Source organism: Perissodus microlepis, chromosome 20 (genome assembly GCF_051167445.1).
Source record: "Perissodus microlepis isolate ML-2025 ecotype Zambia chromosome 20, ASM5116744v1, whole genome shotgun sequence".
In the NCBI taxonomy this organism is placed as follows: domain Eukaryota; kingdom Metazoa; phylum Chordata; class Actinopteri; order Cichliformes; family Cichlidae; genus Perissodus; species Perissodus microlepis.
In genome coordinates, this window is record NC_140480.1 from 21375796 (window position 1) to 21506603 (window position 130808).

General features: G+C 39.6%; 3 protein-coding genes across 3 annotated transcripts; 1 reads left to right on the forward strand and 2 right to left on the reverse strand.

Moving 5' to 3' along the window:
- Nucleotides 1-12339: 12339 nt before the first annotated feature.
- On the reverse strand, nt 12340-33184 carry slc9a8 (solute carrier family 9 member 8). The gene is made up of 16 exons (XM_084916030.1): nt 32822-33184; nt 32260-32444; nt 31084-31164; nt 28105-28163; nt 23599-23682; nt 23034-23135; nt 22709-22743; nt 21599-21742; nt 18308-18449; nt 18100-18205; nt 17884-18000; nt 17715-17797; nt 17519-17630; nt 16359-16579; nt 15487-15633; nt 12340-14653 (listed from the first exon to the last, which is right to left on the reverse strand). Exons 1-16 carry the CDS (start codon nt 33058-33060, stop codon nt 14540-14542), a joined length of 1971 nt encoding a protein of 656 aa, XP_084772156.1. The 5' UTR covers nt 33061-33184; the 3' UTR covers nt 12340-14539.
- A 640-nt stretch (nt 33185-33824) lies between these two features.
- b4galt5 (UDP-Gal:betaGlcNAc beta 1,4- galactosyltransferase, polypeptide 5) lies at nt 33825-66416 on the forward strand. Its single transcript, XM_084916031.1, has 9 exons — nt 33825-34492; nt 56266-56385; nt 56948-57061; nt 57503-57630; nt 59478-59594; nt 59751-59938; nt 60030-60152; nt 60605-60706; nt 61934-66416. Exons 1-9 carry the CDS (start codon nt 34387-34389, stop codon nt 62079-62081), a joined length of 1146 nt encoding a protein of 381 aa, XP_084772157.1. The 5' UTR covers nt 33825-34386; the 3' UTR covers nt 62082-66416.
- A 5868-nt stretch (nt 66417-72284) lies between these two features.
- emilin3b (elastin microfibril interfacer 3b) lies at nt 72285-89588 on the reverse strand. Its single transcript, XM_084918137.1, has 6 exons — nt 88922-89588; nt 78000-78122; nt 76782-77062; nt 76244-76590; nt 75753-76103; nt 72285-75081 (listed from the first exon to the last, which is right to left on the reverse strand). Exons 1-6 carry the CDS (start codon nt 89104-89106, stop codon nt 73936-73938), a joined length of 2433 nt encoding a protein of 810 aa, XP_084774263.1. The 5' UTR covers nt 89107-89588; the 3' UTR covers nt 72285-73935.
- Nucleotides 89589-130808: the final 41220 nt, after the last annotated feature.

The window sequence follows — 130808 nt, forward strand, 5'->3', positions numbered from 1 at the left end:
TCATGCTCAGGCTAATGGCATAAGTGTGACCTCTACAGAATCTCTTCAAACATACATATGTGGACTGCATCATTAGGATGCCTCTCTGTCTTCAGATCCCCAGTAAGCTTGGGACCATTCATGGTTCATTTAAAGGCGGGCTATTTCTGTGCTGCACATCATGCGTAACGTAACATGCATGAAGGCATGGCATGCTTTTGGCCTTCATGGCACTTAGATTACATGACACTATTGGGACTATATGTGGCTGTAGCTGAAGTGCAGATAAATGTCACTGCAGGTTTAGGCAGCCTGCCATGTGGGTATATGACAGATGAAGGTGACATGGTAAGTAGACGAGATCGGGTTGTTATTGTTGTAATGTTAGAGTCTGTTTGGTTAGAAGAACTGACCTAAAAAAATGTATTCTTTTAGGTTTTTGTTTCACACTACAGTAGACGTGTTTTCCATTCTCAACCCAGAGGGACAGCTCAGGTTGAGCGATTTCAAAACAAAGTTAGAGAAGCAAGGCTGGGATGGTTTGGTACAGATAAGGATTAGGGCCACACACACACAAAAAAAATATGGGCACGTCTTTTTTTCTTCTTTTCCAGAATTCTGAGAAATTATTCAGAATTCTGACTTTTTTCGCAATATTACCCAGTTACACTAGTTTTTCCAGAATTCTCAGGTTTGTGGAAAAGAATTCTGAGAATTTTATTTATTTATTTTTTTGTGGCTCTAATCCTCTTCCTTAGTTTGAACATGTACAGAGGAGGGAGAGTGGATATATATGAAAAAGCTTGTAAAAGATGGAGATGCCAGGGTGGGGGAAAAGAGGAAGACCCCAGAGAAGATTCATGGAGATAGTGAAGGAGGGCATGCAGAGGGTTGATGTGATAGAGAAGGATGTAAGGATAGGATGAGATGGAGGCAGATGATCCACTTTGACGACACCTAAAGGGAGAAAGAAGAAGAAAAAGGCGAGCATGTCTGTGTAGATTCCCAGTCATCCACATTATGGTAGTCTCAGGAGAAAGAAAGCAACTGTATAAAGAAAATTCAAAATTACCCAGATACACTAGTTTTAATACCTAATTAATGCTTTACTAATGTGTGAGATATTAATTTATTATTGTCTTTGTAATCGAAAACATTTACTTTCAAATTTAATATACTTTAATTAAACACATAATTTTGTGTTTTCATCTCATGTATATTGTACTTAATTTAATAATCTATTTTACAGATCTTCATTATATTTTTAATTAAAATTCCTGGAACAATATTCAAGCTTATTCTAGTCTACTTTTGTTAGAGTAGTTTAATCATGGAGCAACTGAATAAAAGACTACATTTTTTAAACCTCTGAAAATTGTCTAATAAAGTGCAGCTATCTTAAAGGTATGCTACTTCATATAGGAGAGGGTTAAGTGTATATACATCAGGGCAGATATCCCAACAACAGACCGTGATGCCTTTCAGCCATAGACTGTTTATCAGAAATGGATGTATTTATTATGACATCAACCACTGGTTAGTGAAATCCTGTCTTGAAGCCTTAAACTCAGTCTTTTCGTGGTGTTTTGATACAGAACGTGACAAGCAGGGTGGATGTGACTGAAAAACAAAGTGACGCTGTACACTCGTGCTACAACAGTATATCCGGTGCGACAACATATCCTGCTTTAATAAAGCTTGAAACTAACAACTGAGACCATAAACTCTTGAAGTAAGGCTGTGTTTGTAAATGGAGTGAGCCGCAGGGTTAGTCACACAAACATTTATCATTTTTTAGCTAGAGGATCGGTCACCTGTGCGTCACAGAAGTTATCTTTTATACGCTCTAAGCTTATAGCACCACATGAATGGGATTTTAATACATTTATCTCTTAAAAATGTTTGTTACAATACATGTAACTGAAGGTTAAATGTTTACAATAAAATCTAGACTGTATTAAATCAAACCCTGAATATGTGTAATGAATGCATATGTTCAGGGCATGTTGTTGAATACGCTGAGCAATAGTCAGAATAGATTTAGAGTAGAGTTTTGATAGATGTGGCCAGCAGAGAACACCATCAGGAAGAAGGAGCACTAGAAAACATCAGTGTACAATGGGATGAAGCAACAACTGGAGCAGATGTAGAAGGTACAGTCCAAAGTTGTCCCAGTGGTAGTAGGAGCATTAGGAGGTATAACCTGTCTCCTGCAGATTCCAGGCACATTAGCTAATATACACTAAAACTGCCAAGCCTCTGGTAGAGAATCTGAGCTTGAGGAACATGCACATGCACCCTCACCCATTTTATTAAAAAAAATGTAAATACAATTTTTATGCCTGTTTTTTTCTCTTGTATTTTTGAATCTATTAGAAGACACAAATTGAGGTGATGCCCTTAAGCTGGCCAAAGCTCTTGCTGTGAGTCCTGTGTTTGTGCCAGAGATGTGGTCTTATGGGTAGGAGAACATAATCTAACGAGTTTGTTACACTGAAAGGCCAATCTATGGCTGCCATAAGATAATGACCATTCACCTGTGAATCATGATTAAATAGTAATTAATTTTTATTTTTCAGTGATGCAAAGCTAATCTAGTAGAGTTCAAGAATATTTTTTATAATGGGCTCACTTACGAGTACCTCAAACAGTACTTGAGTTAATGCACCACTGCTTTTGCTTCCATTTATTAATAGTAAAGTAATGTAAAGCCAATCCAGTGAGGGACCTCTATCAAACATTTTATATTCACTGCAAGATTTACATATATAAGGGTGAATTTACATATAAATATCAGTTCACTCTCCATTTACATTATTTAATGACACAGACACACAAATATGCAAAAAAAAAGGGAAAAATGATTAATTGGCAAAAATTAGATGTGGAGAAAAAGAAAAGGAGTTGATGAGAATAAGGAGAAAGCGCAGGCATTGCGAGGCTTTCTATTGAGTGTGTGCTAGTGCGAGTGGAACAGCTGGAGGGAGCAGATGTTACATGGTGTCCCAGGGGTTGCAAAAGGCCACGCACCATCTCGCATCTCCCAGTACTTACAAAGACAGGCTGGCTTAAGGTGAGGACTAGACAGGCTGAATGCTGCAGGGGCAGCGCAGAGAAACACGCTCACTCATCACTGACTCTAATTAATGCTGAGAGATGCAGTGCTGCACACCAATCTCCAGCTTAGCTCATTAAAATGGCCAGCTCCTCTGCCCTGTTTTACTCATTCCTGCTTGGTCTCTTTGATTTTTCTTTTTGAAAAGATCGACCTTTTTTTTTTTCATTTTCACATATTGGTCCAAATTATTTTTTATATACCCAGTTTGTCTCTAATGATTTCAAGTAGTTTTCAGTTCCAGGAATTTATTACATTTCTTTCATAAGGTTCCGTATCCTGGAATCTGGTTCATAAGGTTACCAGATTCCAGGATATTTCCATAATGCAAGTAATTAAGAAGAAAATATTGCAGCATGAAAAAAAGAAGCCGTTATTCAGACTTGATTGCTCTGAAATTAAGCACAGTTTTAAAAATGATCATTTTGAGAAAAGGTAAATGTGACTCTGGCAGCAGTCATATTTTCTGAACACCTGGCTTTTCAGAACTCCTTTTTCCTGGAGCCTTTTGTCTGCTTTCTTTCCTAATAGTTTGCAATTGAAAACACAACATTTTAGTAATAATAATACAATTAGCTGCTTGCAGCTGCAGCTTTTTTGTCCTCTTGTCTCTACAGTCGTCCTGGTGCACTTATCTGCCTAGAGTACTGAGTGGCTTGTTGATGGGGAGTTTTAAACCTTACAATTGACCACAGTCATCCACAGACCTTATGACATGTATTTGATACATGTAGAAAAAAATGAATTCTCATCGCCTACTATGATCACATACATACTGTGAGAAGACTGTATTTTTAATCAACCACATGAACAAAACAAAAACAATTCTCTAAAATCCATCAGGTACAGGCCAGACCTTTGCAGTTGAACTTTAAACTATTTCAGTTTAGGTAGATCCAAACACAATGTGAGAAAAGCTTTTTAACATGTTTAAATTGTGTTTATGATCTTAAGCTGAAGGTAACTGACTTTTTTTAGGCTCATGAAGACATTTCACTTATTATTCGAGGGTATTTAACCTCCAGCAATGTGGCCACCTTGGAGTTTGAAGGTTGTTGACACATCCTGCCACCACCGAGTAATTATGGTCAAATGAGTCAAAGTGTGAGTGGAGATTTAATATCTCAAGACTGCATTATAGACTGCACTGATGGTTGGTGTCAAAGCTCCCACCTGTATTCATTGATGGTCTCTCTGTTTAAAATGTGAGCATTAGTACCCTCAAAGGACTGCCTGTCCTCCTTAAAGTACAAAGGAGAAGTGTCTCTCCATGTTGTGCTATGCATCTGTGGAGTCGATGTTTTGTCTCTCCCTGTTTTGCGAGTTTCATGCCTTATTAAAGTAGAGTCAACTCAGGTGTGCATGACTATCCTGGGCTGGATCACTGAGAACCTGAAGATGGAAATAGTGACAAATAAATGAGGAGCAATAAATTAAGTTAGAGGATAGAGGATGTGGTTTTATAAAGGCCTTGTGGCGTGGTCCCGTGTCCAAATTCCTATAAAACCTTGTGCAAATATACTTTTTCTGTTATGTATTGAATGACAAGAGTATTGTATTGGTGCATGTTATATTCCCATTCCAAACATTTTTATTATAGCAGGTAACTAGCACACTATCACCTCGTAACGTGTGACCAACTATTCATTTCATACTAATTTACCCCAGGGGGTGTATATTTCACAAAGCATGGAAAATGCCACCGAAGGTCTGTGATAAGAGCTCACAGTATGGAGTTATAATGGAGCCACCTGACTTTCTTAGCACCTGACTCATTGTAAGTCACATCACTCCTCATAGTATTTTAGTCAGGCAGCACCCTGCACTCACGGTCAATTACAATCCCTCTGCTGCTTTATGGGGTGTTGTTTGGTAGGAATGCAACGGGTGTATATGTTCAAGGGCAAGTTTGTGTAGAGTAAATGACACCAATCTCCACCCATCCCCTCCAAACCTGTTTTCCTTGATCATTTATCCACAGATGACTCAATAAAGTCCCTTACTGATTTCACTGAGCAAAGTAACAACTTTCAAACAAACAAAAAACAAAACAGAAAAAAACAACCTGTCCTCGAAAGAAACACAAAGGTAATCCTGTTTAACTTGTTGTAAACACTCCTGTCATGTCAAACACATCAGCAGACCAAAAACATATTAATTAATTCAATTATTATAAAAATTAAATATTTAAAATGAAAGGCAATTCTAGAAAAGAGGTGATAAATGCGTAAAATGCATGAATATTGCTGGTTTGTTTATAAAATCTGCCTAAATAACAAAAGATATGACAGTACTTTAAGCACTTCCTGATATGCCTGAGCGCATTCAAGCATTCTTCATAGAATATTTGCATTAACAGGGCAATTTGTATACAGTGTGGTCGTTAAGAAAAGCTGTAGGCTTGAAATGGCATATGCAGTTCTATTTCCTTGTTGCCTTTTCAACAAGTACCTATTATTTTTTGCAGTAGCATGGGGTCATGACACACACAGGAATTACCATCAATGGCTTAAAAAAAATTCCTGAGCACCTTTATATTAACATTAACCTGCTGGGGGTGCTTAATGTTCATATGGCTGATACAGACTTAATTTTGATGTGTTTACACAAGAGTGTGTTGAAAAAAAAAGAGGAAAGAAGAATCCAATATCTATACATTTTCAATGCTAAACCGTGCTGAGGGGATCAGGGTAGGTGGCATTTTCTCTCTTGTCAATACACAGAACCCCACAGGCTCTCAAACACAGTGTCTGCAATAAAAAAATAAAAAAATAAAAAGGGGTGGTGGGTCTATAATTCGCTAAGCAAGATTGCATATTTTGAAAGACCTCATGGGGGATGTCCATGTATTGAAAAGTTTCAGCAAATATGCCCTTGGTTAGATCAGCACCCTGGACAGCAGCCAAGCAAACCTCTTGGTTTAGTGAAGCAACATCGACATGCAACATCTGCACAGAGATGCAGTTAGGAGTGTCTCGCTGGCATCTGGGTAGTTTTGCTGTCCTGACCTGGTCAATAGTGCTTCTTTTTCTGCTATCAAATGCTCGCTCAAAAACTGTCAAACACTCTAATGTATGTTAATGCGTCCTCCTTTCCATCATCTCTGCTTCACTTTGTTCTGCTGCATATAGAAACACAAGTGGCAGCTTTGGCCTATTTAAACTGCTGTAGCGATAAGAGGTGCAGCTGTGGAGCTGTGTCTGTTATTAAACATCTATTACAAAATGCTAAAGGAGTTGTTTAACCAGTAGAGACAACTCGATCCCCTTAATTCTGAATAATAAAGGTATTAAACTGGAAAATCGAAAGAATTTTAAGTTGGGGATTTGTGCTGTTGATTTGAGCAGACTGGCTGGTTTCATAAATTCCTTCTCGACACCTTCTTACAAAACAGCCGCAGGTGTTATCCCTTTAGAGGTGTGCAGTTGTTTTTACATATGTTTTCACTCTTCTTTTTCCCAACAGGGAAGTGTTACATGTGTCCTTAACAGGCAACATACTGTTTAACATTTAGATGAATTGCATGGACCCATGACCTCGATTCAGTATCAAGTTCCTTTTATTTAGGAGCAGAACAGTAAGGCTGCAATTTAATACTGACAATAAAAGTACAACCTTAATGCAAAGTTACACCCTTGATTTATTGTTCTGAAAAAGAACAGCTTCATCTAAAGGATGTCAGCTGTGAGCATGACCATGAGCTTATGTGACACTGTGGCCTTCAGAGGAAAAAACACATTTCTCTCACATTCTCTGCTTCGCTCTCATTATTATTGTGCTTTTCCTTTATTCCTCATTCTGTCACTCTTCATTTCACTCTTTGCCACCTCTGCTTCCTACTGACTCACACACAGTAGCCCTGTCATGATGCACACTATAGCACTTTGCCATCGTGTTAGATAAAGGGGCATTTTGTTGATGATGCACATTCCAAGGTTGTTTTACCACTTGGGGTGCTTGTCAGAGAACATTTAAAATATACAGCCAGGGCTTTGTGTTGAAAAAAATGGCTGCTAATTTATTATCTAGTGTACGTATTTACACATAAATCCTGCTTTATGCTTTGGAGGTGAATCCCCAGAAAATTTAAACCCTATCTAAAGGGTAATGAAAATTTCACATAGATAATAAATGCGTAAATACAGGTTTTTGCTCAGTTGTCAGTTGCAGACATTGAGCTGCTTTATTTATGTGCACCTGGCTTAGATGGAGGTCACTGACCTTATGAATGCCCTTGCCTGCCAGTATTTGATAAAACTAATCTATCCATGATGAGACTTACTCATGCTCGTCAGCGGGCTGTACTTTTCCAGCTGACGATTCCAGTTAGAACTCCTCAAAAAAAGAAAAAAACAGACACAACGTTACCCATTTCACACTGGTCCAAAGTCTAAAGTCTGATCTTTTTTGTAAGCCAGAAATTCTAAGTTTATGGGTTAGGGTGTTCTATGAAGGTGTCATTTATAATGTAGCAGAACGAATGTCTATGATATTCAGTCACGACCACCTTGGTTTGCAGTGTCCATCCTACGTATGTCACAAAAACAGCTCCAACATTCCGAAGAATGGGCTCCAAAAGGGTGGAGCTGAAGGATGCCCATCTTTCAACAACTTGATGCTGGCTCGTGTTGTGTCCCTTCTTTGGACCATTGTTGATTGATACTCATCACTATCTAGCCTTAATGTTTCAGAGATGCACAAATTAAGTTAACCGACCATAAAAACGTGACCTTTTTCCAAAACTGGTCAGTCTTCACTCCTGCCAAACATCAAATCGGCTATCCCAAACAAAAGTTTTGGTACTTTAACATATCAAAATTGAAGCAGTAGAACTTATCATTGGCTTTATGATAATAATGGTTAATGTAGCCTCAAATCTACAAATGTAGTTTCTAGGTCTTGGTGACTACTTCTCATACTTCTTTGTAAATTCATTGGATGCTGACATTGCAAACCTACTGCAATGTCAGCATCCAAACATAGTAGCTGTGTAACTGTGTATAGCTGTGTGAGCAGTGGGCACATCTGTAAGCTAAATAGCTTAATGTTATAATATTCACTACTTGATCTATACCTATTTGTCTTTAGAAAAATGCAACCAATTATTTATTAAGAGCTACTGAACACACTTCCCTTAAATCTTGGCCACTGGCAGGCTTTCAGGAGCTGATCTGACTAAGGCTTAATGTTGTGGGAATTTTTTTTCTTCCTGCGTTGAATAAGTAATGTGTAGGATGTTAATTAAGTGTAAAAAGTCAGAGGTAATATATTTAAATTCCTGCAAAAATATGCACAGAGACGATCATTAATTCCACAATATTCAGGTTTTACTCCCACTCCACTATGCTTTTGGCATGACTACATTATAAAAAGGTGAAAACCTGCAGTAAATGCTGGGGTCAGCCCCACAAAGGAGCTGTTGAGGGTTGTCAGTCTTCGGTGATGCATCACACCCTCTGTGGTGAACATGAGTTGTGACCTTCATACCTTCCAGGGTTGTTCTGATAAATCTGATTGATATGTTTTTGTTACTTGCATTATGAGTTACTGAAACAACATAAATTTGCTTTCACATTATATGTTCAGCTCCGAGCTGTTGCTTTTGACAAATCAGTTCTTTTTCTTCTCCTTTAGTTTCTTGAAGGCAGTTTTAGGTGCATTTTGCACTGGGTAATGGATTAAGAAAAGTGCTCAGTGCTGAAGCCTTCCAAATCCACTCTGAATTCTGAGTGAATTTGCTTCCTAATTCAGAATACCTTTAGCTTGATAATATGTCTCATTATTTATGTGCGTCTGCGGTTTTGAAGAACTCTAAGCCTGTCAGTTGTGTCTAACCCTTGTTAACAGTGTTTATCCTAAAATGTCGGCTGCTGGTATGTGCAGCTTGGCTTCACCCAGAAGTGAAGCATTGTGATGTTGCTCACACACCAATCTAATGTCACAAACTAGTAGCTGAGGTGCTGGTAGCTGACACACAGGAATTGGTGGTCACTGTGGCAACTGAGCAAACTACTGGTTTCCCTAATACACACATTAGTAACACTGGGGAGCCTTGTCAAGAAGAAGGCTTCTGGTTAATGTCAGTTCATAATAGTTCATAACTGAGCCCGTTTAATGCTGCTAGATGCAGTAGATGTTTCCAAACTACTGATTTTGCATACGTGCTTAGATTCCATTAGGGGATGGATGGCTGATAACTTTCTTCAGCTAAATGAGGAGAAAACTGAAGTCCTTTTTTGTTCTCTCAAAAAATTGGTACCTTTGGTTATGGAAAACTTAGGCCCTCTTGCTACTTTTGTCAAACCTTCTATCAGGAACCTTGGTGTAACTTTTGACTCAGCTCTGACTTTGGACACTCATGCTGATTTTTTGGTTCACTCCTGTTTTTATCATTTAAAAAATATTGCTAAGCTGAGTCCCATTGTTTCACGCTCAGAACTAGAAATGGTCATCCATGCATTTGTCTCATCTCGTATGGATTATTGCAATTCTTTGTTCACTTGTTTAAGTAAAGCCTCTGTGGATCATTTGCAAGTTGTTCAGAATGCTGCTACAAAGCTTCTGACCAAATCTTCTAAATACTCCCACGTTACACCCCTGCTGATCCAGTTGCACTGGCTCCCCATGAAATTCAGAATCCACTTCTACATCCCCAGCAGGTCCCTGAGGTCATGTGATCAGGGCTTGCTGGTCGTCCAACATACGAGGCTGAAAACGAAAGGCGGTAGAGCGTTTGTAACTGTGGCCCCCAGACTCTGGAACTCCCTTCCTTTAAGCCTGAGATCTGTGGACTCAGTGGTTTCATTTAAAAAACAGCTAAAAACCCATCTTTTTAAACTTGCTTTTGGTTGATTTCTGTTTTTATGTTTTAGCTTTTCTGTGAAGCACTTTGTGATTTTTCTCTTGAAAGGTGCTATACAAATAAAATGTTACTTTACTTACTTTACTATCTGTATATAAATAATGGATATGCAGTCTCAGTAAGAAAAAAGAACACCCTCTAAGGTTTTACATATCAGGACATAGTAAAAAATAATCTGGTCCTACCTTGTAAATGTTAAATGCAAGATCTACAAGTTTCTATATAGCTTGATTATGTAGCGTGCAAAGAAGATGAATAAATATACATGTATGTATATATATATATATATATATATATATATATATATATATATATATATATATATATATATATATATATATATGGATATATATATATATATATATATATGGATAGATAGATAGATAGATAGATAGATAGATAGATAGATAGATAGATAGATAGATAGATAGATAGATAGATAGATAAATCACTGTGCATGTCTACATCATTCCATTGTTAAGTGTTTATAAACAGACAAGTTTTTGTCATCTGACTATATACAGTAGCATCTCAAAGATATTCCGAATAACAAGCTAAATTAAGCATACATATCTGTGCCATACATGAGCAAAGCAAAAAAGTGCTGCAGGCTAGTAAAAGAATAATAACAAATGAGCACTAAAGTGACACAGAGCTGAGTGAATGAAAAAAAAGAAACATACAGTTGAATTAAATGAAAATCCGACAAACTCCTAACTCCATCACTGGAATAAATAGTGTTTATGACAAAATAATGGCTTATCCTCAAAAAGTGATGTTCAGGTGAGTGACAGGTAGGTGTTTCAGTGCTGTGCAGAACACACTGGGCGTAACTATTGATGTTACAGGATGTCTAATGAAATGTCAATAAGGTTAGCCACAATAAGCCTCTAAATCTTGTGATCTAATTACCACGAAGTCCGTATGTGTATTATTGATTACTCTCATTGCTGCCATTGACTTTACGTCTCTTTGTGCTGAGTGGTCAATTCAGCCAGTGAATAAACACTTCAAGCTTTCTCTCTTCTGTTATCAAGCGAGCACACATTTGAGAAACAGATCATTACTTTGCACAGGCTAACAGTGCAGTTGTTAATTCATTAAAAAAAAGTTCATATATGAAATAGAAGTACTCACCGGCAGAGTTATTAGGCACACCTGTTCAACTCCTTCTTTCTAATATTGTAAGATCTTTTTTATGCACTATAAAATTCCTGGAGGTGACTGTTCTTGACTTGGTGCCGTATAAATAAGCCTGAACTGAACTTGAACTGAGCTGTCTACCCTAAGGCTTATTTTTGTGTGCTAAAATCCAAATTCCTATCATTTGGGGATTTTAGATTCCATGATTAAATGTGGCTGGCTATTGTCATCTTACTAAATACAAAGAAGCCAGTAACAAGAAACCATCATATCAAATGTGATTTCGTGTTATTTTGTTATATTCAGTTACATAATCAAGGTCAAAGAATGAACACTTCAAGTCTTGCATTACTGAGTGAACAGGTTGAGCTGATGTTCTTTTTATACATGACTTTTTCTCTTTACTGTACAGCATATTGGTTTAATATCTAAATGTATATTTCCTTTAAAAGACTGCTCACAACATTTGCAACCCCAGCAACTGGATTTCATGCAACAGAATCCAAGTGCAATACATTCTGGTACAGGGCCAATTTTCATTTTGCTTCTTCATGACATGCTTTCTGTATTCCAACACCTCCATGTCCAGTGAAAACTATGACAAACTAAGATCAAACCACACTCAAAACACCTGGTGTGATATGTACTTTTCTTTGATGAAAAATCTGAACTCAAACATCCAGCCATCTGCTGCCTGTTGTGGCTGTGTTTTCTTTATCATTATTCCGGGAAAGAAAACACATGCTAAACGAGCACTGATGCAAAGACTGCTGGTAAACTGTACTGATATATACTAGTAAATAAATTGACATATATTACTCTTTGTGGTGCAAAAGAGTAAAACCATGATGCCCAGATATATCGCTTAAGTTTATTTTTCTCCATTAAACCATACGTCTCTGTTTAAGTATTGGATATTTATGTGCTGTACTTCTCCCGGATGGTCTTTCCTCAATTTGCATGCTGCCTTTGAACATTAATGTCATAATAGTGAATTACTTTAGCAAGTTTCCATAGTTAAAAGCTGAAGCAATTCTCAGCATATGGAGACTGCTGTGACATATAGGGAAACTATAAAAACTGTAGCTTCTGATTCCAAATATGAGCAAAATAATCAGTGAAATCCCCTGCTGTAGTTCTTCTACAGCTGAAATCGAATATTTGCGTGCATATGCATGTGTGCATAATCAGAAACTGTAAGTGTGCCAGAGTGGGATATTAATTCACACCTGTACCAATGTAACGCAAATTCCATCAACATATTATTTATTTCTTTTTTACTGTTTGGCAGAGGACCAGACTCAATTCAGTCACTCTGCAGTTTTTAATTTTTCCATCTAACCTCTAAAAAAAAAAAAAAAGCTGTCCACTTGCATGTAAAAAACAAATACAAAAAAATGTATACAGTTCAAAAACTCTTTTCCCTTAGATTTTTAGTCTTAATTTTCTTAAGTTACTGAGTACTGAAAAATAGTATTAAAACCACTGTTATCTGGCATCATCAATTTTTCATGGACCAATGTAGTGGATCAAGACCCCCCCCTACTGGATGCAAATCATTATTGCAAAAAGGGATTTCCACAGAATTAAATGTCCTCTGTATATACACGTTAACACTGTGCTTTCAGGAAATGATATCCACTTATTGCAGGTGGTTATTTCTGGCTATGTGAAATTTTGTCCTCAAATAGAGAACACTGTTTACAAATAACAAATGCACAAAATCAAAACCATGCGCAGAGATATGCTGTATATGGACCAACTGGCCGCATTCATTTATGTTCAACCTCCAGTTAAACACTGTCACTTCTTCATCAATATGCCTAATGAGTTCCCACAAGATGGTTCAAGGGTATAATAGTCTGGTGTTATCAGGACTGGACATGAGAGCTTTGACTGTATGGGTATAGGATAATTTCCCAGCAGGATAATGCATTAACCTTTTTATGTATTCTAATTACTCTGTGGACCAGTCTGGCTCCCTGTCTATGTCAGACACATTTAACCTTCCACTTCCACTTACTACAGTCTATGAACTAATTAGTTCCTGCAGCTTAAGAAATGGAAAGTGAACCCTGCAAGATTAATGTTCAACGAGTGATTATCACTGAAATTCACATTAAAACCTGTTAATGTCTTAAACACTGTGTTATCTAATATATATTTAGGAGACATGAGTGCACAAGTTGAATTTTATTCATATATTATTTTATCCAGAATAATAGTGTGCTATAAAAAGACGCGACTAATATTTCAAGTGAAAATGTGTGAAACCGCTTACTTTACGCACCTAGGTCGCCTAACTCCAGTACTAATGCATTCAATTATTAACAGAATGTATTTTTTATATTATATGTTATATTATATGTATGTGTGTACATATGTGTATATATGTGTACATATATATGTGTATATATATGAGAGAGATATTTATTTTTTTATTTTTATCATCTTGTGGTACTCACAGAGCTTGTATAGAAGCCATTATCCATAAACGGCACATAAATATTCTTCAAATAAATACAAAAAAAAAAAGACATTGCCATCTGACATTCATTGGTGCCCGTGATCAAAAGAAATACTTTGTGAACAAGGTCCACTTTTAGACAGTGTAGTGACAGAAATCTTACCCACAAATCAGCATAAACACATGGAAGTTAATTGTTTTTAAAGAATACATAGAAATGAAAGCAATTTCCCATTTTTCAGAGCAATAGTCTACAATTTAGCATTTAACTATTAGTTTTATCCCACCTGCTAAACTAGTTTTAACTCTCTCCTGCATTTCTTTTGTTGCCCGGTACTTGGTCCTTTTTAAAAATCTTTATTACATATGTATCAATATATATGCTTAAAATTTACTCAGAATAATTAATTAACAAAAATGTGGAGACTTGGAGAGAATTAAATCCAGTTGAATAGCTATTCAAACCTCTGGCAGTATATAAACATTGGCGCCATTGTATTGTATCTTTCCCCTCACAATCTTTAAAACTTCCATTGTACTTTTAACTAAGCAAGGGACAAATAGAAATGACCCATACAAATGGGAAGAGATAAGGTGCTTTAGAACTGAACATTTTCATCACAGTATCACTTGAGTTTTCCCTTGGATTGAAAGATTCATACAAAAAAAGAAAGAAAAACACAGGAAAAGTTTCTGAGAATCAGCAAAACTCTCTTCCTGCTGTTCAACATGTCAATGGTGCATACAATCAGATATCCTGCCAATTTCTTTACAAAGTAACAACATGTTTTTTCTCATTCAGTTTTACAGTGTTAAATGTGAGTTTTACTCGGACTGTGACTTGACACATTCCACACATTCCTGTGGGGGAAATGAAAAGTATGCTCATTTTCACAGAGGGACACACAAACCACAGCCCACACAATGTCCATAAATTGGCTTACAAAAAAAAAAAAAAAAACAGTGAAAGTGATCAGAGAAGTTCGGCTTCTTCTTCGTCGTCCTCAGAGCCCGACGGTCCTTGTCGAACTTCTTCGTACCACTTGTTGGTCAGAGTCTTCATTTGGATCCGGCCATGTAACAGGTCCTGTTAAAACACATCAGACACACAAAAATTTGGCAATATGTTAGAACGAACATGCACGTACAGAAATAATCGCACAAAGATGCAGAGAACTGGACAAAACAAAAGATCTGGAAACGCAATAGCCCTGCAGTGAGATCCAACTTGGTACACAATCGAATGTTCAGTGTTTTTCTGTCACTTTGGTGCATTTCTTAGATGAAAAGACCTGCTTGTTCACATGCTTGTGCACATCATAAAAGGAATTTCTCATTCTTCTAACCAATATTGGCAACTTTTTCGCAGATGGTTGTGCCATTTTCTTACATTAAACAGTGCAGTTTGTGTTCTGTTGGTTCCTCTTGCAATAGTCTTAAAGCAAAAACATTTAGACACTTGTTCACCACATAGTGAACTGCATGCAAAATGGTGGAAGTAGTTGTCAGAATCGCTCAGACATATTTCTCAAATATTTCTATTAGATTATTGTTTCTGTGTCTAAACATGACAGATTCATTTTGATACAAGAAACACAGCCCTACATAACATGACTGCCCCCCCCCCAAGAAAACTATAAATATAAATATAGGAATAAACCCTTGGGCAGAAATGTTCATGCAGCCATCTTTACACATTTCCTGACGACACAGATTCTCATCCAAATCAAAACGCCCATCCTCCCCTCGCAATGAATAAATACATCATGATAATGTGAGATATATATTAATTGTGGATAAATCACAATGACTGAGGACAAAGCATGACAACTGGAAAATAACAAAGTATTAACAAAGGATTGTGATCGTTTTTTTTAAGCTTTATGTGCCACACAAAAGACTTCTCCCCGATTCGCTTACCTCCTGTGTAAGCCTGCGAGTGAAGAAGGGGTTAAGGTACTTAGCATCCAGCCACATGAAGCCCTTTAGGTCTTGCCTCTGGTAGATTTGAGCCTCATACTCCTCCTCTGTCAGTTCTGATAGATGCTCTGACTCAATGGTATTACCCTGTAGAGAAAGATGAGCACAGAGGCTGAAGTCATATAAACATATAAAGCAATTAAATGAGAGGGGGCAACAATGCAAGGAGGAGAAAAAGATGAACGCAGGAAAAAGTTCAAATGGCAGAAAAGCAGTGAGACTGGTGAGTCAAGATCACACACAGAAGGAACAAAGACGAGAGGGAAAGAGCAAAGGGACCAAAGAGTGAATTACATCAAAGAGGGCTGGAGACCCGTAAGGAAAAATGGGGATTTGATAGATCTCGCAGCTAGCACCTCAGGGGGTAACACTTAGCTTTGGAAGACATCAAACATGCAAATACTATACATGCAAGTCATGAAAACACACCACCATTAGCTTCAAATGACCTCAATAATAGGATCTACTTCAAAAGAATGACCCATTATATTGAGCTAGAGCTAATGCAGTTAACTGAAATATTAAACACAAGAGCTTGATCTGGGAAAAAAAAATTATTAGTGCCACTGGCTAAGGTCTATTTGTGCCTGTCAGAGGTTTGGTGTTTTCAAGTGTGAATCTCTATGATAGCACTCCATTCCCCCTCACTGATTCAGTGTCCTTCACAATCAACCCTTTGATGTTTTTTCCCTCTGAAGTGCGCAGAAAGAGCCTGATGGCAGATGAGAGGATGGCGCAGCTAGTACCAATACAGACAACAAACTCTCTGTGTGCCCCCGGTGTGCTAGAACCCTGGGTGCTTCAATCATTACCATCTTTTGTGTCTTGCTGAGATTGACGTCCTTCTTGTTTTTACGCCGTGACTGGCTATCCTCAATGTCCATGATGCGGATGAGTGGCATGGTGCCACCCCCGAGGAAAAGAATGGTAAAGAGCACGATGATGATGGTGGTGGTGCCGATTAGCTGACGCTTCTCAATGGGTTCCAAACCCAAATGAAGGCTCAAGGCATAGGGAATAGCACCTCGCAAACCTAGCAAAGAAGGGGAAAAAAAAAGCAGAATGAATGGAAAAATAAAACATTTAGCATAATGGCTTTCACAAGAAATGGTTATCATATAAAGCTCGATGTGTTTTGACTTTTTCCACATTTTAGTTTTAATGCACAAGATAGTGCATTGTGGTGTGTTCCTCTAACTCTCTCTTTGAACTACCCCGACTGCATTCCACAACATTCAGCCTGCTTGTTCTGGTCAGTTTTCAATTCTTCAGAAACTCTTTGCAAAATTATCACGATAAAATATTTTGCTGCTAAAGAGTCTTGAGACTGGAAGTCATCTTGTTAAGCAGTACTTTGTTACTACTACAGGCACTTTTGATGCAGTCGACAAATTTTATTGTCCGACCTCACAGAAATCACAGGTTTATTCACTTCTGTTGCGGTGTCTACTAAACAAACAAAGAACGAGTTAATAAATAAAGTCGAAGCAAAATATTCATTTTATCTCTAAATAACTACACAGAAGTCAGTGACTATATTAATCTTTGAATACAGAAAATGCTGCTTCAGTGATGCTTTTCTTTTTTCACTAGCTGTCGCATTCACAAGAATTTCAGAAAATTTGACCTCTGACCTTGACGATGCATCTCACATGCAGTATGTAGCAGCGTTCTGGGACACTAAGTTTTACCCAGCCAAAAAACATAGATTATGAATTCATTTTTATATTATAAAGCAGAGAAAAAGAAATCAGACATTCTTTTGATAAGGATAAGCTAAAATCAGTCCATGTTTTATCAAAAATGTGATAAACGCAACCGATTTTCCACAACAGCTGCAGAATAACACAAACTCTACTTTCATTTGCAGCCGGAGATGTGCGCACTGTGTTAGTGTAATGAGTGTGGTTTAGACACCAATAAAAAGATGACGCCCTGTAATTAACGAAACACATTAGTCATGTCATCTTACCACTAAACCACATGATGAACATCATCTTGGGTGTGATCTTGTGGTCCCTGCAGAAGTTCAGCAAAAATGACAGAGGGAAGATGTTCACAGCACGGCCAAGAAGAACCAGGACCTACAGAGAGAGAACAGCTGTCATTCCTGATTACCGTGGGAATAAGCAGACAGATTAAAATGACATCAATAAAAGACAACTTACTATGCACCAGATTACAAATGACATTTCAAATTTATGAGGGAAGCTGAAGATGGAGAGGCCAAGGAACGCAAACACACACGTCTCTGGAGAAAGAAGTTAAGAAAGCAGTGAAAACTTCTGATAATGACAGCCAGCGGTGAACTGGGATGCTAAGCGAGAATCTACTGACCACACATAAAGGCCACAGTGCGCAGTGTCTGCTGCATAAGGATCTGGGTGACAGGAGATAGGTTGTGATGGGTGTAGTGAGACATCACAATTCCCGCAAACAGGATAGACATTATTCCTGTAGGTGGAAACAGATGGGAGATGGAGGTCAGAGGAAAAGTCAAACATACAAAACTATTCATGTATTCATTATGTGCATGTGATTGTATTGACCCACCAGACAATTTGATTCCCTCTGCCAGTCCATAGGGAAGATAGGCAAAGATGATCATCATCCCAAACTCCAGCGATGGCGTGTTCCTCAGGTCAAAGTGTTTCAGAAACTGATTCAGTAAGTTAGGAAATTGAAATAAGGCCAGACCAGAAAATACAATTCTCACACATATAAAGTACAAACACATGCAAGGAGAATGGCGGCTGGATACAAGAGCTGAGATGAGTCCAGTGAGGGTTCCCAGTGCAGCAGAACCGAAAAACATGTTAAGGAAATAACCCAGAGCTTGTAGAAAAGTCTCCCAGCCTGTTACCGTGGAGTTGTCTGAGCGGGAAAAGAAACCCTCCGCTGTGCTGAAAAACAAAAAAGGGAGGAAAGTAACAAATTAAATCTCAGTGGCACTGTGATGCATTTAGTCTTGTAATATCTTCAGTTGACACTAGAGGGCAGAAACACTCCACCAAAATTAGGAGCTGGAGAGAGCAGGCATACTGCAACTATCCTGTTGGTTCAACTGAGATATTTGTACCATACATTTCAACTTGTTTCTTTATTTTCATCACAATAAGAAACAAACTGTAAGACAAAAGTTCCCAAACATTTACTGTGATCTGTGATTACCAGAAATACCAAATGATTATCTTGTTGCTGGCACCAAAAATGTTGCATGTTGTGTATTTTATAAATATTAGTTTAGCTGGATTCACAGTTTACATCCTATTTATAATCACAATGTTTATTAACAACCTTCCAAGGTAAAGCATTAGCTTCTGCGTGGCGTTTGGAAATGGCTGGGCCAAACTACATGATTGCTTTCTAAGAAAACCACTTTGTTGGGTGCTAACAATAAGCACACTGCCAGGGCTGCTCAGTCAGCCTATTTATTATTTATGCACTCATTTAGACCTCAGAGACAACCGGATACTTAAGATCACTTTGCACATTTATCCTGTAGTGAGTAGGAGAGATAAGGAAGCAATAAAGGGAGTGCAGATACTGAAGCTAGTGTGTGAACAGGAATCCCGAACACTGTTTCTGCCAAACTTGTCTGTCAAGTCGCCTGTCTGAGGTAGTCAGTAAGCAGATAACAGTTTGTTTTTTTTTGTTTTTTTTTTAACCTTTATTTAACCAGGAATGTCCCGTTGAGATCAAAGACCTCTTTTTCAAGGGAGTCCTGGCCAAGAGGCAACACATTTCTAACAGTAGAAACTAGATAAACATTTCTGAGTAGCAGATATTCTGAATAAAATCTAAAGGTGCGTCAAGACAAACTTCAGTGATAAGTTCAGACATTGACCACTTTCAGCCTTCCAGCCACTGGGTTTCATCAGTTTCCCGATTTTGATGGCAGCCTGCTCACATCCAGTAATTTAATGTCTATAAAAACAAAATATATTGCTATTTCTATCCTCTTCAGTCTTACCCATGAAAGTAAAATGAGTCATCTGCAAAAACTAGGTCAAGTTCAAAGGTTGGAAAATGCCTGACATCAAAATTTTAAGCCACCGGTGTGTCACTGTTGGTGTGTTTAAGAGGTCTACTGCACTCAACCAAATAATTAAGCCTTGAGGACAATATAAGTCAGCACAAGAGCACATGACTATATGTTTTAATATGAAAAATATCCCCCTCTCTCTCTCCTTGCTTTCTCCTCATGTAACCTGGTCGAGGCAGGTGGCTGTCCTATCTGAGCTTGGTTCAAGAATGTTCTTCTTGTTAGAATAGTTTTTTTTCTCCTCACTATTGCAAACATCAGTATTTAGTATAACGTGAGACAGCAGGCTATACAAATACATATGCCCCGAGATCCTGAGTTGAGTGCTGTTATGAATGAAGCGCTATATAAAGAAAACTGAACTGAAATTTAATTTTAAAAAATACTGAAAATGTAGGCATTTTATACATATACATCAGTAGATCTTTATTGTGTTACTTAATGACGTATTTTTCACAGAGTTGTATAGATTGTAACTCTTGTGGTTGGCAGATCATGCTATTGTTTCCTGTTTTGTTCAAAGTGCAATACGCCACCCAATTTAGAAAAATGACAACTTGCTCTTACATCCTCTTACAGGATGTAAGAGCGTTGGTGTCACTAATTTATACCCAGTTTGAAACATGCTTGTGAAAATTTTCGCAGTAATAACTGCATTATTACCTAATCCACCACCCATTCTCTCTCAAGACCCAATGCAGGGTTGTGCGGAGGAGCTAAAGCCTATCACAGTGGCCATAGGATGAGAGGCAGGGTACACCTTGGCCAGGTTGCCAGTGTGTCCGAACATAAACAATGGCTAATGTTTATGTTTATTCTGTTAACTTCATGGTCTTCTTGTAAATGAAATGCCACTGTTTACTTTAAAATGATCGCATTTCCTTCTCTTCTTTTGTGAACTATATGGCCTTTGTTTCAAAATGGAAAAAAATGTTAAGCTTATTTTATGCACCAACAATATGATTGAATAAAATTAAACTGATCAGGAGAGCTGCAGTTCAGTAAGTGCTGTAATGGGCTAATGTGATTTCAGCTAAAAGCAGGTACTGCTATTCTGATCCCACTTTATAGCTAGTATTTGTTTGCATTTTGTCTAACTGGTACCTGTAAAAGCAATCTGAATGAACTAATAGCAGTCCGTGCTTGTAACAAAGGTTGAATTACTTTGAAAACTGAAGAAATCTTAGAAGTGTAGTACTTGTGATGTTTTGAAACATGTATTTTTTTGCTGATTTCTATGAGCATTTGGGGATCTTTATTTGTTGTTATATGACTGCCACAGTAAATGTCTATTACAGACCACAAAATGCCACAACAAATATCTTATCCCCCATGTCTCTAGTTTAATGGACCTTAATGAGGTGATCACAGTCAAGCAAGTTGGGCATACTAATATGTTTTCATATGAAACAATTTTTACTATAATTAAACATAGCATCCAGTCAAGTGTTTTAAGAAATGAAACATTGACACTTTTGGAAATCCTGCTGACCCTTATTAGCTAGAAATTGTTTTAGTCTGAACAAACAGAAAAAGAGAGTTTTAGAAGCATCCATGTTCACTATTCGTCATACCTTGATTTGTGAAGCCCCCATCACATAGAAATTTTCCAGTAGAAACACATTAAATCAGCCCTCTACTAACAGTGGTTAATTCAGCATGGATAAAGAATTACAGGCACTGCTGAACTTATCAATGCCAGCAGCAGCTATTGCTTTATCATGCTAGTAGTGCCTACATGCCAAGGTTATTAAATGAACCTCATCTGTACAGTGATCAATGTAAAAAGCTGTTTTAATATGAAAACAGAAGTTTGGATTTGGCCTCAGTTGCTGTTAGATTTTAAGACGCTATGTTGTGTTGTACATCTAACCCTTGTATAACATCTGCAGAGTGCAGACTCTATGCATGCTGTCCTTAGGCCTACTTTTTGATAAAGACTGGGAAAATGTAAATATGCCAGTGTGTGCAATGGAGAATATTCAAGTCGTGAAGGAGTGTCCTTACTTGGTGAGGACAATGGAGACAGCATCGTTGAGAATGCTTTCACCAAACACCAGCATATTAAGGACTGGGTCCACGTTGAGTGCATTGAATATGGCAATGGTAGCTACGGGGTCCACGGCTGAGATCAGTGAGCCAAAGGCAAAGCTACAGCAAAGTAGAAGGGAATGAGAAAGATTTACTTCATTCAAAAAGAAATTAAGACACAAAAACATATGGGCAGTAAAAGAGGAAAAACATTTCCAAAATAAATAAGAGGAAGCAGGAGACAAGAAATATGATTTTTACTTTCTCTGACTTTAAAGGAGTCAGAATGCATACAAAGTAGCACACTTTAGTACTAGGAAAATAAAACATTAAAAGATTATCAAAAGTTTCCTGGAAAAAAAAACTGGCAAAAACCAAACTGACAAAAAACCGCAGAAACAGGTGTAAAACTGAAGCAATTACTCAAGAAGTCAAGAGGCTGTATTGGGACTTTCCATGAGAAAATCTATTGAGCTATGTACCCTACATTCTAAAAAATCCCCCAAATGTAAACTCCTTTAAGTTATTTCTGAGTTATATATTTTGCTTCATTCAAAAACAAATAAAATACGTAGGCTAAAGTACTGCCGGAATGTGCTAGTTGCTAGAAAAAACACATGGGTGTGGAGTAACATGCTGTGTTTGTACTGGATATGTCTCTGGTAGGTGGATTATCCTGTTACTTTGAACTCCTAAAAGACAAACCCTTCAGATGTAGAGGGCACAGTTCAAACTAAGTAGGAAGAGGGTGTTATTAAGAATAGAGGGGGGAAAAAAGAATAAGATAAGATAACCTTTATTAGTCCCACACGTGGGAAATTTATTAATTTTCCCACGTGAGTAAGTTACACTAGTGAGTAAGTTTTGACCTTTTGTGGCTCATGTAAAAATGGTAAATTCAAAGAATTCACACTAGCAGAAAATGGTCTCAGCTCAGTATGTGATTTCATCAGTGAAATACATGTTTAGTCCAAGACTAGGCTTAACACCTGTCAGCAAAACTGAGCCAAGTTTTATCTGACACAGAAAAATTCCATCACAATGAAGTAAGAAAGCTCACAGTAAATGCTTAGAAAAAAATCTCACCTATCAGTCATGGTCATCTTATAGATAACATCAGCCTGTGAGGAGGGTTATCAAAAAAAACAAAAAAACAAAACCCCAGATTGTTAAGCTGCAAGAAAACATCTGATTACGTCGATATCAGTGTTACAGATTTGTACAATAAGAAAGTGATAATGGTGATGCAGCAATAATTTATTTTTGAGCATATCCCATTAAACATTTCCTGTACTAACAAAACCTTGACAGAACATTGAAAATATTATATCATGAGGTCACATACTCTTTAACTGAATGAGGGCTGTGTGTCACGGGCCTGTGTTGATTACTAGATTAATAGAAACATCACCTGGCCAAGGAAATAGATGCCTCCTCCAACTATGAAGGCAGAGATAGCTGTGCCGATCACAGCAAAGAGGGTAATGGAACCAATGTTCTGGAAGAAGTTACCCTGAAGACACAAGAACATGCAGGTTAAGTATTAGATACTGCCAGCATAAAAAAAAATTATAGCATAATTTCACAGAGAGTTGTAAAAAACTAAAAAGACTGTGACCTTTTAGTTTTTTGGAAAAAATGAAGCCAGCTAATAATATAAAAAATAAATAAAATATTGATAAAATAAAAACAAAGGGAGCAAAAACTCAATTATCAAAACAGAAAACACAGTCAGGTGACCTGCTTAAGCCTCTTGCTGCTTTTGAATGATTTGTAGTTACTGCATTTGTAAATGTAACACACATACTAAAAGGCTCCAGCTTATTGCTGGGTTGCTCAGACTTTTGGTCTCATGAGCCTTATTCCGTCACGCCTAAAGGTCAGTTTTGTCCTTTATAAATATACGTGGTGGCTTGTGCTGTTCTAAGAACACGAGGGTGCTGGTTGTGTAAATCCAGCCTCATACACACACGTACCTTATGTAAAGAGTATCCAGATTCAAAGATGATTGGTGGCAAAAGCAAAAGGAAGAACATGTTGGGTCTGAACATTTCCTCCTCCTTTTAGGAAAATAAAAAAACAAAACATTTTATTGCTAAATAAACTGCAGCAGAGAGGCGACAAAATGCTGCCTTTAACCTTGGATTAGAGCTGCAAACTGGTCAATAGTAACAAACTGATGAGGTACAAGTACAATTGCAAGTGTCATTACTGTAAAGTGAGACATGTGCAAGCATTGAGTCATAGTTTCAAATTTAAAGAAAACATTTGAAAACGTTAAAGGGAAATGTAACTGTGCTAGTCAAAGAAAAACAGCACTTAAATAATTTGGACTGTTACACATTTGACATTGTTAATCTAAACAGGAATTCTTAGCAATACTGTTAACGCAATAAGTATGTACATGCCAGTAAATGATAAAACACTAACTTGTGGTTACGCATTCAGCAAACACTCCACATTATTCATCGGACACATGAAAGCCGGTACAGTGACCATCAGCTGACCTAATGAGTAATGGGGGAGGAGAAACGGTGAGGGCGAGGGGGGCTGCCTGAGCTGTTATAGTTACAGCTCTTTATCTGACAAAACAAATTTGGATGTCGACTCCTCAACAATGAGCACACACAAACACACCCAACAGGTATTTGTCTAAGGACCGCCTGCCCTGCCTTCCTATTAGGCAACTCACTATTCTATAGAAGCTTTTAAACATGCTCATTTCAACATGCTGTAAACAGGCTGTGAGCTCATCGTCCATATAAACAAGAACACACACACACACAGGGACCTTGGCTCTCTGATTATTTCAGCAAAATAATGCAATCTTTGTTGCTTCTCAGCTAAATGGGCCAGCCTCCAAGATCAGGCACAGGCATCATGTGCCCATGCCTTACGCTCTAGCTGCCAATGTGTCTGTGCATCATGCACCGTGTGTTCTTGCGTTAGCCAAAGTGTGTTTGGACGGGTGTGTCAACGCACAGTATGCATTAATAAATGTTCATGCACAAGTTATATTTCTGAGCGGCTAACCTTCTGTTAGAAAGTTTGAAAAAGGCAGAGCCATATTTACACCACTCAGTCAACAATCTCCCTCTTTGTATTATGAAAGCCTGTCATCACAGCTGGTTGAACCTGAATTTCAATCCCAACAACCCCAGGAGCAGATGGACGTTTAGACAGTTATTTCCACACTTGATGTGGCTTTCCTGAAAAGTATTGCAACAGGCTGGCAATGCCTGAGTGTGTAATTAGATCCAGAACTTTTTTCTCACATATACAATCCCATTCCACAATCCTCCAATTTACTATTTGAGACACTATTTTTATAGAATTTGATATCAAACGCGATAAGTAGTTTATTAACTACTTATTTTTATTAAGTAGTTAATAAAAAGAACTTTTAGGGGTAGTAGATTTTAATTGAAAATATGCTGGCATAACTTCTTGCATAATCTTCTGCTTTTAGGTATTTGTTTTTTCCCTTTCTAAGTAATTATTTAGAATTAAAAGAGTATAACTGGAGTGATATAAGATGAGACAGAACCACAAAAAAAGAAACCAAACGTGTGGGTGCAGGAGCAGTCATTTTAGTTCAGATGGTAAATTTCTCAATATCAACAAAACCATGGCTACAAGCACAGAGGGTCAAGCATTGAGGACAGCCTGCGGAGGATGTACTGTATGCTTTTGCTAAAAGGCTATGCCCTTGCTTACTTTGTTTTTCCAAAACATTCAAATTTCAGGAAAAGTAGACCAACTCTTGCTTCCAGGTTACCAGTTTCTCTCGACATTTAGGTCAAGCAGAAGTCTTCAGGCCAGGTGCTCAGGAATGAATATTAACACCAGAGACACATGAAAGTATGCCATGCGTGCACTGCGACCTGACGTCTACCACTGTACTCCTGAGGCACCAATGCACGTGTTCCTTTAATGCAAATAAAAATGCCAACTGGGAGGACTGAACAAGTGCACATTGGTTTTTCTCTACACATACCTCAAAGGATTCTCATTAATTTGCAGGTAAGAGACTGGTTAAAAGTTGAGTGCAATAAATAATATTTATCAATTAATAAAACAATTAAATAAATTGTTAAATAAAACTGTCTAAAGGAGAAAGAATTGTTCTTTAGAATTTTGGGGCAAACAAATGTTGTTGGGCATTACATTTACACTGACTGACAAAGCACTAGACTTTAGGCAAGATAGCACTGCAATCTCCTCCTGAAACTATGGAGAAAGTTATGGACTGATGAGGAGTAATGAGATTTCAGAAGCTGAAAGGAAAGATGAAATGGATAAAACCAGAAAGCTGACGATGGGTATACTCTGGAGAAGAGCTGATACAGAGCTTTAACTAAATGAGAAAAGATGAATGCCAAAGATGCAGAGAACACAGTTAAAAGAGAGTTGAGAGATAACAAAAAATATGAGTGCAGATGTTGAAGAGACCTTCATTTATAGTACAGGGTCCCTGGAGGCTTGATTTTGACAACCGGTGAAATCACCACATAAAAAAAAGCACAAAAAAGCCCCTAAAACCACAATTAAAACTTCTCTCATTCTGTCGCTCTCTCTCTCCGTGGCGTGGGAGACATCTAATAAAATATGTGCAGCCCTTTGGGGCTAAAACACACCACTGCTGCCACTAAAGCAAAGTGACAAGCCCAGATAGGACAATACAGAAAAGCTTAAACAGAGAGAGAGGTCTTGTTTGGAGTACAAATATTCTTGTTTATCTCTCTCTGTTTTGGCGATGAGACAAATTTCTACTATTGTAATACTTAATACCAGAATGCTACTTCCACAATCTGTGTCAGAAAACATGGAAGAGACGGGGGGATGAAGGTAAGTATAAGGAAAAAACAGAGAGGCTTTCCCTGCATGTGCTAGAAAAAAGCATACAGGAAAAGGCTCTCTTTGTATGGTGGGTTGTAGTGAGTGCACTGAAGATGGAAAGCTCAGTTGTCAAAAGCAAAGACAGCAGATTGGTGGTAAAAAGGAAAGAGCAAATCCAGCAATAACAGGATGCTGCTGCCTGAGGGAGTTGTACACCCTTCAGGCAGGGTATAAGGCAGTCCTCCAGGCTGGCGAGATTAACCAAGTGGGCCAGCTGTAGAAATGCTCTAGTTGGATGAGGTGGCGCCAGCCTTACAGGCAGCTACCAAAAGACATTGATCAGGGAGAATAGATCCCTTTAATTAACTATAAAAATAAAACACAAACCTACAAACAAACGTTCAATTTCAAAACAGCTAAAAAAAAAATCATGCTTACAGAAGCCCAGTTCTGCCACTGGCAATCTTACTTCAAACTGGTTTCATCGTGCTTCATGGAAGCTTTTTAAAAAACAAATAGGTCAGACATAATTCATTTGCATTGTGTCCTAGGTCTTTTCAGGTCTCAAATGGGCTATAAACCACTTAGCATATCCATGCTCCTGCAAAGAAGCAGCTGCAAGCCATAGTGTAATTCATATTACTTTACTACTATTGAAGTCACTGCTGCCTAGACATAGACAGGAGAGCAGGTTTGCTACAACTTAAACACAAATACAGACATAGCAGTCTAGAGATTCACAGGACTGGGGCAATGTGTGGAAAGGGGCTCCAGGGGCTCTGGTTACTAATGTAGATGACTCAGCAATACCCTGGGGGCTCCAAGCTTAAAAGACAATGGGACCCTGTGTGCAAGAAACATTGGCATAACCTGTCCTCTTTTCCTGCCTCCCTTTCACTCTGCATATCCTTCCCTGTACCTCTCCTGTTCACTTGTTTTCTAACTCACTGGCAAAGAACAGGGAATGTTAATTAAAGGGTCCAAGAACTGCGGGGGGAAAAAAGGCTTGTGGGGGGGCGGGCATACCAAGCACAAAAATGGTGCATGTCACAGGTCGATAAAGTTTGCATGATATGAATGATGACATTTGTGACAACAGGAACCAGGAAATTAATGAATGAGTGAAGAAAGAAATACGACGCAAAGATGAAAAATGAAAGCAGATGTTTAGGGCAGGCGTGGGAAGGGATTTTCTAGGGAATTTGTTGCATGACAAGTTACTACAAGTTACAGGACTGTGCATTACGTAGAAATGCAACTGCACTAAATATGATCAATCACTGTATCTATCCAAAGTATAAAATGGGCAAAGGTTTTAGAGAATACTTTTGTAAATTTTTTGTGCATTTGTGGGAATGTAATTATTTTACTCCATACTAAGAAAATCAAGCAAAACTAAGAACCACACATTTTGAATCTGAGAGCAGTGAGTGCAGTGTGGAGATAAGAAAGGTTGCTATGGGCTAAGCTGTGGACATGCACTGCATATGTGTATTTGTTTGTGTTCTTGCAGTGTAGACGAATGTGATTATTTTACCTAATGCTAAAGTAATCAAAACCAAAAAAAGTTACATTTTAAATTTGGACCAAGTGCAGTGCTGACAGAAGAAAAAAAAACATGTTGAAACCCAGTAAAACTATACCTTCCAGTTGGCCAGTTCCTGGAACTCAATGATCTTAATGAAGCCTCCCATTAGAATCCCTGGAAAGAGTAAGGAAATACCAGTGTTTGAAAAAAAACGTTTACTACTAAATTTCATGAAAATTACACAACACATGCTATTTTAGTGGTTTACAGTAAATACCTCATAAATGTCATCATAGTTCAAATATAACTTGTTTAAAAGAGCTATGGTTATACTTTTGTCTTTGAGAACATCCTGCTGGGGCTTCAGTTCTCTTTCTACACAACCCAGCAGAACATTAATTAAAAGGGTGATGAAACACAAAGCTTTGTAAAGAGTCGAGAAAAGGAGATAGATAAGATGAAGACAGAAATTAAACACGAGCCTCAAAGCCGTGTGTAAGTTCTAGATATATTGGCAGATGGAGAGTGATAGTGCAGAGGAAGACATACAAAGAATAGATGGGGAAAAAGGAAGTGATGAGGAAGGAAAAGCAGCCTTTTCTGATTTGTAAGCAGTGCGTTATCTCTCTTCAGCAGAGTCCCCTGTGACGAGGCCTGTCTTATATGCAGCAAGCAGGTCGTGCAAAAGCAAAAGGCCTTCAGGGTGAAGACAGATGGGTGTCACTGAATTATAGCAAGTGTAACTGCACAGACATGTAAAGAGGAAGCAGGTGGAGAGAATTAGAAGGAGAATTAACCTAAATCGACTGCACAGAGGAAGCAAAGCTGCACCTCAGGAGAAAAATGAAATACATCTTGGTTTTTTTTTTGGTTTTTTTTTAAATTAAGTACTTCTTAAATATTGAATAAGGCTGCAAATGGCGCCAATGAGTTAGTGTTTGCTCATCTTAAATCACACAGACAACCTAAAGAAAAACGATTTCCCTTAGGTCGTCTACCCTTTGTTTCATTTTGTTGCATAACACAGATGAAAACTGAGTCTCTGTGTGTGTATAGAACATATGAGTAATATATGAAGTCTTGTGAAAAACTAATTACCCCCCCACCCCTTAATGCTGCCATAAGAATGAACATAAAAATGAATAGAATAGAATAGACTTTTACTGTAATTGTACATGTACAACGAAATAGGTAATATGTCTGATTAACTGTTTATCAGCAAGTGTGTGTTACCTCTATAAAAGCTGAAGCCTGGGGTGTTAACCCAAGTGCTACATCTCAGACACTACAGCCCTGAGTGAAGCGTGTTAGAAAAAGACTGAACAAATACCGCTTGCTTTTAACAGCTGCCAGGAGAAGCCACTTCTCTTTAAAAATGATTTGATCTTGTTTTGCAGCCACAGGATCTGGGTACCATGCTGTTGTGGAGTCAACCGTGAACTCCTCTGTATACCAAAGTATTTTTGCTTTAAATATGTGGCTATCTGCATGAAATTTAAAGGTTGGCCAAAATTGGTTCATGGAAAAGGACTGAATGGCTGAAAAAAAAAAGAATCAAGGTGCTGCAATGGCCCAATCAAAGTTCAGATGTCAACCTGATTGCAATCCTTAACAGAGCTGTGCGTGAAGAAATTCCAGCAAAATTCAATGAACTGAAGCAACATTGTAAAGAAATTCTTCCACAATGCTGCGAGAGACTGTTCATTTATACAAAAATCAATTACTTCCAAGTTTTTGCTGGAAACGTTCTTCTACAAGCTACTGACTCGTGTTTTTAACAAGAATTCAAAGACATCTCAACGTTTAAAACAATCCATATGCTTTGGTGCAATTCATCTACTGTCTGAAATAAGCCATTTCTGCTCTTCTGCCTTTAAGGCCACACCGATTTGAAGGAAAATTACTTCTGTTTGGCTGCTCCTCACAAACAGAAGGTTCAAACATTAGATGGCTGAGGCTGCTCTGCCATGAGCTCTTAATATCCGATTGAGGATTACCCTCTTTGACATAATAAAGTTCCTTACAGAACGTTCATTGTAAAATGCTAAAAACTGGTGATTCAGATAAGTCTGAAGGCTAAGCGTTTTATCTAAATTAGGCAAGGCAAGTTTTTTTATATAGCAAAATTCAACAGCAAGGTGATTCAAAGTGTCTTACAGAGACATAACAAAACAAAAACTAATAAAAAGGATGATTTAAGATGAAAAAAAAAAAGGAGCAGTAGATAAAATCAGTAGTTAAAATCTAAGTTTTGAAATTTAAGCTTAAAAGTAAAACAATGCGGATTTGGTGCTTTATTCAAATGCAGCTGAGTCAGGTGAGTCTTCAACCTGGATTTAAATAAACTGAATGTGTCAGATGATCTGATGCTTTCTGGGAGTTTGTTCCAGATATATGGAGCATAAAAGCTGAATGCAGCTTCTCCATGTCTGGTTCTGACTCTGGGAACTGATAAAAAACAGGATCCAGATGACCTGAGGGATCTGGAAGGTTCATACTGGGTCAGGAGGTCACTGATGTATTTTGGTCCTAAACCATTCAGAGCTTTATAGACCAGCATCAGAACTTTAAAGTCTATCCTCTGACGGACAGGCAGCCAGTGTAAAGACCTCAGAGCTGGACTGATGTGGTCCACTTTTTTGGTCTTAGTGAGGACTCGAGCAGCAGAGTTCTGAATGAGCTGTAGTTGTCTGACTGATTTTTTAGGTAGACCTGTAAAGATGCTGTTACAGTAATCAAGCCTACTAAAGATGAATGCATGGACTAGTTTTTCCAGGTCCAGTTGAGACATCAGATCTTTAGTAAGATAGTAAGCTGACTTTGCTATTGTCTTAATGTGTTTTTCTAAGTTTAGGTCTGAGTCCATCACTACACCCAAATTTCTGGCCTGGTTGGTGGTTTTTAAATTAAATGGAAATATGTTGACATAATAGAATTTTTTTTTTGTGTGAACCTCCATTAATGTAAACATAAATATGACAGATAACAAGAAATAAAATTCTGCTTTAATTACTTGGACAAATACACTTATGATGTTAAAATTTTAGTATGATGCCAAATGCAATTACAAATATAATACATAAGCAGTACTTACCTAAGGACACAACAGCCACACTCTCTGGAAGAAAATGCAGCTTGAACTTGATGAGCAGGTGCACCAATATGATGCAAATACCTGGGGGTGAGTGTTAAGAGAAACATACATCCATGTTAATAAAATCACACCGTCTCCCAAATATTACAGTATTTTCATCTTTTCTCAAGCTGCCTTCCTTCCAGTAACCAAGTGCACAGGGATGTCAATGAGAGACGAAGAGTACCTTTGAGCTCCAATTAAATTTCTTAATTAAATTTAATTTCTTGGACCTCTGAATCCAGGAGAGATTTACTGATTAAATCTGAATTATTAGTCATATGGGAACTGCTGACTTAAATGGCCTGTATTTGTATAGCGTTTTACACGTTCAGTCATCCACTCATTCACACACACTGGTGACGGCAAGCTACAGAGTGACGGCACTGACAGAGGCAGACAGAGGCTGCCAGACACTGGCGCCACCGGGCCCTCTGACCACCACCAGTAGGCAACGGGTGAAGTGTCTTGCCCAAGGACACAACGACCGAGACTGTCCGAGCCGGGGCTCGAACCGGCAACCTTCTGATTACAAGACAAACTCCCAACTCTTGAGCCACAATCACCGCGAGGCCAAATTCATTCATGCAGCAAGGTAATGAGAGGCAACTTTACAACATATACTATGTGGCTTCTAAACTGCTCTCTGAGATATTTTTTCCATTTTCCTAGTTTAGTAAACATTTTTTTCCATATGTTTCTTTAAACCGATGACATGTTTTCTTAGTTTACAACTAAAACTGCATGCTTTCGCAGTGTAAATCAGTCTAAATAGTAAGTACATGTGTCACTCATGATAGTATCTTGGTTTATAATCTGACAGCGAGATAGTGGACTAATGTGCATAATGGCTACTTTAGGTGGTACTTCATGGCCATTCAGTGTGTAACCACATCCTCTATATGCACTGGTATCATCCTAGAGCCCCATCTACAAACTTGATTTAATAAAACACTAAATTGGTTCTCCATTATTATGGGTACGGGATGAATTATGCATGCTTTGTTAACCACAAGATGCATATTTCCTGTAAAACAATTTACTTCTTTTGGTCTATCCTGTTTGCTCAGACAAACAGTGATCTTGACAGACAATATGGAGTCAGACTTATTCGGTGATGGGTGAAAACACACTAACCAATTACAAGCAGGCTGAAGAATATGGTCATCCCGCTGGACTGTTCTTCTTCTTGGGCCTTAACCCCTGTCTGCACTGGCAGAATGGGCTTGACTGTTGGGGGTGCCGGGGTAGTTGGCTTGACAGTAGTTGTTGTTGAGTGAAGGGTGTCATTGTAGTAGTTGTCGGTGGTGTCATTGGACTTACTGCAAGGTGACAGACAGATTAGATTCAGAGGTGACTATGTCAGTTATCACAATATGGCTCAGTTACGTCTTGCATTTAAACAGCTGCCATTTTGATCTAGTCTAAGTTTAAGTTAGGTAGAGCTGAATGGAGCACATAAAAACATTTACCCAGTTTAAACAGATGGGATACAGATTTTGTTTTGGTGAAATTATGTTTGTCTATGTATTTTTGTACTTGTAATATTAGAAAGTACAATATTTATTTGGCATCCATACAAAAAAATGATTAGGCTTGTACCGTGTACAAGCCAAACTACTGAAACTACTTCTAGCTAGGTACAATATGCCAAGTTAATCCAGAGAGAGTATTGAAATTAGTTTTTGCCGTCTCTGACCTGACCGATGACCCATCCTTCTGTAACTCGTTTGAATCGAGGTTCGAACCATGTTCTGTTTCATGGTTTTCTACTGACTGCCCTTCCTCGGCTATAATATTGTCCTGTTGGTTCACATTTCCTCCATCGTCATCTCTCTCATGCAAGGCAAGTGAGTTTTCCCTCTCTGCTCGCTCTGACGCACAAAAACTTACGAACAACAGAAAAAAGGACAAGACTTTAACAATAACGCCTCTCATCCTCAACCGACTTTTTTAAACATTAAAGCTACGTTTTGTAATTAAAAAAAGATCGTCTGTTTCATGTCGACAGCTCCATGTATCTGTTGACATTTCGACTCTACTTCCGGTTAAATCTTTTGCTGGGAGTTGTAGTTTGTTTTAGCTACCGCGCAAGGCGGTATTAACTAAGGTTAAGGGAACATTCAAAAGTTGTTGATGTGTTAGTTTTAAAAAGATAGGTATAGATATTTGGTCCCGTGAATAATTCAACTTTCATGTGTACATACGAAATGTTGGCGTTTACAATTCTTGTATTTCCACTTTCCCATGAGCCATTGTAATCTAACGTCAACCGTCTTCTTGGTGCTTCGTGGGTATTGTAGTTTTATTGTGGCTTGCGCTGTTTGCGAAGTACCAGATGTGTATTACATAATACTAAGACACCTTCCACCTTGTAGTCAGTCATATAAGATGCCTGCGAAGATTCTGCTATCTATAAAAAGAAAAAATAAATAAATGGTTTGCCCAAATACGTAATAGAGGTCTGTGTTTTAAATGGATGGACTTTAGGGCTTCTAGGTTAAAAATAGTCTTGTATTTACATCCAAACAGTGGTCACAGTATACTCATGGAAGGAGGGAGTGGACACCCAGTATTTACATCCCCTATGATTTTTTTAAAATCCCAATATTGCTAAGAAATTAGCCAACTATCTAGCTCAAGTAGTGCTGTGAAAAGCTCTTTAACCATTACGCCATAACGGGTGCAACGTCTATCGAAGCGGGCATCTTATTCGAATTTTTTCTCGCCGGTGTTACGTCGGTAAACGTCGGGCGCGTACATGTTTGCTAGGCCCGAGCTGAGCTGTTGTGAACGCCCACTTCAGCTACTGCTGCTTTTTTTTTTCTTTTTTTTTTTGCGGAGGGACAGCTCCATTCATAGGGCTGGGCAGGCGAGGCAAGGCATAACGCAGGAGCGGCAACACCATCGGTGACTAGTGTGAAACCCAGATGATGGTCTCACACTAAGTGTATCAGGCCAGTTCAAAGCGTGCTGCCGTTATCAGACCTTTCTTCATTGGACCCGCAGCGAACCTAAACCAAAACAGTAATGGAATTTAAGTGCATTTCCTGAATATTGGTGGTCCTATAATCGCCCGGCCGCGGAAATAGACGGACTTCCTAGACGCCTGGCTCACCGCTGCCGCAGCCCTACCACTCCACTCGGCTCATTTAACCCACACCGCCACCGGACTACTGGCTCTGGCATCTGGATACATCGAAACGGATCTGCCATTGTTTTAGAAACGCGAACGTGCCTGTGTGTGCTTCTGTTGCCTGTATAATGCCGACACATTTGCGGTTCCGGAGAAGGTCATTCCTTGGGCTTTTATTCCTTTTTACGCTGTCCACCTCGGCACTGTATTTCATCTACTCCGCCCCCGGAATCGGTAAGTCAAGTCAAATTGATGAATTTATTCCAAAAATTGTAGGTGATGAAGATGTAGTGAGGTTGTTTGTATGGGCTGTTAGGTCATGTGTGACAGCTTGGCTGAGAAAAGACGTTGCCATGCGCCTGTACTCATCTTCCAATCTATGATGATGATGATGGCCATCTGGGTTGCTGGAGCTCAGACTATAATATCCATGTACCTGGACACTATAATAATAGTATTACTGATGAGCGTGTCTATTATATTCATCCCGATGTTAGCAGGCCTAACGGCTATGATTATATTGCTCATCGTATCGTCAGGGACCACAGAAAAAATGTGATATTTTGGCCCTGATCTCAGATACCCTGATGTCACTGATAGACTTATCAACGCCGAGTCATCTGAATTTTACAGTTCTTTCTCTGTTTTTTTGATATACTTTATGAATCTTGGATACATGAGCCTTAATGACATCTGCGGTGTCAACCTGAGCATAGGGATCACTTACAAGCGAGTCATTCCTAGATCATATGCCGCCTGTTAGTCACATGCAATTGTGTAATATCACATGTCCTGAATACCTCCTATAATTAATTCATTAACGTTTCCCATCATCTCCACCCTTCTCTTCTTCTTTTACTCTCTGTGTGCCTTACTGAGTGTGTGTGTGGACATCCCCGTCACCTCAGCATCTGGCACATCCTTATTTTAGGGCCTTGTAGCTTCAGCCGTGGCCCATTCATCCTATCAGCCTGGATAACTAGGCATGCTATTTTGGACTAACACCAGCTACCTAATTTTAGTTAATTCTTTCGCGCTCATCTTGATGTACACTTAATTAAATTTGGACTTTTACCTCCGCATACAGTAAGTTTCCACTAATTAGCTTTAAGAACATTGACAAACCTTAATATCACCCAATAAAATATGGACCTTGCCAACAATTGTTCCTTTAGCTGGACTTTAAAACGCTGACGGATATGATAAGAAGCATTTATTGTCACTGTTTACAGGGTGCAGTGAAATTGCAGGTGCTCTGACAGTGACATTACACTGTCAGAGCACCAATCATACACACGATCATTTTCAGCCTGTCACAAAACCATATAGCATAAGGGGATAAAAAAACAAAACAGAAAAGGCAGGCTACAATAGGGCTTTTTTTTGTGTACAATATGTAAATGAGGAGCAAAATCGTGGCTTTGAATATTATTCTATATTTAGACAAGGAGAAGAGGAAAGTAAACAGACATTTTTGAGGAAGTCAAGACTGCAGTTAAAAGTGCTTAAAAGTTAGAAATACTTTGATGCTTGGCTATTTACTGACTGGATGTCCTGTTTGGACTAACTGTGCTGGTAGTTAAAGCCAGGCTCTCTTAAAGCATAGTGAAGTAGTAACTGCTTGGTTTAGTTCTATTCTTAGATGTCACAAATCATCAATCTGAGCCAAAATAAACCAAGAGATTGTTTGTCTGAAGAACAGCTTCTTTCCTTTCTTTTCTCCGTGTTTGAATAAAATCGCAAGACAATTAGTTTTTCTACCCTCCCACCACCACCACCACCACCACCACAAAAAAAGAGGATGGCATAGAATGTAGTGGACTTTTGTCTTTGCTTATTATAAGTTTCCACTAATTAGCTTTAAGAACACTGACAAACCTTAATATCACCCAATAAAATATGGACCTTGCCAACAATTGTTCCTTTAGCTGGATTTTAAAACGCTGACGAATATGATAAGAAGCATTTATTGTCACTGTTTACAGGGTGCAGTGAAATTGACGACATCGATATTCGCCTAATAAAATATGGACTTTGCCTCCAATTTGTTCCACTAACTGGATTTATGGACGGTGAGAGAGATGTCACTGCGCACAGGGTTGCAGCAACATTACAAAACGCATTGTTGCGTATGTATGGATACATGCAATCATGCGCATGATCACTTTCACAAAACTATACAGCCAAAGAAAAGAAAAAACAGTCAAGACAGGATGACATGAGGCGTTTGCATGTTTAATGTGTAAATAAGGAGCAACAGCATGGCTATGCATACATAGATAATTTCCATATGATACATAATTATTTGTTTTTTTTCTTCTTGTTTGACTAAAATAGAAAGACAATTCCACTACCAACACTACCACCAACATTACAACCAGCACAAAAAAAAAGATGACGTAGAATTCATGTGATCCAACTGTAGCCTTTCTAAAACATCAAAGAAAAAGCTTTTACTTCTTCCTCATCTAAATGGATATTGATCTATTCACGCTTTTTACAAGCTTTGGACAACTTAATCAATAATCAAATCAATTCTCATATGGAGAAAACATTGCTGACAGGAATAGCCTGTGTTGGGTCTGAGTAACAGAGACCAATGATTTCTCTAAATGTGAAAATCCTTCATTTAGTTGACTATTTTCCAGCTCGAGCATTGATGGTGTCTGGTAACTGACAGAGAGCTGCACATGCCTGTATTCATCTTCCTAGGTGTCAGCTATTGCGTGGCTGTAATGGTCACATGGATTAATGGGGTTTGGTTTAGAAGCAGAACAAGAACCAGAAGCGCCAGTCTATTAATTATAGATGGTAACCAGGAAAACAAGGCAGCTTTGCTGCTGTTACTAAAAGCCTCACTTTAGTCTTTTACACTTGGGGAGCCTGGGTGAGCTCTGGCAGCAGACCTTAACTGAAGGTTTGTCGATGGTGCTTAAAAAGGGAGTGGTTTTGTTCTTTATTTTTAATCATACGTTGTGATCTTTTACCTTTTACTCACTGGCAGTGTTATTGATTCAGAGACATACGTAGAAGTTTCACATTCTGTGGTCAGTGATGCATCAGTGAGCTTACACATAAGTATAAATTGAACATCTGAAACAATGATACAGTTCGAATGAAGTTTCCCCAACAGAATACATCATTTTGAATGGCTTTAATCTCTTGGACCTACGTGCCTACCTAAAACAAGTTGATAATAATATGATACAGACAAGTTTGAATGATAAATCAACAATCAGACATACAAAATGCTGTTACCTGGTGTGTATACTCTGAGTATTAAAAACTGTCGGGTTGACATTTTAACATTAGTGTTGATCTGATAAACTGTGACCACACTCTCCACATTGTAGTCTGTACTTCCCTTAGCTTTGACCACATTTTTAAGATTTGAACAATGAAAATGCAGTTCTCAGAATGTTTTTCTGTGAGACGGCTGCTACATTCTACACAAATAATCCAAGAAAATACTTAGGAGTAGCTTTACTTTTGCAGTTGTTTTCTCCCAGCATGCAATGTGCGTTTAATAAGTTAAACAACAAAATCCTGTACCATTAAGCAACACATATGACCATCTTTCCACCCCTTGACAAATGTATGAAATACATCATTTTGGGCTGCCACACATTTTAATGTGAACTGAAAAGTAAATCAGAATAGTTCAGAGTATAGAGAGGAAATTTCACAATTAAAAAGGGCAAGCGGGTTAGGAGGGGAAATGGAGAGGGGAGGATGAAAGAGCTGAACTGAGCTCCTTTCCTTCTGCTGGTTTGCACATTGGGGAACCCATCCAGAGCACCTGAACAGGGCTTCCTATGATACTCAGGTGGCTTTAGTGCACCATGCCCCAATTTCACAGCTTACTCTCTCTCTCTTTGCCGCTCTCTGTGCACTTTCTCCCTCCCTCAGTTTCTCTGTCTGCATGTACTCATATGCACTGATACCACATCCTCTATGTTGTCCCTGACCACGGATGCTGACTGACGCAGACTGGGAATGCAGGGCACAGCTGGGCCAGATAGAAGCAGTTTATTTAATTAAAACATGTGAGGATCCCACTGGAGCGAGCGCTAGGGAAGACACAGCCTCTATTTATAGGTCTGAACACCGACGCGCACACACACCTCCATATCCAGGGAGAGCAAGGAGGACAAGAAACCAGGTGCCTCTCTTTGACACTGGAGACCCTGTTTACCCTTCCATCAATATGGAAAAGTGCAGGCGAAACTCCTTATGTAATGACATTTCCATTTTACCTTGTACCTGATTCAAATCTAGGTGTGCCCTAATGATAGTACACACCTTGACAGTGTGTGTCATTCATTTTTTTTTTAATATAATAAAATGGTATACTTTATTGATCCCCGTAGGGAAATTACTCCTCTGCATTTAACCCATTCATCCAGTGAAGCAGTGGGCAGCCACCAATACAGCGCCCGGGGAGCAGTGTGTAGGGACGGTACCTTGCTCAGGGGTACCTCAGGGTAGCCGTTCAGTGGAGTTGAACCCCCGATCATAGGGCAACCACTCTGCCTACTGAGCTATTCCTGCCCCTGCAATTTTTAAATTGACTACTACAAAGCAAACACACACTCAAGCTATGTGGTCATCCTCTCGGCTGCACAAGAAATATTTGTCTTGCCCTAACTAACTATTTAGAATTTCTAAATGTAGACTGTCAAATCTAATTTGAATTTGCTAAAAGAATCTATAAAAAATATGTTTTTTTGTTTTCTTTTGTTTTTTTTGTTTTTTAGCAATATCTGCAGGATTAATCTTTTCTTTCACCAAAACATGCTTTGGAAATCATAAAAGGTTTTTTTTTAAAACTCGTAGAAACTCATAAAAGAAGTCATGAATTAGGTGTGAATCGTGAATCATATCTTTTGCAATGTAATGACAACAATCAAGCAATTTCTTATCTTGTGCTAATGAAAACCACAACATTCATTTGCAAAACATATTTTAGCATATTTGAATTTCAACATATTGGTAGTTTATGGCTAACATTTAAATTATGTAACATGTGGCGTTTTGTGTGTTTAAAAACGTATATATTTATTGCTATAGAATTATTCCCAGTGGATGTCAGTGGAAATGTAATAAAAAAAAATCAATTTCTTGTAGCTTATTTTCTTACAATAGATCACCACTTGCAGAATGCATTTGCAGTTGATAATCTAACTTCAATCGCAATGTCATCCCTTGTTTGCTTTGCAGTAGTACTATAGTATGATAAATAAATGCTGATGACATTCTCCCCACCATGTCTCAAGAAATTACTTGCAGAAGGACCATGTTCTGAATTTTTTCTTGGCATTGTGCCCTTTCATCACTTTACGGGCAGAGCCATCAGGGCAGTTCTATGTTGTCATGCTGCTTGCAGTGTGTTTCTGAGAAAGCTGTTTTCCCAGAGCAGTTTCCATTTCCTCTGGCCACGCGCACTATGTGTTGCAAGTGCAAACTTGTACGATTCACTTATATGCATCTATTTGTTTGTACAGCCACTTACAGCCTGGAAAAGTTTCCAATTTAAGTTTCTACCTTACTTCGGGATCATTTGAATCCTAATTTGAGTAAAAAATTACTTCTGAGGTGGGAAGGTTTACGGGAGGAAGACTCTTATAATGATAAGACAGATAATATTTTTAAATTTGCAGTTTGGAATTTCTAGGGAAGCCCACATTAGGTCTGCATAGTACATGTTTGTAACAACAACATGTTCAAATGCAGCCCTGTTACTCTAGTCTGAATGGGGTAAATCATTAATTTTGTCAAGGTGCATTACACTTTAGTTCATTATGCTTAATGGATTTGTTAAATCGGTACTGTGACTAAGAACAAACAGGCAGTTGATGAGCATTTTAAGTACCAATAGAAGAATTAAAATCCAAATAAGTACTAGCTGTAGTAAAACTGCCTCTGTTAAGTCTTGTATTGTTGGTGTTTATACTCAGAGTTTAAAAGCATGGCTGATGGTAACCACAGAACTAAAAATTGGCTGTACTCCAGTAGAGATCCACTTGTAATAATAATGGTGTCTGTGCACTGCAGTGTTAAGTGAGTGTGTATGCGCGTGTGTATTTAAGTGCAAGTGAGTAGAGTTGTCTGTGGAAAATGCGGCCTGTTGTGTGTCATAATACTTGGAGCCCATTTGTGCTTGATGGGTCGGTTACTTCTGTGCTGATGCTGGTGTCTCAATGTTAATGCCTGTGCTTCTCTGGCACTCTTAAAGCAATTTATCCTGGTCCTAGAGGCCCAATGTAGTACTATTCTTACTCCCTCTAACACCCTCCTGCTACATGAAGTTGCTGGAATTAGCCAGCAACCTCAGGCTAATTTCCAGAAGCTAGAGAGAGCCAGGGTGAAATATTAACTGTGTGCCAAGCTGCCTCAGGTGGATTTCATTGTGAATAGACAAGCGTGCTGAATAGGGATTAATTATGTAGCTTTAACTTTTGTGACTCTCTTTAGACAGTTGCAAATGGACGTCTCTGATTTAATAGTAAGTAGAAAACTGTATGAAATCTAAACACACACAAAGTTGAATGCCTGAGAGTCCAGACACTAAAATTCCTCTACTTTGGTGTTTGACATTTTCACTGCAGTTGCCATGGTTCCCTCAGGACTTGTTCCCATCCAGGACTGACTAGTTTTTATTGTCACAGGAACCAAAGAGACATGCCATCCTGCTTCCCATGATGGTCTGTATGATGACAAATCCTCATTGATACAGCCATTATAGTAATTTGGGATTTTTGATAGAGACATCTCTTTTGGATTGAGATTGTATAGATAGGACCTCTCAGTAAACTTCAATAGAACTAGTATAAATAAAACAAAGTAACCCTGATGGGTCAGAAGAGCGCTTGCCTCAATATTTCAATAAACACATATAAATTTTGTTTATTTTCATATGTGTAAATGCATGTGCAGAGATAAAGGATATGTGACTTAAAACTCTGCCACTGCAGGAAGCAGTAAACAAGATTAAATTGATTAAACTGTAAGCGCAGTGTATCCTGATACATGTTTATTGTGTGATATTCTTTACATGGCATGTTTGAGTGAAGTTTTCAAAATATAATAAATATAAATATATTGACAATCAGTGTCCAGCCTACTACTGGTCATTCCTGATCTTTCTAATTTCCTTTATCGATAAATACAACTTTTACATACGGGTTGCTGACAGTAGTGTGAAAAAGTCATCAGTTCCAGATATGTCACCAGATATTCTACTAAGATATTCATGTACACCTCTCTAGGACTTACAGAGAATAGGCAAAGTAGAGTAACTAGTGAAGTAGAGTAATGGTTTGGTAGAAATTGATGATTATTAACTGGCACAACCTACCTGAGTATTGTTGTTGTTGTTGTTGTTCTTTTATGAACACAGAGCTAGCATCATCTAATGACTGCTATCAGCACGATAACAGTCATGTATGCTTAAAACGCATTTTTATTTACTGGCTTTTAATACAGCATGAGAGTTATTTGTTAATTCATATTTGGTGTTTGCTATCAATACTCTAAGTTAATTTATTAGGTATGTTGTATTCTTGTACAGCACTTTGGTCAACGCTCCTGTTGTAATTAAATGCGCTATAAATAATAATGTACAAGCTCATTTAATTTTAGACAGGTTGCCTAAATGTGAGAATGAGTTTCCTGTGATCAAATAACCAACTGGAAGGGATAGCTCAATAGGTAGAGTGGTGGCCCCGTGACCGGAAGGTCCGGAGTTCGAATCCACTGAATGGCTACCCTGAGGTATCCTTGAGGTAGGTGCCGTCCCTACACACTGCTCCCCGGGCGCCCAATGGCTGCCCACTGCTTCACTGAGTGAATGGGTTAAATGCAGAGAGGAATTTTCCCACGGGGATCAATAAAGTATACATTTATTTTATTTTTTTATCACCAGATCTCGATTCAAAAGAGCGTGTTTGGGATGTGGGGGAACAAAAGATTAGTAACTTGAAGGCGCTGCCCACAGATCTGCAACATCTGTGTAGTGCTATCATGTCAACGTGGATCAGAATCTCAGAGGAATGGTTAAAAGCACTTTGATTTTGATAGAGGCCACAAAGAATAAAGGTGAGGGTCTATTTGGTAGTAGTAGAGAGAATCTAATACTGAAGTGAAAAGTGCTGAACAGTTCACTTAATCTCAGCAGTGTTGGTTTAATAAATTATGATAAAGAATCTAAACTCTGATTTACTCAAATTTAAAATGTCCTTCTCATTTTATTTTATTGGTTTGTTCTTGTTTTTTTTTACTTGTAGCTTCTTTGAGATACAAGTAGAAGGGCATAGCAAGCACAGTCATATGCTCAATCATTTTTCTGTAAAATGACTCCTTAGCTGCCTGGATATTTGATCAACAGCTAGCTAGTGGAGGTGAGTGTTGGTATACCACTGCTTACACCTTGATTATAGTCTGTTATGGACACGGACAGCTAGAGACAGTACAGCAGAGTAGTCATTCCTCTTAAACCTTGATTATACTCTGTTGCGGACAGTTGGAGACAGACACAGAAAGTAGTCGTTCCTGATATTCTTCTTTGACGTCTGGGACTGCATCTGGGACACATGCACAGTTGATGTATTGTAATGTAAAATCCCTGGGGTGGAGTTCAAGCATTCTCAAAAAAATTAGCAGGCACATGTCCGTACGGACCTTCGCACTCAGTGTATCATGACGAAGTTTCAGTTGCTCAGACCCTAACGGACTCGCAGAAACAAGAAAGTATAATTAAGGCCTTAGCTGGAGGGCAGTGAGTTATTTTAGAGGCTTACTGAGGGTCTTGTGTTGGGGCACTAATCATTTATGTAACCTAATCATCTGGGGGAGAATCCCAGTCTTTGTTGACCTGGTCTGAGCCTCCCTTTGTTTTTGAGACGGTTACCGTGGTTACTTTTGGTCAAATGTTTGAGGGCAGTCAAACATGCTGGTGAGGCATAATCCAAATGCACACAGTGTGTTGATGAGTGACGCACTGCTGATTCTAGGGGATCATTATTGCAGGGACAGCATTGGTTTTAAACTTTGCTCGCAAAAGCCATTTACTGAAAGCAAATATTCGCTGTCTAAGCTTTACATGAAAACATAGTGGAAATTCCAGTTTTGTTTCATGGAGACATTAAACTGTAAAGTTTTGCTCACCTACCATTATTTGCTTTAAGCATATTCCATTTGGACTAGTTTCTATACCTTGACATAAAAATAAAGGTGAGGTAAAAGTAATGACAGAGTCACAGCAAGCTGTCCAGTTCTGTCCTTAAAAAGTAGTTATGCTTCATGCTGTGGGTGCTCTTGGCCACAACAGATTACTGGATTCAGTGGCTGCGCGTAATTATTGGAAAAATCTGCTTACTTTTGCTAAATGAATCACCTGACTGACACATGACACTGACAAATGCTTGTGTCATATAAGTGTACATGAAAATGTCTGCCAGTATGAAGTGCAACCTTTGCAACCTTGTAGCAAATTTGGTCACCCCTGATCAAAGAATGTGGGAGAAAGGCTGATTATTTACCCAATATGGACTTACAAGTAACTTTTGACTGAAATCGTCAGCATTGCCAAGTGTACCTGTAGCCATAGCTGTTTTACAGCCACTATGCTGATTTTAAAAAATAAATAAATAAAGAGTGATTATTAATGTGTGTCTGCAACAGATATCACTGTAACCAGAACTATATTTATTATAATAATAATAATAAACTTTATTTATAAAGCACACTAAAAAACCAAGGGTATACCAAGGTGCTTGACAAAAATAAAATAGGAAAAGGGAGATGGGAGGGAAAAGAGAAAGGACCTGGCACGTATCAATTATAAAAACCTTGACAATCATAAGATATAAAAGTAGTTCACAAGCATAACGGATAAAAATGTACCAACGCACACCAAGTGTTAACTAGGTGGAAAGGCAAGATTAAACAAATAAGTCTTCAGCCGTGATTTAAACAGTGGCATAGAGTCAGACGTCCGGATAGCAACAGGAAGGTTGTTCCATAAGACCGGGGCAGCTACAGCAAACGCACGGTCACCACGAGACTTCAGCCGAGAACGAGGTTGCTCCAGAAGAATTTGGGTAGCAGATCTAAGTGCTCTGACAGGAGTGTGTAACCTGAGAAGCTCATTGAGGTAGCTCGGCGCCAAGTTATTAATGGTTTTGTAGGTGAAAAGTAATATTTTAAATTGAATACGGTATTTAATTGGAAGCCAGTGCAAGCCAGCAAGAACAGGAGTGATGGAAGAAAACTTCCTGCTACCTGTCAAAAGGCACAGTCTGCAATCTAACGAGAAGGGTGGAGGAAAGGCCAATGTAAAGAGAGTTGCAGTAGTCCAACCTGGAAGTCACGAATGCGTGAATGAGTTTTTCCAGGTCAATGTGCGGAATATAGCGCTTAGCCTTAGAAATGAGGCGCAGCTGATTAAAACTAGACCTCACAACAGCAGACACTTGCTTGTCAAATTTAAGCGAGCTATCCAGTAGTATGCCCAAATTACTGGCATAATCAGAAGGAGAGCTAGCAAAAGGCATCAGAGCAGCACACAGTTGGTCGCGGGGGATTTTACTATCAAACACCACGATCTCCGTTTTCTTTTCGTTCAGGACAAGAGAATTACTCTTGAACCAACCTTTAACCTCACGCATGCATTCACGAAAATAGTGAAAAGACATAGCAAGATCGTCAGTAATCTCAAAATAAATCTGTATATCATCAGCATAGCAATGAAAGGCAATATTATACTTCTCAAAAATTGCTCCAAGAGGGAGCAGATATAGCGAAAAGAGAATAGGGCCTAATACAGATCCTTGAGGCACACCACAGCGTACAGGTACCGAGGAAGATGAGAAGTTGCCCAAATTAACCGAAAAAGACCTGTCAGCAAGATAAGATTTAAACCAGTTGAGGGCAGTGCCTCTTATACCCACAGTATGCTCAAGTCTTAGTAGAAGAATGTTATGATCAACCATATCAAAAGCAGAGGAAAGGTCCAATAAAACCAGGACCACAGAGCGTCCAGAGTCAGTGCTTACAAATAGGTCATTGAGAACTCTAAGCAAGGCCGTTTCAGTGCTGTGCCGTGGCTTAAAGGCAGACTGAAATTTCTCTGCAATGTTGTTCGCGTCTAAGTACGCCTGAAGCTGAGAGAGAACTAGTCGCTCCAGGATCTTGGACAGAAACGGAAGCTTAGAGATTGGTCGATAGTTCAAAAGATCATAACAATCAAGATTCTTCTTTTTCAGAATAGGCTGGACTACGGCATGCTTAAAGGCCAGTGGGACAGATCCAGAGAGTAGAGAAAAATTCATTAAGAATAAAATGCTCGGTCCAATTACATCAAAGCAGCCCTTAACAATGCGTGATGGGAGAATATCAAACACAGCATTGGTGTTTTTCAGTTGATCAACCAGCTGCTTCAGAGTCGAAAGCGACACGGGCTCAAATTGATGAATTATTAGGGGGATTTAACCGTCAAGATTCCAATTCATTCACTTCATACGCGATCTAAAAATTTATGATAAAATAATGAAATTGTATATTGTCAAAGGACAGCTTCACATCATGTTATACAAAACCACATTTCTGGCCATTACTCAATACCTTAAAGCAGGAACTGAAAAGTAGGCAAAGGTGTAAAGCTGCAGTGTTCAGTAATATTGTTTGCTACTTGGATTTTGGAGTGATTTGCATTTTAACAATAAAAAGTTGTAATGATTTTAGAGATAAACCATTTCATCTTTTTCCTGTTCGGGTATCTGTTTATATCAAGTAACAGTCCAGTAACAGTATTAAATTATTAAGCTGTTTTCCTCGTTGTGAGATCTTGGAGTCATCTTTCACATGTAAGGCAACACAAGGCTCAGCTTAAACACTGCTTTTCTATCTTTAGAAGATAAACATAATTCATACATAAATATAAATGTAATGAATTGGTATTTCTTGGTTAAATAACCCATGACTTTAGGCTCAAAGGTGATAAAATTCTCTTTTATTTTTTATTATTATTATTATATTTATTATTATTATTATTATTATTACCGGTATTATTATTATTAAAATGAAAAAATGCCTCAGCATTAATCATCTGTTTAATCTGCTGTCAGTGCAAAGTGAGTCAGTACAGCTGCACCTGTTTGTCTGTTTATCCAGCACCACTTCCTTCTTCCCCATTCATTTGGCTCAGACACGGGAACAGTAGGGGAAATACAAAAAATTGCGTTTTTTTTTTTTTATCTTTGCAGGGTTCCATCTGAACAATGAAATGTTCTCATTAAGTAGAAATGCATGGCTGAGTAAAGAGAATTGATTTTTTCCATATGCATCATTTGCATTAAAACAGAAGTACTATTATTCTCATGAAATATTAATTGTATCAAATGCAGCTCCAAAGCCTTAGCTTTGGAGCTGCAATGTTATCTAATTAATGCATACATACACATGCATGCAGTATAAAATAGCACATACATTATTTATTCCATATTATTAACTTGGAATATCATCTCATATGTTTTCCAAAATCATTACACAGTTTATGTTGCAGCTAAGCAAATAGAGTTTTTAATTTAGCATTGATGTGATTAACCATAATATCGAAGAGTGTCTCAGATGTGGGCATTGAAACCTCGGTGCTGTGCACAGTTTATGTATTTTGAAGGATTTCAAATGGTAGCTCTAGCGTGCCTTGTAGATAGTTGAATGTGTATATCACGAGGAAAGGTTGCGTTATTCTGCATCTTGTTCCACTATATGTCACTACTACTATTGTGCAGCGTGCAGCATTTGCTTGCCACTCTGGCCCATTGCTCAGTCAACAGGAGTAACCTCCAGCTGTGAAGAGACTTCAGCTTTGTGGAGGGGGAGATTGGTAGGAAAATATCAAGCAGCAGGAAATGTGCAGTACAGTGTATGTTTGGGGGTTGGGGTCCATGTGTACCTGTCTGTGCATGTCCTTTGTTTGCCCATTATTCAGAGCCACTGCAATAACACAGGAATGCATTGGACAACCGCCAAATATAAAAGCAGGAGGAAAGGGGTGAGATGAAGCTGTGGGTGTACTTGAGGAATGAAGCAATGCCCTGTCTTAGCAACACTGCAACTGTCTTGCATATTGTGACTTGACAAGAGTTGAAGAGCAGTTTTTTCGTCATACAGATCGGAAGGGCAGTTGGTTCTACCAAGGTTAGATGTGCAAAATAAGTAAACTCTACAATTTCAGATTTTGTGAAATGAAGAGGCAAGAAAGGAAGTTGCAGGTCGGGTTAGCTGGTGAAATACAAGAGAAAAACAGAAACATCTGGCAAAAGACCAAAAGCTACGTGAGAAGAACCCAGTCATGTTGAGCTGATTTAATGATCTGCATAGTTGTATTTGGCAGGAACTGCTTTGTTGTTCACAAAACGGGCACTTGAGATATTCTTGGCATACTACAGTAGAAATAAAGTGTAGGAGAAAGGAGGAGAAGGGCGCTCTCCAACTGGGGGCAGACTTGCTTCAGAGGGCTAACAGCAACTGGAAATAAAACATGCTCTAAAATGATAAAACTTAGATTTTTATTGCTCCTAATCTGTGTCCTGGCACTTAAACTTCAGTCTGAATGCTGAATATTCCATTTTGTTATGCTGGGAATTACATAAAGAAATTCTGTAAACTGTGGCCTACAGTATATATTTGTTATTTTTAATGAAGTTGTGCTTTTAATAGTTGTGCATCCTTATTATTATTTTTTTTATTTAGGCATCGAGCAGTTCTGAAACACTATAAAACTGTAAACTGTGACTCTTAAACGTCATAGAAATCCACCTATAGTTGGGCACAGGCTTCCCTGTAGCTAGCAATGAAGTCACCAATTTACTTTAGAGCTAAAAATAAAACTGCCTATCAGGAGAACCAGAACATTTCCTGGTGGCTCTAGGGTTTTCTGCACGAACAGTCAGCTTGTCCAGCAATAATAAAACAGCTTTCAGAATCCCGGCATCAGGCAGACTTTCTCACTTTTGTTGCAGTTGTGCGCCTGCTAGATAAACAAGGAGCTGAATTTGTTGTAAAGCTTTATAAACCAGAGGAGGGTTGCAGATTCGAGGTGATTATTCTCAAGATGTTTATCACTACAAGCAGTGCAGTTCATGTGGGTACACTTAACACTTTAATACTTAAAAAAAATTATGTTTATTAAACCGTGCAACAAGCAATGGTTTGTTTATTTGTTGTTTTTTAATGGAGGCTGTTAAGTACTGTCATCAACGGCAGCAGATGACTCTCTGGTATAACATTAGTTAAAATACATATGAGCTCTTTATTTCCTTTTTGTAACTGATCTGAAGAGGAACCATAGGTTTTCCTTCACTTCTCACTTCTCAGTACTTTCATTGTTCCTCATGTCATGTTGCCACCCTGTGATCACACACCCAGTCATTTCTTTCATTCTGATCTGTGCACTACAACTCTTTTCGGACAAAATCTTGGACCATTTATAAACAAACATTTCCCATAGTCATGATTGAGTGAACAAACTGGGAAATAACCTTCCGTTTCATCCTGCCTGCTCTGATCACTTACAAAAATGTCCCATTAGGATGAGAACGTGAGCGCGCACTAGTAAGGGAGAATCTCTCTCCATCTTGAGCTAACACCCATATGTATCAACAATCTGTCCATCTCCCTCTTTTCCTCTCTCATAGTCCTTCCTTTAGATCTGTTTTCCAGTATTTGCCAGCAGCAGGGTGAAAACAAGGGGTCCTGGCACCACTGTGTCGTTTATGTAATTCTCACTGCCACTTCTGGTCCCCCATGCTTCTCTGCCATGTAGTGGCTCAGCAGACATAACAAGTCGGGGGGGGGGTCAGATATGCAGACAAAAAGGCTGATATGAGCATGTTCACATTCACAGACACACACACACACACACACACACACACACATATCCATACATTTGGGAGAGCAGAACAGATGGAGGGACAGAATGGCTAGTGCAAAACCAATAATGAACTCATGTTGTCCCTGCTGGCATGTGTTAGTGTATACTGTGTCTGAGCATGATTACATTATGTGGCTTTTCTTTTTTTTTTTTAAATAGACAGCGATGATTTTTCCATTACAGTTACACTTTATGTACAGTCAATTCCTACATCTATAAAATATTCTATTCTACATTTCATACATATAATATAGCATGCCTGTTTCCTGCAGTCTTTCAAGAAGTGTGTTTCTTCTTCCAGCCACAAAGTTTCAGGCATTTATGTCCCCTCCATCTTTGCAAATTGCTGGTTAGTTTCTTTAGCACAAACAGAGCTGACGCTAAACAGATATGAGATGTTTTGCAAACTTTGGGATACAACAGGCATTTCCAAAGAGTGGTTCTAAAGCCCCAGTAACGTTCACGTATCATGTCTTAATCCAAAAATGCTACATCCAAAATGTCCAAGTTAAAAAAAAACACACTGTTTGCATGACCCACCTTAAATCCATTTTCAGAATTATAGTGATCGTATAAATATAGTTGGTGACTAACGAGGGAAGTTCAAAGCAACCTTAGAACCTAGCGGTCAAGAATGAGGCAGTCTCTGTAAGAAGGTTTGAGTTTCAAGCAATATTCCTCTCTTAAAACATTCACATTTAAAGCTCTTTAAATTCGAGTTCCTTTTTAAAACTGGTGTTTTCCCCATTTTTACTCTGCTTCCTGTGGTCACAGTCATTGAGCACATGAATCATTGATCAGTATTCACCTCCAATTTTAGATCAATAAAAAAACAAAATATAATGGTAAAGATTTTGCTAGAGGGTATAAATCCACTCTTACGTCTAGTCTCTGTAGGTATTCCCATTTGTTCTTATCTGAAAAAACTGAATGTAGGATTTATGTTTTCTCGTATGCTCATATCTGCTCATAATGAATGAAGAACTTAACCTTTGATTATGTAACTATTCTAATATCTGATATCCCAGAAGTATGAAAAATAAAAAATAAAATGGCAAAATGTAAATGCAAGCATGTTATGGGAAGAGCCAGGAAAAGGACCATGATCATTAACAGGAGGGAAGTTAAGTTCTTAACTTCCTCGAGGTCAATTCAGATTTAGACTTTTTTTTTTCTCTTATTTCTTTTTCCTTTGTCGACATGCAGTATAGGGATTTCAGAGCGCACTGCTTTCACTTCTGATGCAAGTCACACACAGTATGAAACTGATATTTTCACCGACAGTAACGGTGGCATAACAAAAGAGTAGTTTACTTTTCCAGACGTCCCTCCATAGCAGGCATTTACCACCAGCAGAGATATTGTGGATGGGGAGGCAACATTTCAGAGATACTGGGAATAACAATGATTGATTGAATTCAGTTGTTACAAGAGGAGGTAGGTTAGAAGCTTTTAGACGGCAAGGGGGTGGTTCCCACGTCCCTAGGAAGTGGGCACACAGCCATGAACATAAGTACTGACGTCATTTAATTTACGGTAAAAGAGTACTGATCTTGTCAAAAAAGAAGAAAAAAAAAGGCGTGGGGTGCACTAAGAATGTAGACTTTAAGGCATTTTTCTTTTTTTGGGAGCAGGTCTGCATTCCTGTGCACGTGACGAGCATTCTGGTCAGTGCACGCATGATGGTTTTCCTGTAATTTTATTTTTATACACAGCGCTATTTGGAGTTAGTCTAGATGTAATGTGAAACAGACTGTGTGTGTGTGTGTGTGTGTGTGTGTGTGTGTGTGTGTGTGTGTGTGTGCGTGTGTGCGCGCGCATGCTCATCAGTGTGTCATGCGCGTGTGTGTGTGCAGGGGAGCTGTAAGTTTAGTGGACGCTTCCTGATCTAGTTATGACGAAGTGTAACGTAGCCGTAACTAGCACAGCTGGCATTCCCTTTGTTCTTGCTGGTATGTTTCAGATTCTCTGAGCAAAATCACATTTTCATTTGTGCAGTTGGTCAGATAAAAAACGAAAAAGATTGACCATTATTACTCTCTCTAACTTGCTTCTAATCCCTTTTTCCTGCCCTGGTGTCATGCATTAAGGAGATTGTCCAGACCCTGACAGCCGGATAGACTCTTGAGTGCAATAACAAGTCATAAATGAGTGAATGCGAGAGCCTGGTTTGCTAACTGTGTATATGACAAACCCAAGAAACAGACAGACACTGAACAAACAGAAAAATCTATCATATCCTTCCTGCCTCTATTACTACTAATAAAAACATTTAGCCAAAGTAACCAAAGTAAAGCACAGCAAAGACCCTTGGAAAATAGTTAACCATGATAACATGAATGTCATTGTAAGCACAACTGTTATAGAGACAGTACTTAATCAGTAAGTCAAACATTTATAAGTACCAGAGCTGTGCAGGCATGTTTTTGGGCACTTCACTGAAGCGTGGCTCAGCTGGTAAACTTTTAGTACAGCACTAAAAAAACAAAGTTTGCCGTTGCTTTGCAACCTTTGTGCAACTCTGAAATGCCCCATCAACAACTCATTAGTTACAAAAGCACATTCAGTGTGTGTTTGTGTGTACATGTTTAGGCATCTTTGTAATGACAGAAATTTGGCATGCCACTATAGTTGTGGGGACGAGCAGTGACTTATGGGGACAAAATGCCCGTCCACATGGGTTTGAAGACATTTTTGCGACTCAAAATGTGGTTTTAGTGTCAGTTTGTCTGTATTATTAATGATAAAACAATAAAAGCAATACTGTGTGCAGGAAGCACCTGTCTTGATGTTTGATGTTCACACAGGCTTATTTGAAAAACTGTAATTGGAATTACAGATGGGGCTGATAAGGAGTTTGTTTCGTCATATAATTATGCCCATTGTTTGGTGTTTGAATTTCTGTTTTGGTTTTTTTTGTTTCATGGTTTTTTGTTTTGTTTTTGTTTTTTTTGGGAGGGGTCACACCTATCAATGGGTAAAGGGAGGGGGGAGGATGTAGAATGTTCTCTGTGGTAACACGGCATTGTTCATTTCACATGTGCGTGCATTTGTATGGGTTCACTGACTGAGGCATGGCTGTGGGTGGTGAGTGTCAATCCACTGTAGCTTATGTATTTCTCACCATCATTTGCAAACAGTCCAACAAGGTAATAACAAGTGTGTCCCTTCAGATAATATCCAGTTTGTGTTTAAAAAGGTCAAGTTACACATCACCATGTGCACATCCCAAACGTTTATCAGCTGATCAATGCACTCAAGTTACAATAGTTGTTCCAGTTCATTGTGAGGGATTTTATGTTTTTGCTTAGAGTATTCGCCCATTTTCCTTACCGTGAGGTATTCAAATGAAACTGTGTAGAAAACACTCTAACAATACAAACGCTCTCCTAATCTACTTTTAAAGTCAATTAATATGTGTGAATAATATGATGTAGGTGTCAGTGATATACAGCGGCATTAAAATGAACATTTTGAAAGTGACTATAGTGCATGCATGCAGAAAGCATTTCTGGTCTGAGGTAAAAAAAAAAAAATGCCTTTCAGCTCTTATCGCCTAGCTAGCAGAACAGGAGAAATCACCTCCCACTGCTGAGCTGTATCAGTGTGCAGTTAATTGCCTTTTTAGAGAAAAAACAAAGGGGTATGTGCGTGTGTTTACTTTTTTTTTAGTTCTTTCCATTTTCTTTTTCGATTAACCTCTCTTGCACTACAATATGGTGCAGGGTCGGTGCCTGGAATTGTCCCCATAAGCCTGCAATCCATCATTCAGCTCATTTGCTTAAAATGAAAGCAACAAACGGACTTGACAGAAAGTGATACAAACCACATTACACAGAGACAGCAGCACAACTAGATGAAGAGGGAGATAGAGGAAATGACAGATAAGAGGGAGTGATATGGAGAAAGAGACAAGGATAGGTGGGTTGTGCTTGGCGTGACGGCTGGATGTTCTCTGAGAGCTATAGAAGACAAGGTCATTCAAGGTTGCCTGTCGTGCTTGATGGGTTACAGTGAGTGGTGCTGATGGGATGAAGAGCCGGAAGGGTTTGGCTGGGGAGGGGGTCCTACGTGTCCCCATGTCTCATTTATATAGTTGTATATGCCGACACTGACACACTGACAAAGCTCTGTGGTGATACATGCCTCCTCTGTCCTGATATGTCCAGTATTAATGGCTTTGTGTTGTAATCTGCTATGTTAGTTTCCTCTAAAGCCAAGGTCTCTCATGGCTATTGCATTTGTCACAGTTTATAACCTTGCCTACCTCACCGTAAACCATTAATCCAGCCTCTAGAGTGCATGTTAGATGTGAGAGAAATTGTAAGCCCACTGCTCTGTATAGCACAGACCAGTGGGCACAGCAGATGACAATGTTGACCTTTTTTTATGTTGCTACATGGCTGTGTTTTAGTTTGTAATTTCAGTCAACCTGACCCTCTTTTTTATTTATTCATATATGTATATATATTTTACACCAAAGAAAAGACTTCTTAGCTTTGCTTTAATCTTCGTATGCTGCTGTTTGGTACAGTATGATAGGGTAGTTAATATATAATACACTCACGGTAAAATGAAAGTACACCCTTTTTCAATTCACCTCTTTCAGGTTCTTAAATATCAGGGTATAATGATAATCTGGTACTCAACAGGTCTTTAAATGGCACATCTTTACTGCTTCCATAGAAATTAGGAGGGTAAGTACTAGCCCATTGCCAGTCTTCCCAGGAGTGAACAGATACCCAGGAAATTCATCCAAAGAGCTGGCCGTGCAATGTTCCGAGAAAATGCAAAAAAAAAAACCCAGGAACAATATCTCAGATTCTAAAGGCATCAGTTGGCTTGTAAATGCTATTTAAAGTTCACGAAGAGTACATTCATATTTCTTTAGTCTTGTTCTGACTTGGACAGGTTGCAGGGGAAAGATATTCTTTCTAAGTTCAAAGAATAATATGGCAGTATGGCTTAGGTTTACAAAGGACGTTTTTCCAGAAAGAAGTCGTGTGACTTGTGGAAAAACATCCTTTGGACACATGAGACCAAAGTGAGGATGTTTGGCTTTAATGCACAGCAACACATTTAGTGAAAGCTAAACACAGCATGTCAACACTAACACCTCATATTAAATGTCAAGCATGGTGGAGGAGGGGTGATGGTTTGGGCTTGTTTTGCAGCCACAGGCCTAAATTCTACCGTCACTGAGTCAACCGCAAACTTTTTTTATATATTGAAGTATGAGGCAAATGTGAAGCATCTGTACGATAGCTAAAGCTTGGCCAAAGCAGGACAATGATCCCAAGAACGGACTGTCCATAAACCTCAGTGAACAGAAGTAACGGTGTAAAGAAGAGTGGACCAAAGTGCTTTCACCACAATCTGAGCGTCTTCTCATTTGACATAGTTTAGCTCATTTAAAATCTGCTATGATATACACCTGCTTATTATGTTGTGGTATTTTTTGGCTTTTTTGTTTTTTTACTGTATATTCATATGCTTGGCAGGCGTGAGAAAAAGACTTGTCAAAATATGTTGGTGGCTTGCACTGGGTCACACTCCAGACGCCTCTTAGCCTTTTTCCATCCATATGGTGCCTCAGAAGGGCATCAGTTAATGCACGTGTGTGCATGTGTGTGTGCGTGCGTGTTTGTGCGTACATTTGAACATGCGTGCGTGTCGCTCTTCCTCTACATGTGCTACAGTGCAAGTGAAGAGAATCTGTTGTCTGTTCCATTGTCGTCTTCTGCGGTTCCAGCTGCACTGTACTATTTGAGTGCTGCAGAAGTAAAATGAGAACATTGATTTCAGCTAACGCTCAGCCACTAGTCTCTGATCCTGCAAGCCTGGCATTTTGTATAAGATAAGATAAATGTGATGGAAACTGTAATGCAATTACCATGACAAATCACATCCAGGGGATTTCTAGCTCAGCAGTATACATGCCATCCACACAGATACAATGTCCGCAATAATGCAGATCATCTTGACATTGCCGGTGTTGGACACAGAGCTACAAAGGCAGAGAAGTTATTCTATGAGCTGTGTTTTTGCCTATTTTGTTTGACTTCTGAAACTTGATTCAGTGTTTTAAATGTTTTTTGAATGTTTTTAAAGCTTCTTACTATGCACATAGTATGTCATACTTCTTTACTGTACACCAAAGAGTGCATGCATCACTAGGTGTATTCAGCTATTCACAGTTAGACCACATAACCCCCTTTTGTTCCACTACATTGCTTGGCAGGTTAACCACTGTTGTGGTGTTTATTTAGGTCAGTTCCATGCTGACTGGAACACTCACTAAGCCTCTCTGGTGTAGTTCCCAATTATAGTTAGGAATAAATCGACTGAACTGTTATAGCAAACAGATCTACTACATAATATTGTGTCAGCTTGATGAGATGTCGCTGGTACAATAGAAATCTCACTACAATCCCAGATTGGCACATTCTCATTCACCTAGAATCTCTTGCTACTTCCTGTTTCCTGTATGTGACTACTCTATGCTGTGTAGTTTCACCCACATCCTATATGTCCCCGTCACATTTTCTCACGAAAAAGAGTGCTTCAAAACGATACAGTGGTTTCCAGACCTTTATGACTGGAAATAGCTTAGTAAAATAGAGTAAAATATTGCAGAAGGAAGTTAATCAATAATTAAAAATCTATTTTCATTTCTTCCTCCTTCTTAAAAAAGTTTAAGTTTAACCTCTTCTCCCACTGCTTCTCTTCAATATAGATTAACATGCCATCGGTCGGCCTCTTGATATTTAGTTGGGAAATTCCCTCCTTACTAAGCACACCCATGCTGTTTGCAGTGCAACCTAGTGCAACCGCATTTCTTAAACATGAATATTGTTTGAAATAATTCTCAGAAAGAAGAAGTGAAAGGATAAGGGGTCTGAGAATGAATATATGCATTCTCAGACATTTCAAACATTTTTAAAAGTCGTTTTGCGTTAACATAATATGATTCATGTCTGTGCTTGGGTTTCTCAAATACATGCCTTGAGTCTGTGTTTAATAATAAAGTGTATTAATTCTTTTTTTCGCCTGTTTTTTCTTCTGTCCATAGTGAATGAGTATGTGTTTATGGTCCAGGCCAGAGGGATCCAGATCAGAGAGAACGTGAAGAACATTGGAGCTCAGGTTCTGGAGCAAGTAGTGAGGGGGGCTTACAGCATAAATGGCACAGGTAAAAACATGCCCATGCACACTAGTTTATTAGAAATGTTTAGCACAAATGTTGTCTTTCATATCCTTACAAGAGAATGAGTGCAGTGTCAAACAATGTTTAAATAAGGAAGTAAAAGAAAAAGCGCTATGGTGTTTTCACAGTTAAGTCTGTTTGCTTTCCAGTAAGTGACTGATGCTTGCCTTTACTAGAAAATATATTTTGAATGACAATGAAAAGCTGTCAGTAAAATACAGGGTGTATCAAAAAGAATCAATCAATTTCAAAGTCCTTTAGTTCTGCAGCTGTTTGCTGGTAATGACTGAAACACGTGCTGTTGGAAAAAGGGGAATTGTAAGTTTCACGTGATTGCCTGTTGGTGGCATTAGTGGCTCCAGACATGCTCGCCAAAGTATGGGACAAGTTTGACTATAATACAGACATGTATTCATATTGTATAAATTACTGTTAGCTTCTGTGTACATTACTTTAGAAAATGTCCACCTCCTGAAATCATTTTCTTTTTTTATACACGCTGTACATTAAAGCATGAAGCCGGTCATGTTTTATTTTTCACTTTCAGATTATTCTTATGACTTCAACTTCAGTGAAAGCGATGCTCTTCCCACTACATACCTCCCCGAGGGTTTCACCTACCTCCCCTCACAAGTTTGCCCTGAGAGGCTGCCCTCCATGAGTAAGTGCACTGTTAAAGTTGTGATTTTAAATTTAATTTGAATTCTTTCCTTAGAACCAAACTCCTTATTCTGTAATAACAAGTAGGTAACAAATGAAAAAAAAGGCTCTCAGTGGAAATGTTCCTTATGCCTCTGTACTTATTTGTTGTAGTATTGAGCTGTGAAACTGTTCCAAGAATATGTTTTATATTAGCTTTGACTGATGACGCATCAAATACAGTATTGTGTTATAGCACAAGCAGACAATTTATGTCCCAGATTTCTCAAATGTTGCAGGCTTTGACATTTTCTTAGTCACATTCCTATGATCTTTTTCCTCTCGCTACTGTTCTTCTTTACTTGCACACCGTGTCTCTTATTTTCTCCCCCACGCTCTTGACCTTTCTTGCTTCATGACTGTTGCTTGACTCCCTCTCACTCTCTCTTTCCCCCACGCACAGAGGGCAGGTTGGAAGTGAATATGAGTGAGATATCTCTTGAAGAAGTGGAAAGATCCTTGCTGGAGGGAAAGCCCAACATTGCCCCTGGAGGCTACTGGAAGCCCACAGACTGTTTACCTCGCTGGAAGGTAAGTGCCCACTGAAAAAAACAATCTTGTGTGTAATGTGGCCAGTGGAGCAAGAAATAGCTTGCATGTGCTCTGCACACTTGGGTTTCTATTGAATTGTCACCTTTTTATAGATAGTCGAATGGTTGTGCAAGTGTTTCCGGATGACTTTTTCCATTTTGTATATAAAACATGCCTCTCACACAGTGCAGCAGCATTAGGTTTGTAGCGCTGGGCCTGCTAAAACCCGCCTTTGCCCCACAATAACACCGATATATGTGCATGCTTAGTTGCTATGTTTTTTTAACACATTGCTAAAAGTAATGTAGGCAATAGTAATGCAAGAGTTTCTACTCTGAGTGTTCAGTGTTTCAGTACAGAGTTTGCATAGCAATGTCAAATGAACAGCAAAACCTTAAAACTGCAATGAAGACAAAAATATTGTTGCCACAAAAGTTCTTTTTTTTCTGCGTTTCTGGGGCATTAGACAGCAGCAGAAACTCTCCATGAGAACACGAGAAAGGTGTGTTTATTTATACACAGAGCATAGCAGGAGTTACTTCATAAATTACTTATGATAAATTATCAGACACTGAGACAGGATCGATCTCACAGTAAATAAGTATTATGTATAATAAATAAGCAATAGCAGTTTAATAATGGTCTGATCTGTTGACGTCTATGCATGTGTTTAGCACACATAATATCGGTCAAGTACTGTGACTGATTCCGGCATGTCTGATTGAAGCTGTGAAGAACATGTGAAGCTTAGCCATAAATACTATCACCGTAACAGTAGTAAAGCCAGCAATATAACATATTCTCTACCTCAACAGGGCTTCAGTGTCACCATGGGAAGGAAATGATGAGAGGAATTATCAGAATTTCTCCTATGTGTACCTTTCCTTTTATGCCCTTTCTTTTATTCTGTTGCTCCCTGTGCAAATAAGATTGATGGAGCTCTTCTATTTGACATTCAAATTCCAGAAAAAGTACACATAAACACAAAGTACAGGAAGTAACCTAAATTCCAGCCTGTGTTTGTGCTTTGCAGTATTGTTTCAGTCTTTAATCTTTAGCCTAACAGTACTTTTTTTTTCTGCCCAGTAGAGTGATCTTGCCTTCCATCTGTCTGTATCTCTCTCACATTCCTTTGCCCCAAAGGACCGTGTATGGTCTGACAGCATTTTTTCCCCTGTTTATCTCATTAGCCAGCAGTCTTTCTCTCTCTCCCTCTCTCTCTCTCTCTCTGTCTCTTTCTCTCTCTCCCTCTCTCTCTCTGTCTCTTTCTCTCTCTCCCTCTCTCTCTGTCTCTTTCTCTCTCTCCCTCTCTCCCTCTCTCTCTCTCTCTCTCTCTCTTTCTCTCTCTCTCTTTTTTTTTTTACACCTGTCTCTTTCTTAGCGTCTCCTAGCCAGTTATATTCTGTGAATATTTCACTTTTTTATTGATCTTCAAAAGAAAGTGCAAAACAAGAACAACCATTATTACAAATCTATGGAGAAAAATAAACGCTACACAGTCATTCAGCTGCTCAGTGGGTTGTTTTTTTTTTTTGGGGGGGGGGGGGGGTGGACTGATCCATGTCACTTCTCATTGTGGAAATGACACTCTGCAAATCCGCCAATCTTGTGATGAGTCAGGTGCTAATTGGAATATTTTAGTGGTTTCACACAGCACACACTAAGATACTGATCAAGATGTCCACATCGGACATTGGAGAAAGTAGTATAATGAAACATGTTTCAGTATTAGTGTTGATTTGGACATGTAAAGGTGCTATCTACTCTAACTCTAACTCTACTCTAAATTTATCCCTATATCTTTGCAATTTATTCAAGTCCCATGTTATTCTCCTTTGTGTACCTAGGTGGCAATCCTAGTTCCCTTCAGGAACCGACATGAACACTTGCCCATTCTCCTGAGACACCTGGTGCCAGTGCTGCAGAAACAGAGACTCCACTTTGCCTTTTATATAATAGAACAAGTAGGTTCACTTATTTTCACAATCAATTGAATTCAGAGGTAAACAACTAAATGAATTTCATCTCAAGCCACTGTTTTATGGAAGTTATAACCCATTATCTTCCCCCTTTTTTTATGAAAAGGCAGCTATACCAAAGTATCATCTTTTTTTCTTTAGGCGGGTACAGAGCCATTTAACCGAGCCATGTTGTTCAATGTGGGCTACAAGGAAGCTATGAAGGACCTGAACTGGGACTGTCTGATCTTCCATGATGTAGACCATCTAATGGAGAATGACAGAAACTACTACGGCTGTACGGACATGCCCCGACACTTTGCGGTCAAACTGGACAAGTATTCCTACATGTGAGTCCTGATTATTGTCTTTGGGGAATTACAGAGTACATGTGTTCGGACGCAAAAAATGAATCTCAATATGTATAACTGTCCCTCAAAGGCTGCCGTATAATGAGTTCTTCGGCGGTGTCAGTGGCCTGATGGTTAAGCAGTTCAAAAAGATTAACGGATTTCCCAATGCGTTCTGGGGCTGGGGAGGAGAGGACGATGACCTGTGGAACAGGTGAGGGCAACTTGTACAGACAAACACACACTGGCCTTTCTGATAGAGCTGCAGCATGTGGTTAACAGTAGTGTTGACATTAGGCATCCTCAAGTGATGATGTAGGCCATTTGGCACATAGAAGGCTTTTGTATTATATTGTTTTTTCCCACTTCAGCCCAGAGCGTTTCCCCCACCTACACAACTCACAGGCAGCTGTACACACAGAGTAAATCTGTGTGTACTGTAAATACTGATTCTCTTGTATATTTGTTTCCATGAAATCCTTCCTTTTTGCCTTTACTATGAAATCTTTCTGATGTATTTGGAGCATGTTATTGACTATTTGAAATATTATAGCTCAGCTATCAGAGGCATTATTGTGATAATTATTATAGCAGGATCATAAACACAATGCCTTTTCCTCCCAACTGTGTACAATATGGATTAAAAATTTAAATATGTTTCTGTAGGGTGCAGTTTGCCAATTACACAGTAAGCAGACCACACGGAGACCTGGGACGCTACATGTCCATTCCACATCACCATCGCGGAGAAGTGCAGTTCCTGGGCAGGTTAGTGTCCTAGGTTTTCACAGCTCACTTACAAACAGTACATAATACACACTCCCAACCAAAGGAGGAAGCTGATAATTGCAGTGAGGCTTAGACTCATGTGATGTAAGCCAGTCACATGAAAAGCCAAAGCAGTACCTTTGATAGAATTTCCACTCTTTTAAAGACTTTGCATGTGATATGCTCCTATGCTTCAGGGCTAAATTCCTGAGTAACTTAAAAATGGCCCAAAGAGTAAATGTTTCTTTCATATAGTTTTACATAGTACCACAGTACTAAGTGGAATTTATTTTTCACTTATTTAACTTTAAAATAAGCCTTAAATTTAAGCTACTCATATACTCATATCATTTAGGGATCTACTGGAATACGTTTGCACATTTTATGTCAAATTATTTTATCCCCCCCTGTTTGAAATATTATGTTTTAGCGCCTTTCTCTTCTAAGCCCAGCCTGGTGGTCACTTTGCCTGACTAAACTGAGGGAGCAGGGGTGTAGCCCTCTGCCTCAGTTTAGTCAGCTTTCACTTTTACTCTGACACTTCTAACTTGAACTCTGTGATCATTTTGCGTGAAAATGTCACCGAAACAGCATGAATGAGGATATTTGTCACATAGTGCAGCTGTTTGTTAAGGAATTTCTGCAGTCCAGAGCTATACTTTGGCAGCTCGCCTGAATGTGAAGGGTGGTTTCGATTAATGAAGTCGAGTAACTTTTATTCATATCACACCCTGATATGAATTGATCCAAAGCACTTTCCAGCTTTTTAGTCATCTAGTATGCAAAAGTTTTCTTCTGTTGAAAAATGTATGAAATCGATGGTACAACATAGCAGGAGACTAAAAGAGTCCAAGGGTGTATATATAGTCTGTGTTAGGCCTGCGGCGGACTCCCCCCATGCCAACTCTGAGATATTTTAGAGTTGTTTAAAAAAAAACGCTGTGGTTAGAATCAGTGGCTGATTGAGAGGCAGTGGGCTCTTGCTTAGTTTTGTTGAGGCAACTGCTCGTTCTTTGTCAAACTTGTAGCTTCGCACATTTAGTGATGTACATAAGTAGTAGATTACAATCCTGGGCCACAAATAAGGTATTTTTGGCTGTTTAGACAAGAATCACTCCATTCGGCACAAACGCTGCACTTTTTACATTTTGCCATCCTTTTCACATGTAATGAGAGAAAAGTGCTTCTTACAGTGTTCTGTTTTCTCCTCTCATTTTGCACCTGCAGGTATAGTCTTCTCCGTCACTCAAAGGAGAGACAGAAGGTGGATGGTCTTAACAACCTAAACTACTCCCCCCTAGTGTCCAGAAGGCCTCTCTACACCAACATCACAGTCAGCTTGAGCAGAAAGCTTGCACCAATAGCTGACTACTGACGTAGGCAGAGCTGGACTGCAAAATCAAAGTCCTTTGGGACATCAGCCATATCTCACCAGTTGCAACACTGCTTAGGACTTTTTAGTTGACAGATTTATTGCTTTGTTTATTTTGGTTGTATGCAAAAAAAAAAAAAAAGGAGAATCAAAAGCATATGTTTGATAAATCATATAAGAAAATAGGGATAAATGCTGCACTTGTTTGTGCCACAGTCCATCACTCCTCTCATCTGGGCTTATCTAGACTTCAGTCTCCACATGCCTTTTGCACCATTTTGGCCTTCAGCATTCATTCCTCAATTCATTTTCTTCTTCTGTCCATCACTAGCTCCACGTGGCACCTCTGTGCTCGATGATTTCGATAGGTTATGGTACACATACGTTTAAGTGCACGCACGTATAAACACACACACACACCACACATGCACGCAGAGTTTAGCTTAAATGTGCTGACATTGTCCTAAGGCTATGACTTTTTTTTTTTTAATTACTTTTTCTCTTGCACTTCTTCTTTCATAAATGCAGTACGCCTGTGAAAACATTTGCATGCACACATAACACGACACATCAACTTTAAGCGAGTGGACTCTTGCAGCTGGTTCTGCATACAGTATGCCAAATCTACAAGAAAAGAGAGCAAGAGAAGACGACATAGGGAGTTAGAGGCTGTGGTTATATGTTGTATGTGAAATAGTTTTTCTTTCTGAGTTTAGAGAATATTGTTTCCTTAACCATCTCTTGTGTTTTGTCTTTCAAGCACACGATTTAAAGACTGATGTTTGCGTAATTGCATGGAATGTCCTGCCTGCCTGCAAGTGGCTGTATGTTGGAGTGCAATGTTCATCCTGTTAGCAATAAGCTGTAATATCAGACAGCAGAACTTTAGCCCTGACTTCCTCACTATACAGATGCAATAGCGCGGGTGCTAGCATGCCCTCATTGGACTAGAGAGAAGAAGTGACTGCGTATGCAAACTTCACACTCAACCCAACTTTGCCTAAGCAAACATGCCACCCTGTTCAGAAGTTGCGTGTGCCTGTTTGCGTGTCTGTGTGTAAGTGAGGGAGAGCTATGCAAATGGCCTGTATGTATCTCGTTGTCGGTTCAAAGTTATCGGGGTGACCTCCCGGGTCCCTTTGCTTCTGAAGCTTTGACCGGCAGGTTGCAGACCTCACTTGGCATGCGGGTGTGAATTCGGGCCAGGGAGAGATAAACGCTTGCTGTTTTTTATTTTTAGGTTTTGTGTCTTCAGTGTTTACTCACCTTAATTGTGACAAAAGAGAATTGGAATTAGAAAATACTTGATTGCTGTAACTGTCACTGGTGTTTACAGAAGCATTTGCTTTGTTATTTTGCAGATTGTGTAGTCTTTGTAATACTGTTAGCCAGCCCTGCTTCACTTTGGGCCCTGTGAAAATACAACTACCATTCGATGGCTGCCTTTACTTTTTAAATGACACCTCTTTCTTTATCAACATTTCGATTGGGGGGAAAAAACACAGCTTGTCCCAATCCTTATCTGAAGTGTCAGGTTATAACCACTGATTAGCTTTGTTAACTTGTGGCCAGGCTTTGGCTTGTGAGATTTCTTGTGAAATTCTTTTTTTTTGAAGGAGGGAGTTGCTCTAAACAGAGGTTTATGTTCAGTGGCATGCAGCCTTTCACTGTGCATTAGACACAGACTCTGGCAGTACATAGAAGTGTAATGCTCCTCTCTGATTTGTGTATTTGACAGTGTTGATTTCAGTAAAATCCCAATACTGTAAATGAAGTTCCTTTTTAATATATCGTACAGACTTTACTGTCTTCACTGTCTGTCCTCTAGTCATGCAGCTACTTCATTTCACACAAATCGCCTTGTACGCATTACTTAACATGTACGTTTTTGAGGAAAATATTGGTGGTTGACTTAATGTTGTTCCCACAATGAAATATGGAGCAAAGAGGCTGGACCTCATTTTATTTATTTTTTTGGATTATTTTCCTTAATTGTTCAGTTTTTATTTTATTTTGCAGTTAATGTGACAGTTTAATAGGTGACACAAACTGATATAGATGCACTGAAATGTAGTCATGCGTAATTGTGCAGGACGGTGAGGTTCAGGTCTGTGTAAATGAGGTATATTCCATTTCATTCAGATTCAGATTCCCTCTTAAGATAAAGCATAGATAGATAGATAACTGCTTCTAATGAAATGGAATGGGACCTGTAGCCTGGTATTAAATTGTAATCTCCTGAGCAGACATATTGGAGGAGGCCATTTTGTGTGACAACCACAGGAAGAGCAAGACACAGAATCAGACAATGCTACCGGTCACTGTCTTTCACTGATCACCTCCATTATACTAATTGATGATCAATGGTGCTGACCTTCCAGAGGTCCCTTCCAGGGACTCTCTCTGCGTGCTTACTGGAACCAATCCCAACATCACAGAGGCTGGTATTGACAGGCAAAACATCCTTCAAACTTTATATTTTAATTCCAATTACAGGAGCAGATGTTGAGCATGTTTACATCCATAAATCTGTAAGCCTGTTGCCTTTCCACCTTAAAGTTGATCCAAATTGCCGCAAGCAGAAGCACGTTTACTTCCTAGCCTATCACCCAGGAGGTGTCCAGTGGAAGTCACAGACAGTAGCAGCATTTTAGTTGAGTTTTCTTTTCCATGTGCGTTTGAGTGAAATGGCTAAACCTTTCCGAGGTCTACCGATCCTCCTAGGTTTCAAAGTTTCTGTTTTGTTTTGGGTTTTTTCCTTTTGGTTTTGCAGCACTGATGACAAAATTATTTATAGTGACCTTGTTGTGAACAACTGGTAGGTTATTATTCTAGGTCTTGATACCTACATAATGCACTGTATATTATATATTTTTTATGTTTCATTGCTTTAAATTAAAAGCTAGGTGGACTTATAGCAAAACCCAAATGGTTTTAAATTGAGTGTTCAGGTAAAGAGATGGACCACACGGGACCTCTTAATACAAAGAGGCCCTCTGATTGAAGCCTGGTTAGGGTCAGTATTAGGCTCTATACTCCACAATGAAGAATAAGCAGCTTCATAAGCCAACACCATCTTTGAGGAGACTAGTACACAGCTTTGTCTATTTTGTGACCTTGCAACAAGGACAAGTCAGTCAATACTTCTGATTTTATCTAAAACAGGAAGTTGGTTGATTTCACTTGGTGATAAGAGCATGTTGGCTAGTCTTGTTCCAGTTCTATCTACATAAATAAAATAAACCTGGTGTCAGTCCAGACCCAGACCAAGACTGCTGCTCATTAAAGAGTCTTCATCGTTCCATTATCTCACCTCATCCATTCTGTGCCAGTTTAAATGAAGGGACCATTCTTTGGGCATCTGACAAAACTGGCAGCCTTAAAGCTTCTTAATTTATTGCAGTGTTTTTTGGGTTTGTTCTTGTTTTTGTTGTTTCGTTTTTTTTTCCATTCAAGTTTTTATTTTATTTTTTTATAAGCAAAAATATTTAAATTGAAAAAAAGTGCATATCAAGATAATTATCATTGTAAATATTGTTGTGTGTAGTGTTTTAGAAATTCTATAAGGTCTTAATTCACTACAGATGCTAAAGAACAAGGCTTCGGGAGGGTTTGGCTTGTGGGTTTATCCGGTGCCATTTAAGTGCTAGTAAAGCTTACAGAGTGACATCAATGTTTTTACATCACTGCTTCCCAGCACAGACTTTTTGTTTCTGATGGAAAGAATAACCTCATTTCATAAATTTTCAATTCCTCTCACGATCTCAGAGGTGTTCTGCATCCCGCAGGCCTCCCTGTATTTTAACGCGCTGTCGCAATGCAAGGCACACGTCGTGGCAGACGGAGACGTAAAATCCTTTGATGAATTTAACTGTCCTTGTGTCTGTACGTGACGTTTCTTTTTAATAGTGACAGCAGCTGAGATAAGGCGCAGGTCACAGGAGAGCGCTGCGGGATAGCAGTGTTTCAGCCAAAAAAACAACACCTTATGCTTACAATGCAATGAAATACAGGCACCCAAACCAGCGACCACAATCCACTCCAAAATCCACACAAATTATTTTTTTGTATGAAAGTTAACTATTAAAAAAAAAAAAGAAAGAGAAACAATACAGCTAAATTTAAAATTTATCTCCTCTGATTGTAAGGAGAGACGATCTCCTTGAACTGAAGCCATTTGAAGCCACTTGTCAAAACTTGATGTCAGCCTTATGTGGATCCGTTTGTGTATCGGCATATTATCTTTTGATTATTGAAATTTGTATGATGGAGATTTTTCTTTTATACCATCATTGTTATTGTCAGAGTACACCAATAAAAGTAAAACTTGTAAAGATAGCTTTCTGCCTGCCTGTGTGTTTGTTTCTCTGTCTGTGTTGAGATCAATCTCCATTCTGTGAGCTGACTGGAACGGCTGCCTCTTCCCAGTGTGGTCAGTGACTCTTAAATATTATAAATCACAACAAGGATACACTTCGCACACGACGACTACTTCACAGAGTAAACACATACACGCAGACACGCTTGCTCTTAAGAGACCTTCAGTTTATATTTCATCACTTGAACAAGATGCAGAACACAAACTGGCCAAGTCGGTCAAGAGCAGCCAATACTGGAGCTCAGCTGGAAGTTGCATGCAGTAGCTTGAAATGACCTCTGCTAGGCTCCTTAATTAATTTTACTAAAAACATAAATGCATGCACGAGTGCAGAAGGGCTCTACGTTGACAGCAGGGGATATAAACGACATCCTGTTCCTTCTAAAACTCCTTCCTTAACAGAGGTTTTTTGTCTGTATTTTTGGCCTGTGAATCTTGTGATTCACAGTTAACAACAAAGTTCCAGTATGCTGGGGCCAGATTCCTCTTTTTCTTTAAGTGCAGTCCTGTTTTTCCCCACTGATGTCACTCTGAATGCTCTGCTGTCAGTTTATACTGTACAGACCGGATCCTCAGACAAAAATGATCCTTATTCAGACCCTCTGACCTATCACCCAGCGGGGGAAAAAACAAAAACAAAATGAGTAAAACCCCAGTGAGGTCATTTAAGACTCATTTAATCAAAGCCGCTCCAGCCCTATGGCGTTTAGCACATTTAGCTGAGTATCTCCAGCGGTTAACACAAGTGACATCTGATATTGAATTTTCTTATCAGAAAAGGAAATGCAAAACGACAGGGAAGGAACTCAAAGTGAATTCCATGGACTTTGTGCACCACTCCTCACAATGGATCCCATAAACTACACATGCACAAGGAGAGGGGTGTGCTTTATTATATGATGTGCTTGGAAGTATGCAAAAAATATACTTGCTTCTCTCCTGCTGTGTAAAAGCAGTCCCGGTGTGCGTGTGTGTGTCTGTGTGTGTGTGTGTCTGTGTGCAAGTGCGAGACAAAGGGATTTGGCAGACGCACAGGAGCCTGGCTGGAGCAGCCACATCTTAATGGAGTCTGGGAAACACAAGGCTTTGGTATGCTAACGCCAGTGTCACTTAGCTGTCAGACCCACGCACAGGGGGCAGCTCTTAAGATCTCAAGAACTGTTTTGGCATTCACACACACGGGCATTCGTTATGATTCTTTTGAGTGTTGTGCCATTCAAAGGTTTTGCTCTCATCTGTTAGTGTCTTCACCTAACTATCTATACATACACACACAAACACACACACAGCTTTATGTGTGTGTGTGTGTGATCTATGTGCTGACACCATGCATTCGGGGGCCCATCCTCTCATATCTGGTTAAATCACATGTTTGAAAAATGGAGAACAGTGCCTTACGGGGTGCACAGCCTGTGCGTGCGTGCGTGTTTGAGCCGCTGCCTGCACGACAGCAAGAAGCAGCGGAGTAGAGAAAGCAACAGCACCCATGTGTGGCTGTCGCATGGATTTGTAACATTCTTTGGTATTACATAACGGTCTGTTACAGATTCAGGTATGAGCCTTACTCCGGCATAAGAGGAACCCGCTCCCCTTCGCCCTGTTTGACGTGCTTTTCTCTCGTCACGCTCCCACTTCTTCTGTCTCTTCTCCGGGTCACCAAGAGGACAAACCTTTGTGTAATCCCGCTTCCCAAGGGACGACAGCGGATCCAGCTGCTACTGGACACCGGAGTTCAAATTTACACTGCTGCAGTTTTTTAATTTTATTATTATTTATGTATTTAATTTTTGCCCTGTTCAAGCTCACCGTTTGTTCCGCGTGCCAGCCTGCGAGCAGCATGTGAGCCACGATGTCGCCTCTGCAGCTCCTGTTATGTCTTTCCTGTCAGGAAACAAGACACGCAGCTGAGAGACAAGATGGCTGTAAACACATCTGTTTCCACTTCTCACATTATTCATCCCCCTTGACACTGTTGTGCTTTCTGTCTCAGTGTCCATCCCTTGCACTCCTGTCTGCCCTGCCGTTGTCACATCCCTGTCTACCAGCGTGAGTATTCCACCTCAGCGAGCCGGGCCTGTTCTCTCACCTCACCTCCTCCCAGTGTGGTCATGACTCCACTCTTTTCTGCTTTGTTCACATTTCCCGCTTTTTCCATGATTTTTTTCATCTCTCACTTCTGCCTGTCCGTATTACATATACAGTGGGATGCAAAGGTTTGGGCAACCTTGTTAATAGTCATTATTAACCAAATCGTTGGTTGTTACGATAAAAAAAATGTTAGTTAAATATATCATACAGGAGACACACACAACGATATTTGAGAAGTGAAATGAAGTTTATTGGATTTACAGAAAGTGTGCAATAATTGTTTAAACAAAATCAGGCAGGTGCATAAATTTGGGCACGACAAAAAAGAAATGAATATTTAGTAGATCTGCCTTTTGCAGAAATTACAGCCTCTAAACACTTCCTGTAGGTTCCAATGAGAGTCTGGATTGTGGTTGAAGGTATTTTGGACCTTTCCTCTTTACAAAACATCTCTGGTTCATTCAGGTTTGATGGCTTCCGAGCATGGACAGCTCTCTTTAACTCACACCACAGATTTTCAATAATATTCAGGTCTGGGGACTGAGATGGCCGTTCCAGAACGTTGTACTTGTTCCTCTGCATGAATGCCTTAGTGGATTTTGAGCAGTGTTTCGGGTCGTCTTGTTGAAAGATCCAGCCCCGGCGCAGCTTCAGCTTTGTCACTGATTCCTGGACATTGGTCTCCAGAATCTGCTGATACTGAGTGGAATCCATGTGTCCCTCAACTTTGACAAGATTCCCAGTCCCTGCACTGGCCACACGGCCACACAGCCCCACAGCATGATGGAACCACCACATTTTACTGTAGGTAGTAGGTGTTTTCTTGGAATGCTGTGTTCTTTTTCCTCCATGTATAATGCCCCTTGTTATGGCCAAATAACTCAATTTTAGTTTCATCAGTCCACAGCACCTTATTCCAGAATGAAGCTGGCTTGTCCAAATGTGCTTTAGCATACCTTAAGCGGCTCTGTTTGTTCTGTGAGCGGAGAAAAGGCTTCTTCTGAATCAAAGGAGCTTGCAAAGAAAAGCGTCTGGACTTCTTTAAGTTGCTTGAAGATGTTTCACCTCTCATCCGAGAAGCTTCTTCAGTTCTAAGGTCAAATGGTGGGGAGTCCCAGATTTAAACCTAGTGGGAGTATCCCCCCACAGAGGGACAAAAGGACCCCCTAATGATCCTCTAATCACCTGAGCCAGGGTGTGAAACTGGGTGTGGGTCCCAATCAGCCAGGGTTTCGGGTGAGTTCATTGTGAAACCTGGCCCCATCTTATCATGCGAATTCCTGAGGTCAGATGGCCCAGGATGTGAGTGGGCGTTAAGGCGTCTGGGGAGGGAACTCAAAACTGGTTTATAGATGGCAGAGAGTTGGTCACCAGCGTGTTGCTGGGTCTGAACATCCCGGTGCATTTCAGACCCAGCAACACGCTCAGACAAAAACTGGTTCACCCGAAAGACAAAACTCCAAAACACAGACTTAACAATGTGGTGTATGCTGTACAGTGCAGCGAAGAATGCCCAGACCTCTACATTGGAGAGACCAAACAGTCACTTCACAAGCGCATGGCACAACACAGAAGAGCCACCTTCACAGGATAAGACTCAGCAGTCCATCTGCATCTTAAGGATAAAGGACACTCTTTCGAGGATGCCAATGTTCACATTTTGGACAGAGAGGACAGATGGTTTGAAAGAGGAGTGAAAGAAGCCATCTATGTCCACTGTGAGCGACCATCTTTGAACAGAGGCGGTGGTTTACGACACCAACTCTCTACCATCTATAATCCAGTTTTGAGTTCCCTCCCCAGACGCCTTAATGCCCACTCACATCCTGGGCCATCTGACCTCAGGAATTCGCATGATAAGGTGGGGCCAGGTTTCACAATGAACTCACCCGAAACCCTGGCTGATTGGGACCCACACCCAGTTTCACACCTTGGCTCAGGCAATTAGAGGATCATTAGGGGGTCCTTTTGTCCCTCTTTGGGGGGAAACTCCCACTAGGTTTATATCTGGGACTCCCCACCATTTGACCTTAGAACTGAAGTCGCTTCTGTCTATCTGAGATTTTTCTTAGTCTGCCACTTTGAGCCTTAACTTGAACTGAGCCTGTGATCTTCCATTTTCTCAATATGTTCCTAACTGTGGAAACAGACAGCTTAAATCTCAGAGCAGCTTTCTGTATCCTTCCCCTAAACCATGATGGTGAACAATCTTTGTCTTCAGGTCATTTGAGAGTTGTTTTGAGACCCCCCATGTTGCTACTCTTCAGAGAAAATTAAAAGAGGAGGGAAACTTACAATTGACCCCCTTAAATACTCTTTCTCATTATTGGATTCACCTGTGTATGTAGGTCAGGGGTCACTGAGCTTACCAAGCCAATTCGAGTTCCAATAATTAGTTCTAAAGGTTTTGGAATCAATAAAATGACAACAGTGCCCAAATTTATGCATCTGCCTGATTTTGTTTAAACAATTATTGCACACTTTCTGTAAATCCAATAAACTTCATTTCACTTCTCAAATATCACTGTGTGTCTCCTATATGATATATTTAACTGACATTTTTTTATTGTAACAACCAACGATTTATAGAGGAAAATAATGACTATTAACAAGGTTGCCCAAACTTTCGCATCCCACTGTATAGTACTTTGCAAAAGTCTTGAGCCACCCTTCATTTCTTTATATTTTCCTGGGGAAATGTGAAACAGTTTTAACAGAAATGTGTGCAAAAACATAAATGGAAATAAGTCAATATTCTGTAAGACCACCTTCAGTCTCCAACACAGCCTGAACCCTCCTTGGCAAGCTTTCTTCAGGAATAATTCTTCAAGACTTCCTGAAGCACATTCAAGGCTCTTCTTTAGATAATGGGAGCCTTTTTATCCATTCTCAGCTTAATAGACCCTGCTAAGTAGCCACTCACTGTTGTACCTCTTTTATGATCTCTTCCATACATAGTGGTGATGTTTTGAACCAAAAATGTCGAATTTGGATTCAGTTCTCCATGAGACCTGTTGTCACTGGTTTTCAGTTGAGTTCCTATGTAATGTGGCTGTTTCACTTCCTTTGGATGGCTTCCTGACAGAAACAACCTTCCACAGAGGCCATTACTCACAAGGCTTCAGTGAACAGATGCGTCTCTGGGGTCCTTACAAGACTTTTTCCAATTTCACGCTGTGATATCTTTGATATTTTATGTAGATTCAACTAAAGAAATGGAAACAAATAATTTTAATTGCATTTTTATTTTTTTTAAAGACTGTCGGAAAGCCTGGAGAACTTGCTCAAGACCACTTACAATATTTTCAAGGAATCAAATTCTAAGGAAGTGTGACTCACATCATGTACATATTTGGCTTTGGCTTTGACGTACGGCCACTCTGTCTGCACTGTATTGCTCCTGAAGCACTTTTTAAAAACTTTTTTAAAATCTAGCTTCTGGATTTCCTTATGCTGTCATTGCTCCATCCTGTTCTGGCTACTGTAAGATGTTATCTTTAAAAACTATGTGCTGACGGCGTACAGAAGGTCTGCTGACGATGCCTCAGTGGAGCAAGGTCAGCAGACCTTTTTACAGTTGATCTTTCCCAGCTTTATTCATTCATTGTGATTAAGTGTCACCTGATCTTAAAGTCTGCCAAACTCTTCACCAAGTGACTTTATTTGTTATCTGACTGCCGTGCAGCACCACAGTCTTGTGAACTGATTTGTTTTGCAGCTTTAGCACATCGTTCTCAAACTATTTCAGTCACGTCCGTATCAAATGAGCTCAAACTTTCATGCATTGGCTTGGTTAAGTCAGCGGGGTTGAACAGCTTACTCTGCTTAGTCAAGCATCAGATTCTTCAATCCTATATGCTTCACTGCAAATAATGATATATTTCTGGTCCCCATTACATGCTGGCAGCTACTTAATCACGGAGGGATGTTACTGTCTTTAACTATGTGCTGACTCTGTAAAACCTGCAGTGCAGCGAGCATATTGACTTAGTTGTAATTCAAATTATTTTTGCTGTTTTAATTATGTGGTAACTTTTTTTTTTAAAAAAAACCTCTTAGAAGGAGGAAGTTTACTGCTCTGTGAAGTGGACAGTTTAATGCAGTTTCAGCTTTTGTTTGCTGGTTACACACCCTTTTAATGAAGGACACAAACAGACTGTAGAAGAGTACAATATTTTTCAGATCTTTTTAAAGAATATTGGGGTGAAACGGACAAAATCTTGTCAGGTACATTTTTATTGCCCTCTTCAGAGTAATGGGCTAGAACTGGCTGTGAAAAAATAATCATTATTCCAGTGTTACATCAGATTTTTATGAAGGTGTAGATTAAAAAAATTCATTAGGAATGCTTTCTACTGTGAAAGTTGTCATGACATACTTTATTTTTACAGGAATGGCTACACGTTAAGAAACAACAAAAAGAAAAAGGCCAAAAGGTTTCCAAGGTATTGATGGGAGAGACCTAGATGATGTTGTTTATGCTAAACCACAGCACAGTGTGACTCAGTGGGGTCAGGGTAGCTCACTGAAGCTGAATTAAAGTGGAGAATTTGACGGGTTAGAGAATTTGGTTTAACGAGAAGTACTTACCACCCAACTTCTAATTATAATAATTAAAAAGAAAAATTAACTTGATAAACTAGATGATGTACACAGTTCCTTACGCTACAACAGATAAAGTTGTACTTATTGTTTTAGACTTTCTCTACTGTCGACCACGCCGTGTTGTGTGTTCTCACTGCCCCCTAATGGTGAATTATGGAACTTCTCTGCAACTTTGAGCCAAGTGGCAGCAAATGAACACAACAGACAAAGCAGAGATATATTTGTATAAGGCATTTTTAAACGTGTAAAACAAACAAAGGTTTACAAAAATGCAAATAGCACCAAGTTGACATACAGTATTTTTTTTAAACAACAACAGAAAAAACAAGGCAAGTGTCCACACAGAGGTTGTTGAGTGTGCTTCTCAGCAAAAACCCATAGCAGCACTGTGTTTTGCTGTTTTTTTCTCTAATGCAAACAGTTTAATATCACAACAATCCAGTCACTTCATATAAGTTAAACAGGTAAAATGTCTAAACAAAACAATCATGATCAGAGAAATGCCCTCTAGAATAAAACCTTGAGAGAAAATATCGCCAAGCTATACAACCGTAGGCGTGTCTTTGTATTCTGTGTTGTCCTCTTCTCTTTCCAGATGACTCAACTAAACGCCCAGGACATCTGGAGGAACTGGGATGAGAAGCTCACAGGGAAATGACTTTCACTAGTTTGGTTAATTTGCATCTGTGCAGAGTGGGTTTAAAAGACAGGAGACAGAAGCAAATGAAGGCTAATAAAAACCACACTTAAGTCTTAATTTTTTTTATAGATTCTGTAGCTGAAATGCTACTGGTCTCCTTTGTGGTTGGCAGCATCCTTGGCCTTGCAGTCTTTGATGTCATCTTTCAGCTCAGCTAGCTGTTCTGCATGGATTGCCAAGGTACCGTTTACTTGGGACAGGTAGGAGTCAGAGTGTCTCTCAAGCTCCGCCCGGATCCGTTCCAGGTGATCCGCCAGCTCGCTCAGGTTGCTGCACTGGCCCTCTACCTGGGTCACCCTGGTATCGACATCCTTTACCTCTTTCTGCACTTCTATTGCTGTGCTGCGGCAGCCCCGTAGTTCCCCGGCCAGCTGTCTCTTCAATGCCATTAGCTCCCCTTTCAGCTGGACCAGTCGCCTCTCCCCAGCTCCAAGGAGGGAGGCTTGGTGGCCCATGAGTTTGGTGATTCCTTGCACTTGGTTGACGAGTTGGTGCTCTCTTTGTTCCCATGTGGAATTAGCATGTCCCACTTCACTTGTAATAAAGCTAAGAGAGTCCTTTAGGCCCTTCAGAGTGCGGTTCACAGAGTTGATGTTGACCTTTAGCAGTGTGATCTCTCCTTGGATAGACCCTTCTGTTTCCTCCTGGGCAATCCGGAAGAGCAAGTTCTGAAGGGTGTTGTTTAAGCGATCCAGCTGGTTAGAGTGAGAGTCCAGACGGTTTGTCATCTTCTTTTCCATCTCTTTGCACTCGTCCTCTACTTGAGTGCCGCTGACACCTCCCGCTGGTGGCGTCGAGGGTGGGCAAGAGGTGGTACAGAGGAGCTCCAGGTGTTTTAACTGTTTTTGAATTCCATCCAGATCTCCTTCAACTCTCCTCCTCACCGACTCAATCTCGGTCTCCAGTGCAGGGACCACCTGCCCCTCCAGAAGAGCCGGGGCTGTGGCGTTACTCAGCTCCTCCACGGCCACAGACACTTTCTCCTCCAGGGTCTTCAGCTTGTCCTCAAACAGAGTCTTGAAACCATCCAGACCACCAGGAAACCCTTCAACCCCGTCAAAACTACCACTTGTGGCATTTATTCGGCCCTCTATGTCCACCAGTCGAGTCTCAATCAGGGTGTCTATGTGGATGGTTTGGTCATTAAATGCGGTCTGGAGCTGCCTTTGTGACTCCGTCAAACCTTTAACCGACTCCTCCAGCAGCAACACACGATGAGACAGACTGCTCACCTGCAACAATCAATAACTCATTAGTTGTTGTGTAAACCATGTCATGGCCTAACAAACTGCACTCATAAATTATTACAATTTAGTGATGTGACCCTTTCTGGATTTCAGAGCTGGATTTGGAGCAGCCAAGGTATTTTTAGTACCTTTCAACAAATCTCCATAATAACATTTCAGTATAGTGTGTTTCAAAGGTCTGAGAGGGAAACACTGGCTTTGTAGCACATATGGAGTCATCTCTAAGGTGGGGCTTCGAACATAGAGTGGAGAAGCACTCTTTTCACCACTCTGCATTTAATAATTAGTTATTATTTTTCTCCTTTTTTTAATCTTTTCTCAGGAATGTGAGATTAAAGTCAGAATTCTGACTTTAATTTCAGAATTCTGGAAAAGAAGAAAAAAAGATGTCCCCAACTTTTTTTCGGTGGCCCTAATCCTCAGACTGGTGATTTGGGAAATTTTTCTTTGAGCGTCAAAATTTGCAATAATGCAATAAGGTTTCAGCAACTGTCAGGAGATAAAGCTTAGCCTAAACATTTGGAAAACAAAAACTTTTCAATTTCATATGTATGGATAAAGCACCAGAATTATTCGGGATTTCAATTAATAAGCAGATTACTGATTACAGTTTATTGCTGTTATATTGTTATATTACAACCCCACTTATGTCATACCTGTCCGCAGCAGCTCTCAGTGAGTGTTAGACCCTGAATCTGAGCTTGCAAAGAACCCAACTCCTCCCTGAGTCCAGTTTCTCTGCCATCCAGAGATTGCTGCATCTGTTGCTGGCCATCCATGTGCTCCCTGTGGCACTCCCTCTGCACCTCCCCGATCTTCTGATCACAGTGCTTCTCGAGGCTCGTCAGACGGCGCTCAAAGCCATCCAGGATATCAGCCCTTATATCTGCCAGCTTGATATCTAAGAGTTCGTCCAGAAGAGATCTGGTGTCAGGGCCAGGGATGGGCCTGCCTATAGCTCCTTCCAACAGTTTCTTCAGCTGGCCATCATGACCCAAGACCATCCCCTAAAGATGAACAGAAGTCAGATCAGAGACAAAATTGAATATTTATTGAAGGAATAAAAAAAAGAAATGAGGCATTATTTGTTTCAACTATGAAAAAAAATGTATCAAATGATCGATCAGCAGGCATTATGGCACAGTACCTGAATCTCCTCTAGAATATGAGTCTTGGCCCGCAGCTCATCCCTAACTTCTGTCACTCTCCCTGCTAAATCACCAAATCCAGTAAAGCCTCCTGCTCCATCCAACCCATCATGAGTCCCATCTGGGATCAGCCCAAATCCCACAGCAGAGTCGGGCGCACGAGGTGTGTTCGGTAGCAAGGACACCAGAATTTTATTGGTGTCTTCCCGGAGTGATGTGCGTAGTCGGTCCTCAAGGCCAGTCACCACCCCATTAAGAGTGTCTAGACCCTGGGTAAGGTGACGCAGGTCTTCTTCGATGCGGTCCAAGCGCTCACCAGTTACACCTGAAATGCCATATTTGTTCCCTGTATTTTGAAGGCAAATCACAGAAAAGGGAACGTTTTAGAGACATTCATAAATATGTCAAATATGAGGGAAATAAGTGGTTTCAATTACAGAATAATGCGCAAACATTCAAAAACATTGCAGAGTTAATGACAGTCGTTAATTTAATACTCCAAGACTTTACAATAAACAAGTTGGAACCTCTTCTCACCATTTGTCTTTCCTGTGGGTATACCAGGGAAGGGTTTTCCTGGCTCCAGCTGGCCTCCTCCAGGCTTATGTTCAATAGGAGGTCTAGGGCCATGGGGGAAACCCTTCACACTTGGGCGATGGGGAGGAGCTGCACCCTTGAAAGGTGGCATTGCAATATCTGGATGCGACGTGGGTCCATCGTAACAGTTTTCTCCAGAATAGCCGGGACAACATTTCCACTCGAGCTCGGTCACTGTTTTAAAACCAACCTTGTATTTTGGCTTGTAGAATGTCCTATACCTAAAGGAAATGTGATATAAATGTGCTTACAATAAGTGATTAAGCAAATGTTATGAGTGAAATATATCAGGTTTTACTGTTAGAAGTACTTTTGTTTTCATCAATCATGAGCACAAATACAGGATGGAAAGATGGCGCTGAGCAGAAATAACAGGATTTGGTTGTTCACTATGAGATTAGACAGGGATTAGAGGAAGATTAAGAGATTAAGATAATCGTGGTGTAAATGATGGCATCAGGGGATTGGACCTGGGTTAGCGCCCAACTTCATTGTTATTTAGTTTAAGCGGAATTTTCTATCCATTGTGAATCAAAGTCTCTCTTTACACACACACACACACACACACACACACACACACACACACACACACACACACACACACACACACACACACACACACACACACACACACACACAGAAAATCCACTCTTGTTCCCATTGTGTGAAGTCTTTTGAATGGTATATGAAGAGAAACTGACTAGACAACACTTTGAGAGCAGATAGCAGAAAGGTACATCTTCCTAAGAACAAGTTAAAGCCAAGTTAAAATGTTTTTTTTCTTATGCCTTACTTTCTCATGTTTTCAACAAATAATAAGAAAGCAGAACAACAGCTTTCCAGAATTCTTAATAAATAAAAAACAGATCTTAATCATTTCCATGCACAGAGACAGAATTGGTAACACAGACGTCCCTGCATTTTATTTTATTTAGCAAAATAAATAAAAAGCTATCAGCAGTATCGCAGATGTGCATTAATAAGGGTAATATATAACACTAGAGGGCAGTATTGATGTAGAGTATGTTCTACATTGTGCTGCAGTTTGCCAAATATAAAGAAAGAACGACATATTTAAACATCACTACCAAACTCCTAAGACGCAGACTGAACTGTAAAACATCTGCAGCATTGTATTACTTTGTTTGATTGACTCACATCACAACAGGACATTTCTGACCCCAGATACACTTGGTGGTATACTCAGCCTTCACGTAGGTTGCCACTCCATCCTGCATGATGCATGTGATGTTTCTCTGAACCACATAGGCGCAGTGGTTTCTGTGGGGAGAGCAGAGGGATGTTACAATGCTAGCAACAATAAGATGCCAACAGCCCCTGTTTTGCTCTGTGTCCATCACACTGACGTGTGTTAAAGTAAAACCTATTTAGATTTTGTAGAACAGCAACCACTGCACAGACAAGTACTATAACTAACTGTGAATTTACAAATGTGGTTCAGCAGCAGCACTATTAATTCAACAGGGCAGTATACAGTAGACTTAAACGGCTAAAACTTTAGCCACTTTAAGATACAAAACATGCCAGAAAAAGTAAAGCTGTAACTGCAAACTCTGAGTGTATTGAAGTCATGAGGAGTCTGTTTTATTGTGTATAATTAAAACTGTTGGAGTGTAACAGGCAAAATTTAACAGAAAGCTATTTCTTCCATCAAAAGTGTTGAAAGTGATGAAGATGCTTCATAAAACCTTCTGTAAGATACTATTGACCCAGTGTTTTAATCTTTGCTTTGTTGTGTTTTATCTTTTACAGCTCATTCTTCGTTTGGATTATTAATAAGGCCGTGTTGTTGTGTTTTTCTCTTTTTATTGGCACTTCAATAAAAAAAAACAAGAAAAGTTTGCTTTTGATCTAGCTGATAGATGTTAATAAAAGATCTTATAAATCAAAGAGAGCTTTTCATTGAGGAGCTACAGCTGCAGATGGACTGAGTAAGGATTCCTTCGCTCTTTTTCAATTTTTTTTTTTTTTTAATTTTGACATTTTAAATGGATTTTTTAGTTACTTGTATTCCCAATTACTTTCAGGTATAGCTGCATGCAGTATACTACAAATACCCAGGCAGTGAGTTGTGTTTCAGTTGTGTGTGGAATCATAGATTGTATATAAATGTATATATGAGGTAGCCACTTTGGCAACACCCCTTGGTTAGTGAGGTCCTGCTACAAAGGCTTAAAGTGAGCTTTGTTGTTGTTGCCAAGTTGTTGTATTGGAACAGGATGATAAGGATGAAGAGCAGCTCTGACTGAAAAGCTGAGGGATGCTGCACACTCATCAGTCAGTGAAGTGCAATTGCTAAATGAACTTCAGTTTACAAAAACAGCATCTTTTATATTCATTAAGACGAAAACAGCAAGTGAGGCCTTAAAGTCATCCAGAAAATATTTACTGATGTGGATAAGGAAGTTGAAGAGTCACTTTCCAATGGACTTCCACACAAGTGGAAGTCTTATTGAAACTACAGGAATTTCCCACTGGTGGAAGCAAGTGCTTAAACATTTCAACACAAGCTCCTTTATTCAAAAACTATTTTAAATACATGTGGTGTATGTAATTTGGGAATGTAGTGGACGAGGAGAGACCGCCCATGAATTTTTACCCAGCAGGAGGAAGATATTCAGTCAGCATCAAAGACTGTAGCAGAGTGCGTTGTGGTGTTGTTTGATGTTTGTGTGCAATGAATTCCAAACTTCATTGTTAAAATTAGATTTATGTGTTTTTCACATGCTTTACAAGTTGCAAATATATGCAAATGCACCGTGTCATGTTCAATTTCATACAATGCTAATCCAGTCCTGCACGAAAACCATGCAAATAAGTATACTGTACAGCCTACATAGTGTACTTTATGTAAGTATACTAAGAAAACTGAAAGTCCTTTTAGCTTGTTTTGCTTCTTTTAGTTACGTAGGGTAGTTGAGCACCAAAAACATTCACGGAGACTGTTTTCAATTCTGGAAGTGCTCAGATGTGCACTAACTTCACTGTAACAACTTTGAGCAGTTGTTGCATCACACTGAACTTTCCCTGTCCCACTCGCTCTCACTCTTCATAGCCAGTGCAGCTATAGCAACTGCTAAATGTTCCCCTGGCCTCTGTGCAACACAGGAAATGATGATCTGCTCTCTTTAGGCTCACATGTGAAGCATTTCTTACATTCAGAGGGGAGCATTTAGCAACACATGCGGCACTTAGCATTGCTCCACAGCTGTTTCAGGACTAATAGAAGTGTTCGGAGCAGCAGGGAGGGACACGGGGGCCGAGGCGGGTCTACATGCCAAGTTAACAGGTTCAGAGGGCTGTTAGAATGTGTGAGAAACCACTGCGCCGCTGTGTCCTTCTGCAAATGTGTTGACAGTGTTTTCAGCATGTGTGTGTATGTGTGTGTCACCACTCTCCCTGTGTTGACATATGTTAATAGCAGTAGAAGGTAGAGGGCAAAAGTTAGAATGACAGAGCTCCTTTCATACCAGCCTGACAACCTGCTGCCAGGTCATGGGTTGTTAAGGAAGTGGCAGTTACGACCTTAACTGATGTGGTATGATGGGAGTTCTTTAAGTACTTTTAACTCACGCATGCAGTTTACTACTTGGTGCAAATGATTTTCTTAGCATAACAGAAAGGGGAACTGGCTGGAATAATGTATTAGGTCATTGAAATAAGAAATGCAAGCTTAATTTGACAACACAAATGATGCTGCATCATCTTTTCTGGCTAGTTTTTTTTTTTTTTTCTTCAAAAGCTGGACTCCTGTAACATTTCTGTTGTTCTTAATAATTTGCTTTCATGCTGTTTTTCTTCTCCCTCCCCACCTGCAGGCTCTTTTCTTTACCAGGCCAGAGGGACTTTTAAACTGATCACTCCCTGTGCTGTCATCTGCTGTTCGCAGTGAGATCTATTGCAGACAATACACAGAGTTTTTAGCACCAAAGTAAATGACTTTTTTTTTTTAAAAAAGAGAGAGAGAGAGACGTAAGCAGTTAGATTCTTGTACAAATGTGTTTGTCAAAGTCACATGAAGATTTTGATAGCGATTTCTGCAATACAGAAAAGCTATAGATACTGTCAACCTGAATATTTCAGCACTATAGTGAATGGCTTCAGTATTATTATGTGATATAAATCCAATTTAATGCCTTTAGTTTTCTCATCTTACATCTTCAAGGAGCTTAAAGACTTGTCTCTGTGTAGCTCTTAAAAGCTGATAGCTGATAGTTGCTGATAGATAGATGTCAAACATTGTGGGCCACATACAGCATATTTTGATCTTTAGTCGTCCCAACCAGTGAAACTACATGATAAATATGTAAAATTGCAGAAAAGGTTATTTTACTATCCTGTAATTATAATATATTTTTGTTAATTTACTGTGGACTCACTAATAGTGGGGACAAAGGAACTTTCCTGTCATTAAAATTGTTTATCTGTTAGTTATTTTGGAGTAGAATGAATGGCAATGGGGTTGGTTGGAAAAACTGTAAAACTTGTGAAAATATAGTTAGAAGTTTGAAATCCATGCATTCTTTCACATTATCTCAAGCTGTCCAGTGGGCTGAATTTCACTCTTCGCTGGGCCTGGTTTGGTCCCCAGGCCTTCTGTTTAAAACCCCTGATATAGAGAATAGTAAGTGTGCGACCGTTTTCACAGCTGTGAGATGTAACCCACAGACTTCACACCATGGCGAAAAGTGCAGCAATCCAGATGTACATGAGGGGGGGGGGGGGAAATGGTTCCCTGTCTACAGTTTTCTGTTTCTGCTTCACATTTTTTTTTGTCATTTTTCTGTCAGTGTCATTTGGGTCTATGAGTGATATTTAATCCTCACTGTCTTCCATACAAGGGGGGTTTCTGGCTTTGTGAAACTCAGAGTTGAGTGCTGATATAAATCCCGTCCCTTTGCGCTGCGCTGTCGGTCAGGTCAGCAGCAGGTCGCCTTTGCTGTGTGAAAACCTTTTTTTACAAGACGAATGTTAAGTTTCAGCTTGAAAGCCTGAAAGCAATAATACAGTCAACTGTAGAGACAATGACACATACTCACGTGTGCAGATTTTATAGACACATAATCAAGCAATAAAGACCTTGGGTTATATCTCACATCCACAGAGACCACTCAACTCTGCAAAAAGAAGACTACACAAACTTTATTCCAAAAATATGAACCCTCGATGTGGAAGTGGTCATATATGAGCAGGAGCGCTGCCTTTAGTATTTGTTATTACTCTAGCCACTTCCAGCAGCTGCAGAGTAGGTGAGAACTTTGTTTGGGCTGCTTTTGTGTGTGGGAGGATGCCCAGCTGTGAGAAGGCTGTTAATCTGGACACTTTGGGGAAAAAGAATGAGAAGTCCTGATGTGTATGATATGAGATCAGAGAGCTATAGACAGAACAGTGAAAAGGTGAGAGAGGAGTGATAGCCTATTCTGAGCTTTTTCCATGCCTCATCTGTTAGCCAGTGTGGTACAAGGTCACTGCTGTTAAAAAGTATAAATACTTTCTGGTGTGTTTGTTTTAGAGCTTGTGGGGGACAGATGAGAAGGGTTGGCTGCCCATAAAGTACCACACAGTACAAGTCACCTAGGTCAAGTCGAGTTTATTTAAAGCTTATAGTTAAAAGCAAATAGCACTTCCAAACATGCAACACACCTGATCATAATATAGAGTAGAGGTGAAGCTGCAGTTAGACACCATGGTGGCTCTAACACTGTAAAGCCTGAAACATTAAATAATTGCCAGAAAGTTAATATATTTTTTTTAAACTGGTGAGTTTATTGAAAGTTATGACAAATTGAAAAAAAAAGTCATTAATAATTAATTTGTTTTTAATTTGTATAATTTTGCTACATCCAGTATTTTTGTGCAATTTATTGCTCAAACACTTGTTGTGAAAAAAATCACACAGATGAAGCAGAGGTCTCAAAAACTCAGGTTATAGGGTTAATAAATGTATTCTAGTAAATAACCTATTGACCAGTACTATTTATTGCAGTGATGAGTTGGTGAGGCTGATGCATTGGCACAGGGAAGTCATGCCTCTAAATGCACAATCTCTAAAAAGACAAGAGGTCTACTGTATGTAAGAAACGATTGACTACACACTAGTACATTTTCCTATTTTATTTTGTAAATGTGATAATTCTGCACCTTCTCCCATCAATTTAGACTGAATTACTCATAAAAACTCTGGAAAAAGGAAGATTCCCAGACATGAGATGACAAAAACTGAAATATTTAGCCAGAACTTAGAGCCCGGTGAACTCCAGACCCTGCCCATTATCAAGCATGCCACAGTGAAGCATGGTAGAGGTATCATCATACTCTGAGGGTGTTTCGCAGCAGCAGTGACAGGGTGACCGGTTCAAGTTGAGGCAATGTCTTTGAAGATAGTGCACACAACATGAGACTGAGACATGCGTTCAACATGACAATGAAAGGGTGGTTTCTGGATGTCTATGATTGTCCTTAAATTCCTCAGAACAAAAAAAAAAATCAAACCCTCAACAACGTTTCTGGAGAAACATGTAGCTAGCTTGTTTACATGTGTTTGAAACAATTTCATAGGAAAAGGGGAAGAACCTGCCCAATTCCAGATGTGCAAAGCCTGTTGAGACTTATGCAAGAAGGCCTGAGCTCAGGGCTCCCAAAGGAGATATACGAAGTTTCACTTTCAGTTTTTGAAAATTCTCAGGGTATGTTTTTACTTTGTTGGTAAGGCGCAATAAATGGATATCAATGACACAGTAATCACTTTTTGGATGAATAAAAATGTTAATCTTCCAAATAATCTCTTTATTTTGGTAATAGTCATTTAACTTCACTTACTTAACGCTAAATATTTTTTTTTGTGTGTTATATGAAACTAACAATTGATGTTTTTCAAAAGAAAACAAAAAGAAGGCAGGGAAACACCCAAAACTGAAAGTCTCCAGTTGATCCACACATTCACTGAACCACCCAATCCCCACTGAATACACAAACTGAATTTGTGTAAACTATGTTATGTGTCTCCAGACCTAATCTGACCTTGCACTCTTCCTTTTCAATCAGTATGAAAAGTCTTCATCTCCATTCACCACGACAGGAAAACTGCACTTTCCTTTGTCTCTCTTGTCTCTCTCCCTCCTCCTTACTCCGAGTATTGTCTGTTTTTGTGTCACTGGAGTATGGCATTTGTGACTGCTGGTCTGGTCCCACTGTAAATGTTTGAATTATAGCGTTTCAGCTTAAAAATCCTTTCATAGCCTCCCAAGAGAAAAGCAGAATTCCCATCTCAAATTCACATGTGGAATGTGTTTGGAAAGTATTGTTGTGGCTACACCTCCACAGTTTGATGGGCCTGAACAAATCACCTCTCATTCACCCTTTCCTATAAATTTTCCTATAACTTCAGGTTATGTTTAATTAGTCATATCAGTGTTTCTTTTGCTGTGTTGTACGCTTCCCCTCTCCCTCATTCTATATATCACAAAGCTCCTCCGCCTTGCCTCATCATGTCAGGCTCTTTACTTTTCCCTATACTGCCTCAGTTGTTTTGACATGTGGCACTAAAGGGCTTACATCACTCATTACTAACCACACTCTCACCTGTAGGAACTCCTGACTGCTTGACCCGAGTCCATTGCTTTTGGGTCCGACAGATTTATGAAGAGTGGAATGGATAAAGAAAAAAATATGATCTTTAATAGGACCATTGGTCTAACTCCAAGGCCCATCTCTTTTGATATATGCTTTTAATGAAGCCTATTTCCAGCCAACTGGCAGGTCTTGAAATTCCCATGGTCCAGGGATTATTAAAACTGTGCTTATGCCTAATGATTAGAGGTAAAGGCATGCTACTCCCAGCTTTAAGACCAAAGGGATCACTTTGTCATTCGGAGACAGGGTCAGCTCCAAGCCAGCTCTAGTCATCATAGCTTAAACTCAAGTGACTACACGTGCTTACATTTTGGAAATTAAGCTGTTAAAAGCAACAACATAAGCTTGTGTACATGTAGATGTACTGAAAAAATAACTTTACTTATCCTCAGGCATTTTCCAAAGTACATAATCTACTTTGAATAAGCTCTCTGTGCTTCTGAAAAGAACGGTTTCAAACAGAATTATTAGATTTACAAAGAAAAGGGGGTATTGTGTATGCAATAAGAGTGAAATAGTGTAAGTGTGATACTTTATTTAGCTCTACACATAGGCCTGATACACTGAAGAGACCAGAATATCACTCATATGTAACCTGCAACACAAATCTCTTCACAGGCAAATAAAAATAGAACTATTCTCTTTTTATTCAGAGGCTTTTATGAGAAGATCTTTTGATCCGTGTATTAGCCAAGTATGAAGGTAAGAGTCACAGGCTATCAGCCAGACTTAGCATAAAGACTGAAAACAAGAGACACGGCAAGTATAACTCTATCCATTTATTGATTCCCCTTCTGCCCTATTTTTCCTGCAAATTTCTGTAAATTATAAATTGCAAAAAAAAAAAAAACCCAGACTGCATTCTTACCAAAATGCTAATCTTTTCATAAACCAGGACGTTTTTATGCCTAAATCTGTTGACTAAAAACAAAAGTGAACAATAACTTTACTTTTTGTTGTAAATGTCTTTTAGTCTTAAAAAGTTAAAGCACACCTGTATATGCCAGCTGTGGCTCATTGGAAGACTTTTGCATAAAAATAACAAAGTACTGAAATGTAGAAGCTTTACTTTAATGATGTAAGTTCTCAGTTACACTTTGCTTGGGATAATTATTTGGAAATTTGCACCAGAATCAACACCCTATCCAATTAACTATAAACTGAATCATAATCCAACCTCATTAAATACCTTCAATATTTTATAAAAAGCAACTAATCTTTTTCACTGTTCTTACATAAACCTGAGTACTTTGGCAGATGGATTTTAAAAGAAAAGTGTCAGGTAGCTTGGGAGTTTGCTGCATGGTCTTTTTGACCCTTAGCAGGAGACCGGCTCCATTCTTGCTCTCCACTGGACATTCAAGATAAACGTACAACAGCAACCTCTAACCTTTAACCTCTGCTAACTTACTGACCTTTCCCCCTTGATCTCTGTCCCATACATCAAAGAAAAAGCCCTCAGATATGTCTGTAATCTGATTGGTAAAGACATGTGGCATCTCCCAGGATGCTGTTTGATTTATCCAATACCCATTTCCCAGTGATGACTATGTATGACTCTTGGCACCTGTTCAGTGGTGATGTGTGAAAAATAGTCATTGTTTTGCTAATCCTAAAAGAACTTCCAAAATACTCAAAAAGCAATTTCTTTCACTTATTTTTTCGTCTTTCCCAGGCCTTTTGTTAAAAACATAAATCACAAAATCTGACCTTCCTGAGCCACAGTTTAACCTTTGGAAGAAAATTAGCTTCTTTGCAGTAGAGCTGTGACAGGTACAGTACTGTAACTGTCTAAGATGTCACAGTCACCCACTGGGGGGCCATATATTTTTCTTACAGAAGCAAGTGGTTGCACTGAATGAAGGAATGACTGTGAAATCAAATCACTCGCTTTGCTGCCAAAATACAGACAATAATTCAACATGAAGACAAAAAGTCTGGGGTGTTCCAACAGCTGAGAATTTTTTAAGTCTCGTACTAAAAATCCAGTCAGGTTTTGTCCATGTGAGTGTAGTCAAGTTAGAAAGAAGAGTTAGACTTTACATGCTGTAAATGCGCTCCGGTGAAGTCCTTTAGTTACACTTAAATAGGCATTCATAAACACACTCACTCACTCACACACACACACACACACACACACACACACACACACACACACACACACACACACACACACACACACACACACACACATCATAAGATAAGATAAGATAAGATAACCTTTATTAGTCCCACACGTGGGAAATTTGTTTTGTCACAGCAGGAAGTGGACAGTGCAAAAGTTATGAGGCAAAAATTAGGATACAATAAGAATAAATACAGTACACAACTGTACAGAATAGAATAAAATAAAATACTATATACAGTAGAATAAAATAAAAATAAATATACAATAAGATAAAAATAGAATACAAATGCTATATACAACTGAGTAAAAATACAACGATGCCAGAAAAGATTATTGCACTTAGTGTTATTGCACATGTGTGGATGTGTGCGTTTGATCAGTTAATAACGTGTTATTTTAAAGTGTCTATTTCCATTGACCAGTCAGGCTGACAACAACTGAGCTCATATGTCTGTAGTGGTGGTCTGACAGCAACACGTCCCCAGAGGCTACTGTGTCTAAGATGTGCCTGCAGCTCCTATATAAAACTATAGTTGGACTCTCAGAAACAAATGGAGCGATACTACCAGTTACCAGCAACAAGCAGTTCCTGACTGTATTTCATTATTGATCAATTTGTTTTGACTGGAAAGTCTATTACATCTGGCTAATCAACTAATCTTGTTGTGTAAGATGGAAATCTGGCACGACGGCCTGTATAAAAATAAATAAACCTCTTTGGCAATGCTATCAAAAAGTAAAGGAAGGTATACAGGTATATAGCTACCATGCTGTAGATAAGAACACTTAAATCATTATAAAAACTGCATTGGCTTACTGTTTAGTAAGCCAATTCGAGTTTGGCAATTTAAGCTTCAGCTCCCTGTGACTCCAAAACTGTCATATTTATAGATTTGTGTTGCCAATTCTCTGAAATCGCATATGTTCAGGGCATGTGAATGTTGGTGAATAAATACCTCCGAAAACACAAGATGAATGTCCATTAGAAACAATTTATACAGATAAAGTCCAGTTCTAACCATATAAAATTGTACAAAATATATGGGGTGCAAGAGTCTGATTGTATATATGTATTTCTGCAAGAGTTGTGTTAAGTAAGAAGTTATTTTAGTTAGTCAATTAGGTCAGTTTAAAAAAAAAGTGGTAATCTTATAATAGCTGGGGAAAATCCAATATTCAGATTAACTGAATAGTGAGCAAAAAGTAAGGGGATGAAAGGAATATATTCAGTTTTATAGTTAAGTGAGAAAGTTAAAGGTGTAGACTCAATATAGACACTGCATTCAGGTTGAGGGATGCTGAACAGTCTGTTGGGTGGACGTGAGCATACATGGCAGACTAAGTGGGGCTGGGCAATCAGCAGTCTTCTGTGGCAGTTTGAGTGAAGCAGCAGGTAGCTGGGGAGCTGTCCAAAAGCATAAATGCTCTTGTGGGAAGCCAAGCAAAAGAGAAGGGGAGGAGGAAGAGGGAGGAAAAACCAAAAGAGCCCTGCAGGCCAAACATCAGGCATCAGGCAAAATATATCCACAAGTTTGTTTCATCTCAGAACTTCATTCAATAGCGTTCATAACTTACACTCTTCTCTCTCTCTCTGTGTGTGTGTGTGTGTGTGTGTGTGTGTGTGTGTGTGTGTGTGTGTATCATCTTTACAATATGTATCTGTCATGCAGTAATTAAAAGCAGATGAACACCCCTCACCTTTGTGTTAAATCTGGAAAAGTTATATTTTTCTACTTAACTCAGGGTAAGTTCATTTGAAATCAGTGTCTAGCGACTGGAAGCCAGTTGTGCCACTCCCTCCTGACAGTGTGTGCCCAGCTGTACCATAAATCTTGCCCCTAATTGAGCCCCCTTGCCCCCCACCCCCCCGCCCCTTTACCACACACACATACAGTGACTGTGAGGAATCAATACCCTTGTCATCAACTCTGCACCCCCTCGCTGCACCATAATGACCGTCATGATGGCTTTGTTTTCACTGTTGCTTCGTTGTTGCACTATAGTGTTTATCCCCAGCCACAGATGGTTTTAGGTGTGAACCACAGAAAAGAGGCTGATTTTGAGTAAGACAGAAACAGAGCGTCAATTCAGGGATCTGTTACCAAGCTGATTCCATAACTAAAAACATATTTCTGCAACTCACTGGTGACATGGGTTTCTCGAGGGAAATACAGTATTAGGTGGGTCCTGCTTGAACTCCAGCTACTTGGAATGATTTTAGAATTCAATACCCTGCACCTTGGAAACACAAATAAAACATGCATCTGTTCCTGTTATGTGTCCAAGGTGGAGAACTTACTTGTGACGGGTCATGGGCTTGTTTGGTGAGTGGTGAGGGTTGAGTCCAGCCTTGTAGAGGTTGTATCTGTTTCCATAGAAAGGGTTGACATGGCCTCCATAGAAAGTCCCTTTACTGTGAACAACAGAGAGGAACACTCCCAGGAGAAAGACCTGTGCTATTAGCTGGCACAACTTGGTCCGCATTTTGTTTTTCTAAGTCTTTTCCAAGGCTAATCCAGAGTCTCAAAAATTCAACTGTCAAGAGGAGAGGGGTTCAGAAGTGGTAGTCTCAAGTTCCTCTGGGTGTTGTGTTGCTCCTTGGCACATGGAAAGTCTTGTTTTCTTCAGTGGGCCCTGGAGGAGGCGTGCAGTCCAAACAGCTCTAGCATCAGCAGCATCTTGTCCTGTACATCTTCAGGTTGCTCACTAACAAAATTCTGAGCACGCAAGACGGAGCAGGGGGAAAACTGATGATACTGAAGAGGGAGGGGGAAGGGAGAGGGGAAGGAAAACAACACAAAGGTGTGCTGGAGGAGGCGAAAGAAGAAAGATGAGCGCAAGAGAGAGCAAAGAAAAGAGGGAAGATAGTGTCAGTCTGTCTGTTGGAAAGTTTCAGCTCCATATACACAAATACTGTGTAGGAAACCTGCTGCCGAGGCTCGACCCTCTAAGTAATCTGCTCTCTGCACGAGTGAGGGTGTGTGTGCAAGCAGCAATGTGCTGCTCTTGCTGCCTCTGAAGGGGCAGGCAGACAGCCTGTATTTGCATATCCCACCCCAACTCCAGCCCGGTGGCTCGCACAAAGAGGGGGACTGACTGATATCAATTGATGTCCTGCTCTTCTTTCTCTCTCTATCGCACCATCACAAAAATACAAAGTTGTACATGAAGATACTTCACTTCAAAGCAGACTCCAATAAGCAACAAAAAAAAGCCGCTGTCCTATTCTGTTTGAACTTTTTTCACCCACCCCCCATCAAGCATTTTTAGTTGTTGTGTATTCAGTCCTTGAAAGATTTTATTTCTTTACCCAGTTCTTTTCTTTCTCCATCTGCTCTGGGAGTGGCTGTACATCAAAGCATAGCCCCAGTATGCAGTGCCATGTGCGTGGCTATGGCTGCAGCCAGCTAAGACGCTGTAGATCTGGACACAATGGACCTCCTCCTTGCTTCACTGCGGTCAGTCATTAAATATCCCAGCCACAGCTTCAGTTGAGAGTCACGTCCCAGCCCCCCACTTATGTCTTACTGCCCATCCATGTGGTTCTTGAATTCATGCATAAATGCCTGCGTCTCTAAAGAATCGAATCAGTTCAGTTTCTATGATAAGTGAGAGTGATTGTCCTCTATCATTTTTTCGTGAGTTGTAAAGATTTACATTACATAAACCTTTAGTAAAAGGAGACTAGCTTGTGCTAAACTTAATTCAATAAAAAATAAGCACTTTTGAGCTTTTTGATGGCAGCAGAATGTATTCAAAAAAGGCTGGAAAATTGGTACTAAAAAGAAAAAAACATTTTGCAACATTTTTACAACTATTTAGGTAAACTAAAAGCAGGTAAGCAACATGGCTCCCTATAGAATTGGTGGCTTACACATATGGAAAGGCACCATCAATGCTGAAAGGTTCAGGACCAACACATGCTCCCATGCATACATCTTTTTCATGGAATGCTTGAAAGAGGCACAAAACAATGCAAAATCACATACTGCATCTATTACTACAGCATGGCTTCTTAGAAGCAGAGTCCGGGCGTTGAATGATCTTCCTGCTGTCCAGATCGTTCACCAATTGAAAACATTTGCTACATCATGAAATTAAAATATGAGAAGGAAGATCCAGCACTGTTGAGCAGCTAGAATCCTGGATCTGACAAGAATGGGACAATATTCCGAAAAGTCAAACAACTGGTCTCCTCAATTCCCAGACTTTTACAGACTCTTAAAGAACATAACGATACTATATAGTAGCAAACATGGTCTGTTCCAACTTCTTTGAGATGTGTTGCTGCCACCAAATTGAAAAAGTGCCAGTATTTTTCCAAAATGGTACAGTTGCTCAGTTTAAACATTTGACACATTCGCTATGTTCCGTTGTGAATAAAATATGGATTTATGAAATTTGCAAATCATTACATTCTGTTTTTATTTCCATTTTACACAGCATCCCAAGTTTTTCGGAACTACCGAGTAGTCCCAGACACATTGTAAGAAGACACTAAAACCAGAATGTTGTCATTTTTCGAGTTAGTATCCAGTTTATATAAATCCTGAAGGACCAAACATTACACAGCACTCAGCTGTTACAGTGACGGAATCCAAGATGGATCTAACTTAAGGAGAAGTTTGCCAGAAATAGGCAGTAATCCTGGGATATAACGGTGTCTTTATGTTCCAGAAGGGTCACAGAGGATTAGCATAATACACTAGAGAGATGCACAGAGCATTCTCAGTAGCTGGTAGAGGGACTTGGTGACTTTCATACCTTGCTTTATTGGTCACAGCTATTTTTGGCGGGGGTATAAACTCTGGCATGGACATGCTGCCAGTATATCTTGGCTCCATCCCAGTTTTCAGGTTTTCTTAATTCTCATGTTATTTATAAGAGGATGACGAAGGGATTGGCAGCCAACTTATATGCATGTGCGGCTCATTTTTAAAGTTTAGAAGACAGACTTGGAGGAAGAAGCTGCTGTTTGAATTGACCTCTTTGTTTGGATGGTTGGTTTGCAGTGCCCTTCTCACCTGTGTGTGGACTTTGCACCACTTAGGCTACTCTATTTAGTCTTCATTTACAAGTCAATAAGAAAGAAAAACACACAGCTTGGTGATATGTATAGAAATATTGACAAGAGGGAGAGCCCCTCAAACACTCAAGCAGGTGGTGGATCTATTGAGCAATGTAGGCTAAACAGATCCAAGTGGGTAAACAAAACCTTTGAAATGCATTTTGGAGTTATGGTTCTTTATGGCTTTTGATCTTATTCCATAATTTGCCCTACATTTAGCTTATCCTGTTGCACTTTTGTTGGCCTATGCTGCACAGACTCACATGTCTATAGTTTGTGAAGATGAAGCATTTTGCTTCCTGCTGAAGAGGAACCCCATTGCTCCAGAAACTGTCACCTCACACTGGCAGGGAGACAGTGAGAAGGAAACTATTTTAAATCTTTGTCCATTCTGGCAGAAATCGCTGCAGTGAAATACCATTTTTCACTGAAATGACTGGCACAATTTTAAACAGATGTGTCCCAGCATACTGTCCAGATGTCAGGGTAAAATGAGAAATATCTGGGATACTGACTTATGCTAGTTTGATAGTTTATGATCATTTAGAACAAAAAATAATAATTCTTACTGTGGTGAACAAACACTCGGGCAATAGATGCCAAAGAAAAAAAGCCAAAGAAAAAATAAAGAGTACTAATAATGACATAATTGCAGTGTACTGTGTAAGAGCCAAACATAAAATTCTCTGCTTGAATGATGCATTACTCAGCCAAAACAGTTTCTGTTCACTGTAAGTCTTATGAGTCAGGATTTACTCAATTTGTTTCCTTCAATTAATTTATTTTTTTATGTATTTTTTTCTAGCTAATAGCAGATACAGTATTTCTGTGTTGCATCTGTGAGTGGTTTTAGATAAGTATTCTTATTTTGCGCTGAATGACTGACTCCATACCCTGAGTGGAAATCTGAGAGGAAGTTCATACAGCTTTTCAAAAGTCCACGGCCTCCTGAGCATTTGGCTAATGCAATATAAGTCAGTGACATTTACACTGCACTATACTGTAGGGGCAGTTTCCTCATTTTTATTTGGCTTCAACTCTGGATCTTTTTCCAAGTGACATACAGCCCGTTTTCAGTTTTTTCCCTTAGGGAACAAGCTGTGAAAGGAGCCTTCAGTTTGTAGTGTCTCTGTGCACCCTCCTGCAGAGGTGAGATACAAAATGAATCCACTGCAGTGAAACAGGACACCACTCCGTTAGTTTGATTTCCCTAACCCCTCCGTGAACCAACCCCATCATTTGCTATCAGTCTTCTCTAGGGTTTTTACAGACACTTTTATTAGATATAGACACAGGGGCACAGGCACACTGAGGAAGAAGTACAGAAATGGGATGGATTCCAGGTCAGTGACATCAGCTACTTAGCAATGAGGACACTCGATCGCTTCTTACAGTAGTGACCTGGGATGCAACCCAGTCTTCAAAAAGTAACCAGAGGAATCAGGAAAATAGCTGTTATTTATGTCCCTATATTATGTCCCGAGCTTTGAGAGTTGCAAGACTGCACATGTATACTCAAAACCGCACCCAAGTGTCCAACAAATGCCAGCAAATTCAGCAGTAAGGTCTCTAAGTGTATTTTGTGTAAAGTTACCCAAAACTTCTTCCTCATGAAATGTATTCATTGTTTGGACACTTGGTGTGTTGATTCCCTGTGGTGATATGACTCTCCATTGCTTGCACTGTAAAACGTGCTTTTTAACATGTGACACCGGCAATAAAATCAGGCCTCCATCTACAAGAGTTCATGATGGATGGTGATAAATGACCTGCAGTAAACACTCTACAGACACTCTACTGGTGCTTTCTAGCTAAAGAAAAAGGAAGTATTCTGTGTTGTCTTTGGTATGGTAAGATGGTGCGTACATAAAATAATCTGATTTCACTACCACAAAAAAGGGCCTTGAAGTACATTTTCCATTTTGCTAATAAGCCTCTTATTATCAGGGTGATTGGACATATTGTGAAGGACTCTTTTGGTGAGAGTATTTTGCTAACACAGAAATAACCTTTGTTCATGCTCTTCTCATGGGTTTGAAGAAGGCTCCGCAAGAAAAAAGTGATGCCACAAAGATTGTACCAGTCTTAATTTAGCAAAATGTAATCTAAATAGATATCCATGCAAGAAACAAAGACTTTGGTACTGAAAGCTTTCTGGATTCTGCTTGTAGTCCAAGTTCTATTGACCACTGATGAGAATATTTACGCACAAAATCTATTTTCTATTGATCCCTCAAATAAAAGCAGTGTTTTCACGGGAGTGAAAGTGCCTTTCTGTGATGGAAAAAGGCCCTTTTCCCACAACAGAACCAGGAAAAACTCCTAAAGGTGTTTGTATGGGAATGAAAAGGCATTCCAGAAAGTATACATAGATGATCACAGGTCATTTTTTCCTCTTCCTCTCATCTGCAAAGTACCAGAACAGTTTTTATGCTGTTGTCATTCCATGTGAGCTATGCACCAGAGTTTACTTTCATTCCAGTTTTCCAGACAAGACAGAAAGGCGGTGAGTTGGGGCACACAGAGACCCCTTGGGAGTTTGCAACAGAGTGGGACCTTTTGGCAGAGGAAGCATCTTTGCTTCATGATGTTACAACTTATGCCGTAGTTCCAGTATGACCAAATGACTGAGAAACTTCCCATGCTTTTATCAGGAGATGGGGAAAGTCGACTGTGTGTTAATATCTGTAGGCTTTTTCATCAAAGGCTTGGTTTCAGTTTGTAACACTGAAGGAGGAATATTTTTTTTAATACACTACAAATAGAGACTGTTAATTTCCAGGTCTTGCATAACTTTTTACACTAACCACATTAAAAGAAATCCACAAATACTTCCACTTAGGGAAAATGCTTTAGTAATATAAAGGTCAACTTTAATTGTAGAAAGACAGAATGACAATTCCAGTATCTCTTATAAACACTGTTCGTACTATAGACACTACCAGGCCAGCAGCCACGCTGATTTTATTGTCTGTGTTACATTTAAGATTTGCAATGGCATAAAAATCACACAGCTTTTTACAAGGTAAGATAAGATAAGATAAGATAAGATAAGATAAGATAAGATAAGATAAGATAAGATAAGATAAGATAAGATAAGATAAGATAAGATAAGATAAGATAAGATAAGATAGCATAAATGAAAATCTTGAAAAGTGTAATTATAGTAGCCATTGTGATGTAAAGCCAGTTTTGCTAACAGTGCTTCAACCACTGTTTGTTTCCAAATGCTTCTCCCAGCTTGAAAACACCGCTGCTACTTATTTAGTGCCATCTCCACAGCAGTCCCGATTATCTGCCCAGAGAATATCACAGAAACATTATTAACAGTTCAGATCTTTTGCACATTCCCCATATGCATAATTTTCACCAAGTTGGTAAAAATGGAGGACATCCCCACAGCAAGTGCCATCAGCAGTGGATCCCCAGTTAAATTTTCTATGGCTGGGCTTCTTGCATGTCACACTCACATACTCACCAATTCTTTTTTTCTGGGACTTTGTAGATAAGTTTTTTTTCAGACATTTTAATTATGTTTCAGCAGAGTTGCGTGCTAACAGCTAAATGTAATTTTTTATCTGCATTTTCAGTGATATTTAGATTAGTAGTTATTTGGAATACTGGAAAATTCAAGAAGTCAAAAAAAAAAGGTGATTGAGGTGCCGCTCGGTGCCCGCATACCAGACCATTTTTCATGCCTGGACTGCCACTGGTAGTAGTTGAGGTCATTTTTCTTTCAGATGTTGTTTGACAGATGCCTTGTGAGCCATTGTAACACTGCTGCTTATTTCTGAAGTTCTGACACATGAATGCTAATATTTGTGCTTACAGACTAAATTGATTGTGGGTAAGTGTACAGAAAATGATGCTTGGGGGGGTTGTATTTGGCTCCCTGCAGCTTTTCACTCCAGAAGAAGCTAATGATGTATGTGAGCAACTGTAATTTCAGTTAATCACAGTGCAGTCATACAGATACATTTCCTGTAATCATTTTAAGAAACATTTACCACAAATATACATATAGATTTCTTTCTTTTTTTGTCGACACACTCCACATGCAGCAGCCAAACATTAGAGAAGCTTAAACACATTGTGTTCATGTAACACAATGTTATCTTAAAAAACATTCAGGTCTACGCGCTCTATAGATTAGACTCCTGTAGAAATAGTGATACAGAAAGCGTAACATCAGGGTGGAGACTCAAAATATAAGCTGGTTATCCTAAAACAGACTCTGCATTCATGATACTAAGATAAGGGCAATTAAATAAATCTGCTCCACGTGAATTGCCTCAGTGAATTCTACTCCTTTCTTTACACCAGTTTATTCATGTAATCCTTGCCCTCTTGGCATCCATTGAAAACACCTGACCACTTCAGTGAGTCTGTTCATTCTTGCCTAATAACATTTTAAGAAAGTACAAATAAGAGAGGGCGCACCGATTTGGTAAGATGATCTAATAGATTGCTGCAAATACACTATGCTGCCTGTGCTATGAAAATGGTTCAACAAATGAAAGCATCACACTCTGTTCTTGCAGATAGGTTGATTAGATTTGGCTAATTTGTTAAAAAGGGATTTGGTTCATTCTGAATAGCTGTTCTTGCTTTGAAATCGCAGTATTAGTAATGCGTGACTTGTTTCTGAGGTAGTCTTTCTGGGAAAACTGACTTCCAAATAAAGCTAATGATCAGTCCTCCACATGAATCTCTATATCAGCTTAAACGCGCTGACCTATAACTGCCACGTATTGACATTTTAAGTCACTAGAAAAAAATAAATAAAACTACTCAAACTCCTGAGATCTAGACCAGCAGTGGCTATATGAAGCCTATGGAATTTATGGATCAGTTATATGAAGCATGAGCTCATTCCAGCAAGCACAGCATCCCCGCACTGCCAAATGTGGTTGGTGCAAAGCAAAATTACATTGGATTAGTAATCAGTGAGGGTGCGCTCCATGCACAAACACACACACACACAAACACACACACACACACACACACACACACACACACACACACACATATACACTGGGTTCATTCTCCCCACTGGGTACAAAAGTTTGCATCCACTCCACATCTGGTTTACATCATAGCCAGACCACCACCACCACCCAGCCTAGATCTATCATCAGTCCCCCTCTCGCTCTCTCTCTCTCTCTCTCTCTCTCTCTCTCACTCACGCACACACAAGCCCGTTCAGCTATCTTAGTGAGGACCTTCATTGACATAATGCTTTCCCTAGCCCCTTACCCTAACAATTAAAAATAAATGCCAAACCCTAAACCTAACCATAACCTAATTGTAACCCTGACACTAAAACCACATTTTGAGCCTCAAAAATGCCTTCAGATTTGTGAGGACCGGTTTGTGTGTCCTCACAAGTGACTGTTGGTTCTCACAAGTATAGTAGAATGCAGATTTCGGTCCTCACAAGGATAGCTAGACAGGAACACACACACACACACACACACACACACACACACACACACACACACACACACTCAGATGAATGTATGTGAGTGCATACATTCTTAGATTATATACTTCTAAGCATATATAAATATATATTTCTAAGCATAAATGACAATCCAACAATATAAACCTAACATTCAGTGTCTCATTTGATTACACTTTGGTTAAAAAACTATTTATTACTTATTTATATACTGCTGACTCTTCATAATTATTTTCTCAATAAAAGTAACATTTTAAAACTTTTCTTTATAGGATATCTAAAGAAGCTTTATTACAATTTACCAAGTCTTGCTACTCAGAATCCTACAATCACCTGCAATTACTTCAACTTTTTGTGCTCATTGTTTGAAATTTCATTTACAAAAATCACTGGTCAAATCTTTCTTTCTCACACTCATCTCGGGGTTATTGTTGCTATGTAACATTAATAATAAAAACAAAAAAGAAAAAAAAATCTTTGGCTTCTCATTGTATGAAGTTATTGGGGACAGATGATATTATACTACTGCCCACAGTACTATGTAAACTGTGCCATTATCTCTTGTCGTTAAGGCCATCATTTATGAACTGCAACTGCTGGCACACACATACACGCTTGCCCACACACCCACCCACCCACACACCCACACACACAGGGTGTCTGCATGTGAGCATGTTTGCAAACACTTAGTCTTTTAATTGCTGGCATTGTTTTTTATAGTAAATGCTGGTGGGGGTCGGTGGTCTGCACAAAATATGAGGTGCGTTGAGATGAACAGGCACTCACAAAGAGCCCCTTGTTTCCTCAGCAATGTGTTCTCAGTTGCAATGCAATTAAAGACTAATTTACTGGCGAGGACCGTGCTTTTCTCTGCATGTGACGCAATCCTCCAGGTTTGCCCAGCTGAAGGCTGAGTGATGGGCATGCACACGCAGCAGCAAGCACAAAAAACCAGACACGTGTATGTGCATACAGGGGGAGACACACACGGACAAACATGGACTTGTGCATGCCTGCGAGCATGCATATACACCTACACACACAGACGTCATTTAAGCTCAGCCAAAGCTGGCAGAAGGAAAACACTCCACTTTACTTCAGCACAAGGCATGCCCTGTATGAGGCTCTTATTTTACCAACCTCACAATAATGATAAATCTCGATGAGTCACAGAAACTTTCACATTAATGGCAAAGATTATATATATATATATATATATATATATATATATGTATATATATAAAATTTTAAAAAATGTAAGGGTGGAGTAGTTTATATTCAGTTATTTCAACTCCTTTCTTTATAAGGCTTTAAACCTAGAAATGCATCACAGATTCTAATCAAGTGATACCTGATTGCTTTATCAAATCTACAAAAGTTATGTAAATATGCAAGTTCTTTTGCTTTCTTTCTCATACCTTAATTTCCTATACCCAGCACATTTGTTTTACTTGCATTACATTTCAGTAAAATATCCATTAATCAGCCACAAGTGATCATTGTTATTCACTCGCCTTAGTCAATAAAAATTTAAATAGTTCTCACCGTTACAATACAAGCAAATCACTGAGCGTGAGTATACGGTGTGGTTTAATATTATTGGACCTCAGTCGGACCAGTCTCCACAGCTCACACCGGTACCATACAGGTTGTGTGTTTTCACAGAGAGAGCCCCGCACTGTGCTGATGTGTCTTATGATAGCACTGCAGGGTATGTGGAAGGACATAACTTCCTCCATGTGTGTAAGCAGTAGGCTTTACCATTTCTCACTCCCTCTGAAATCTCTCCAGAAGCAAAAAAGACACACATCATAAAGAAGGATTAGATGGACTTCAAACAGGCTTCTACAGGACTGGGCCACTTGGGGTCAGCTGATTAGGGATTTTTGCAGTGGCTTAAGGGGGCGAAAAGGTGGAAGTAGCCTTGTCTATGTTTTTTTTTTTTTATGAGAAGTACCAGCTGTGAACTCTACAATCACCTGGGGTTGCACTATCACATTAAAAATCAAATAAATCAATTCGGTCCACAGGCTGTAGTTGTTTTCTACTGATAGCTCCCTCTGTGATGCTCTCCTTGTCTGATGTAGAGGTTGAATCTCACAATAGCTGCTTTGTGGTCTTGTATTTGTTCACTTTCCCGTGGCTTGTGGTAAAAACACCAGAAATGATCCAATCACTCTTACAAAGTTGTGTGGTATGTGTAAAGATATACAGTATGTGTTTGCATGCTCCCTCGTTTTGTAAGCTTCTGAGTGGGTTGTTCCCACAGACACATGACTCACATGAGGCTAACACTTAAAAGGGTCATAAAATTATAATACTAAAGCTTAAATGATTGCCTTTCCTTTCCCATATCATTAAATATCACTGATCTGTCTGTAAAATCTTATCGGCCTCATTCTTCATTTCTCACCTATTCTCCTGTCCTGACAGTATGCAGTTTACACTCGTCTCCAATCTTTCTCTCCATTCCTTCCTTCAGATGCCTCCTTGCTCCCCAACACTACTCTTTCATCACTCCATCATAATGGAGGAATTTGATTCTTGAGACTGACCTCCGCAGTTCTCTAGCCACAGTTTGGCATGCTTTCTAAGCTTATCGTGCAGTGCATTAACTGTGATCAGGGCCCGTATCACCACCTTCTCGGATGTGGTCCAAAACCTCCCTGTACAATGAGAGCATGCATCAGGAGTTACAAAAGCATTCACTTTTCCACAGTGTCACTGACTGGTGCCAGCTGGTTCCTCCTGGCTTGTCCATATAAAAAGGGATTAAGTGAAAAAGCCCAGTGGAGTGTCACTCAAGAGCAACAAAACCCTAAACGCCAAGCCACTTATTTTAAATCTCAAAATTCATCTAAATGTAATCAGTCACTCAGTGGAGGGAGAAAAAGGAAGAGCTGCAAAGGAAAGCACGACCATCAAAACACACACAGAAAAAAGTGCAGTGCATTAATTGCAGATATGTTCAAAACTATTGCATGAAAACCGTCCACTGGGTGTTCCCCCTGTTATTTTTTTTAGCTTGAGCTACATTAGTGTTTTTTGACTTTATGATTTGTTGGATTTTTCCCTGTGAGAAATTTTCCACATATTTTCCGCACACATTCAACTATAGAGTATTTAAGTAATCAAGTAACCAAGTAACACTTTGTATTAATCACTTCATTCTAATTCCACTTTGTCTTTTACTTATGTCATTAGTTTTAGTTAAAAAATATAAAAAAGCGACAGTAAGAATTCAATTCTGTTAACTTTGGCATATGTACCATATTATTTACTGTAAAATGCACCCATCCAGGCTACACTACTCATTAGAGTATGCAGAGATGCCAGGACCTCTAGCTCTTCTGAGAGGACACTGAAGCATTTCCAGTGTGTCCCATGTTTTAACCAGACAATAAAGGTTTCAGATTGGATAAAGCTACAGTTTTATTTCATATCAGAACATTTTTTCAAACGTTTTTTCTCATCAGATTTGACACAAAAATTCAATGGGAGTTGTGGATCAGGGGTCAAGGTCACCTCGTCCGAGACTGTTTGGCAGATGCACCTGTGGTATCAATTAGAAAATCCTAGGCCAAGTTTTCAGAAAACCTGACCTCCACCCTTGACCTTGAGTTCAAGGTCACCAGGATTTGAACTTGTCTGAGATTTTCTAGCAAATGCACTTGTGGTATCAATGACAAAGTCCTAATTGCATCGTTCTTCAGGTATTGGATTCACAAACTTGGGTGTCCAAGTCAACAACACCAAATATAGTTTTATAATTAAAAGAAAAAACAAACAAACTTACTATTACAAAGGCTTACAATAGATTAGAATAGAATAGATAACCAGAAAAACAAAAATATCACATAAAGGTGTTAAAAAAGCATGCACAATAGTGTCAGTATATAATTAAAACAGATTGTTGGAGAACAAAGTAAAAGACACATCAGAATTTAAGTTGCTGTGTTCCTTTCTGGATAGAGAATTTGCCCAGGGAGCAAAATGAATACCTGTTGTGAGAGCTCTGTGGTCTGCCTGTGTGTTGAGTTTATAATTTATAAACAGCACTGACAAAGAAAAAGAAAGAAAGAAGAAAAGCACTTGGCATGAGCTGCAGAAAAAGAGGGGCCATTTACTATGCTGTGATCTAGGACCATGAGGAAAGCTTTTATCACCCAAACTAGTGCAGCTTCTAATCTCTCTCCTTTTTTACCTTCACCACCCACCACTGCACTCCCACTCATAAAAACTTGTTAGTATTGTTCCGCAGTAAATACATCAGGCTGCCATCAGTGATGTTTACAAGTTTTGTACTGAGTTTCTTAGCATTCAAAAGAGGGCTGAGAGTGTTTATTTACTGTTATAAGTCATCACTTCAGCACACCACTCAGCAAATAGGTGGAAAATCAGTGCAATAACACTTTCGCGCCTGTTTTTCATTCAATTTAAATATCGCAGAACCAAGTTTTCACAGCAACACAAAAATGGTCAAATTTTGTCTGTGAGTTTAAGCTTTGCTTTTTCTTTTTTTCTTCCCTAATTTCCTGTGAGCTCAGCAAAGCAGACATGTAGTAAAGTAGGGCTCATATGGGCTGCAGTCTAAAGCTGCAGATGCCAAGAACCCCTGCCCTGCATACCTGAGGGAGCTGAGACAGGGAGGAGTCAAAGAAGCAGCATCAAACATGTCGCCAATCAGTCTAAATGCTGCTCCAGGTTAAGGGTCTTTCACCAGTCTTTGAACTAGAATCAGTAACATTTTTTTTCTGTGCAAACAGTGATTGCACTTTTCCTTGTGTGGGTCACAAAAGGCTTTATTCATACTAGTAAACTAAAAAATAGTAATAACTAGGAGCAACTGAAGGACACTATAAAGCAGAAGCACTATAACCATTTCAGAGTGATAATTCAGGAACATAACACTTTTTTGATGGTCTGCAGCTGTGTGTGTATGGTGGTTATAAAATACACATGTACAGAGCCATGGATCTAATAATGGCATCAATAATGCTATACAACAGTATAATAATGGTACTGTGGTGCGGATTGTGTTATATGTTTGATTTTCTTTTGTTGCACCAAGTAACAGTGTCAAAGTGGAATGGACAACTGTACTTGGGTGATAAGTATCAGCCAGCTGTAAAGAGCTCTACTTCAAGGGTTTGGCAGCTAATGGTGCGTACCATTTGAAGTCAGAAGTTGGAATTTCTAAGTTCCCAGTAAGAATCTTCAACTGGAATACCCCTTAAAGTCAAACTTCCAGCTTGGAAAGTTGGAGCAGCCCCACCAATCCTGACTTGACAATCCACGATGGAGGCAGTGCACATAAACGCCATTGTACCGTCATTGCTGTGTATTTTGGACTGGATAAATAAGCTGTAAGCAGCACACTGACCAGGCTTTGGCCATGAATTTGTTGACCAGTGGTCATGGCAATTCGCTTTTTAATGATCATGAAACTGAACTCCTGGTCTATTGTTAGTCAATGATGCTAGCTTTGGTCATTAGGCTAATTTCAATTCAATTGGAGGGATGACCATCTGCCATTACCAGCTGAGGGTGAGGGAAGGGAGACAGGATAGCCAGAGATTAATAATAACTAATGATTAAAGGCAGAGTGGTGTATAAATACATAGCGAATGAAAAACGTGAGTGAAGCCCTAACTATTAGAGAAAGGAACCTTTAAAGCCATAGCTTAAAACTTGGAAGGGTTTCCATGGTCCAAATGCAAAGTAGAACCTGGTTCGACAGAAGAGGAGCTGAAAGCTGGAGGCCTCCCATTCTACTTTTAAATATCTTAGAAACCACAAGTAAGCCAGCAGTCTGAGAGTGAAGGGCTCTATTAAGGTGAAATGGTACTGCGGGGTCTTTAAGGTAAGATGGGACCTGATTATCCAAGACCCACATGTGAGGAAAGGTTTTAAATTTGATTTTGGATTTAACAGGGAGCCACTGAAGAGAAGCCAAAATGGAAGATACATGTGTGGAGGGAGACCTGCAGTCAGCTCAAAGTGAAGAAGTCAACTGATGAAACATTTCTCCCACTGAAAACACAATGTACAGATGGAAAAGAATCAACTTTCTGGGATTTCCTTACCTGGGTGATTGAGCATGTATGAAGGCATTGCATTGCACTGAATTGCACCATATTGCTTGGTTTTTCCAGTTTCTCCTCCCTTTTCTTTTATTACTAGAAATCGCCAACCCAAGAGTGACGACAGTATACAACATCAATGAGAATGATGCAGGTGAAAGACCATCTAAATTGCTTTGGCTTTTCTCTTTAGATAAGGCTGTAATATTAGTCCACTTGAAATGTATCTAAGCAATAACGGTTATTAGTTCAAAATTTCTTTCTGCATTTTCAATTTTAATGTAGTCAGCACAGGTTTTTAATTTTCCAATGAATGTAACATACAAGCTTATCCACTAAAAACACGTGACAGGAAATTTTTTTTTACTCTGCTTTGTTCTGATATTGAAAATTTTTCCACCTCTTCTTGCACTATTAACACATTTCCATGTACACATACACACGCACCCTGGACAACTTGCTGCTCCGCATACCTGAGTGAATTATTCCAGTATACCTAATGGATCACACGTGCCACGGTGCACATTGGCACTTGGTCAAGTCACTCTCCACTCCCTGGGGCCAGGTCCAGTAAAAAGGCTTCTATAAATAAGGCCAACTGTTTCTCTGGAGCTCATAAATCTGAGGGAGCTGGATTTCTCCCCATTCTTGCATCTGGCGTCATTTGTCACATATGTGGTGAGCAATTAGGTATAAAAGCAAACCAGGAAACCCAGCAGAGGCCACACTGGCTGGTGCCAGCAGCCAGTGCTATGTTAAACTTCACCACAAAGAGCCCTCAATCCAGAGACTCCAGTGGGGTTCGAGGGAAAGCAAAAAAAGATTAAAAAACAGGGGGAAAAGCAAAAGCAAAAGTCTAAGAAACCCAAGTATGGGCTTTCGGAAATGACATCATTGTTTTTTCAGTGAATGATGTGGCTGAAGTTACTGCACTGTGTCTACCACAGGCTACCAAACATTTAAGGCTGTGCATAGACTCCAGTCAAATTCACGCAAGTCTGCACCCTCAAACAAACAGAGCAATAGTCTATTACTGCAATTCAATATTAGACACTATTCCATAAAAAATGGCCAGTTTATGGTGTCACTTTGCAGCATTTCCCAAGCCTGTTCTTTTTAGACTGATGTATTTCTGTCCTCTTATCAAACAGCAAGCAACATTCAGTGCAAACCAAACGCTAAAGTAGTTGCTTCCTGTGTCACGCCCAGTCACTTCCTGGTGCCGATCACCCTGCTCTGATCACCCCTGTTGGGTTGTCTACTCCAGACAACCCAGCCAAGAAGTTTCAAAATCCATTTTTACATTTACTGTATAAAGAACACAAACTTGTACTATAAATACTGACATATTGTAGGGAAAACTGTGTCCACAAGACTTTATGTGTCTTTGATTACATGCTTGCTACACATTTTGTGTGGGTTTTACAAGGAGTGGACCAAAAAGCTCCCCATCCTTTTGCAGCCAATGCAAAATCAGAAACTAGCCGCTGCAGCTGCTATACCTTTCACATATTAATAAGGGGCTTCACGGTGAAGGGGTTAAACAGCAGACCAACAATAATTACATAAAGAGGATTAGGCACATTAATGATTATAGACAGAACAGGACAAGTCAAACCTGCAGGGAATTCTCCATAACTTAAATGCCTCTTGTCGTGATCTAATGTTTACATTTGTACTTCAGAATTACTGACTTAAAGCTCAGCCACATGGACACTAAAGCCACTTCCAGATCCCATCTAGTGTAAGAAAAAACATTCACCTCCACCTTCACTGGTATTCAGCTTCTCTTTCATCAGAACCCCTTCTGTTTCTGCTGACTTCCTGATCTGGCATGTTCAAAGTCAAGGACTGTGCTGAAGCACTGCACCTGTGCCAATAAACATAAAAGCATAAAAATCAGCACATATGTATGCACATGCAAACATATGTGCACACAGGGTCACACACAGATAAAAACAAAAAAGTTCAAAAGTCTTCCTTCTTCTTGATTATTACCCAAACATCTGTGACATAGCAGATCTTGGTTAATTGATTTGTTTCATATGGACGCACAAAATGTCTCTGTCTAGACACGTCTTAGTGCCTGAGTGTGTGGGCGAAGGGACGTCCCATTTGAGATTTACTGACGTCTGAAATGGGAAAGAGATGGGCAGCAGAAGCAAATTCTTTTTATTACCAGGCTGCCCTTTCCACTCACTTTCTCAACAACAAACACAAAATAGCAACAAAATGCTCTCTTAATGGGGCTTTGACCTTCCCAGTGGGAAAGGGCTTTTGAATGCAGGAGCTATAATAGGGGGACGGGTGTGTATGGGCTGAGAGCAGAGTGGGATCAGTGATGCACACTGAGCTGTCAGACGTAAACCCTTCAAGCCGTCAACTACTCAATCCGGCTTCTGTCCAAAGCCTCACTTCCCCTCCCACCACCACTGCTGTCTGTGGCATTCTTTCACCTTCCACCCCACTCTTTCTATTTCTATACATCTTTTATTGCCACTTTCCCTCTCTCCTCTCTGGATGTCATAGGAAAAAAGAGGGACTCTTTTAAGTTCACTGACACTGAAACCCCATTTAAAGCATTTTTGTCATAACATTTTTTTTTCACAGTAAAACTCAACCCTGCGATGTGCAGTTTTAACACAGTCCTTTAGCAAAGGTAAAGCCTTTTTTTATTTGCACATCAAACGTGTCTCGCATCAGCTGCGCATTTTCAATATGCCTATGTGCAAATGTCATATCCTCTTGTTAAGAGACTCTGTGCCGACCTTTGACTTTTTCCTATTAGACGGAAGCTGTAGCAACAAGTTCAAATGGCTGTAGCACACACCCGAGACCTTTCTAGCATTTACCGGTTTATGAAGAATTACATTTTCTTGTGTGTATATGCATGCGCCTGTGCAACTGTGCATTCTTGCACTGACATTTAGTGCTCTGACACTTCACTCTAAGTGATAAAAACCATTCACTAAACACTTGGAGCCAACTCTTGGAGCTCCTGCATCACAAAAAAAGAATGTAATGCACCCAAATTAGACAAAGCACAATGCAGCTTCTGTTGTTACAGTGAAACTCACCCCTCTATGTCCCCAACACACATCTGCAAAATCATTAACAGATGTCTAAAGAACCTCCTTCGGCCAGCCTATCGCAAACACACGCTCTACCTCACTATATTATTCCATTTTCTCAGTTACCATGTCTGGCTCCACTTCTCTCCATCTTCCCCTGCTCACATGCTTAAAAACACTCAGACCGCAAAAACACATGCAGACACACTGGGAGAAAAACATAAAGTTGAAGAAAAACTTGCTAACTCACTCATTCAAACTTCAAGAAAAACATTCAATCTTTCTCGTGTATTCTGTCTTTTTCTGCAGCAATCACTTGATCGTGGCAGATCTGGAACATTCAGAAGAAGAAAAGAAAAAAGTATCTTATTTTGTACTTTTACATCAATGTGTTTGTTGAACACACTGAGCTTTTCCAAGCTCATTAAGCTGCACACCTCCAAAGGGAAAAGAACAGCAAGGGAACCCTGCATCATTACCCGCAGTCGGCCCTTCATCAGCTGTGCTGAATATAATTATCACCTCGTAATTGGTGGTCCAATTTTTCCCAGGCTAAACCGAAAGAGCATAAGGTGTGCCTGGTGAAGCGCTTGCCAGTCTGTAAAGCTGGAGGAGGCAGAATTTGGTGGAGTAAGAGAAAAACTGGATGCAGTCCACTGTGAGACACAACTCACTCAGGAATTTACAGTTGGTGTCATGAAGCAAATGAAAAGCAGAACTCAAAAACAGCAGGCATAGTCATCTGAAGTCAAACACTGGGAGGAAGAGAGACGAGCGGCAGTAAAAAGCTCTGAATGGACTGGTAGACAACAGGCAGAGGAGCTGAGAACCTGAGAGAAACAGAACAACACATTATGTTTATTTATTGATTTTCAGCTATCATTAATAATGAAGTATTGCTTATTTAACACCTGCATATTCGTGCTTTCCCATCGCTGCTTTTAAATACATCGCTACTTGGCTGCAGGATCAGAGGAAAAGGGATGAAGTAAATTGTGTGTGGTTTTCAGAGTAAAGTGATAATGTCTATTAGGGCTTATAGGATTAGTCTTGGTTACAGACGAACTCTGGAATGCGTAGAGAGCGTGGTTATTCTAGTCAATCAGTACAAATCCACAAGGCATTAGTCTGCTGACAGATCAAGAGGTTTGTGAACCAGCGCTGCTGGTAAAGGCTGGAACAAAGTCGTCCCGTTTGGGCCAAAACTAATGGAGTTCTGCCACAGACTACCTCACAACTAGAATGTGGCTTAGTTACACTGGCACTGGATTAATTGTGTGTAAGAGTGAGAGTGAAAGAAGGAGCAAGGATGCAAGTCAAAGGCATGGGCTATTAACCACCGTAGCAGCTGTGCTGGCGCTTGTGAAACCACACATTCATCACTCTTTGACTGAGTTATATTATGCTCTTGTACATTTGAGTGTAAATGCATGCATGGGGGTCCAGGGAGGGTGTAATCGGGCGAAATGCGCACAAATCGTTTCAAATCCATATGACCCCAAAATCTTACAATAAATACAACAAATAGAGGGGAAAGGGTAAACGGAACCCAGCGTCAACAAAAATTCAAACAGTTTGGAGCCAAATGATCCTGAATGAATGTGTAAACAAAGCTGCGCTGAGTTTCCATCAGACATCTGAGTGAACTCTGAGCTGCTGCTGCTGCTGGCCTCTCACTTCATGTTCCGATGTTAAATTAGCACTCCAACCACCAGGACTTTCCGGGAGACATGAGGCAAGATTGAAGGAGAATGACAGATGGCATGAAAGAGGAAAGACAGAGATGACACGGAAGGTCTTTGCTTGTTTTACTTTAGTTTCTTAGGCATTTGGCTCTTTTTTACTACTAGCATGAAGGGTCGACATTCAGCGTCTGGCTGTTAGGCTTTCTCATGGGGCGACGCACAGCAAAGGCAAGAGTCTTCTGTACAAGGAGGCCACAACCAGGCCAAACAAGTCCCTTTATTTGAGCACTCTTAACACATGCGATGGTGAGTACCAACCAGGGAAAACTGGAAAACTAAATTTATGTGAACAATAAAGCATCAGGCTCAGTGTGTGGTGCTGTATTATTATTTTGAGCACCTGAAGATTTTGACTTGTTATTCGTGAAAAGATAACTGATGAAACATTCTCAAAAGGTGCTTTGTATTCATTTGCAGATGGCTCACTTTGAAGTTCTTACAGAAGATTTGCATGTTTATTTTTTTTATAATGCTCCGTCTCATCTTTTGGATATTAGTTTTTCTTTTTCTATGACTTTTTACTCATAGTCTGAAGTGAAACATGAAAAATCTCCTGCATCTGCACTTGCCACACTCCCATTATTGCACCCACAGCCACTCTGGAAAATAATAACTCTGACCTTTCCAGAAGTGGCACTGACTGTGCAGAGGTATCGCTGCTGTGACAAAGTGCTGCATGTGTTTTGAATAGCACAGGAGATGGTTATGTGTTATAAAAACAGGCTGATTGAGGCATTTAGCAGGAACAACATATATGAAAGGAACACAAAGGGTCTGAGCTGGATGCTATCACATAATGGAAAGCCTACTTTTTAGACAACATCTAAGAAACAAAGAAAAGAAAAAATAAACTCATAACTCTATAATTTGTATGCACACAAAATAAAATAAGTCAAAAAATTATATTATTCACTTTAACATGTGGAATTTTTCAGTTAGAGCATGTTTTAGGGGTTCAAATGATCCGGACCTTGTTACGGGTGACACTGGGATATCTGATTGTTAAAGCTGCAAAACAGATAAGGATGTTAAAATATATTATAATCATCTGTCAAAATATAATAGCTGATAATTAGCTCCCTCCTTGAATTTGCACTGCATGTTTTATTAGTGAGTAAAAACTGATTTGGGGCTGCTATATGCTATACCCTCTACAAAATGCCTTATGTAAATGAGATGGTGAAATCTTACTTTAGAAGTGGTTTTAGTTACAAGGAAATTATTTCTCTTCTAGCACATAAGTGCAGTGTGGCGACCAGTATAGGGAAGTTGAAAGGATGGTGGAGAAAGCTGCATCTGGTCAGAAGGAAAATCGACAAAAACTTGGAACAGTTGGCCGGATTTATACAAAATTAAATAGCTGGCAGTGGACAGATGCAAGGATACTGGTGGTCACACCCTTGTGCAATAAAGAGGATGTATGTTGTATCACAAGACACAATAAGACAGCTGATCAATTCGTTTTGCTAACTCATTTACACAAAGATCATTTACACATTTTGTAGAGGGTATAAGAGCCAAATAATAATAATGGATTGGATTTATATAGCGCTTTTCAAGGCACCCAAAGTGCTTTACAATGCCACTATTCATTCACTCTCACATTCACACACTGGTGGAGGCAAGCTACAGTTGTAGCCACAGCTGCCCTGGGGCAGATTGACAGAAGCAAGGCTGCCATATCGCGCCATCGGCCCCTCTGGCCAACACCAGTAGGCGGTAGGGTAAAGCGTCTTGCCCAAGGACACAACGACCAGGACAGAGAGCCCGGGGATCGAACTGGCGACCTTCCGGTTACAGATGCGCTTCCCAACCCCCTGAGCCACGGTCGCCCAAAGCAGTTGTTTCGCTTGAAACGACAACTGTAATTCCACATTTCAACTTCATTCTCAAAATAGTGTTTTGAGAATATGATCAAAAATGTATATTTTTTTACCATATGTGTCCCTAATAATCCTACAGACTTTGTAAAAAGATTAATTCAAAAAAACAAACTGCAAACAAATCTGTTTTAATTATTTTTTCCCCTCTTGAAATGTATGATATAAAGAATTAGGAGATATGTTAGTGACAAGCACAAATAAACACCTCTTGGTCATGGATTTTGGTATCATCTTGTCAATTATCACATAATGTACTGTATATCCAATGTAATATCCCTTTTACAATCTGCAAGGCAACTTGGAAGTTTCTTACAATTCCAGGAAACCAGATATTGCAGCTTTACTTGCAATATTTCTGTCAATCATATAACTGTGACCTATGTTTGACAGACCACAAGTAATTTCTCTGTCAGATCTTCAGTTTTACAGCCTGATTCGACACTTTCAAACACAACTTGTGCACAGATTTTTAACTGGGAGAGTGCTACAAACTTTTCAAAGCAACCGGGGCCGATAGATGACACTTTTTTCGTGCTGCATGCTTCCCAAATTTGGAACGGTCTTGCTGCTGAAAGCCTTTTCCTGTTTTTTTGACTCTCAAATCCACAGTCGTCCTGTGATCTCACTGGCCAATGAGAGAATGCTATCCACTGAGAATACATAGCCTGCATGCCAAAACCTGTCCTCAGTTTAAACAGTGTCATTCTGGAGATGGACTCTGGGCTTTTAATGGCCAGGTACAGTATGAGGTTTAGCAGACAAGTCAGTGATATGTCCAAACCACTTACTTACTAAAGGAAGTAGTTATACAAAGTCAAGGATTTGAGAACAGTTCTGTTTCATATCCAAGTATGAAGCAACAATTGGAATAATGGTTTGGGGGAGAGCGATTTCCTTGGAGTTTGACGTGGAAAACTCCTTGTCTTGATGGGCTGCTGATGATAATGACTGGGTTGCTATAATCCGGGTGGTCAAGGATCCCAGTTGTCCCAGCTCCCTCAGCCATGCCAGCTGGAAGCAGCAAGACTCTGGGAACCACTGGGACGAGGGGAACATAAGCCAGGAAACAGGGAACAGACTTCCTGGTATAATTGGTTGAATTAGCAGCATAAGACGCACAGCTCAGAACATCCAGTGGATTAGTGACATATTTGATAGCAATTTGGCACTGTTTTTGTGTGGAACAGAAACAAGAAGAGACTGTACTGTGTGGGTTGAATGAAAAATGAAAATCATAGGAAACTGAATGAAATCCATCGATAATACAAACACAGCTGGCTGAGGGAAAGACTTAATGTCTTCATTTTGGATTCTAACCATCATTAGTAGCTCTGAATGCCTCTACAGATAACTTCAAGTACAGCACATGTCTGTTCTGTCCTTGCAGTTTCCATCTTCAAAGCTAGACAGATAGCTGACGCTACGAACTTTTCCAGTGAAAACAAGTTGCTACTTTTCTTAACTTTCTCAGAGCTTCTCATAAGTAATTGTAAGCAATAGTATTGTAATTATTTTTCTGTAAAACTGCAAAACATATTCAGAACATTAATATTCAACATTATTGTGCTCCCATTTACTATATAGCTCAAATCCTCGGAAAGGAACATAAAAGAAAATAAAAAGTCACTCCTCCAGGGTTGGTAGCAGCCTGTATGAACCGAGAGGGGGCATTTGGTTCAAATCATTTTGCTATTCCGTTACAAAAATGTCAGCTTGCAGACACATAGTAGACTCATAGAGAAATGTAACCACTTATAAAAATGCAAATAATATCTCCAAGGAGACACACAGGACAGACATTTTCTCCGGGTGCAGAAGTGGATTGATGAACAAAACATTTCCATTTGTTTTGTAATTTTTGAGCAGGTTCATGCTTTAAAACTAATTGCACAAGCAGAGGAGCTTTTAGTTTCAAAGAGTCATGAGGGGTATTTCCCAGAGTCTGCTGACGTGCTGAAGCCTGATTGTGTGGTGCTGAAACCTGCATAGGCCTGTCCATGCAGTGTTCTTCTCAGAGTCATGTTGGATGCCACGATTGCCAAAGAAGCACTAAACTAATATGACTTTCACTGCAATAACTTATTGATGATGTGGATGTTTAAGTTTTTCATTAGCAAATTGTATGAATTAGCGTAAAGAAATAAATTAAGCTGAGGGGACACAGTGACTTACATTTTTTTTATCATGCTGCTCTCCACATCCAACCAAATATCAGTTATTTGACTTGAACTATATTTGATCAAACTTAAAATGTACCTCAATTAGTGTTTAAAGTACAATTACGCAAAATACTCACAGACAAACAGTTTCCAAGGCAACAAGGTGTAAGAATAATCTGAAGTAAAACAAGCTAGTTACACCATGTGCTCTGCAAGGTCCACAACTGCACTTTCTTGGCTCCAGAAGGTGGCACTGTGGTTCACAAACATGCTCAAACATGCTCTCTAATACTGAAAGCAGAAAACTGGCTGTATCCAAATTCAAGGGCTGCCTCCTTTGAAGGACCTGGCCAAAGTCAGAAGTAAGCGCTGTTAAATTGGATGGCCTAGCCTACAACTGCAACTCACCTAGCAACAGTAGTGGTGGACAGTATGTTTGACTGCAATACTTTTATTGGAGGAAATTAAGATGTTTTATTAGTATCTGGATCAAGTCATGGCCATGGTTTGAGTCCAGTGGCATTACAGCAGGACAACTGTCAAATGTAAAATCCAAAGTACCAAAATAAAGTGATTTCTCTCTTTTTTATCTTAGACATCACTATCATAAAGCTCCTAACCTGTCAATTATTATTTGCATACATCCTTTCTATTACTGCCATCTTATGGCTACAGTCGAATATTGTCACCAAAAGCTGTGTATACTTCAATCTCATAGAACAGCGTAGTCGTGTCTGTCTCTGAGGGTGTGCCCATTTCCCATTAACACTAACTGAAGTTGGCAAGATGAGTGGCCTGCAGCTTCTTTTTTTTTTTTGGTGGTTTGCACACTGTGGATAAACTGCAGGTCTTTGACGGTAAACTGAAAGGATACCAGCGTGCGAGGCAAGCTGCTGCTGGTTCCGGTTTTACTATTCCTAGATTAGGTATGAACTGCACCTCAAATGGAAACACAGTCACCATTAGCAAGTAAACAAGCTTCGGTGAATTAGCATCGTAACAGATGAGTTTGCTCTTGCTAATCACCTCGGCCAACATGTGTGATGTAGAGGAGATGGAGCATGAAAAAGTTGGTAATAGCTACTTTGATAATGATGGAGAGGAGACAGCAGCTCTGACGATATCTGGTCTATAATAAAACAGGCAAGTTGAGCAGGTGCATGCTCAGGCAGCGCTTTCAGAATAACATCTGTGAGAATGTCTGAATGTAAGAAGTTTCATAATATTTTTTGTATGTTTAATTCCTTCTGTAGATATTGTCTCTGCTTGCCTTTCTGGTTACTGCACACCACAGACTGAGTCCCTTTAGCTCATGTCATATAGCTCTGTACCTGTATGACTGTCTCAGAGACAAATATTAATACATTGCAACCACCATAATTGTCTGAAATCTTTAGTTAGATATATTTAAGGGCAATATCCTATAGTGATAGCTAAAAATAAACCAGAAAAACATAATCATTTTCTATGTTTCAGATAAAAATTAATGGTAAATGAATGCAATAAATTTTACTGGGTGAGAAAATTGTGCAATATCATCATGGAAAACTCATCGGATGGGGGGCAAAAGGCTCTCAAAATCCCACCTGTCTGTCATTGAGCAAGTATTTATTTTGAATAAATGAGTGTTGAATGACTCATATTTATGCATACTGATGTGTGGTTGTCAGATATTCCATATCTAATCAGATTTATCGGCTCATTTGCTTGCTCATTTGATCTCCACATGTGTTACTGTGAGTATAAACGTGAGCGAACCCGAATACATGTAGAACTCCAGAATAACTAGAGTATTATCTGTGTTAATACCAAGGGGTATTTAACCCAATAACAGGAGCTTAAGTGATCAGACATCATTACAATGTTAGAGTGGACAGGGCCATATCGTGAAAGAGAAACATTTTCCAGATTAAGAGATTTTAGACAACTTTACCAATATTCTCATTGTTATTTAAAGTTCTTTCATTTCCTTTCCTGGAACAAAAGTTTGCACAGTCATATCACAGTTTCTTCCAGTGGAATCCAATGGTTTAGAGAAAGGTCACTGTGGTCAGACAAGGATGAAAAGCCAAGACAATTGTTATGTGTCCGGTTTGGATCTGGTTGGCTCTGGTGTTGCTTTCTGTGTTCTAAGATTTTGAAAGACACAAATCTTCCACAACAAATATTCACATCTGCAGACCAGAGCTAAGCACAGAAGAGATTTGATGCAGTAAAGCAGGGTGACACGCTTACATTTCCTAATGCAATAACAAAGTGAGAGAGGGCGAGAGAGAAAGTGAAAGTTAGAAAACCCGCGTGAGAACTGTATCTTGTGGTTGCTGCTGGATTTGATTATGGCACTCTTGCATTATATGGAAATGGACATGGCAAAAGAAGACAATGTCGCAATGCTCATTTATGGTGATGACTAATGGACTGTATCAATTTCATTTTTAGCTTATTATCACTAAATCATGTTCATGCATTTATTTCCTTTTCAGTCCAATTTGTATCCATGAGAGTGCTTTGTTAGTAAATAGAGCCCAACATGTCATTTCCCAACGGGGTGATTTAACTCTGTGTGATCTCCACTGAGGCCTTGATGGTGTGGTGCCGAATATGTCCATCTCTTGGATGAAAAAGCTTGTTTTCCCGTTCTCTGCATCTCGTGGGGCCTCTCAACTTTATCACTTCCAGACAGTTCGATGACCGTGTACATGCACATGCACATCCACATCCACACTTGTGGGTGTTCAGCCTGTAAAAGCACAACACGAGTTTGATTCGAGCAGCAAGGCACAAAAACAGCTGCAATTCTGACACGAGGGTAAGCCAAGTCCTGCACAGTGTGGCCTTCTCATTTTTTAAACAAACATTAAATGGAAATTCCTCAACGCAGTGAAAGGAAAATACAAACACATAAGCATGTGGAGTAGATCGAGTGGAAAGTCATGGTGTTTCCCAGTCCGGGAAAACCAAGTAATCAAACCTTAGGATCAGGAGCTGTGCAACAAGCCTGTATCCTCGCTGATAAGCCAAAACCCTGTTCCTATCATGCTCTGACCTTTTGGTTCACAGAAACTTTCAGTAATCCAGAGAGATTTTTTGTGTTGCGTCTTTTCCAAAATATTCACTGCAGCAATAGCGTTCAAATCTGCCTTCAGCGCTCTGGGTTGTTTCTGTGTGTTCTGTGTTCTCCCTCCTTTTTCCTGCCTTGATGCTTCAGGTGCTTTGGTTTGCTCTCACAGAAATGCTTATGAGACTAATTCTTTTATTATCCTGTTTCTCTGTCTCATCCTTATAATAGAGTAGGTGTGCCCCACTTTTTGCCCAATTTACACGTCTAGTTGGATAAGCAGTTAAGAAAAACAGATGAAGGGAAGATATACATCCATGCACAAAAAGATCCATTCACCTTGGGTAACAAAGTAAGAATTTGGAAGCCAGGAGACCTCCTGTCTGAGTGTCTCAGTTTGCACTCTTCTCAGAAAGAATTATTCGATCAATCACAGAAACGTGTTGTGTTGAAATGTATTTTATCGCCCAACTATTTGGAGCTTTTGCTACATTACTGTAAACCTTGCTTAACATCGTCTGTCATGACATTCAGTCTCATGGGATTAGGATGAATGTGATCGCTTTTAGATCAAACACATCCAGAAAGATTAAAAATGGCCAATAAAACTAAAACCTGATGTAGCGTAAACATTTAGAGCCACGTTTAAAGTAAAAAAGGAACCTGAAATGTGCAGACATTACGTCATTTGTCTTCATATAAACTTCCTCCATGTAAACAGTCGCCATGAAGACAGAGGGCTGTACACAGATCAACGAATGTTTGAACTTGTTGAACAGTGTCTGTAAACCCACACCTGTAGAAATAGGTGTATGGAATGGTCATTAGTGGCACTCCTGCCATATTGTAACATTCTGCAGTGTAGCGTGATGGCAGAGATCATTTTTCTGACTCCACATTGATAGGAGTCGGAGTTGGAGTTGAAGAGACTGAGACTCATAATTTTTCCCCCTCTTTTACCAACACATTTCTGAGCATTTCAATTCAAAGAATGCTCATGCTATACCCATTTTTATTAAAATAAATAAATGTTATAAGATTTGTAACATTTTTAACATATCTGTTAGTTGCCAGTCGAAACAAAGAGACTAGGTCACTCAACATCTTTAGCTGCTCATACATCCTGTTGGTGTATGAGGACCAATGGAGAAGACTCAAATACAGATGCCAAACTAATAAACAGTGAGCCTTCTGTGTGGTTGAATACAATGCCCCAAAAGCAGAAAAACAAGAGGAGCAAGTAGGACACCAAAGTAACAACTGGAAATAAGGAAAGGACCTAACCCTGACCCATTAGATAAATGCTTTACCACAGCTAATTAGAGTCACTGAAGAGACTTCTCTGTTGTGTTGGTGCCTTTTGAGGCATTTTAATGAAATCTGACAAAATTTTTGGCTTGCTGTGTGGTTAACTGTATTAGTACACTGTCAAAGAGCCAGGGATCTGTTTGCTATTCACACATGAAGTGCATGGATCTATCTTGCTAACCAAGCTTGCCTGCTATAGGCCGTGCCTTTACTCTAACCACTTACTTAGTCTACAGTTTGAAGTAATTTTGATCAAACTTTCTTTAGGAAATATAATGGAATACGCTCGTTTTGTCCCAGAGATAATTTCATAGGATTACATTTCACTGGACATTAGTTAGCCAGGGATTTTACACACTAATTAGGTCGGACATCAAAGTACAAACAGATGCACTTGAAAGTGTCAGACTGGTCTGAAAATAATGGGATCTGGGTCATATTAAAATGCCAGATACTGATTCAAAAACACTTTGGACACATAGTGACAGCTCAGAAAAAGAACAAAAACATTTATCTTCTTTGTTATTAAAAGAAATCCAGCAGCTGTTAAACAATATGTTTGCTTTATTTGCTCCTATGAGAGAGGATATGTTCAGAAACTGGCCGAATTTCACAGATCACACACAGGGACCAGGACATAAAGAGCCTTATAGTCCAGTACATTGGTATGCAGACTTACCCGTGCATGCACACATGCACAAACAAAAACAGGCACCTTAGTTTAAGTGGACGGCTGCAGCCACTAAAGCGTGTTTGTTTTTGTGCTGATGGTCAGTTCCAATAGGCAGACTTTCAAAGCCGTCTCTAATCCATTTGATTAGCTGAACCCAGAAACCCTGGCTGCACACAAAGAGCTCTTTCACACATGCAACCACTGCTTGCAGCTACATGTGATCTCAGGAATCTTTACATCATCAAATACTCTGCTGATCCCCATCTCTTTTGTCCTCGTTGGCAGATAAGTCTGAAAACTTGATATGATGTATTAGGGTAGATTATCGTGTACGCAGATGATTTCAAGCTCGGAAAAAACTTTTCTTTTTGTCTTTTCCTCAATAAAAATGTGACTATTCAGCACAGATGACAAACTATGTTAAGAGATAAACAGAAAAAAAACTTGCAGTCCAACAGACTGACAACAAAAGACAGTTCCACCTCAATCATTACTTTTTTCTCTCATTAGGATAAAAGGTAAAAATGCACTCCTACAGGCTTACTGGATCACAGAAACATAAAACATACATGTTCAAATTAAACACATAAAAAGTTATGATACCCTGATTTTATGTCCCTCTCAGCTATACCAAAGGGGTTCTTTGTTTCACTGTTGCAAATGTGCTTAAAAATAAACTGCCACATCACTCAAACTCCATGAGCCATAAACTTCCTGTCCTCTGTGAGCTGCTGCACCTGTCAAACTTTCCACTCTCACAGACTCATCATTTACAGATTTTGAAACATTTTGAAAAAGTCACCTGCTTACTTAATAAACCAATGTACACAAATGCAACCCCTGACCTTTTTCAGACTGTTCCTGTCAGCATATACTTTTGAAGAAGCAAAGACCCCATCAAGCGCTGGGATTCTGGGGAACTTTTGTATTACCTCGTAATGCATTTGCTTTGCTCCTCAATAAAATTTGCATTGCCTCGACTCACACAGAAAGGATAAGTCAACACATCTGACCTACATTTTCCCCAAATTTAATAGAAACATGTTCACATGGAAAGAGCCGTGACGGAACCAGATGACCAGACGGAAACATGCGCAGGTCTAGAGTCACATATTTCTCACAAGATGACAAACTATAATCATAAAAAAAAGAAATATCATAATAGAGACTAAATGCATTACAGTTGATGCAGACAAAAAGAAAGGCTGACTGAAAAAACACTGCAAAAGATGGCTTAGATATACTCGTTTCAAACAAATTTTAAGTAACTAAACTTTTTTAAATTTGCTGAAGTTTGCATGGGCTGAAAAAACAAGCTTAACCAAGCTAGCTACAGTATTAACTGATAAAATAGCACTCCACCTTTGCATCAGCTGCACCCATCTGTTTATGCCTTAAAGCTGATGGCTTGTTAAGGCGGAACAGATATAAATATAACATGACCATCTTCAGCTCAAGTTGTAAGTTTCACTTCTTGTTAGGAATACCTCATATTTGGTCTCATTTTGTGTTATTGTTTTAAAAAAAACTGGTTCAGTTGCTCCTTGAATCAAAACAAAGCAAATAGTTCCCAAAATGTCTGAGAATGTGACCATAAACAGGATCTGTTTAACATATGAATAAATGGCAGCAGAAATGCATTCCATCTTGTTAAATTTATGTCAGCATGCCATTAGCAGCTCCCATGTGTTGCTATCTCTGGTCCTGAACCTGATAAGTAATGGAAGGGCCATCTGGTTTGACAGCACCTCTGACATCAAATGTTTTCTGTTAAAAGACCAGAAAAAAATCTCCCAGGGAGGACCAGCATGGTCAAAGTGATGTGAACACAGCCATGCAGTTGAAACCTAACACATGATTCAGGGAGTGAAGCATGCGTTGTAAAACGGTGGTGATCCAAAAAACCACAGAGGAACCATAAAAACCTGTAGTGTGAAGAGCTGAGACCGAGCGCTCTTCTTTGGTTTGCTTCACCCGCCCTGGATCAAAAATTTCACGAGTCCCCCAAAAGTTCACTGCTCACCCAATCTCAGTTCCACTGAACGCTTTTACAATATAAACTGAAAAAAAAAAAATCAAGTGAAGAGGGAATGTCTTGAATTCTGTTTTCACAGCTTTCTTCTGGAGTCCTACACAACACAAGACCTTTAAATGGACAAACCCAGATGGTCAGAAACATATTATGTCATGTTTGTTTTGACACTATGTACCACCTTCTCCTACACACAAGCATAAATGCACACACGTGCATGTTTTACAGCTGCCTTCTCTAATGGAAAAAGACACCCATTTTCTCATGACCGCTGTCATAAATAAAATAACAGAATGTCAAAACATTTAATGAAATGTGCATTAGCTATCATCCCCAAAAGACCAATTAAAAGGTGTGTTCCACAATTTAAGAGACTGTTCCAGACAAAGGCACTTGGGAGGCAGGCTGACTAAAAGCTTGTCCGCCTTTATGTGTATACGTGTGTGTGCGTGCACGCGTGTGCGTATGAGTGTGCAGGCTGTGCATGACTTTTATGCGACACAGAGGAGAGGCAGATCTTGGTTAAGAAGGGAGTGTCGGTGTGAAGGGACAGTGGAAGCAGGCGGCCTTGTGTCTCTTGGGTGCATCTCTGTTCTGCTCGCTGAATACGCAGCAACAGTTAATGACATGTTTTCACAAATGACAATGACGACGACGAAACAGATAGACCATAAAGCGTACATACCAGCAGAATTATCCAGGTTTGATAGGTACCCTCAGCTCTTTCTCTCCTTTCCCTCACTTTTTCCCCTCTCTGTTTCTCATCTGGTGCTCCTAGCCAGCTGTGAGATTGCCCAACCAGCCAGCCAGCGTGAGACATCTGGGATACATTGGGCTTGTGAGACAAGAGAGAAGGGGCAGCTGGAAGCTATCAGAACCCAGGAGATCAGCAGATCTGTTCAGTGTGTATGAGATCTGACCTGTCCTGAGCGCTGAGTTCATCCACTGCCCATACAAGACTGATGTGAAGGTAAAAACGAGGGTCAGTGACTAAACTGCTGAGAAATTAATTTACTGAAGGTTTACTTTGAGGTTTTAGGTTTCTGCTGATTGCCCCAGGTTTTTTTTTGCAGATTTTTCCATGACAGGAGTTGAATATTTGCTTGTGATAACGCAGAGCGGAACTTTGGTTCTACTTCATTTTATCGAGTTTCAGAAAGCATTTGTCAAACGCTATATTGATTTTCTATTAAAGTAAGTGGGTTTTTTTAATATAGTTTTTACATTTTAAAAGAAAAATAGAAAATTCAAAAACCCTAAATAAATACAGACTGAAATGTAAAACTGATTTATTTTGTCAAAAAGCTTTACTTATGCTTTAAAGGAGTTGGCTGACCCTTGCAAATAGTGGGTGGGGACGCTGTGCTCAAAGCCAGAGATGTGAGCATCTCTTGTTTTTGACATCATACAGGGCAGGGATTACTTGCACACATGCTGACCTCACTGTTACGTTGTTTAAAAAGCTGGTCATGTTTAATATGAGGATCCAAATACTGTGCATATATACTTCAGAGTGAGTGTCAGCAAGCTAGCATTAGCCCATCCTGCTGAGGTAAAGTGGAATATGAGATACGATGCAATAATTGCCTGTTAAACAAAAACAAAAAGCTCTTTGTAAAAAAGCAAGATAGGGATGCTGGCTGGCTGGTAGACTGAGGGTGCTACTGACTAGTGAGGTCATTTACATCTGGGATTTATAGGGTTTGGCAGGTATTGGAACCCCTGATCCAGTGAATGGAAGCAGCAGGGGAAAATGACTCACCTCAAAACAACTCATGAATTTACTGAAATTGTACTGTGTACTGTTGGACCTGTTCTATTTGCAGGACATGTGATCAGGTGACCAGTGCTGCTGGCTGTGAGGTTTGCTACTACTTTAATGTATTAAACCAACTTCATTTTTTATGCACATTCACTGACAACCCACCCCCACCCCCCACCCCTCAAAAAAAAAAAAAAAAGCTATTTCATGTGATGCAGACCAAGCAGCTGGAGTACACCCAGAATGCAGGACTCAGAAGACAGGTGTAAAACTCAAAATCACAGCAATATCGCTGGCAAAAAGGCACTGCAAAATTAATAGCTATGCTGGGTTGGAACAGACTAAGACAGACTATGCACAATATACAGACAGTGGCTCAAGAGTTGGGCGTTTGCCTTGTAATCGGAAGGTTGCCGGTGGTGGTGGTCAGAGGTGGCGCCAGTGTTCGGCAGCCTCGCCTCTGTCAGTGCGCCCCAGGGTGGCTGTGGCTACAATGTAGCTTGCCATCACCAGTGTGTGAATGGGTGCATGACTGGATGTGTAAAGCGCTTTGGGGTCCTTAGGGACTAGCAAAGCGCTATACAAATACAGGCCATTTATACACAGAAGGAAATTAGGGCAGAGCTGACACACCTGTGGAACAGAATCTGACTGACGACGAAGCGAAGAAAACGCAAACATCACACACACACAAGACATGAGTCTATCAGAATAAAACAGGAAATAACACACACTGAGACCAGACTAAGGCACGTGAACTTCACACAGAGACAATAAACAGACATGAAGACATGGCTGATGAAAGGATAGAACATGTTGCTAGCTACACTGGTAGTAAATACCACAACCAGTCTTTTCTTTTCTTTTTAAACACTGAACTTGAACCCATTCAAGGGAGTTGTGAGGAGAGTGGAAACACCATAGAGACACATTACTTTCTCATTTATCGAGTGAAACAGATGAACTTGAGATTGACATTCAGAAAAACAGCTTCAGATTTTTTTTCTTTATTTGAAGGTGCAGGCTCCCTCTGGCCCACCTTAACCTCTGGTGACACTTTAAGGCCAATCATGAAATGATAGCATGTATGGCAATTTTCTAAAATCATTTCATATATGTGATGACTGGACATAAGCCCTAAAGCTTGAGCTAAGTCAGTTGATTTTATAAAATAGCACGGAAAGAGCTGAAAATGGAAACTTAAATAATTACATTTTTAAAAAGTAAATTATTGCTTTGTACAGACATCTTCCCCTGGCCTGTTGACTTATTTTGACTATCTTATCTCATTTTTGGCACATGCCCTGTGCTATAGACATATAAGGTAAGTTACTTGGGGGCAGAGAGAGAATGACTAATGTCACTCTACAGTCCAAATGAAATGGAACAGCTGCTGAAAACATTTCCTTCAGTCAGTGCCTCATTAAGGATTCTAGAGTATTGTCTTCAGCAGCTTTGTGGGCAGGTTAAAGCAGGTGTGTCTGGTCCTGGGCCCAAGAAAGCTAGGGTTAGACTCGGCGCTTAATGGAGGAGGACAGATGTGTTTAGTAGGCCTTGCTGACACTAATTTGGCCTGACACTTGGAGCCTACGGTGATGATGGCAGTATTTGGACATGTCTATACCCAGTAAGCCTTTTATGAGTGGCCTTTTCAGATGGGAAGTCCAGTGAGTGAAAAAAATGTGTCAGAAAACCACCTGATGAGCATATTTCTGGATCTGTTCCCTGAGGAAATTTGTCTCTTTTTTTTCTTTCTTTTTGCTTTGAAAATTTAAGCCTGCCTGCCTCATGGCACCTGGCACCTGCTACGGCTGAGACGACAGACGGACAACAGACAAAATGTCAAAGTGTAAGGGGTCACTGTTGAGATGTGTCAGCAAACATGAAAGTAATTTTAAATTATGTTGACTGTAGCTATAATTGGATTAGTGTTTTTTTCCCCTAATATAGCTGAAAAGATCATTTTGCTTTGGCACCTGAAAGAAATTCCCAGTGCAAACAGCAGTGCACAACAATAAGAGCTACAATCATGTGGATACTGCTCATCTGTAAGGGCTTTAGGTGTGGGTAGTCAGAGAATGTGCTGTTGGCTTTCAGAACAATAATTGACTTTGTTCCACCCAAGGATAATTGAGCAAAATACAATGATCCTTGTGTGTGTAACACATTTATACAATTAAACATACAGCCCCTTCTCTTCTGCAGCCACACATGCATACATGCATGCAGGCCTGAAGCAAGATTTATGATATTTGATATACCTTTATTCACAGTTTATACAAAATTTAATATATTCCCATAAAATTCTTGCTGATTCCCAACACTAGAGTCATTTGTTTAATACGATACAGTGTTTCCACTCAGAAGTGTCCACGCTCAACTCTGCGAACTTTTACAACTGCAGATCCATACCCTGAGTTTACAGCTAGATTAGTGTTTCACATTTCATTCCTCCCATTGTATTTTCTCTTATGTCTGGCCAACACACCGAATGCCTTTATTCACATACTGAGCCCATGTGTTTGATAAGTGCCCTGAGCAGCTGGCAGTATGGGCTAAAACTAAGGCTACAGAACACAGTATGAAATATGCAGCAAACAAATGTGTTCATGGCTGCTAACGTGGCTGTTTCCTGATCATCAATGTGTAGTGAATCATAATCAGGCACCTTTTTTGCCCAGCTGTGTTTGGGGGGTTTTGCGTGTTGCTCTCTAATTCCGGACTCCTCTTTGCTACGATCCGTCTTCCAGTTGTCCCTCCAGTCACAGCACATTAACGTATTATATAATCCTCAAATTGCAGCTTTTGTTTTAGTGTGCTTTCCAAATAATCAGAATTCACTCGGGCAAGATACTGTCCAGCACTGTGACTCATTGTTTTCAACAGCACACTAGAGGCCTGTATATTAATCACTTCTCACAATGACAAAGCTAAAGCAGCCCCCTGTTTGTTTATGGGTTTTTCTGAAGAGTGCTTTTTTAGGAAAGTGTTGTAAAAAGACCACTTAACACAGTGTCAGTGCCACTGAGAAAGTCTGAGTGACTCAAAGATGAAATGCTCAAAAAGCAAATGCCTGGTCATATTCAATCCAAAACTTGTGCCTCCTGCATGTCATTTCAAATGAATCTCAGCTGTCTCAAATATCAGTCAGTCTCGCCAGTGGGAAACACTATATCCTTTAAACCACTTGAAGCATGGGCCCTTCTTCCAAGACAATAAATGCAGAAATCGCATTCCTCTCATTTACATATTTATACAGATTCACATCCTGTCAGGAAGCCGACTTTTCTCCATCCTGTCACTCGAAGCCAATCTGATTCCTGCAACTTCCGAGCCACTGTGGGGAGCCTGAGAATCCCGGAATTCAAGAATTCCAAAAGGGTTCCCTTTCCTTCCAGGAAATATCTCCACTTTCGTGTTTTTCTACTTATCCTTTCTTTTTTTGTGTCTTATAGGTCAGAGGATGTTTTTTTTAAACAGTCTAGTTCAGCAATGCAGTAATACCAAAGTCACAGGTGGAGAGCTGTCCTGCAGAGCTGCTGTTAGACTCACTGTCACACAGTTCACTGACTCACAAACAACTCGTGACTTGTTCAGCTTTTCTTTTTTTTTTGACCTCTCAGAGACTCCTTTCATCGATGGAACCATACACATGCAAAGTCATAGTTTCCAGTTATTCACTGAAGCAAACTGACAAGTTGGATTCCCCTACTCCCAGACTGTATCATGGACCACCCCGGTCCTCTTGACCTCTGACCATATAGTTGACTGTTAGCTACATCCACTGCTCTCTACCTCTCCTTGCATTTTACATCCGTCTGCACTGTGTCCTCCTCACTGTTCAGCACTCTCGTTGCCTTTTATCTCTTTTCTCCATCTTTTTATACACAGGCCATCTACTGTAACAGTAAAAAAAATCTCAGAGTATGATTAAGTTCCACTCCTCTGTTGTGTTCACAGCTCCTGCAGTGGTGTAAGAGTTACTGCCTGTGTTTCTCTTCTTCAACTCTGTGCCGTCTTCTTTGAGGTCTGAGCTTAATGCGGTGCATCGAGCTGGTTATTTTGTCACTGAACTAATAAAAAAAGTCCACAAGTATTTGTTCCACTATGTGGCTTCTTGCCAGAAAAGCCACGTAGTGTATTTATCCATGCTGAGAAAATAAATAAATAAATAACAGTCAGGGCTTAGCCCCATTTCATCGGCTCACCAGTGAAAGAATCTGTGTTTTTGTGTGTGTCTGTGTGGGCACCAAAGAAAAGGCTTAGTTTGGAGAGGGCTTTTGTGGCAAGTTTTTGTTTTTTCTCTTTTCATGGCTCATTTCATTTCCTATCCACCAAATGCAGATATTTTAGGCTAGATCAGAGCCAACCCCCCCCCCCCCCCCCCCCCCCCCACTGGTGCTAAAGAATAGTCTTTTACCACCAGTGTTTGTAGTGTCTGTGCGTTTTGGAGACTTATCGAGACTTATTAATTTATCGTATGTTCTCTATGGAACAGACTGTTGGATGACATTCATCTTTTATATACAGTTTATGAATGACACATCTGAATAGTTACATATATGGAAGCTGAACTGTCAATGCAGTGACATACAGTTTAAAGGTGGAGTTCATTTCACTTTGGCCATGAAATTGAGCAGCTTGGCACCAGACTGAGTGACACATTCCTGGTTACAGTGAAACACAGAAGCTCTGTTGGCATGGCTGGTTGTTTATGAGGACAACAGAGAGTTAAACTGAATAGATACTCTGGGTCTGAGATACAGACTGACTCTGTGGCCTGCTGGTCAAACAAAAGCCAGATGCTTTCCTGGCTTCCTGCATTATTCTCTATATTATTTATTAGCTTCACTCAGGGCCCATGCCAAAGATTTCCAGAATCTGACTTTCCAGCAGTCCGTTGCATCCAACACATTATCGGGCAGAATCCTACCCAAGTGATCATTTAGCATTTTTAACCTCTGGGTCCATCTAATGGAGACTGAAGACCACTGAAACAAATCCCACCAATCAATGACGGGTCCAAACATTTCTAAAACACAGTCAAGCACCATTTAGACTCTGTAATGGCTGAACATGTGCAGTTAAGAGTGACTTCAGCTGCGCTTACTCCAAGGACATCGCTGTCCTGTCTCTGCTGATGTAACAGCAGCTGTTGGCCAGTGTGTTACATAAGCACTGGAGCCACATGAAAAAGCTCGACTGGAAATGAAAATTACTGAAAGTCTCTCTGGTCACTACCATAGAACCACACAACGCTTACTTACACAGGCAACCGGCCAATCACATCACTACAGTCCAACACTATCCCTCTCTCAGTATCACTGCCATATGGACAAACCACAAATCAACAAGTGAGAGGATGTCAGTGTGTTGAAATTGTTAACATATTAATGTGGGACATGTGCTGATGTGTAGGAGCACCCAGCTACGACAGGGAGTTGTGTATGTTTAGAGCTCTCGAATATGTTCTTAAAGTGGTTGCATTTTGCTTTTTCCACATTCTGCTTTGCAAAAAACAAAAAGCTGAAAACACGACGGAGACTGTGGAAGCTGCATTGCTGAAATTCTCCTTAACTGCACTGCAATGAAAACAACAAAGATCTAAGAATTTTAAAGTCAGCTCCCTTGTGGGCCAAGTCGATGACACATGACGATAAGCTGTGTGATTGTGATCATAAAACTGAAAGCCATCTCTTCTGGAGGGCAGCCAAGAATTCCAAACATGTTTAATCCAGTGAGTCAGTAATCTCAGCATCATGCACTCATTCAACCCTCCCTGTCTCTGGGCTGGGATCTACAGGAGCTTTAAAACTGATTTGATATGGTTTATTTGATATGGCTTATGTGAAAACCCCAATCAAACAGCTATGTGTAACTCCATGGTGTGGAATCTTTAGGGTAAGCCACTAAAAGTAGTTTTATCACTTAAATAACAGGCGGTTAACCAGCAATGTGCATAGCCTTCTGTGCTGACTTATCAGACAGTTTTTTTAGGTTTCCTGAATAAAACAGCATATCTGGATAGGTTCAAGATTTTGTGTTGCATTTTTATTTATACTTTTATTTATTCATTAAAAAAATAGTTGGATAAAGTCTTCTGTTGGACATTTACAGAAGGCTGGCTAACAAGCTTCCGAGTTTTGAGTGTTGACACAGCTGCGAAGATGAGAGAGACCTGGCGACGGTAACGTTGCATAAGTTTTTGCTTCCACTTTCAGTCGTTGGACAGTTTCAGTCCAACTTTACGATTTGCTCAACAGTTTTCTTTGTATCCATTTCATCGCCAGTGCAAAGTCAAATTAAAACAGGGATAACCATTTATTTTCTTTCCCATAGTTTTTACCATGACCTCTCTTTACAGCCAGAGATGGCCTCGTTAAAATAATCCTACTTCCATAAAGTTGATTTACAAGACATTTCAAATGTACACGTGACACTGTCCAAACCCACAACTGAATCTTCTCTGTGAAAGTTAAGCTCGGTAAACAACATAACCTCTGATGAAATCTCATGTTGTGCTTGATTCCCCTCAAGCTGCAAATGAAAGGGAATCAGCTTTCAGTTGTGAGCATACACACATGTGCACACACACATAGATGTGCTTACTGTACTGAATGGGCACTTTATAACCCAAAGCAAGGATTTAAAAAGTTCTCTGATCATAACAAAGCCCATTCAGCATTAAAATAAAAGAATAGCACAGGAGATTTTAGAGCCAGGCACAGTAACCACAAACAGATGGGTCTTCAACCACTGAACTTAATTGATTGAGGAATGGAAATAATTTCAGCCTCACCAATCAGAGGTAATAGATGCTAGTCCTCCCCTGACACCCATGTTCTAATTAAATAGTACTGCCAGTGTGTACTATAAATCTTTCAGTGGTTACTTCTGCTATGAGCTGAGATTTTTGACTTTCACTCCCCTCTGCAAAGCATCACATGACCGGACCCTCTAATTGTGCAGAACAAGCTGTAATTGTACATGAAATTATTGTGTGCCTTTCCCTCTAAGGCAAAGTAATTAAGATAAGCATCTACTTTTTTGCAGGATCATTTTACAATTTGGATGACTTACAGATGAATGGTTCTCACTTTCATTCATTTTTTAAACGCTATGTTAAATGAGCATTGGGCAATTTTTTGACATTAACATGGTGAAATGATTGCACAGTGTAGTGGCTGTAGAGTCAGAGTTACAGCGGCTCTCTATTATAATACAACTATACAGATCTTTCCCCCAGCGACTAAAAAATTTATCAGGAAAACGAAGCTGCAACCAAGAAAAAGGAAGATGAGAGCTCTTTAGTTTTCATGGCTGCTATTTGAAGCTTTCCAAAAGTAAGACAGTGGGACAAACAGACTAACGGAAAGCAAAACAAGACTGTATCCAGGGCAGGTTTCAAAAGTGACATTCAGTTGGTGTCATTTACACTTATCCTAATAAGTAATGAAAGTTGGACACTTATTGGTCTAATATGAGTGGGTGTTTAAACCAGAAAACATATAACATCTGTATGATTCACTTATGTTGGTTAGTTATTTCCCCACGAACCAGCCAGCGTGGACTAAAGTGGCATACTTTGCCCCATAATACTCCCACTGCACTGGATTACTACAAATATTTTCTAATTTAACAGGAATGACTTGTTTCCTTTGGAGTGTCTTATCTCTTTTGCTGAGTATTCTGTTTTTATGCTGCGGCAGTTAATTAAATGAAAGCAATTCAGGGCTTTGATGTCTTGTGAAGAGGCATATATTATGTTCTGCTTTTAATGGTAATAAGATGCAAGGAGGAAAATGTTGGAAATACAAAACAGTTGAAATGAATAAACTGCATTCCGTTCAAGCATTGTTTTTGCCTGCGGTGGGTGACTGGAGAAGAGACTGGAAACTGGAGGGAAGGAAGGTTCAGTTTGCTGGATGCTGGTCAGAAGCCGAAGACAGCAACATACTGAATGCACACCAGAGGCTGGTTCGCAGAACTCTGGAGTCCACTCGGTTCGGGTAATAATGTTGGAGCTCTACAACCGTAAACGCTGAGAGAGCTGCAATCAATCAGCACCTCAGGCAGTAAACAGAAACTGCCAATGGAGACTTTGTGGAGCTGATTATTGGTGTGTAGTCAGAGTGATCACCTAATCATTTAGGTCTATGTGCAAAGAACAAAAACGGCATACAGCACTGTAAGACAATGGTGGCAAGATAAAATATGCTGCAGTTTATTGTGGAAAAAAATATCGATTTGCCTAAGAGGATCCAGAAGTCTTTAAGGTGGTCTCTTGGAGAAGCTGGCAGAGTCATAGTATTGTATTCGCTCACACTCTGGCACAGAGTCTTTTTATGTTTAACAGCAGAGATGCTGAGGTTGCCTTGGGAAAAGGCCCTTGCTAACCACTGCAGTGACTTGAGTTCAGTTGAGGGTACTACTGGTTTTGTTTTGAACCTAACCAAATGCAACTGCTTATTGCACCAGCAGAGCGCCTGTGGGGAAAGGAACCAGGTCTGAGGCACATGGCATCAACATCCTTGCGTGCGGCGCCCTCCTGTTGAAGCTGACTGCTCACAGGTGTAAAGAAGCAGATGGCACTATCACATGCATTGAGACCAACACGTTCTCATCTTCCACAGTCCAACAGTGCGAGTTAGCATTAAGTAGAAACACTTAGTGAATAATAAACTAAACGAAAACAAGCAAATTGGTAATGATTTATCAGATGACAGAATTCATGTTCCAGTTTTCACTTACACTTTTGCTGCTACTCTAAAACCCCTTTTGTAATATGAACCTTTGTTTTATATCCCCTAATTCATATCAGCATTTGACACACATGTGAATGTGTGGTTAATCAGGCAGACATCTGGTGACATGACAGAGTAAAGTAATTAATCTGATGCTTTTAGACGTTTAGACAAGACCAAAAGAGCAAATCTCAACAATAATATATCATGGCTTAAACTTGGCAAAGAAAGACTTCTGTAGCTCATTCTGTCTCAACACCTGTAATAACATATAGAGAATCACTGCAGTTTGGATCCTACCTCTGTTTTCCCTGTTATCCCTCCAGTCTTAACCTGTGACACTGTGCCACTTGCAGGGATGATGCTTTTTGTCTCCTGATATATGTTTTTTTTTTTTACATTCCAAGAGGACCTGGTTAGAACTCATCTGAAATTAAGAATGAAAATACATTTCTAAAAAAAAAAAGAAAAAAAAAAGAGTCTGATGTTTTGCTTTTCATTTTTCTGACAGCAGATAATCTTTGAGTCACACAAAAATCCTCTGTGTTTATGAGTTCAGGCCACCAGAAGGAACAGTTTCATGAATGTGTGTGGCAGCTCTGGAAAACATGAAACTAGAAGTTTAGACTACAGATGAAAATAAATAACAAACACAGGAGCATAAGAGAATAAATCAGAAAAATCATTTTTCAAATAAATAAAATCGTAGCACTGTTCATTGAGTCATGGAGCGTGGATGAGCTTTTAGTGCATCAGCTGTCCTTCTGTCCCAAAATACAGCAACAGTTTCCGAGTTTAAGGAACAGGATTTCTCTAATTTGTCATATTTTTCTTTTTTTTTTTCAGTTCCAGAAGCTCAAATGTAAGGCCTGACTTTTTTTTAATCAACTGGCTGAAAATGTAAATGTGCACTGACATACATTTACAAACCTTCATTATAGTGTTTACATTAATAATTACCACGCATGAGTGGGTTTACTGTAGCTGTGACTTCATATAGGTTTTGCAATACATGTGTTAAAGAACCACTTTTTGAAATTGTGTGTAATATGTACAGTCATGATCGAAAAGTTTAAAGTCGAATGAATGTCGTGGCAATAAGGGGCATGAATGATGTCTTTGAACTATTCTTTGTCCGG

Coding starts and splice junctions, on each gene's coding strand:
- slc9a8 (XM_084916030.1), bottom strand. CDS start 33,060: ATGAGAGGCGTTATTGTTAAAGTCTTGTCCTTTTTTCTGTTGTTCGTA. Junction 16,580..17,518: donor GTTCATCATGTGGTTTAGTG/GTAAGATGACAT, acceptor CTTCTTTGCTAG/GTTTGCGAGGTGCTATTCCC. Junction 15,634..16,358: donor TCAGCAAGACACAAAAGATG/GTAATGATTGAA, acceptor CTTTCTCTACAG/GGTAATACCATTGAGTCAGA.
- b4galt5 (XM_084916031.1), top strand. CDS start 34,387: ATGCCGACACATTTGCGGTTCCGGAGAAGGTCATTCCTTGGGCTTTTA. Junction 56,386..56,947: donor TTACAGCATAAATGGCACAG/GTAAAAACATGC, acceptor TTTCACTTTCAG/ATTATTCTTATGACTTCAAC. Junction 59,595..59,750: donor CCTTTTATATAATAGAACAA/GTAGGTTCACTT, acceptor TTTTTTCTTTAG/GCGGGTACAGAGCCATTTAA.
- emilin3b (XM_084918137.1), bottom strand. CDS start 89,106: ATGCGGACCAAGTTGTGCCAGCTAATAGCACAGGTCTTTCTCCTGGGA. Junction 77,063..77,999: donor CAGAAATGTCCTGTTGTGAT/GTGAGTCAATCA, acceptor CATTTCCTTTAG/GTATAGGACATTCTACAAGC. Junction 76,104..76,243: donor ATATTCTAGAGGAGATTCAG/GTACTGTGCCAT, acceptor GTTCATCTTTAG/GGGATGGTCTTGGGTCATGA.